Genomic DNA, 144,179 nt, shown 5'->3' with positions numbered 1-144,179 from the left:
AATACCCACTCATAAAACAAATATTTTTCTGTGAGAAAAACCCACCTATATATTCTTTTTTTTGGGGATATGGTTTAAAACTTTTGTTTTGTCTAGAGACCGTTTTTTCCTTAACAACAGATACACCACTAGTGTCTTTACGAGTAAGTTCTTTTAACACTTTATGTGACTCTTTAATTTCTTTTACTATGTCAATTGTTTCTAATAAATTTGGATTTCTCATGGTGAGAACTTTTTCTTGTACTTTCATATCCCAGTAATGTACTACTATCTGATCACGTATAAGTTGATCTGTGAAGTTTTCAAATTCACATTCTGCAGCTAACATACGTGATACAGCAACATAAGTATCTATGGACTCATCCTGTAACTGTTCTCTAGTAAAAAACGTATGTCTATTAACGATCAAACTCGGTTGTACATCAAACTGTTTCTCAAATTATTTTAGATCGAATTCATATTCATCTACATCTTCTTGATCATGGGGAATGGGATAGGGTGGGAGATAATATAGATACAAGGAATCTCTCAACTATGAATCCACATAGGACATTCTACATTCCAGTGATTTAATGCTGGAATATAGTAACCATGAGATCACCACAGTGTTCTATGTGCACCTGACTAATCTTGGTGAAACTAAACTTTAAATATTGAAGTATAGAATTGAGCTTATAACATTAGATTTATTCTTTGACCTTTGATCTAATTTAGATGTGCTATTCCATTCTTTTTCCTGGGGATACTTCTTCTTTTGATGTCTACTGAACTTGCAAGAAAAAGCAAGTTGATGACTGATGATGTACGAACGATTCTTTTTAAGTCTGTAGAAATCTCTGACTCAGCGTGTGATAATTAATTTAATATGGCTGTTTACTTATACATTTTTTTTGAAGTACCTAATATACTACATTTTGGAGTGTCTACTTTTGAAATACTATAGAAACGTGTCAAACAGACTGATTTTTGGACTTTAGGGTAAATATACCCAGCTTAGATATGGGTCCTTTTGATTGGGGTATATGTTTCTGCTCTCTTATGACACTACATGGTGACTTATTTTTTAAAAGAGGTGATGGCTTTTCTTTGACACAGGGAGAACTAACTTTTCCCTTAATATTATAATTTTTTGGTAACTTTAAACTTCTTGGGATTGCAGCCCTGAAGAAGTCTACTGTGCAGTATACTACACGACAAAACACGTGTTGGCACAATTTTTCCTGAATTTGAGAATATTAAGATCAACTTCTGTTTTGAGAAACAAACTACCTGGCTGCATTGTGATGTGAAGATTACAAATAAAGAACTGAACTTGGATTTGGATCAAGAGTTTGTTGGACATATTAAAGCAAAAAAAATAAAGTGTGCTCAGGGGGACTTTGCATTTGGTTGTAGGATATGTTTTAGAGATTAAGAACTGCTCAAAGTTTTATGTGATGTAATACTATTGTTGTCTGCAACAGGAAGCCCATGTAGCAGTAGATAGTTGTATACTGGAGAGGACAAACTCCCTTACGGTGGTGGGACATAGAAGAGATCCAGATGAATCCTGGGGAACTTCCTTTTAACTGTTACAAACAAATGAAGGAGTACCACCCGATGAGAGAAGAGAGAAGAGAAGGCTTTTTTCCGGACAAGGGAATATTCTTCCTTTGTAAGTAAACCCCTCACTCACCACCTGGTGGTGACTTGCTTCATCATCGGGGCCCACCCAAGTGGCCTAGCGTCACTTGGGTGTGCTTCAACACCTGGTTTACAGTGGAGCAGGTTGTGAAATGTGGGGTGCACAAAAAACAGTGTGAATGTTAAAATTGTCCTGGTCAACACTTCAGTATTATCTTTAATAAAAAGGTTGTTGGACAAAGTTAAAACGTAAGGTGAGATACTGGCAGGGGAGTTACGGCCTGTGTATCTCTACTATGTGATGGTCGACATGTTTCTACCTTATGGGGTAATCCCCGGTATTCCTCAGGACCAAAAACAAGGAAGTGGGAGGTGTGGGTCCCCTAAAAGACTCACCCTGACCTAACTCCTTGGTCTTCCAGAAGATAAAACTGTATCTCTGGGAAATCACTCCTAAGGTTTAGGAGTTAAAAAACCTAGGGAAGGAAAGAATAAGTAAAGAAGTAATTACTATCCTGTTACGATGCGCAGTGTTTTTGGTGAAAAAACGTCGTGCAGATATCCTTTCGTTCCACAGTGGTGAATGGGAAAAGTGCCTTCTCAGGTAGAGGGCGTGTCTACTTATAGAGTGAGAGCGTGCTCATATTGGTGAGGGTGCGCTATAATAATTGTATACCTATGGACAAGTTGTTGTAAAAGCATGCGTGTCTTTTTTTGGGGCAGCATGCTTATATGAGGCAAGGCATTGGCGCGTTGCTAATCGCGTTTAACAGCGTGACTTTGTGCTGCGCTTAAAAATAATACCATCTATTCGGTAAAAATGTGCCAGTAAATCCTACTATGGATGTTGTAGTGAACAATAAGACATACAAGACTCTTACAAACACAAAACAGATAAAGATGCACGGAGCTGAGCTCTACAGAGTCAAGGCTTACTTTGGACAAGCTCGTGATGGACTTCATCGAGCTAGGGGTAGGCACTTCACGTTTGCCAACGTATTCTATGTGAAGAAATATGGAGCTTGTAAATCACAGCGTGGGTATACCTAATGGGCGTGGGCTCAAGGAATTGCATAGGCCCCTGGGGAGGGAAATCTACTTACAGTTAGTCGTGAAGGGTGGAGGCATGTAGCCTACATCTACCGTCCGCCGCTCGGTTAGAACTGATTGAGCGAGCGCGGGGTAGATATCCCTGGGAAACCCGCTTCCGGGGTAGGTCAGGTGACGCTACGTATTCCGGTGGGCGGGAGGTCGTCAGGGAGCTCACAGGACGCTGCGCATGCGTGTTAGTGAAAGGTCTGCGCATGCGTGAGGATGTCATGGAGATCTATAGACGCTGCGCATGCGGGTTAGGTTGATGGCAGCGCAAGCGTCGGGGAAAAGGACCCGCTTAGGAATTTGAGTGATAAAGCATAGTGATCAATGCTTTAGGAGGTGGAGGAATGGGAAAAGGCTCGAATTGTCGGGGCCTTATAAGAAATCTATGCTGATTTGGGGGCACGTACTAGCGTGGGCCTCATTGGTTCTCGTGATAAAATCACAAGGCTATAGTTCCAAGGGGTGCTCGAAAAGGGCAGAAGTCAGGGAAAACTATGCGTGTAAGAGACACAGCGGTACTGGGCAACATAGTATTGGTGGAGGTATGCCTGAGCCCCGGGCTAGTGAGGTTCATAGTACCCATGGTGTGTCATATTCGGGGTATTGGTTTGCCAGGGCTGAAGTCATATTCGGGGTTTTGGTTAGCCAGGGCTGAAACAGGGCTGCCTCAGAGTGGATCATATCTGAAAAATGTGGTGTAGCCGTCATTTAATTACTGAGTTCCACGGTATGTTATCGTTAAGGCCCCGTTGGTGGGTGGAAAGTCTGTATATCCACCTTTGTTCCTTCTCGAACAGACGGGCTTGGATGTTAGGCCCCTGTGACAATTGTTCTATTACCGTCCACCTCATGTCGTTTGTGGTGTGATGCGCTGAAAGGAAATGATCCGTTAGTTTGGTTATGTTCTTTTTGCATCTGATTGTGCTTCTGTGTTCACAGATGCGTTGCTTTATTTTTCGTGTTGTCATACCTACGTAAGGTTTACCGCAGGTGCAGGTGATAAGGTAAACAACATTACAGCTATTGCAGTTAGTTTGTGCCCTTTGCTCCCAAACTTTGCCTGGCTCCAAGACTATGGTCTTTGTATTTTCTGTCAAATGACAGACACTACAATTTCCGCAACGTGAATGTCCCGTGACTGGTGGAAGACCCCATATCTGTGTCAAGGTAGGGTCACTGTTGTTTTTGCTTTGTCTAGGTCTCGTATTGACCAGTGTATTTTTCAAGCTCTGTGCTCTTTTATATGAAAAGAGAGGTTTCTCCCACTTGAAAGGTCCAGAGTTGACATCACCAAAGAAAATGAGAGCACACCTCTCACATGTGTCACCACATACAATGCCATCTCCAACATGGTTAGCAAAAGCATTAGAAAACATTGGCCAATAGTCAACTCTGGACCTTTCAAGTGGGAGAAACCTCTCTTTTCATATAAAAGAGCACAGAGCTTGAAAAATACACTGGTCAATACGAGACCTAGACAAAGCAAAAACAACAGTGACCCTACCTTGACACAGATATGGGGTCTTCCACCAGTCACGGGACATTCACGTTGCGGAAATTGTAGTGTCTGTCATTTGACAGAAAATACAAAGACCATAGTCTTGGAGCCAGGCAAAGTTTGGGAGCAAAGGGCACAAACTAACTGCAATAGCTGTAATGTTGTTTACCTTATCACCTGCACCTGCGGTAAACCTTACGTAGGTATGACAACACGAAAAATAAAGCAACGCATCTGTGAACACAGAAGCACAATCAGATGCAAAAAGAACATAACCAAACTAACGGATCATTTCCTTTCAGCGCATCACACCACAAACGACATGAGGTGGACGGTAATAGAACAATTGTCACAGGGGCCTAACATCCAAGCCCGTCTGTTCGAGAAGGAACAAAGGTGGATATACAGACTTTCCACCCACCAACGGGGCCTTAACGATAACATACCGTGGAACTCAGTAATTACATGACGGCTACACCACATTTTTCAGATATGATCCACTCTGAGGCAGCCCTGTTTCAGCCCTGGCTAACCAAAACCCCGAATATGACTTCAGCCCTGGCAAACCAATACCCCGAATATGACACACCATGGGTACTATGAACCTCACTAGCCCGGGGCTCAGCCATACCTCCACCAATACTATGTTGCCCAGTACCGCTGTGTCTCTTACACGCATAGTTTTCCCTGACTTCTGCCCTTTTCGAGCACCCCTTGGAACTATAGCCTTGTGATTTTATCACGAGAACCAATGAGGCCCACGCTAGTACGTGCCCCCAAATCAGCATAGATTTCTTATAAGGCCCCGACAATTCGAGCCTTTTCCCATTCCTCCACCTCCTAAAGCATTGATCACTATGCTTTATCACTCAAATTCCTAAGCGGGTCCTTTTCCCCGACGCTTGCGCTGCCATCAACCTAACCCGCATGCGCAGCGTCTATAGATCTCCATGACATCCTCACGCATGCGCAGACCTTTAACTAACACGCATGCGCAGCGTCCTGTGAGCTCCCTGACGACCTCCCGCCCACCGGAATACGTAGCGTCACCTGACCTACCCCGGAAGCGGGTTTCCCAGGGATATCTACCCCGCGCTCGCTCAATCAGTTCTAACCGAGCGGCGGACGGTAGACGTAGGCTACATGCCTCCACCCTTCACGACTAACTGTAAGTAGATTTCCCTCCCCAGGGGCCTATGCAATTCCTTGAGCCCACGCCCATTAGGTATACCCACGCTGTGATTTACAAGCTCCATATTTCTTCACATAGAATACGTTGGCAAACGTGAAGTGCCTACCCCTAGCTCGATGAAGTCCATCACGAGCTTGTCCAAAGTAAGCCTTGACTCTGTAGAGCTCAGCTCCGTGCATCTTTATCTGTTTTGTGTTTGTAAGAGTCTTGTATGTCTTATTGTTCACTACAACATCCATAGTAGGATTTACTGGCACATTTTTACCGAATAGATGGTATTATTTTTAAGCGCAGCACAAAGTCACGCTGTTAAACGCGATTAGCAACGCGCCAATGCCTTGCCTCATATAAGCATGCTGCCCCAAAAAAAGACACGCATGCTTTTACAACAACTTGTCCATAGGTATACAATTATTATAGCGCACCCTCACCAATATGAGCACGCTCTCACTCTATAAGTAGACACGCCCTCTACCTGAGAAGGCACTTTTCCCATTCACCACTGTGGAACAAAAGGATATCTGCACGACGTTTTTTCACCAAAAACACTGCGCATCGTAACAGGATAGTAATTACTTCTTTACTTATTCTTTCCTTCCCTAGGTTTTTTAACTCCTAAACCTTAGGAGTGATTTCCCAGAGATACAGTTTTATCTTCTGGAAGACCAAGGAGTTAGGTCAGGGTGAGTCTTTTAGGGGACCCACACCTCCCACTTCCTTGTTTTTGGTCCTGAGGAATACCGGGGATTACCCCATAAGGTAGAAACATGTCGACCATCACATAGTAGAGATACACAGGCCGTAACTCCCCTGCCAGTATCTCACCTTACGTTTTAACTTTGTCCAACAACCTTTTTATTAAAGATAATACTGAAGTGTTGACCAGGACAATTTTAACATTCACACTGTTTTTTGTGCACCCCACATTTCACAACCTGCTCCACTGTAAACCAGGTGTTGAAGCACACCCAAGTGACGCTAGGCCACTTGGGTGGGCCCCGATGATGAAGCAAGTCACCACCAGGTGGTGAGTGAGGGGTTTACTTACAAAGGAAGAATATTCCCTTGTCCGGAAAAAAGCCTTCTCTTCTCTCTTCTCTCATCGGGTGGTACTCCTTCATTTGTTTGTAACAGTTCCTTGATCAGGGGATCAGGAGTATTCCCCGTCCAGCCACTTTGGACAAAAGTCCTTACTCTCTACCTTGGTAATAGAGAACTTCCTTTTAACCCACATATTCACATGCTGCTATTTTTCGATTCTCCCACAGTGTGTGCCTCCTCCTCCAATGAAATAACAGACACTGTCACCTCCACATGGCTGAACTTATTGTTTTCATTTTAAGTGTCATTTGTTGTAAGATCGAATGCTCCTACATTGTTCGAAGAAAAATAGCAAAGAGACATATATGTACCCCCACGCGCACAGACAATACCCCAACGTGCACATGTACACACTGACAACACAAATATATGCACACACGCAGTCACACAAGACACATACGGCCAAACACAGGTGGATGTTGGCAGGACTTATAGATGGATTAATGGTTTTTGGTTGCCTAGGAGGATGAAATAAGGTTGGGATGGTTGTGTGCCTCTGGGTGCGTACAATGGAGGGGGAGTTTGTGTATGGATGATTAATGGGTTGTATGGTTTTAAAGTATTACACTATTTTGTGAATCATTCTTACAACACAATTTCTACGCCATGCAATGTAATTATTACAATATTCTGTCACAACACCAATACACAGATGTGAGTAGATGTAGGTGGAGGAATTGTTGAATGCCTATCGATTGAAGAATAAATGGATGGGTGCATGACGGGATAGCTGTGATTAGAAGTGAATAGATGATTGTGAAAACATAGATGGAGCCATAGTAGTGGGTTTTATGAAGCGACAATATGGTTGCACAGAAAAATAGGTAATTTCTGATTACAATTCTCTGTAGAGAATGACAAATATTTTATGAATAACAAAATAGCCCAACAACATTTTGTAAGTTGACAAAGGATGAACATAAGCAATGGTAGAAGTGACCCAATATCCTTAACTTGACATCTTTTTAAAGGTAATTACGAGTAATGCTTCAAATTGTTTTGTCCTTGGACTTATATTCAATACCAGCTCAATAGAAATGGAACACATACTACAGTTCTTTGATGCTTTTAAGAAATATGCCCATTCCCTGTGATCACAAGCATTAAAGCACTCGCCTCAAACCCACTACATGAGGCAAAACTGCATGCTATTCTAAAATAAATTATACTGATTTAATCCCAGAATGCATCAACTCCAATGACCAATATGCTCCAAGGGGTATTACATGTCCTAATTTGAAAAGGACACGTTTACCACATGCTTGCACAGTATCCTGTGCAATATCTAAGGATGTATTATTCATCTCTGCCACCAGCCAATTCAATAAATCAGTCAGAGTACTTGTAAAGCACGCTACTTACCCGTGATGGTCTAAAGGCGCTGAGGGGAGGGGGGTTGCTGCTATTGTTTGAAGAGCCAGGTCTTGAGGAGTCTTCTGAAGGCGAGTAGGTCTTACGTCTGTCGTATGTGGGTGGGGAGGGTGTTCCAGGTCTTGGCGGCAACGTAAGAGAAGGATCTGCCGCCGGAGGTCACACGTTGGATGCGGGGGACAGCGGCGAGGGTGAGGCTGGCGTAGCAGAGCTGGTGGGTGGGGGTGTGGAAGCTGAGTCTGCTGTTAAGGTAGGCTAGTCCGGTGTTGTGAATTGCTTTGTGTGCGTGGGTGAAGAGCTTGAAGGTGATCCTCTTGTCGACGGGGAGCAAGTGTAGGTTTCTCAGGTGGGGGGTGATGTGGCTGCGTTGGGGGCGTTGATGATCAGTTGGGCGGAGGCGTTTTGTATGCGATGTAGTCATCGAAGGTGTTTGGCTGGGATTCCTGCGTAGAGTCCGTTGCCATAGTCCAGTCTGCTGCTGACAAGGGCATGTGTCACCGTTCTTCTTGTTTCGGTCGGGATCCACTTGTAGATCCTGCGGAGCATGCAGAGGGTGTTGTAGCAGGAGGAGGAGACGGCGTTGACCTGTTCTGACATGGAGAGGGAGGAGTTGAGGATAAATCTCAGGTTGAATGCATCATTGGTGGCTGTTGGTGCTGTTCCCATTGTGGTCGACATCCAGGAGTCGTTCCAGGCTGAGGGGGTGGGTCCTAGGATGAGGACCTCCATATGGTCTGAGTTCAGCTTCAGATGGCTGCTCCTCACCCAGTCAGTGACAGCCTTCATTCCCTTGTGGAGGTTGGTTTTGGCGGTGTGTGGGTCCTTGGTGAGGGAGAGGATGAACTGGGTGTCGTTGGCCTAGGAGATGATGTTGAGGTCGTGATGGCGGGCCACTTGTGCGAGGGGGGTCATGTAGACATTGAACAGCATCGGGCTGTGGGATGAGCCCTGAAGGGGGCCGCAGATGATGTTGGTGGCTTCAGATCGGAAGGGTGGGAGGCGGACTCTCTGGGTTCTGCCTGAGAGGAAGGACGTGGTCCAGTCAAGGGCCTTCTCTTGGATTCCGGCTTCTAGGAGGCGTGTCTTTAGAGTGCGATGGCATACTGTGTCAAAGGCGGCTGACAGAACCGGGAGGATGAGGGCTGATGTTTCGCCGTTGTCTAGTTGGCACCTGATGTCGTCTGTGGCGGCGATGAGGGCTGTTTTGGTGCTGTGGTTGTACCTGAATCCGGACTGAGACGGGTCCACGATGTTGTTGTCTTCCGGGTGGCGGGCAAGTTGCATGTTTTCTCAATGCCCTTTGCCGGGAACGGGAGCTGGGAGATGGGCCAGAAGTTCTTGAGATCCTTGGGGTCCGCTTTGGGCTTTTTGAGGAGGACGATGATTTTGGCGTGCTTCCAGCTTTCCGGGAATGTTGCTGTTTCGAAGGAGATGTTGATGATCTTCCGTAGTTGGGGTGCGATGGCTGTGTCTGCTTTGTTGAATATGTGGTGTGGGCATGGGTCTGACAGAGATCCTGAGTGATGGAGTTCATGAACTTGCGTGTCTCGTCGTTGTTGACGTTGGACCAGGAGGTCAGGCGGTTGGCACTGGTGGTGTTCACAGGGGAGGTGGCATCTGGCGTAGTCGGGGCGGTCATGGTGTTGAAGCTGTTGTGAATGTCAGTGATCTTGCGGTGGAAGAATATGGCTAGTGAGTCGCACAGTTCGTGTGAGGGCGGGATGTAGTTGGTGTTGGCGCTGGGGTTGAAGAGTTCCTTTACGATGCTGAAGAGCTCTTTGCTGTCTTGTGAGTTGTTGTCCAGTTGGTTTTTGAAGGAGGTTCTCTTGGCTAGTCTGATGAGGTGGTGATGTCTGCCTGTGGCGTCCTTGTGGGCTGCGTGGTTGTCCAGTGTGCGTTTGTAGAGCCATGTCTTCTCCAGTTTTCGGCATGTGCGTTTGGAGGTCTGGAGCTCGTCGGTAAACCAGGTGGCTCTCTTGCTGGTGTGGTTGTTGGGCTTGTTTCTTGAGCGGGGTGCGAGTGTTTGTGCAGTCGTTGATCCACTGTCAGAGGTTGTGGGCTGCGGCGTCTGGGTTGGTGGGGTCAGTGGGCGGGTTCTGGGCGAGGGTGGTGATCAGCTGGTCTTCGCTGACTTTGCTCCAGCAGCGGCGAGGTAGCTGTTGGGTGTGGTGGTGTATGGCTGGTTTCTTGAAGGTAAAATGGATGCCGCGGTGGTCAGTCCAGTGGAGTTCGGTGGTGTTGTCGAAGGTGACAAGGGAGCCTGTGGAGAAGATGGGGTCCAGCATTTGGCCGACAGCGTGGGTGGGTGAGGTGATACATTTTCTGAGCCCGAGGTGGCGCAGCGGCCGCAAATTAAGGCGGGGAGGGAGGGAGGAGCAGCTGGGAGGTGGGATCAAGGTGGCGAATGGGTTTCAAGGGGGGTGGGGCCTGAGGGGAGCAGCGGTGGGGTAAGGGCAGAGGGGCTAAAACAGAGAAGGAGAGGGGGAGGGGGGTAACGGGCCGAAACGGGGGCAACGGAAACCTAGAGGTGCAACAAAAGAAAATACATTCACAAAATACAGAAAGCAAAGTAATACCAATGCAAGATAGACAGCTGGCATGAAATCACGGTGGAGTGGCAGCGGCAGCAAAGGAGGTGTAGACACTCAGGTGGAGCTGTGCGGCAGCCGGGGAGTGACCTGGCCTGCAAGCAATTACTACTAAGACATTTTAAAAATAAATTAATAAAAACTATATTTAAAATTTGACATCTAGTGAATGATTACCAATATAGAACAACCCCACTCTTTCCACCTACACTGTAATAGACTGATATTTATCAATTTAACCATCATCGATGTGTAATAAAATGTCAAAAATTAATGTTGGTATAATCACAATGTATTATGAGAATGAGCATATTTTGCACCTAGGAATATACAGCACGAAACACAAGTGGGCCCCCGTAATGATTTCTGATCTTAAGAAGGTGAATTTCATGTGGTGTTTTTTTCATATTTTAGTATATGATAATGATTTAATAATATTTGTAAATAAAAATTGCACACTCACAAAAAACGATCTTATGTGATTAGATAACTTACATTATTTATAGTTTTTTATTAGATTTTTAAAAATTGAGTTATTCGCTATGTTACTATTCCAAAAGTTAATAATGAACTTAATATTAAAACCTAATTTCATTTGCAAAAATGAATTTCAAAACTACACATAATTAAAATTATCTGAACACCTGATAACAATGTTAATAAAGGTGCATTTTTTTATTATTGTGTAGTCATTATTTTTTTTTCATTTTATTTTTTTAATTCTTTCAAAGATAAACAATATACAGGTTATACTTTTGCTCCACCTCTGGCAAGACCCCCACCCCCCCTCGGCACCAGCTAGCAGCATTTGTTTACAATCATTTAGTCTTATGTTTTCAAACAGTAAGCGGAAGTAAGTTTGAAGGTATTGGGTACAAAAGGAAAGAGAAAAAGCAAGGAGAGAAACAAACATTTCCTAATGCCAAACTACTACATACCGTTCCAAAGCAAATACAATAAAAGAGCATTTTTACTAGCATACGGCTTAATTCAGCTTTGTGTACCCTCAGCCCATTGTTCCCAGAGCACGAGGCCCTTCTTCCTGGCCTTTTTCCCTTTTTTTGCATAGATTGCCTTTTCCAGTTTATAAGTCGCCAGTAGTCTGGCATGCCACTGTGTGAATGAGGGCGTGTTAGGGTCTTTCCAGTATGTTGCAATGCAGATTCTGTAAATAGTCATAGCTACAAAGATAAATGGTCTCCCCTAGCAGTAATTCAGCAGGGGTAAATTGTATCCTTTGCTCTAAAACCGTCCCTACAAATAATTGAATTTGCTGATTGAGTGGATTTAGTTTTATACAGGTGGCAAACATATGCAAGCATATGCGTCTGATCTGCTGCATATTCTTGACATCGAGGGCATACAGTCCCCGCTCCATTCCCCCAATTAGCTATCCTGCCCTTTGTAATATATAAGAAAAAAGCCATTTTATAAAACTGTGCCTGCAGTTTAGTGGAAAGTAAAAAATTTTGGGACAGATCATGAGCATTGGTGAAAATATTTGCCGATTTAGTCCAATCCTTTCTAAATCATCCGGCATTTTATCATTAAAACTGGAGTAGATGGTTCCTATCCTTGGCGGATTACTTGAGCGCAGTCTATCCATAATGACATTTTTGTTAAATCTGGCTGGTCCACCAGTCTTGTGTTCCAGAAATCTTTTAATCGCATAATATTGAAATAATTGGCTCTCATCTATCTGAAACCATGTTTTAATGTCCTGAAAGGTCCGAACCCCTTCCTGATTAATCAGATCACCCAATTTGACAACCCTGCGAGCAACATTTATAAAGATATGATCCTTTAAAAATTGCAGGAACTGTTGCATTATTTTTGATTGGAGTATAGTAATTTAGTCTGCCTAGTCCTACCAGTTTTCGTACTTTGGTAAAAACTTGGTGGATATTTATTAAAGACTTGAACCGCACCCGCTTAAAATAGCCAAATTCGAGTTGTCTCCATAGTATTCCTCGAGCATTCCCTCCAACTAAATATATGTAGGGAGACGGAAGATCTGAGGCGGGCTGTATGTCGTCATCGACCAGTAACCAAGGACTATACTGCAAAGCGACCGCCCAATAATAAAGTTTAAGATTTGGTAACGCCCACCCCCCTCTTTCTTTTGGTAAAGATAGCCATTTGTAAGACCTTCTTATATTAGAGTAAGACCATATGAACTGGCTAAAAATTTGCTCAAATAGATAGAGGATAGCATCACTGAATTCCAGAGGGATAGTTCTAAGAAAGTATAGTAATTTTGGGAAGTAGGTCATCTTTATTACGTTGCTCCGGCCGACTATTGTCAGGTGTAAATTATCAATTCGTTTTAATGCTTTTTTAGTATCCTTGGCAAGTGGGTTCAGGTTGTTACCCACTATTGTGTCTAGATTTGCAGTGATGCTTACCCCCAAATACTTGGCTTTTGTAACTACTAGGGGGCTGGACCAGCTTATGTTTTCATTTATAATTACCTGGGTTTTTGTTCTGTTTAATAAATAACCTGATATCTCTTCAAATTTCTGTGTCTCAAATTCCAGGGCTCTGATGGACTTATCGGGTGGTTCGGTCGGGATCGGGTGTATTTATCGCCAGGTCATCAGCGTATGCCAGGATTTTTGTCTCTACTCCTTGTCTGACATCCGGCCTAATCTCTGGGTTTGCTAAAATTTTAGTAATAAGTGGGTTTATGTACAGTGCAAACAGCAGGGGGGAGCATGGGCATCCCTGCCGGGTACCCTGAGTGATAGTAATTGGATTGGTCAAATTTCCATTGATCATGATTTGGGCCCTGGGTTTTTGGTATAATGCCTGAATTGCCTGTATCATAATCGGGCCAAAGCCTGATCTTTTCAGAATCTCCAACAAGAATAACCAGGAGACCCGATTGAATGCTTTCTCAGCATCTAATAGTATTAAAGCAATCAGGTCCCCTGTTACCTTTGCTGCATCCATTAACATAATTGCCCTCCTGACATGTTCTGTGGTTCCTTTGTTTGGGATAAACCCATGCTGCCAGTTAGAGACCAGTTTCTGAATGTTTTGTGAGATCCTGTTGGCTAATAGTTTAGAGAATATTTTTGAGTCGGTGTTAATTAGAGTGATTGGTCTATAAGATGCCATATCTAGAGGTGATTTTTCCTTTTTAGCAAAAATTATAATTTTCGCTAGTGACCAAGAAACTGGTGGTGATGTGCCTCTGAATATTGACCCTACTACTGAAGAGAATATCTCCATAATCTGATTTTCAAACATTTTATAGAATTCAGCAGGGATAGAGTCAAGGCCGGCCACCTTTCCATCTGGAAGACGTTTAATCGCGTTGTGTATCTCCTCCGAGGAGGGGGGATTTCTAGCTGCTCTTGCTCGATTGAATTTAATTTGGGTGTACCTAAAGAATCTAAATAGCCTGTAACATTCAAGTTCCGATCTCCTGTGGGCGTGACATCCTCCTCTGTATACAGTTTACTATAATAGTTTTTGAAAGCCTTAAGTATTTCTGTGGGACCCTTAGTTTGCCCCCGTGTCTGTCTAAATTTCCGCTATTGTGTTTAAAGTTGTTTGTTGTCTAATTGTTAGTGCCAATTGATGTCCAATATGTTCCCCACATTCATACAGTTTCCCTTTGCAATAACAAGTATTTTAAATGTGAAATCCCTGGTTATACTTAGAAGTACCCATTAGAGAACACCGCATGTAGCAGTGTCTAAGCAGCTTAGCTGTTGGGTATCTACCGGGGTATCTTAGTCATATAGTCATAGGGTTTTCAGTTCAATTCTTCCGTCTTCTATCTTTAACTTCTTTTAGAAATTCTTCGGACTTGACTTCAGATAGAAAGACCCTCGTTTTACCCTCAATTATTACTTTTAATCTGGCAGGATTCATTAAATCGACCTGGGCATTTAATTGTTGGAACGGGGTGATCAATTGCCGTAATCTCCATCTGCGTTCCACCGTTGCATGGCAGAAATCCGGTTCAGCGAAAAATTTGACCCCATTAGCTTCTTTCTGTGCATTGGGTCTTGCCTTATCATAGACAAATTGTCTCAAAAGAAAGTTTCCGAAGAATACAAGGAAGACCCTAGGTTTGTCGTCAAGGTTGCCATCGCCCCTTTTATGCTTCAAGTTGAAGGGGAACCTGTGCGCTCGCTGGACTTCTAGGTCCCAGTTCCAGGCAGTTTCTGAGGGAAACGCAGCTTGCAAAAGCTTTACTATGTAGCCTCTAGGGTCCTCCCCCTCAACTCCCTCTGGAATTCCTAAAAGTCGCAGGTTGTTACAGCCGGTTTTCTTGGTCCTCCAGCTTAGTCATTATGTCTACCAGGCATGCCTCGTGTAACGTCCTTTGTTCCTTGGCCTCTGCGACCTCCCCTTCTAGAGTCTCAGTCCTGGTTTCAACCATAGTTAGCCTATCACCAATATCTGTACATGCCTTATTAAGTTTTCTCATCCCCTCATCCCGCTTTGGAGTTTTTTGGAAGCAGTCTTAGCGGTCAGATTGTCAGCCCGTACCTCTTCCTGGAATGCCTTGATTGAGTTTAGTATAGTTACCAAAGTAGGATTTTCACCATCCCCTGTGCTTCCAGCGTCATCTTTCTGGAGTGAGATGGTATTGGATGCATTAGATGCGCTGGAGGCTCTGTGGTCATCACCGGGAACAAGTAAGCTCGGTGAAATATGATGAGCTCCCTTAAGCTGGTTTCGTTTGCGCCTGGAATGTCTTTTCCTTAGTACCGTATCGGGCTCAGGAGCTTTATTAAAGAGGATTTCTTCCTCAGACTCATTATCCTCTGACTGCCCTTCTGCGGATGATGTTTCCTCTCTGCATGATCCTGATTCTGAGAGCGATCCGTCGGTGACCGAGTAAAAATATTCGGTATTAGGCTCAGAGCCTGAAGGCTGTATAAGCGCTGTGCTTACATCTTCCTACTCGATAGGCACCTGAGCAGGGTTTAAGCCTAAGGTTATCGTTAAGGCCGGTTTCCATAGGTCGTTTCTCACTCTCCCCAATAGCTATGGGTGTTGTCTGCGCCCCACTGGAGGTGAATGTATCAGTGTCAGCAGAGGGTACTTGGGGGTTAAAAGTGGGCGTGTTCTTATCGGTTCCAACACCCCCTCCTCCTTGTCGATTGAATTCACCAGCTTAACCACAGGAAATGGAAGACTGATGGAGGGGAGCTACCCGCACCACTAAGAAGGTTCGTTTTGGCAGTCTTTCTGATAGCCCCCGGGTCTCTCTTACCTTTCTTACCTTTCGGCTGTTGTTGCTGCTGCTGGGTAGTGATTTTGCTCTCCTTCTCCCCCTCCGTTTGTGGTGCTGTTGTTTTGATCTTGGATGTCTGGTTTCTCGTGGTCATTTTGCCTGCAGTTAGATACTTCCAATATTGGCGGGCTACCCGGTCAGACCTCCGCCTCAGCACAGGAAAGTTGCCTTTAATATTCGCTAGCGCCGAAAGATCAGCGCTGATCAGCTTATGCTGAAAAAATGGATAGAGGTTTAAAAGGCTAAAGAAGAGCCTCTCTGCGAGGCACCTCGATCGGGCAGGGTAGAGCGTCCGCGCTGGAGAGTTAATAAACCGGTTCTCCCTCCTGCAGTTCGCCACCAGCTCAGTTCCGCTTGGTTCATAAACCCGTTGCCGTGTTGGAACGGTGATATTGGGCAGATCGCACGGCCCGTCCTGTTGCCTGCAGCTCACTCTCTCTTCGTTGTCCAGGATCTGCCGAGTGCCGAGCATCTTCAAGGATTTCTCCCAGCATGCACTGGTGGCAAGGGTGACTGGACGCAGCTCCTCCTCACTCGAACACCATCACTGCCGGAAATCCTCTTGTGTAGTCATTATTTTTATAAATTAAATGAATATATTTAGATTAATTAAGTATTTATTACCTATTAACTGGATACATTAGTGTGCCGTAAATTTCATTTGAACTGGTTCTAAGTTGAAATTAAAGATTTAAATTAATTGCCTTTTGTATTTTACATTTAAATATTTGTAATTATTTTAGAGTAAAACAATCTCCCTCATATTTTGAATTATAGAGATCTCTGCCACAGTGGTCGAGATCGCCACCTGCATGTTTTAAGCTACTATGTGTAACTGTCACACACATAAATCCGGTGGTAGGAAAAGCTCCACCGACCTATTTTAGTGGTGGGAACATAGTTATAGCATTACACCTAGGTGTAGTTTTAAATAATAGATGTGGATAGGTCCCATGCGTTTAAAACTACTTAACAGCAGCATGCTCCGATTCTTCTTTTAGCAGTGGAAATGTACCAACTTTGAGGTCTCATTGTGGAAATCTCTGACTGGAGGGATTTTGACAATCTAGAGTCCAGATATTTCTTCCATATTAGGCGAGAGTCATCTGTGACAGACTGAAGTATCAGTCATTCATTTTCAGTAATTTCATTTTGGTGCCCACAGGAAAACATTGTTGTACCTCCTAGAATTAGAAGTCAATAATGGCAATTTTTAGAGCTGGTTGACTAAGGGTGGTCTTCCCCTAGACTGTTGCCTTTCTCGTCCATGTTTTGCTGATTCTTTTTGTTGGCCCTAGGACACTGCTAACCAGTGCTAAAGTGCATGTGCTGCTCCCCTAAACATGATGACCTAGGTGTATGTCTGATTGGCATATTCGATGTACTGGTAAGTTCCTTGTGAAGTGGTATACTATATGCCCAGGGCCTGTAATTCAACTGCTTCTAGAGGGCCTGATTTGTGCCACCCACAGAAGTAGCCGTTAAAAACCTGTCTCAGGCCAGCCACTGCAGGGCCTGTGTGTGCAGTTTAATGACACTTCAACTTGCCATTTAGAACTAATTGCCAAGCATTGCACTCCGCTTTTATCACATACAGGTCATGCCAAAGACAAGCCCTAAGTAACCCTAGGTGGGGTGCTACATAAGTAAAATGTAGGACATGTACTTTTATGTTTTGCATGTTCTGGTAGTGAGAAACAGCTTATTTTGTTCTCTCATAGGCCAACATTGGGAATTCCTTAATACACTTTTGAGCTGTAATTCCTGATCAGATAGGAGTAGCTTTTACATGTTTCATTAATTTGGAATGGTAATGATAAATCCTCCTTACTGGTGAAGTTTAATTTATCATTGCTATTTTAGAAAGGCCACTTTTAGAAAAGGGGCATTTCTCTGCTCTCAGCTCCTTTGTTCCTTATAGCCTATATAGGGTGAAGTAGTGTGGCTCACTGGTTAGAGGCGGCAGACCTGAGAGCAGAGGACGGCCCGGGACCAGGGTTCGATTCCCGGCGCGGCAGGTTTCTGGACCAGGGTCAGCGGACTCGATAATTCTCTCGCCTCGGTGCCCACTCTAATCAGCGATCACACTCGGCAACTCTGGGCATTAGCTTGCCTCATCTTCACTAACGGCCCCACCAGACTGCCGGGGATGCCTGGTCTCACCCTGGAGATACCCATTAAGGGACCATCTCTCAGGGAATCCAGGAAGGGTTTCGCAGCGGTCGAAGCGCCTTGGGACCCTACGGGTAAGTAGTGCGCTATATAAATGCCTATACATTTACATTTACATACATTTACATTTACATACAGCCTGTCCCCCAAAACAGTTGTGGATTGGGTGACAGCTACATTGTGTGCATTCTCTCTAGACAGCCACAAACACAAGATGGTGAGCCTCATCTACATTTGGAGCACTCGTCTGCATTCATCTGTATTCTGATGGGTCTTCCTGGGCAGGAAGGAATGTCTGGGGGCTGACACTAACACTTCAATAAGGAGTGTTCTGTCCAAACAAAACATTGATTTACCCCACCGGCAGGACTGGGTTGAGAGTGATCCTTGTACACTTCAGTAAGCTGCTTTGAAGTCACCTATACATCAAAGGCACTTATAATAATACTAATAATAATACTAATAATAATAATAATAATAATAATAATAATAATAATAATAATAATAATAATAATATTAATAGTAGTAATAATAGTAATAATAATAGTAATAATAATAATAATGCATTTCATAAAGCACCTGTTTTTCCAACTGGAGCATTCCAACTCTAGAATTGCCCTCCAAGAGCCTAATAGAGAGTAGGAAATCACTAGCCGAGAAGAAAAACAAAATGCATAACTAAGAGACTAAGTTAAAACTTATTAGATAGGGCCAGGAAGGTGTGGCATACTCAAGCAACGAAGCTTTTGGTCAGTGTAAATACTCATGTTTTGAGATTCTTCCAGAAGGTTGTTTCTCAGAGTTCTTTTGGGTATAATTATTGAGTATCTGACTCCCATAAATCTAAAAATTGAGGATGGCCGTGAGTTAATGGCTGATCTTGTTGCTTCCTAGGTTGAAGAGGCATGGGGGCACTGGTCAGTGGGTCATGATGGCTGTTATGTCTGGTATGGTGAGCTGTACCCTGGCAGTGAGATATTGGTCAGGAAAGGCTTCCTTTGGAGTGAGGAGGCTGAGGAGGTAGGTTGGTTGGGGCTTGAAGTTCCTGTCGATAGTGGATATCTTGTGATTTGCTTGAGCATCGCCGAGCTCCTGATATAGAGGTTTCATGTTAGCAATGGCTGTTGGGCAGGAAAATTCTCTGACAATGGAGGAGAGGTCCTTGGTGTTGTCTTTGAGTCGTTAGTGGGCAATTCTTCTGGTGCTGCTAGACTCTGCCCTCTGTGAGTCCTACCCTTGTTTGAAATGCATTCTCCTAGTTATGAGCATCAGAAGTGGGTTTTGCAGCTGTTTTCTACAAAACTGGTGCTTTATCACAACATGACGATGCAGAGGCAATTCATCCACAGCGGTTCCACAGTCTGTGAGGCCCGACGACGATGCTGTGCTCAACTCAAAAATTACGCATTGGCTTTGCTTCATTGAAGCTCGATGATGACGCAGCAACCTGATTGTGTTGAAGAGATTGAAGCATTGAGCCCTCAGCATAGATGCTTTGCTCCAATGAAGGAACTAGCTCAGTGGGACCTGCGAGGATTCTGTAGCTGGCCTGCCCTCCATGGATGGCGGTCAGCCTGAACTTTGGATGCGCACTGGTCCCTCACGAGCTAAGGCAGCATTTTCATCATTTTCATCACTAGTGACTTCTATGCACTATTTTTGCATTAATTCCTACTTTTATACAATCATCAAAAGTCCTTAAATCTATCTGAGGGCACCACAAGGTGGTTAGAAAGACTTTCAGAAACCCAAATGAATTAAAAAATAAAAGAAATCTATTAATGAGGATTCAAATGTGTTTCTAATATTGAGATGCTCTTTTACTGCTCAACAAACCTTACTCAATTTTAAAGTTGTATAATGTTCTTATACTTTCATTTACTGGTTGCATCACACTATATATGGAATTAGAACTGCATAGTATATATACCGTGCAAATGTGCCTACTCAAAAGCAAATATGTATGGAGATATAAGCAATACTACATTATAGTAGGTAATTACTTTCTGACATTTGATTGCCAAACTACAAGAGCCAATTCATTAAATAATGCCAGTTCGCCTGTTTGTAAAATCAAGTATTCAATCTGACTCGCATATTTGAGCAAACGTGTAATTTAAGGTTGCATGTTCTATGCTGTGCCTCTGGCTAAAAAGAAAATCCACACAGAAAGAGTTGAAGGAAGTAATTGTGATGCTTGGACAGTTTTGGTTCGTTTTTAAAAAAAATATGTATAGAGTTGCATAAATTGGGGAAGGGGTGGACGCAACCCAATTTCATGGCTGACTAATAACACCTCATTGGTATGCACAACATTTTATGCATGTTCATTTAGAAAAGGGAAGTCTTTATGCTGCCATTTCTGTACTGGGCCCCTGCTGTCTTGCCGGTTACAAAACATAATGTGATCAAAAGTAAGGGGCATATTACCAACAACTAGCGATCATTTTTGTCTCTAACTTGTTTAGAGACAACATTTATCGCCGCAAATCGGCGGTTTTTATCGCAGATAAACCTTGCTATTAGCAAGGTTTATCGCAAATGCGATAAAAAACGGCCGCAATGCATGAATATCGCTGAAAAGTCAGTGATATTCATGCATTATCGAGCAAATGCTCTTAGCCATGTTATCCACCTCCCATTGGATAACATGGCTAAGAACTGCTCAGGGCAGGTGTTAGATTTTGGAGATATTCGCGCTTAGCGCGAATATCTCCAAAAGTTGGTAATAGGAGATAGCGATGTTAGGGACTGTTTCCAGTCACTAACATCTTGGCACGCCCACTTTGCATGTCATTAGTGATAAATATCACTGACATGCAAAGCGGGGCCCAAGATGGTCGCTATCTCCTATTAGCTGTCACTAACTGGTGTTAGCGACAGCTTGGTAATAGGGAGATAATTTTATCTCCGCTTTCTTGGCTTTTAAAGCCAAAAAAGCGGAGATAAACCCCCTTGATAATATGCCCCTAAGTTACTTGAGGCATCGCGATTTAAATACGTGAACATGTTCAGGGCAGCTTTTTAAAATTGTTCTTGTAAACAGTTGGGGCAGGTAAATTCCTCAGGGCCCATGCCTCCATTTAGGTGTGCGTCTCATTCAGGAGACAAAGAATGCTATTAGCTTGCTTTTGCTTTTCAGACGTTTGCTGACCTTTCTGAAATTCTGTAATTTGATTGAAAAGCCATTTTATGAATCTGCCAGTCCATATCCCGAGTGACCAGAAATTGACTTGATGAAAAACCATGGAGAATTTATGTCGATGCTAAGCTGTGTGAGTTTTGTTATGAGCAAACTCGAGATATCCTGATTTCGCAGATAACTGTTTCAGAAACAAAAGAAAAATGGCACAAGATACTAATCTGACTCGGAGCAGCAAAATGCACTATAAAAGAAAAATGCTAGTATAAAGCAGATCTCGCTGAACCATTCATTATGCAGTACTGAGACACACACACAACAGTGCCTTTATTCGTTGTTAAAATGCAATCAGTATTACTTTCATCTACAGATCGATTAAAGATAGTATAGTTTAATTAATTCGTGTAAATCATCAACAAACCGGAAACATGCTCTATAAAACATAATATAGCAAACAATTTTAATTCACAAAGATTGCTCAAATAAGCTACATCTCTGTCAATGAAGTGCGCGCGTTGGAAACTAAGGCTATTGCTGAGTGCTACAGAGATCAGTCAGAAGAGAGGCAGAAACCTTTCTCCTACAAAAGCAGGCCTATCGGTCACAGGGCGTCCAGGCCCAGGCGGCATGAAGAGTCGTGTGTAAAATGACAGGCTGCACTGCACAAGCGAAGAAAAATTGTGCAGCACCAAATTAGAAAATGTTGTGCATTAATTATGTCACAAAAATTACAGGGGCATATTATCAAGGGGGTTTATCTCTGCTTTTTTGGCTTTAAAAGCCAAGAAGCGGAGATAAAATTATCTCCCTATTACCTATCTGTCGCTAACACCAGTTAGCGACAGCTAGTAGGAGATAGCGACCATCTTTGGGCCCACTTTGCATGTCAGTGATATTTATCACTAATGACATGCAAAGTGGGCGGGCCAAGATGTTAGCGACTGGAAACAGTCGCTATCTCCTATTACCAACTTATGGAGATATTCGCGCTAAGCGCTAATATCTCCAAAAGCTAACACCTGGCCTGAGAAGTTCTTAGCCATGTTATCCAATGGAAGGTGGATAACATGGCTAAGAGCATTAGCTCGGTAATGCATGAATATCGCTGACTTTTCAGCGATATTCATGCATTGCGGCCGATTTTTATCGCATTTGCGATGAACCTTGGTAATACCAAGGTTTATCTGCGATAAAAATCGCCGCAGCTCAGCGGTAAATTTTTGTCTCTAACCAAGCAATAGCGATAATTATCGCTATTGCTTGTTAACCCCTTCGCTGCTAGGCCTTTTCCCCTCCTGTGCTGAGCCCTTTTTTGGCAATTTGGGGTAGTGCGCGCTTAGGCCCCTGTAACTTTTTGACCACATAAGGTATCCACGCCAAATTTGCGTCCTTTTCTTCCAACATCATGTGGAATCCAAAGGTGCCCAGGGTTTCTGGATTCTCTTGGAGGGGTCCCAGAAAGTAACCAAAATATAGTGATTTTTTTGTTTTTTTCAGAAAAATTGGAAAAACGGGCTGCAAATGAAAGCCTCTGGGTTTTTCCCTAAAAACGTTATCAAAAAAGGGTTTGTGGGGCTGAAATCTCCATTTTCATAGCTTTTAGGGAATAACAGTCTTTTGTCAGAGAACCGACATTTTTCACACAGTATTGGCATTTTTCTGTGACATAGCCTATTTTTGCTATTTTTAGAGCTTTCTACCTCCTTCCAGTTAATGGTAGAAAAGAGTTTGAAAGCAATAATGGATCCTGGAATGCTGTACATTTTCGAAAAGTACACAAAATTCTGAATTCTGAAAGGGGTCATTTGTCTAAATCCATGAAGGTTTCTTTATAGAAACTAACAGTTAAATATCGAAAAAAATGAAAATTTGTTTAAAAAAACAGCCTTTTGTCTCAACGTTTTCACCTATAACTTTTTCTAATTTTGAGAACTCTTGGAAAGCAATATACCGTTATGTCCGTTAGACCTTCCTGGTTGTGGGGATATATAGGACTTGTAGTGTCACCAAGAACCCGACAAACCCAGATCCAAAAACTGAGGAGCAACTTGCAATGGTATTTTTTCATTTACCGGGTATAGAGCACTTTGTTTTGGAAAATGTATACATGGAAAAATCTGTATGAAAGTCACCTAGGTATTTCTGAATTGGGTACAAATTATAGAGTTCAGAAACAGTATATAATTGCTAATTTTCAAAATTGGGAATACTCATACTAGCATGAGAATTATTGGTCATTTTTCAAAAAAAAAAATTTTTAAACACAATGTGTTTCATTGAAAGGGAGAAATGCATGAAAGCTCAATGGGTAATAACAGTTAATTTACAAATTTGAATTACCCCAATTCTCCCGATAAAAACGGTACCTCACTTGTGTGGGTTGGCCTTGTGCCTGCGACAGGAAACGGCGAAAAATGCAACGTGCTCACACCTAAATTTTGCAGTTACAAATTGACCCTTTTTTGGCAAAGTGCCTACCTGTAGTTTTGGCACCCTAGCTCTGCCGGCATCTAGGGAAACCTTGCAAACCTATACATTTTTGAAAAGTAGACACCCAGGGGAACTCAGGGTGGGGTGACTCCTCTGCCTACCCCCAGGTTTTGTTACCCAGAATCCCTTGCAAAGATAAGATTTTGACAAAAAAAACACATTTCCTGACATTTCAGTGGTGGAAAGTTCTGGAATCTGCGTGGATCAACAAATTTCCACCCACCCAGCGTTCCCCCATGTCTCCCGGGAAAAATGGTACCTCACTTGCCTGGGTAGGCATAGTGGCTGCGACAGGAAACAGCGCAAAACGCAACATGGTCGCACCTCAATTTTCCTGTGAAATTTTGAGCTCTTTGGACAAAGAGACTACCTTTAGTTTTTGCGCCCTGGCTCTGCCTGCACCTAGGGAAACCTAGCAAACCTATACATTTTTGAAAAGTAGACACCCAGGGGAATTCAGGATGGGGTGACTCCTCTGCCTACCCCCAGGTTTTGTTACCCAGAATCCCTTGCAAAGCTAAGATTTTGACAAAAAAAACACATTTTCCTGACATTTCAGTGGTGGAAAGTTCTGGAATCTGCGTGGATCAACAAATTTCCACCCACCCAGCGTTCCCCCATGTCTCCCGGGAAAAATGGTACCTCACTTGCCTGGGTAGGCATAGTGGCTGCGACAGGAAACAGCGCAAAACGCAACATGGTCGCACCTCAATTTTCCTGTGAAATTTTGAGCTTCTTGGACAAAAAGACTACCTTTAGTTTTTGCGCCCTGGCTCTGCCAGCACCTAGGGAAACCTAGCAAACCTATACATTTTTGAAAAGTAGACACCCTGGGGAATTCAGGATGGGGTGACTCCTCTGCCTACCCCCAGGTTTTGTTACCCAGAATCCCTTGCAAAGCTAAGATTTTGACAAAAAAACACATTTTCCTGACATTTCAGTGGTGGAAAGTTCTGGAATCTGCGTGGATCAACAAATTTCCACCCACCCAGCGTTCCCCCATGTCTCCCGGGAAAAATGGTACCTCACTTGCGTGGGTAGGCATAGTGGTTGCGACAGGAAACAGCGCAAAACGCAACATGGTCGCACCTTAATTTTCCTGTGAAATTTTGAGCTCTTTGGACAAAAAGACTACCTTTAGTTTTTGCGCCCTGGCTCTGCCTGCACCTAGGGAAACCTAGCAAACCTATACATTTTTGAAAAGTAGACACCCTGGGGAATTCAGGATGGGGTGACTCCTCTGCCTACCCCCAGGTTTTGTTACCCAGAATCCCTTGCAAAGCTAAGATTTTGACAAAAAAAACACATTTTCCTGACATTTCAGTGGTGGAAAGTTCTGGAATCTGCGTGGATCAACAAATTTCCACCCACCCAGCGTTCCCCCATGTCTCCCGGGAAAAATGGTACCTCACTTGCCTGGGTAGGCATAGTGGCTGCGACAGGAAACAGCGCAAAACGCAACATGGTTGCACCTCAATTTTCCTGTGAAATTTTGAGCTTCTTGGACAAAAAGACTACCTTTAGTTTTTGCGCCCTGGCTCTGCCAGCACCTAGGGAAACCTAGCAAACCTATACATTTTTGAAAAGTAGACACCCTGGGGAATTCAGGATGGGGTGACTCCTCTGCCTACCCCCAGGTTTTGTTACCCAGAATCCCTTGCAAAGCTAAGATTTTGACAAAAAAAACACATTTTCCTGACATTTCAGTGGTGGAAAGTTCTGGAATCTGCGTGGATCAACAAATTTCCACCCACCCAGCGTTCCCCCATGTCTCCCGGGAAAAATGGTACCTCACTTGCCTGGGTAGGCATAGTGGCTGCGACAGGAAACAGCGCAAAACGCAACATGGTCGCACCTCAATTTTCCTGTGAAATTTTGAGCTTCTTGGACAAAAAGACTACCTTTAGTTTTTGCGCCCTGGCTCTGCCAGCACCTAGGGAAACCTAGCAAACCTATACATTTTTGAAAAGTAGACACCCTGGAGAATTCAGGATGGGGTGACTCCTCTGCCTACCCCCAGGTTTTGTTACCCAGAATCCCTTGCAAAGCTAAGATTTTGACAAAAAAAACACATTTTCCTGACATTTCAGTGGTGGAAAGTTCTGGAATCTGCGTGGATCAACAAATTTCCACCCACCCAGCGTTCCCCCATGTCTCCCGGGAAAAATGGTACCTCACTTGCATGGGTAGGCATAGTGGCTGCGACAGGAAACAGCGCAAAACGCAACATGGTCGCACCTTAATTTTCCTGTGAAATTTTGAGCTCTTTGGACAAAAAGACTACCTTTAGTTTTTGCGCCCTGGCTCTGCCTGCACCTAGGGAAACCTAGCAAACCTATACATTTTTGAAAAGTAGACACCCTGGGGAATTCAGTATGGGGTGACTCCTCTGCCTACCCCCAGGTTTTGTTACCGCGAATCCCTTGCAAAGCTAAGATTTTGACAAAAAAAACACATTTTCCTGACATTTCAGTGGTGGAAAGTTCTGGAATCTGCGTGGATCAACAAATTTCCACCCACCCAGCGTTTCCCCATGTCTCCCGGGAAAAATGGTACCTCACTTGCCTGGGTAGGCATAGTGGCTGCGACAGGAAACAGCGCAAAACGCAACATGGTCGCACCTCAATTTTCCTGTGAAATTTTGAGCTTCTTGGACAAAAAGACTACCTTTAGTTTTTGCGCCCTGGCTCTGCCAGCACCTAGGGAAACCTAGCAAACCTATACATTTTTGAAAAGTAGACACCCTGGGGAATTCAGGATGGGGTGACTCCTCTGCCTACCCCCAGGTTTTGTTACCCAGAATCCCTTGCAAAGCTAAGATTTTGACAAAAAAAACACATTTTCCTGACATTTCAGTGGTGGAAAGTTCTGGAATCTGCGTGGATCAACAAATTTCCACCCACCCAGCGTTCCCCCATGTCTCCCGGGAAAAATGGTACCTCACTTGCGTGGGTAGGCATAGTGGCTGCGACAGGAAACAGCGCAAAACGCAACATGGTCGCACCTTAATTTTCCTGTGAAATTTTGAGCTCTTTGGACAAAAAGACTACCTTTAGTTTTTGCGCCCTGGCTCTGCCAGCACCTAGGGAAACCTAGCAAACCTACACATTTTTGAAAGGTAGACACCCAGGGGAATTCAGGGTGGGGTGACTCCTCTGCCTACCCCCAGGTTTTGTTACCCAGAATCCCTTGCAAAGCTAAGATTTTGACAAAAAAAACACATTTTCCTGACATTTCAGTGGTGGAAAGTTCTGGAATCTGCGTGGATCAACAAATTTCCACCCACCCAGCGTTCCCCAATGTCTCCCGGGAAAAATGGTACCTCACTTGCATGGGTAGGCATAGTGGCTGCAACAGGAAACAGCGCAAAACGCAACATGGTCGCACCTCAATTTTCCAGTGAAATTTTGAGCTTTTTGGACAAAAAGACTACCTTTAGTTTTTGCGCCCTAGCTCTGCCAGCACCTAGGGAAACCTAGCAAACCTACACATTTTTGAAAAGTAGACACCCAGGGGAATTCAGGGTGGGGTGACTCCTCTGCCTACCCACAGGTTTTGTTACCCAGAATCCCTTGCAAAGCTAAGATTTTGACAAAAAAAACACATTTTCCTGACATTTCAGTGGTGGAAAGTTCTGGAATCTGCGTGGATCAACAAATTTCCACCCACCCAGCGTTCCCCCATGTCTCCCGGGAAAAATGGTACCTCACTTGCCTGGGTAGGCATAGTGGCTGCAACAGGAAACGGTTCAAATCGTACGGTGGTGAATTTACAATAACCAATAGCAACATTACCTTTTTTTTGGGGGGGGGGGACTGAGTTTTTGGACCGGGGCTCGGCGGGCATCTTTGGAAAGTACCAAACCCAAACAGTTCTGCAAACTAGACACCCGGGGGAGTCCAGGGAGGTATGGCATGCGTGAGTCCCCCAATGTTTTCCTACCCAGAAATCCCTGCAAACCATAAATTTTGGTTAAAAAAACAGTTTTCCAAACATTTTTGCGTGGGATCTCCGTGTCGGCACAAATGTCCAACCACCCAGCGTTCCCCTTGTTCTCCTGAGTTAAATGATACCTCACTTGTGTGGGTGGGCCCAAGGCCTGTGTCTAAGGCAGTGGGGCTTAATTTGTAAAACATAAATACTACTTTTTCAAAAGTCATTTTCGGACTGTTCTGCTTTGGGGCACCCACACAAGTGAGGTATCCTTTTACTCGGGAGAACAAGGTGAACGCTGGGTGGTAGGACATTTTTGCCGACACGGAGATCCCACGCAAAAAAGTTTGGAAAAGTGATATTTTTACCTAATTTTAAGGTTTGCAAGGAGTTCTGGGTAGGAAAACATTGGGGGACCTACGCATGCCATACCTCCCTGGACTCCCCCGGGTGTCTAGTTTTCAGAACTGTTTGGGTTTTGTACTTTCCAAAGAATACCACCGAGCCCCGGGCCAAAAACTCAGGTGCCCCCCCCCCCAAAATCAAGGTTGTTTTGCAATTGGCTATTGTAAATGCACCACCGTACGATTTGAACAGTTTCCTGTTGCAGCCACTATGCCTACCCACGCAAGTGAGGTACCATTTTTATCAGGAGACCTTGGGGAACGCTGGGTGGGCGGAAATTTGTGTGAGCCCAGTGACGCCACGCTTTCCCACACAAAAAAAGTGTGAAAAAACTGATTTTTTCAACATAAATTGAGGTTTGCAAGGGATTCAGGGTAAAGGAACGTTGGAGGATCCACGCAAGCCATACCTCCTTGGAAGCCCCCGGGTGTCTACTTCTCAGAAATGTGTGGGTTTGGTAGGTTTCCCTAGATGGGCGTCTAGCACGGGGCCAAAAACCCAGGTAACCCCTCTTGCAAAAGCTGGCGGTATTGACATTCAATACCGCCAGCTTTTGCAAGAGGGGTTACCTGGGTTTTTGGCCCCGAGCTAGACGCCCATCTAGGGAAACCTACCAAACCCACACATTTCTGAGAAGTAGACACCCGGGGGCTTCCAAGGAGGTATGGCTTGCGTGGATCCTCCAACGTTCCTTTACCCTGAATCCCTTGCAAACCTCAATTTATGTTGAAAAAATCAGTTTTTTCACACTTTTTTTGTGTGGGAAAGCGTGGCGTCACTGGGCTCACACAAATTTCCGCCCACCCAGCGTTCCCCAAGGTCTCCCGATAAAAATGGTACCTCACTTGCGTGGGTAGGCATAGTGGCTGCAACAGGAAACTGTTCAAATCGTACGGTGGTGCATTTACAATAGCCAATTGCAAAACAACCTTGATTTTGGGGGGGGGGCACCTGAGTTTTTGGCCCGGGGCTCGGTGGTATTCTTTGGAAAGTACAAAACCCAAACAGTTCTGAAAACTAGACACCCGGGGGAGTCCAGGGAGGTATGGCATGCGTAGGTCCCCCAATGTTTTCCTACCCAGAACTCCTTGCAAACCTTAAAATTAGGTAAAAATATCACTTTTCCAAACTTTTTTGCGTGGGATCTCCGTGTCGGCAAAAATGTCCTACCACCCAGCGTTCACCTTGTTCTCCCGAGTAAAAGGATACCTCACTTGTGTGGGTGCCCCAAAGCAGAACAGTCCGAAAATGACTTTTGAAAAAGTAGTATTTATGTTTTACAAATTAAGCCCCACTGCCTTAGACACAGGCCTTGGGCCCACCCACACAAGTGAGGTATCATTTAACTCGGGAGAACAAGGGGAACGCTGGGTGGTTGGACATTTGTGCCGACACGGAGATCCCACGCAAAAATGTTTGGAAAACTGTTTTTTTAACCAAAATTTATGGTTTGCAGGGATTTCTGGGTAGGAAAACATTGGGGGACTCACGCATGCCATACCTCCCTGGACTCCCCCGGGTGTCTAGTTTTCAGAACTGTTTGGGTTTGGTACTTTCCAAAGATGCCCGCTGAGCCCCGGTCCAAAAACTCAGTCCCCCCCCCCCAAAGAAAGGTAATGTTGCTATTGGTTATTGTAAATTCACCACCGTACGATTTGAACCGTTTCCTGTCGCAGCCACTATGCCTACCCACGCAAGTGAGGTACCATTTTTTCCGGGAGACCTGGGGGAACGCTGGGAGGGAGGAAATTTGGGTGAGCCCAGTGATGGCACGCTTTCCAACACAAACATTGCTGAAAAAATTGTTTTTTTTAACTAATATTGAGGTTTGCAGGGGATTCTGGGTAAAGGAACGTTGGAGGATCCACACAAGCCATAGCTCCTTGAAAGCACCTAGGTGTCTTCAATTCAAAAATGTATGGTTTTGGTAGGTTTCCCTAGTAGCCCATCAATTCCAAACACATACACACATACTGGTTGGATTTGGCACGAGGGCAAGTGATGGTTCAGTATATAAAAACATTAACAAGAGATTTCCCAAAAAAGAAATGCACTGTCAATTACATGGACAAAGAAACTGAACCAATTACTTGCAGCTCGTGAGCTGTAAAGCCAGCGTCAAGGCACCAACCGCTTTACAGGCCATTCACACTCCTTTCATACCTAAAACAAAGAAAAACAATCACACCACCATGCACAAAAGGAACACATCACAACATTTACAAAAAAAAAAAAGAGCACCCGTACTGAAAAATATAAAAATTAAAAAAAACAGCAAACAAATCCTCAAACACACACACTGGTTGGATTTAGCACGAGGGTGAGTGAAGGTTCAGCATATACAATTCAATTAGCAAGCAAATTCACAAATAATGAAATGCACTGCTAATAATTGAGAGAACGAGAAACTGAACCATTGACTCACAGCTCGTGAGCTGTAAAGCCACGACAAGGCACCAACCTCTTTACAGGCCATTCACACACCTTTCATACATGTGACACATACAAAACATTCACACCGCCAGCCGCAGGCCCTTCACATCAAAACACTCACACCAGCAGACAGCGCCATTCAAGGGCCCATCACATTCACACGCCCACATTCCAGACACAGCAAATACACAAATTGATGGACTGGGTGGAGTGGCACTCAGCTAGCACTGTGTGTAGTGACCATCAGAAAGTAAATACTCACACACCGCCAGCCAAGCGCAAGTCCACCAACACCACCAACCAAGCACTTGTCCACACTCACCGCCAGCCAAGCACCTAAACTTGCACACAAACACCAAAGCACCATCCATTCACACCGCCAGCCGAGCACCAATCCTTGCACACAACCAGCAAAGCTCCATGCACTCACACCGACAGCCAAGCACCTAACCATGCACTCCGCCAGCCAAGCAAAAATCCACGCACCCCCCAAGCACAACTCCAATCCATGCACTATGCCAGACAAGCACCAGTTCACGCACACCACCAGCCAAGCGCCATCCACTCACACCACCAGCCAAGCACCTAACCATGCACTCCGCCAGCCAAGCAAAAATCCACGCACCCCCCAAGCACAACTCCAACCCATGCACTATGCCAGCCAAGCACCAGACCACGCACACCACCAGCCAAGCGCCATCCACTCACACCACCAGCCAAGCACCTAACCATGCACTCCGCCAGCCAAGCAAAAATCCACGCACCCCCCAAGCACAACTCCAATCCATGCACTATGCCAGACAAGCACCAGTTCACGCACACCACCAGCCAAGCGCCATCCACTCACACCACCAGCCAAGCACCTAACCATGCACTCCGCCAGCCAAGCAAAAATCCACTCACCCCCCCAGCACAACTCAAATCCATGCACTATGCCAGCCAAGCACCAGACTACGCACACCACCAGCCAAACGCCAGTCCACGCACACAGACAATCCAAGCATAATGCAGCACACACCACCATCGAAATTAGATTTTTTTAAAGAAATACCACAAATCAAATGATGAAACCTACAAATCTGCTAACACAAAGTCAAAAACTAAATGCTGTGCACCAATGCACACCTTAAAGCAGACTAAAAATATTACATAATACAGACCAGACAGTACACTTACAAGCTCAATGAAACTCCCAAAACTTCTTTTGTGTGTGGTACGATTTAAAACAAGCTGGCACACACAATCCAGGTTTTGAAGGACAGTCAGGGCAGTACAAACGAGACTCCCTCCGCACTTCTCTTCGCCAACAGACTCTACATCTTTTAGTGGGATTGTCTTTTGCAGTTGTGGGAGGAATGTATTCTGGAAAGTGGCGATCTTTCAGTCTGGCAACTTCCTCCACCACTCCAAATCTTGGGACACTTGCCTGTTCCACTAGTACAAGGCTGCCTATTATAGTCTCCTGAAACTTAACAAAAGGCATCTTTACCTCAGGACAAGATTTCTGGAACACAACGAAAGCATTAAAGGATGCCAAGTGGAAAAGATGAATAGCCAACTTCTTGTACCAAATGTAAGACTTTCGTAGAGCAGCATAAGGTTCCAACCTCTGATCTACTCTGTCAACACCACCCATGTACTTATTGTACTGTAAAATGCACACAGGTTTACGCACTTCAGCACGCTCACCCCGAACAGGCAGAGCTTCAGTGCTTTCATCATGGATTGTAGTCAGCATGTACACATCTCTCCTGTCACAAAACTTCACAGCTAGAAGCTTACCACATCGCAATGCAGTAGACTGTCCCCGCACAAGCCTTTTGCAAACAAGTTCAATAGGGAAACCTTTCCGGTTACTGCGCATCGTGCCACAAGCAACAGTGCCCACTTTTGCCAATTCCTTGAACAAACGCACACTAGTGTAGAAGTTATCTACATATAAATGGTGGCCTTTGTTAAATAATCGTCTGCCTAGTTCCCACACAATTTTCTCAGTCACTCCAAAAGTGGACGGACAAGCAGAAGTGTTAATGCTGGAATCCTTACCGGTGTACACCCTGAAATTATAAACGTATCCAGTCTCACTGTCACACAGCATATACAGTTTGATTCCATAGCGTGCCCTCTTACTAGGAATGTATTGCCTAAAAACCAAGCGGCCCTTGAACAATACCAAAGACTCATCCACAGCTATTTGTTTTCCAGGAGCAAAGATCTCAGAAAAACGATCAACAAAGTGATCAAGGACAGGCCGAATCTTAAAAAGACGGTCACAATCAGGGTGATCACGTGGCAACGCTAAATCATTATCAACGAAATGCATCATGCGAAGAAGAAGCATATACCGATCACGAGTCATAACTGCTGGAAATATAGATGTTGCCATCAAGGGACTAGTGGACCAATAAGAAGACATTGATGGCTTCCTTAGCAAGCCCGTCAAAAAAATTAATCCCAAAAACTTCTTCATCTCTTCAACACATGTGGGAGACCAATAGGTAGCTCTAGAATGGGGCTTAAGGCTGGCACTGTGGTCCCTCAAATACTGCTCTGCATACAAATTAGTTTGCTCCACAATCTCTTGCAAAAACTCATCGTCAAAAAACAATTGAAAAAATTGAATTGGCAGAAAATTGTCAGTATTCACTCTACACCCTGGAACACCAGTGAAGTCTGGCAATTCAGGCTGCACCATGCCAGGGGCAACCCAGACGTCATCACTAATATCGGAAGAAGAAGCCACCCTAGCCTGCAGCCCAGCTGCCTCTTGCTGCACTACATCAACGGGAACACTAGCATCCCCAGCTGCCTCTTGCATCTCAACATCAACAGAGGAACTCGCCTCCCCAGATGCCACTTGCTGCTCAACAACAACAGAAAGACTAGCAGCACCAGATGCCTCATGCTGCTCTACAACAGGAAGACTAGCAGCACCAGATGCCTCATGCTGCTCTACAACAGGAAGACTAGCAGCACCAGATAACCCTTGGCGAACAACAGCAATGTGAAGCTTTTTGGGCGCAGCCTTTACCACACTTGCCTCTTCCCGACGAGAAAGTAAGCGAAACCTTAAGGACCTAGGCAGCCGCTCAGATGGCTCTTGCCTCTCTACCGGCACATCAATGTCCCTCTCTACCACAGGCACTTCATCAGCACTAGAAGAATCATCATCCGATGAAGAAGATACCATGCGAAGAGAAAACTCACTGCCTGAATCTTCTGCAAATTCCTCATGCTCCGAATCAGAGTCAGTGTCTGGACCATGCTCAGAGGAAGTCTCAAAAAGCAAACTAACAACGTGCTGAGCAGTCATTCTACGAGCAGCCATTATCCTTACTATGCAAGAAGACTACACACACAAGTGAACAACAAGCTACACTGTGCAAAGTACGAAGTAAACAAGGTAGAGTCTTCACGCAAAGAACAACACACTTTAAAAACAATTCAAATCTAACAAAATATAAGAACACTCACCAGCACCTACTCTGCTGAAACACAGCAAAAAGAAAGGAAATCCCACTAGAAAGAAAAAAAAGTATAGATTAGACAAAGTACACATCAAGCAGCAATACAAAAAAAGTTAACAATCAAGAACCACAAAGCCACACAAACAGCAATAACTAGACTTTTCAAAAAAACACATTCATCTAGGGAAAGTAGTACAACATTTTTTTACTTACCAAGCACATGCAACTACACAAGCTGCAAAACCAGCAGTAACTGAACCACAACCTACACCAATAGCAACAGCAAAAACCTGGATCAAAAACAAAGAGGAAATAAAAAAATTAATACTACATTTCACAAACTACATAACAAATAAACAAACAACACACAAATTTACCCACAAAATCACATCCACACAGATGGGCCATCAAAAAGGGGGGGGGCGGGCAGAAAATCTAAGTTAAAAATCCAACCCACCAGGAAGCGACCCTTGCAAAAGGGGTCACTTCCTACAATTTAAAATGAAATCCCTGATGCTAGTGGGGGCATTTCCACCGCACAAACGCAATGCTGTGCGCAACCGTGAGGCTGGAAAGAGACATCAGGAGAGAGGAAAATCACTTGCCTCTCCCCTGATGCCTCTTTGCGGCCCCACACCCCCAAGACTCTCAAAAATAAATTAACACCTCCAGGCGCAGGAAGCAAATGGCTTCCTGACCACCTGGGAATCCCTGAAGATGTTGCACATGCTGTGCGCGCTGACGTCATCAGGGATTATCATGGGGAGGGGGGCAACAGAATTACTGTGGATAACAGTGATGCTGGACAGAGGCACTTGCATCCTTCACTTTCACAAGCTACATCCAAAAACAACTCCTATCACCAGGAGCTCCTTTCACCCCATCTGGTGCTCTCATCTGTCTGTGACCATTCATACACATAAGAGGCATGTGAACACGCACAGAAGACCCCCGTTTGGCCCCGCCCACCAACTAGCGGAGTGCACCATCTTCCCTAAATTTACCCACTATGATGGACAGCTTACTCAAGGAACCTGTGCACACATCGGTGCGATGGCATAGTAACTCACACGGTCACTGGAGACAAAGCAAGCGCTCGAGTTGCAGCACAAATTCAGGAAAACATTCATCAGCCCAAAAACATTTGTGACCTTCCCACTATGATGGACAGCTCACACAAGGGACCCCTGCGCACATATGTGTGATTGCATAGTAAAGCACACTTGGACACTGCAGACAAAGATGGCGCTCGAGTTGCAGCACAAATTCAGGAAAACAATCATCAGCCCAAAAACATTTGTGAGCTTCCCACTATGATGGACAGCTCACTCAAGGGACCCCTGCGCACATCTGTGTGATTGCATAGTAACGCACACATGGACACTGGAGACAAAGATGGCGCTCGAGTTGCAGCACAAATTCAGGAAAACAATCATCAGCCCAAAAACATTTGTGAGCTTCCCACTATGATGGACAGCTCCCTCAAGGGACCCCTGCGCACATCTGTGTGATTGTCTCCAGTGTCCATGTGTGCGTTACTATGCAATCACACAGATGTGCGCAGGGGTCCCTTGAGTGAGCTGTCCATCATAGTGGGAAGCTCACAAATGTTTTTGGGCTGATGATTGTTTTCCTGAATTTGTGCTGCAACTCGAGCGCCATCTTTGTCTCCAGTGTCCATGTGTGCGTTACTATGCAAAGATGGCGCTCGAGTTGCAGCACAAATTCAGGAAAACAATCATCAGCCCAAAAACATTTGTGAGCTTCCCACTATGATGGACAGCTCACTCAAGGGACCCCTGCGCACATCTGTGTGATTGCATAGTAACGCACACATGGACACTGGAGACAAAGATGGCGCTCTACTTGCAGCACAAATTCAGAAACACATTCATCACTATGATGGACAGCTCACTCAAGGGACCCCTTCGCACATCGCAGCGATGGCATAGTAACACACACATGGACACTGAAGACAAAGCATGTGTTAAAATTGCAGCACAAATACAAATAAACATTCATCAGCCCAAAAACACTAGTGAGCTTTGCCTAGGCAGGACAGGTGTGTTATTTAGCCACTTCTGATAAACACATATATACATATATATACTTTACTATATGCCCTCAAAGCTTTACCAAGGGAGTACTTGTAAAAAAAAAACAAGAAAGTGGCCAGGATGCAACCATGCCTCACTCCTCTGCTCACCTTTAAAATTAGCACTGTAATTGTATTTTTTAAATGTCCCCCATCAGCATTTTTTTAACCAAAAACGGCCAACACAAAACATCAGAATCTCGAAAACAGTTCAAATGTTATGTTCCCCCAAAAAGGGGAGCGACCCTTCCCCAAGGGGCCGCTCCCCAAACAACGAAATTGCACAAAACATCAAAAAATAAAAAAATACCTAGCATTCCAGCTGCACGATCGCACGATCGTGCAGCAGGAATGCTCAAAAGTGGCATCGAGGGAAAGGAAAAGCCTTTCCTTTCCCTCGATGCAAGTTTCAGGACAATCCCCCCCGCCCCCGCCGCAAAACTAACCTGTTTACCAACGACGCGCAGGAAGCAAATGGCTTCCCTGCGCGTCGGTAAACAAAAGGCAACCTCCGGTGACGTCAGCGCGCCTCGCGCGCTGACGTCATTGATGACGCGGGCGGGGAGGGCGGGGGGAGGCAGGGGAAGGTCTTCCCCTGCCATCCCCGCAGAAACGAACGAAATCGGGCAGACTCGGGGAGAGCGCTGGCGCTTCCCCCGAGGGTGGGGTTCATGACGAGCTGGGCTCGTCATCAGTGTTTGAGGAGGCTACACCATGACGAGCCCAGCTCGTCATCAGCCCCGAAGGGGTTAATATGCCCCACAGTTTTGCATGATCCTGAGTAGCAAAGGCGAGGCAGTGTAGTGTTCTTCTAGAGTTGCGCCCTGGAATGTAAAATCCTGTACGATAAAAGGGCAAGCTTCGTAAAACGTTAAACTCCACCTAATTTACACGATAGCTGCTTTTGTCTTGTACATGCTCGTCTATTTTAGTTGAGCGGCTATGTCTCAAATCGTGGGCTTATTTGGATTGACTTCTTTTTGTTTCAACCTCTTTGCAATCTTTATCAGAAGGCTTGGTCCTGCGCAACATAAACAAAAACAATAATTGTTTTGTAAAGTATTAAGTAATCTTTGCACGAGGAAGTTGATTGGTGCCTTTTTTTGCCAATTACCTTGACTTAGTGTCGAGTCCAGCACTGAGCTATTCTATATTTGGACTATCAGTTCATTACTGGTGGGGCATTAACACAGGATACCAGCACCATTTAGAGGAATCACCATTATCTCCGGGCAATGTTATTTCCACTGCTAAAGCAAATTTAATTATTTACTAAGGGGCATATTATCAAGGGATTTATCTCTGCTTTTTTGGCTTTAAAAGCCAAGAAAGCGGAGATAAAATTAACTTCCTATCAGCAACAGGGTGCTAACACGCAAATTCGCATGTTAGCACCCTTTTTCTCTACGCTTCTCCAAATGAGATGCAAAGGGGGCGTTCCAGAGAAAAATAATAGGAGAAATGTTGTTAAGCGACATTTCTCCTATTATCAAGGATTTCGCTAATCCTGTTAGTGATAAAAAAAAAGCAGTGTTACCGCGGTTAGCACTGCTTTTTTTACACCTGGGGCCTCATTTATGAAAAGTGACGCATCGCTGCGTGAAAACAGCGATGCGTCACTTTTCACTGCGCACTCCTTGCGACACCAATGATGCGTCATATTTAATGTATGACGCATCATGTCGCAAGGACTTACAGATACGTCAGTATTTCTGACGCATCTGTAAGCGCAAAAGTGACGCATTGCTGGAGTGTGTCACAAAAGTGACGCATCTCCAGCAATGCGTCGTTTCACATGGGGAAAGCCCCATGTGAAAGGGCTTGCGTCAGTCTTACGCCTGCTGTGAGGCAGGCGCAAGATTTTGACGCAACAGCATCCTAAAAGTGACGCAGTGAAATCTCATAGATTTCACTGCGTCACTATTACGAGGCTTTTTGCGGGGGAACGCCCCCTCTGCATACATTATACCTGATGCAGGTATAATGTGGCGCAGGGGTTTAAAAAGTGACGCATCTACCTAGATGCGTCACTTTTTAAATATGGCGCAACAAGGCGCATGTTTTACGCCGCAGATGCGTCACAAAAAGTGACGCATCCGCAGCGCAAAACTGACGCAAGGCCTCATAAATGAGGCCCCTGGTATTTTCCTGACTTAGCCATGATACCCTATGGAAGGTGGATATCATGGCTAAGTTTGTGAGCCCCTATCATCAAGTAAAGCCAAACTTTGAGAGATTATCATTGGTTTTCCAGCGATAATCTCTCAATTGGCAGTTAGCGTGAGGATTTTTATCACTTCTGAGATAAACCTTGCTAATAGCAAGTTATCTCTGCGATAATTTCCGGCGATGCTTAGCGTTAAACATTTGCTGCTAAGCATCGTTAGCGATAAATATCGCTTAACATTGGTAATATGCCCCTAAATGTTTTATTGACAATACCTGTGTACAGAATTTACGTTTAAAAATGAAGTATGCAAAAATTTTAGTAGGCAACCCACTTATAACCTATAGGCCCGTAATCTAGTAATGAAGTATGAATTCTAATACTGGCGTATGTGAAGATGCCTTATTAGTAACGTAAGGGCCCATTAATTCTGAAATGCTAGTTTTCATTGCAAAGGGAAATTGTGGAAGTTGTTTTTCTTTTCTTTGCTGCAAATGTTGCATTTTCGAAAGATACTGGTTGTTAGTTAAAGAATAGACATTTGTTGTATTAGACAACTGATAGTAAAGTTCACTCCTCAGAACATATAGCTGACAGGGAGGATGATTCTTGGGAAGACGATATTACAAACAAGAAAGGATGTGCTCACAACATCTTAGGACACAAAGTTGGAAGACGATTGTACTCTAGTGAGAAAGTGGGGCGTAGAGCTATTTCCAGGAGTATGCTGAAATCTCATTGATCAGCATGAAGAACAAAGAATAATAATGTAAATGTGTTTTTATGTTAGTGTGTGTTCCTAGACTAGTCAAGCACATTTTTATTAGGGCATATTTATTTAGGACAGACTCTTTGATGCAGAGCAGACCATTTAACTGAGAGCATCATCTCATTCTGTTTCCTTTTTCTGACTCTCTGAGAAAATAGTCTCTATACTGAGTAGTTTTCATGTCATCTCCTTATGAGAAGTGGTAGTTTATTCTTTGATATGTTATTAATTGAGCTGAGAATACTTTGCAGCCTATTCTGATAAAGTTTTTTACTTATACTGGATTCTCTTGTCAGAACACTTCATGAGTTCTGAACTGACACCTATAACCCTTTATGCATTTATCTTGACTTAGCTTAGAAAAGGGAAGTTTATTCATGGAATGCATCTGCTTATTTTGAAAAGGGACATTTATTCATGGAATGCATCTGCTTATTTTGATTTATTGAATTGATCTTATTTTGACTGGATGGGCCATCATTGGAAGGGTGGGAGGGTGGAGCTGAGCACAATCTAACTTACTCTTGTATATCCTGTGTGTTGTCTACATACAAAAAGGATGCATACCCCCAGGAGTTAGTCTGGAGCCAGGGCAGGCACGGCAGGACATCCCTGCACTTCAAAGGCATGGCTCTTGAAGTCTCTTCCCAAGGCACAACATGGTATAAGAACTGGACCTCAAACACAAACTCTTCAGTATACTTCTGGGGCTGTAGATACTGTGCCAAGAAGTAAGACTGCTATCCTGCTGAAGGGCTGACACTTTTCTGGACTTCAGCTTTTCAATGCTGACCTACTGCCCTCTTGCCTGGGTGAGAAGGACTGGACCTGCATCTCTTCAACCCAGAACTGATAGTGACTCCAAGGGCTAATTGGCTGGCCTACTGATCTGAAGCCTCAGGAACATAAAAGGCATTCATCAACCGTGCCTCTATACCTGGATTCTGCCATCTTTGAGTCTACCCTGTCAAGTAGTGCCACCCCAGCTTGGAACCTTTGGAAGAGGGATTAAGGAGCTTTGCCAGCCTCTGTGGATCCAGCAGAACTGAAGCATCACCTATGGTGTGCAGCACAATCCCAAACAGAACCAAGTTATCATGGATTGGATCTGTCACAAAGACCAGCATAACCACCACAGCTGGCATTGCCGTCAGAACTGTGACTGCATTTTTTTTTACACACTTTATTCACAGCTGTGCAAGTCATAAGAAAATAGTTACATATGCACATATGCATTCAACAGCCAACTTTTCCGTTTTCTCCCCAACCATGCCTCCCCTCGATCACAGGGTGATACATGAGTCTCATACATTGGAATGAATAACATAATGTCCCTGAATGTCTCTGATATATTCCACATTTCCAGCTCCAATGCGGATCAGCAGCATGCCTGCAACATTGTCCTGTATTACGAGAGGAGAAAGCAAAACAACAAACCCAACAGCCGTCCCCCACCCCTAATAGCCCCCCCATACTTTAACCCTCCCTCCTCCTGGTGGTAGCGGAATCCTCCCTGAGCTAACTCCAACCAACTATGTCTAGTATGTACACTGTCAAGTTGTGAGTCCAAATAATCTGTGCGCTTTCTTGGGTACTAACAGACCTGACCGGAGTATCCTCCATATTGTGTGCGGTCCCTACTCTCCATCACCTTGTGCCGGGACTAGGTCCATTCCCTCCAGCGCCATTAACATAACCTCCCAATCTTGTTATATATATTTCCTCTGTCCTCATACCTCCTCCCTTCGGAGTGCCGTTCCCTCTTCACGTCCCCACTTCACTACTTCTACCTGCCACAGTGGTGTCCCCGGTGGTCGGTGGAACGTCCACCGCATCGTCAATGCTCTGACTGCCAGTAGGAGTGCCAGATTAAGGAATTTCAGCTGAGCCTTCAGGTTCTTAGATCACCTCTGAGATCCTACCAAGCAGGGCAATGCCTTTTCAGGTACCGGCAAATGAGTGACCATCCTTAGCGCCTGGCATACCTCTGACCAATACCCCTGTATATGTGTACAGGACCATACCATATGGAGGAACCCAGCCTCATCCTCCCCACAACATGGGCAACAGTGGGGGGTGTTCAGAAACATTTTGTGTAGCCTGCTGGGGGTCAAATAGGCTCTGTGCAAGACCATCACCTGTATGAATCTGAACTTAACGTTCTGTGAAACCCACCTAGGGTGTTCCAGGATCATCTGCCATTCTTTGTCCGTTAGCATCGTGCCTGTGTCATGAGCGCAGGTGTCCCTAAGTGTCGTGAGTGAGATTGCTGCGTGTGTTCTGAACCCTGTACACAGCCAGGGGACTAGGTGTCCCCCTGCTCCCATGTAATATAGTAAATGAACCAGTTCATTCTGCTCAGGTTGGATTTGTTGTGGCGCCCAAGTGGTTCTGATGTAATGCGTAACTGTGGCGTGTAACAGATAAAGTCTGGGGGGGCACCTGTTACCTGTAAGAAAGTATCATGGTCTTACACTCTTGTGATCCCGGCCGTCGTCCAGGAGCGCAACACCCATTCCGTAAGCCTACCCTGTGGGGTTGGGATGCCTAATAGGGGGATGTTTTCAGCGTATGGCACAGGCGGTGAGGTGTATGATAGGGCTCTCCTCCAGCACAACAGGGCCATGCGCAGAAGCGGATAACAGTCTGGGGGAATTTGACTCCTCGGGAGCAGTAGGGCGTGTAGCTCTCCCCGTCCGAGCCTCTCCGGTGTGAAGTCAATTTCGTGGAGATTCCTGCCTGCCATCCAGTAGGAATCCATTGGAGTTGACTGGCACAATAATAGCCCCGAAAATCTGGGGCTCCTAGGCCCCCTGATCTGGTCCCTAGCTGTAGCTTACACAGGCTAATCCATCTCCTACCAACACCCCAAATGAGACTGATTAAGAGGGCATTGAGCGTATTAAACACTTGCTGATGTAATAATGCAGGTACATTGACGTAAAAGTACAACATACGGGGGAGCATGACCATCTTAGAGACTGTGATTCTGCCCATAACGGACAGGGGCAAAGATTCCAGAAGCCCACAGTATTACGAAGACGCGTGATAGCTTCTTTGATATTTCCATCGATTTTGTCTTCTGGCGACCTGTACACTTTGATCCCCAGGTACTTAAATGTGGTCTGGGCCACCAGGATCAGGTGGGCTCCGAAAGGAATGGAGACAGGGCCTGGTGTTTCCCTGAAGAAAAAGCTGTGCGATTTTTCTGGGTTAATGGCCAAACCTGAGATCTCTTCAAAATAAGTAAAGATATCATAGAGGGCAGCGTGATCCGCCTCCAGATTGTTAAAATACAATAAGATATCATCTGCGTAGATAGATGTCAAGTTATGTGTGCCTTAAATCGTGATGCCCATCCGCTCTCCCTGGGCTCGTAGGGCTATGGCTAGGGGCTTGAGGGCTAGAACAAATAAAATTGGGGACAGGGGGCAGCCCTGTCGAGTACCTAGGTGCATTGAGTAACTGTGGGAGACATGCCTACCCGTGCGCGCCGTAGCCGAAGGAATCCGGAAACCCAAATCTCTTCAGGGTTGCAAACATAAATACCCAGGACAAAGAATCAAATGCCTGTCTAAGATCCAGTGCTATACAGACAGCCCTGGGATATTCCAGCGGTGTGGTCGTCATGAGTGCAAGCAACCTCCGTGTGTTCAAGGAGGTACTCCGTCCAGGGAGAAACCCACACTGGTCCCGATGGATAAGGGTAGGAAGATAGGGTTGTAATCACAAAGCTATAGCCTTGCTAAGGATTTTATTCTCTGTGGAGAGCATTGACAGGGGTCTATAATTTGTCATGACGAAGGTATCTCTGCCAGGTTTAGGTATAGAGATATCCAATGCCTGCAACGTTGACTGAGGTAAGTGTCCCTCTTCAAGCGCCGTCCGGTATATCTTTTCCAGAACAGGCACTAGGGTGTCAGAGTAGGTTGCGTAAAATTCCACGGGGAGCCCATCTATACCAGGTGTCTTGTTGCGGTTAAGGAATTTAATGGCAGTCCGTATTTCATGTTGTGTGATGGGTCCTTCTAAGTCCCGTTGGACGTCAGCCGGCAGAACTGGGAAAGGAAGATCGCATGGGAACTCGGACACTCGGTCTGGACCCTCTCGGCCAGAGGGGGTGTACACCACTTTCAGATGGTCATGGAATGCTTTGTTGATCTCAAATTGTGTGCGTACCAGGATCACGTATTTGTGTTATCACCGGGGGGTCAGGTTGTTTTCGAACAAGGCGGGCCAATAAAGCCCCGGTCTGTCCTCCTCCGTATGCTGTCGGCGTAAAAATTCTTTGTGGTCTATGACCCTCAACGTTTCCAATATATCGGCATGGGCTATATTTCCTTTTTTCAACTCTCTTCTCTTCTCGGGATCCTCACTCGGCTCTCTCTCAAGCATCTTTAACCGATCCTCTATCTAGCAGAGTTTTCGGTGGACCTTCTGCCTAGCTCCCACCAGCTGACGTATGGCCGCTTTCCTCACTACGACTTTCATGGCGTCCCATACCACCAAATTAGAGGTGGCAGAGTCCCAGTTTTTTGTAAAATATTTACTCAGAGTATCAGACAAAGTCGCCCGGAAGGGGCCATCCTCTAGGAGGAGCGGGTTTAACTGCCAGGTAGGAATCGGGGTCGGGACTCGGCCTTAGAGGATGCTGAATGACAGAGGTCTGTGATCTGAAAAGGTTTTGGCCAAAAACTCCGGATTGCCTACCCTCGAGACCAACGACCCAGAACACATGAATCTGTCAATCCTAGTTTGCAACGAGTGTAAGTGTGAATAATAAGAATATTCCTTAAGCTCCGGGTACAGGGCACGCCATACATCAATCAGGCCCCAACCCTCTGCCCATGCCAGGAACACCTCAGTCAGTCAGGAGACTCCAGCCATCTGCAGGGGGGGTGTGATCTGTCACGGCCTAAGTCCAGAACCATATTCCAGTTGCCACCTAAGACCTAGGGGATTCCCGCCCAATCTGTTAGCGCCAGGCCTACCGATGTTAAGAATGTATCCTGATCAAAATTCGGGGCATAGATACAGCCAATCACTATCAGTGCGCCATCTAGAGTGCCCTTCACCAGTATAAATCGTCCCTGCTCATCCACTTTCCTCTCCTTCTTTGTCCCATGTCTGACCCAAATAGTCGCCCCTCTAGAAAAGGCAGAGTATGTCATAGAGTAAATAGTGCCCCTCCATTTTTCCCTCAATTTTAGAACTTCCGATGTTGTTAGGGGGGTTCCCGGAGGAAAGCGATCTGTGTGTGATGTCTAAGCAGGAAGGAGTGAATCCGATGCTTCTTCTGCATTGCCCCAAGTCCATGCACATTCCAGGTGGTAAATCTATAGGATCCCACAGTATCAGCCATACTCATTCGTAATCAAACTCAGGAGTGGTCGGACGCCCTTGACACGATCCCTACAAACTAACCACCAGGAGACTACCCACCCTAATTCCCATTCTAAGAACTGAACAAATACGGTGCAGCAGGACAACAATGCTGGGCCCAACATGGAAACAAGAAACAAAATATTCCATACACCTGTGCATTCGCCTTTGGCCTAGCACTACTCTAGTCATCTTATCTATCCTATTGGGTGCTGCTGGCTCGACGGCTTTCCGCCCCGGGGGCAAAGCTACAAAATTAGATTCACATGCGCTGTCTGTAAGCACCCTGGTTGGACACACCTGTCGCCCCAGTACGGTTGCACCCCCTCGAGGGAGGGGGCCTTCGGATAGGGTGTTGCCTGAACCAGGTGAAAAAGCATAAGCAATACCTTCTAAGACAGCAGTAAATACACAGTACAATTTACACATACCCCGTTTAGTGTGCTAAAACATTGAACAATAGATAAATATCATAATTTAAAGGATACGATACGGTTGTAGTGTAAGTAGTCCGCTTCCATGGAAGCCATCCATCCTCTCAATTGTCCAGCAAATCATCTGCCGCTCGAGGTGTAATGGTGGGGAATAGGATCACACTATGGTCCGAGTCCGAGTGGGCAGTGCTGTCTTCTGAGTCCGTCACAATCTTTCCTGAGTCTTCCCGGAACGTGCCCACCATTGCCAAGGCTACCATTTGGTCTTCTTTTTGTTGTTCCCGCGATGGGCCGTGTCTTCGCTTCTCTCGTCTCAACTTTGGGGATCCCGCAGCTTCTCGTGCCGGGTTAACTCCTGAGTCGCTGATGGCAGTTTCCTGGGTGGCCACCTGACTCCCATCGATACCCATCAATTCCTGCCATTCTTCAGCATCCGAGGGACTCTCAAAGAAGTGCGTCTTGCTGCTATAGCAAATGTTCAGACGGGCAGGGAAGAGAAGCGCGTATGGTAGCTTAGCCGTTTGTAACTTCTTCTTCACCTCCATGTACGAAGAACGCTGCTTCTGGACCATATTAGTACAATCCGGATAAAGGGAGATCCTTTGGTTCTCATACTGTATGAGGGATTTTCCTTACACCTTCTGCAGCAGGTCATCCCTGTCTCGAAAGTTAAGTATCCGTACAATGAGAGGGCGTGGTGGGCGGCCCGGCCGGGGTCGACCTTTTGGGATCCTATGTGCCCTCTCTACACAGAAGTGTGGTGAGAGGCCTTCTGATATAATCTCGGAACGACTGTTCCATGAAGTCTGCTTCACGGGCTCCCTCACTCCGTTCCGGAAGGCCTATGATGCGTATATTGTTGCAGCGGTTACGGCCCTCCGCGTCCTACACCCGATCCGTAAGAGAGGTAACCTGCTGTTGTCGTTGCTGGATAGAGGTAGAATGATCTGCCACTATCAGCATCAGATCCGCTATAGCCAGGCCTTGATCCTTCACTTTGTCCGCCAGTTTATTGTGGTCCGCTTTTAACAAGGGCAAGTTTGTGGTAAGGGTGCCCATCCGCTGCTCCAGCGCCACCCTAGAATCCCGTATTTCTTGGAGGATTATATCCAATTTGTCCACTTGTTGCGCCCCTGTGCTGTTGTACAGAGACTCCAAAGAGAGCCCCCCGTCCCCAGTAGGCAGGGCAGTGTGTGCGGTCTCGGGACCTCCCATACTCTCCGCCGTCTTAGCACCCTTACGGACCACGATAGTTGGCAGTTGTAACCCCGAGGAGCACCGCGGTGTATCGATCCCCGGGGGGGGGTCTTCCCGTCCCATAAATCGGCCCAGCGTGGTGAGACCGTCCTAGTAGCACCCTTCTGTGCACTCCAGCTGGCCAGGGTGAGCGGGTCCGGACGAAAGACGCAGCACTTCTACAAATTAAGTCAGGGACCGGCCGGTCCTCTCAGTCTCCACCACAGTCAGGATGGAGCCTCTCTCCAAAGTCCAGCATTACAGTTCGTGCAAGGGCCCTCCTTGGGGTCTCCTACCAACAAGGCGTAAGGGCCTTGTGCCCCACAGGGGCAGTGTCGCCGGGGAAAGGGGTCCCGAGCCCAATATTGTCTAGAATTCCGTCCAAGACCGGGCCATGGGCTCGGCCGCCCTGTCCATGCGTGTGGGGAACTCTGCTGCGCCCTTCAGTCCGGTACTCCGGCAGACTCTGCCGTCCTCCCAAGCAATAAGAGGCTGTGACGGGGGTGGGCAGCGCCCCACGTCCTCTTCCCGGGTCCAGCAGCAGTCCTCTGCCCAACGGGGTCAGCCTGTGCCACATCCACATCAGAAGAGGGGAAAAGGGGGGAAAAGGTCATCCTTGCAGTCGCCGCACCCAGCTGAGGGCCCCCACGGCTCCAGGCGGGAGTAGAGTCCCACGGTGCGGCCTGTCTACTCCGTGCCGTCCTCCCGTTTTTAAGCCCACCAGCTCTATCTCCCATTAGCAGCAGCACAGTTCTCCATTTCTGTGGTAGGGCATCCTCCTCACGAGGTGTCCGGAGTGCTCCCACTCCGCCTCTGCCGCAGCTCCAGGGTACATCCTCGCCTCCTCCGCCGATCAGTGCCTCAGCGGTCGCCTCTTCATTGGGCTCCTAATCCAATGCGATGGCGTCGACCCCTCTAGGATCTCCAACCAGGGAACTTCCAGTGTTGAAAGGCCTCATGTGAGCTCCCGGCTTCGGCCTACCAGTCCCTCAGCAGGCCCGCTCCAGCGGCATCTCGCGTCACAGGACCCTCCTTGCCCATCCGCCGGTCTCAGGGACACATTGGGGCTCCTCCAGCGTTCCCCCCTCCGTTACATCTAGGAGGTAGTGCTCGGTCGCAGATAAACAGGAGAATGCCCCCAGGCGCCTCCGGAGCTCTAGCAGCACCCGACCGCCATCATGGCCCGCTAGCAACGCACCCCGAACTGTCACTGCATGACGCATCCTCGACGCAGGCCCTTGCAGCTCTTGTTGATGGCACTCTCTATGATGATGATGGACTCGGCATCATAGCCACACAGCTTTTCAGAACTGACACATTGCCCGGACTGCTCATTGCGTCCTCAAAACCGGACTTCTCATCACAAGCCCTGTCAATCTTATCCTCGACATCAACGCAACAAAACCTCCTTCCGCAGCCTCACCCAATCTTTACCAACTCATCGCAATGGTCCACAACCAGGATTTAAGGTACTTTGTTCAGCAGGCCAAACTGGGTCCCTGCATCTAACATGAGCGCCATCCTTGTCGGCCTGAACTTATGACTTTGTCACGGTCGGGCGTCACCAGATATCCACAGTTTGTGCTCTACTTCTTTGGAGCTATTTTCCATAAAAACATTGAAATTCAATATCTCCGGTTTTATTAATTGGATTTTTGTTATTTTAGTCTTGTTTTATTTATTAAAATACATTCTATTTTACTAATATCGTAGTGGGCTCCTTTTGTGATGTGTTTTTACTGTGTTACGGTTTGACACTTTGCACAAATACTTTCCGAATTGCCTCTGTGTTCAGCCTGGTTGCTCTGTACCATGCTACCAGGGGGTTGACCACAGGTTAATTTGGGGCTTTGTTTGTGCCTTACCCTGACAGGGATTGTAGTTGCTACTTGACCAGGCCTCACAACCCAGTCAACCAAAAATCCAATTTCTTATTAAGTTTCATGCAGGTGTGATATTTGTGAACCCATTTCCCCATGGTGTACCCTGCCCAAATTCATCTAAGTAGTGCCTGTAGGGAATTGAGTATGCACAAATCTGAGGTGAAAGCACACTTTGCACGAAACCTGTGATTTCATGTGATTTCTAACCAGAGTGTTTACCCAATTTGAAAGTGTCTGTGGCTCTTGAACAAGGCCATAAGGGACAACTCACATCACAAAGTCAGAACTCTGCGGATGCCCATCTCCTTCCTAAAAAACACACGTAAAGTCACTCATGGACAAAAAGTAGTAATAACTAGATAGACACAGTGGAAAGTACATTGAGCACACATATATATATATTTTAGGGGGCTTTTGAAGAGATTTGTTTCAAGTTGCAAAAACATTGTACAGCTACAGAAATAGTTAGTTAGCATTTCTGCTTTAAACCATTGTCATGTCCCTGTTCAGGAAATTCGTTTTATCAATTCTTGTAAAAAGGTTCTTGAGGGCAATTATTGAGATAAGCATATGAAGGACGAAACAGAGACCTTAGGTAATCATGTAAGACTCACTGGATACATTTGGTAGCAAAAAGGTACACACATCATCACTGTCATATTGTTAATGTTATAGGTACAGGCGGTGTGTGGCTGTCTGACCTGCCTGACAAGATAGTGTTTTTGGTATCAGAGAGTGCACAAATCGCAGGAAGTAATGGCCAAATTGACAATGTAAATCATGGCAAACAACACAATGACTAACATACAACATTGCAAAATGGTCCACATAGGAAAGTAGAATCTGCTTCTATGGTAACCCCCACTTTCTGCCTGAAACTAAGCTGTATTTGACTAGTCTGACAGAGATCCTGCTAATCAGGACCCCAGTCTGTCTGCTTTCTTCCTGAATTGTTAAGTTCAGTGTTGGACTTGGCCCCTTTTGCAGGATTATCCCCAAACATTTTGCTTCTTCTATTTTTTCCTGACCTATAGTTGTTGGTTGTGGGACTCTGGGCACTTTACCACTGCTAATCAGTGCTAGAGTGCATATGATCTTTGTGTAAATTGTTATTATTATTAGTTCTCCCTGACTGGCATATTTTGATTTACTGGTGAGCCCCTAGTAAAGTGCACTGGGTGTGCTGGGGCTGGTAAATCAAATGCTACCAGTGGCCCTGCAGCACTGATTGTGCCACCCACATGAGTAGCCCTGAAAAGATGTATCAGGCCTGTCACTGCAATGCCTGTGCGCAGTTTGCTAACTGCCATGTTGACTTGGCAAATGCACCCACTTTCCAGGCCCTAAACCTCCCTTTTTGTCATATAAGACACCCCTATAGTAGGCCCAAGGTACCCCCCTGGGCAGGGTGCAGTGTATGTGAAAGGTAGGGCTTGTACTAATGTGTTTAACATGTCCTGATAGTGAAATACATCCAATTTAATTTTTTACTATTGAAAGGCTACCGGTTCCTGTAGGACAGAATGGGTAGTTTGTTTATTCCATCGTATAAAAATACCTGCCCCTGAGAATAAGGTAGGAAAATAAAGTTTAGTATTCCTGAACTAAGAATATATATATTTTTTTTGGAAAACCTTTATTGCAACATTATGAAAGTAAAAGTATGGGCCTACAACCCCAGGGGCCGGCCGCTAGTCATAAGTGTAACCAATCATATCACGGTGTGACACAGCTCATCAGCCGACATCCCTGAGGTCCGGCAGCGATTCAGGATGAAGTTTGTCTTGAAAAGCATGGATAGGTCACAGGATATACTAAAGGTTCCATTTTATATTATATAACTAGACGGATCAGGTGCCATACAATCAAGCTAAAGGAGACGGGGGACAGGTCAAGAGACAGGATATACGTTCAGGAACAACAATATAAGGAACCCTGGCGCCGATGCATTATAAATCGAAGCAAACAACAATACAGAATACATTTTCGTAAGCGCCGGTTCCCAGAGACTGCCCACCCGGACTTTCAATTAACCTACGAAGCGTAAGCACAAAATTCCAGAACACAGTGTAAGCAGAATAGAACACAGATGAGACTGACCAGAAAGGAAAGAGAGAGAAGGGAGAAAAAGTCCATAGAAAATAAGAAAGGCAAAATAAACCCCCCCCCTCCAACCCCCCACCCTGCACCCCTGCTGATGGCTATAGCCTAACCCCCTAAGCAGCGTGCCTGTCACCCTAAAGAACTAAAACCCTAAAAGAAGGGAAAGAAAGAGAAGCAGTAGCAAGCAAGGTCACCTCTCCATCAGTGCTGAGCAAAGAGAACAATCACTGCCACTTCCGGGCACCACGGTCAACCGGACCTAACCATGGGCGGAAAATCCGTTTCGCTCGCGGATTTTGCGGATTTTCGGTAAATTCGCAAACCGCGAGAATCGCGAATCTCCCGCAAAATCTGCAAATCCGCGAGCAGCGGATTTTGCTCGCACTGTTCGCACTGTTCGCGTGAGTTCGCGCCCCGCGAATAAGTGCAAAATTTCAGAAATACGATCTTAGCAAAACTGAAAGTAACTACTTACCAGGTCCAAAAGTTCAGGCTCATCATTAGTAGCCATTTCCTGTAGTGCTTCCTGAGGGGCCCCTCCAGAGTTCAGTTGCCAGTTGAAACTATTATGTGACCCTGCTCTGAACCTCAGAATAGTTACACATATGCCACAAAGGTCCTGAATTACAGCTAAGGGAGACAAGCAGGAGCCAGGCTGGAAGTTCAAATCCATTAATCAGCCCCTAATGCATTATTGTCAGTTGGGGCAGGGCAGGTGTTGTAACTAATTTTGCAACAATGAAAGCACTTAGCAAGTGCAAAAGATCACTAATCAGGAAGCACTAAGGAAGCAGGTGCCAGCTAAAAAAATATTCTGTGACACATTAATCAGCCCCAAATTAATTCAGGTCACTTGAGGCAGGGAAGGTGTGCTTGCGTTGCCACAATAATGTACACTGACTGGACAACCAGAGGGTGCTGTGATGAAACAGAGGGTGGCATGGGTGGGCCAGAGGGTGGCATGAGTAGTCAGAGAGTGGCAGTGGTGACAGAGAGTGGCAGTGATGAAGAAGAGTGTCCCAAACAGGCTGGACACGTAGAAACAACAAGTTCGCGAAACTTGCGACCCGACAGGTAAGTTCGCAATTTGCGACATTGTAAAAAACCCTCGCGAACTGGCAGAAACCCGCGCAAACACAAAAAAAAAAAAATCCGCAAATTCGCGAGAATTCGCGGATTTTGCGGATTGCGAGTTCGCAAATCCGCAAAATTCGCGAACGCGAGATTCGCAAAATTCGCCCATGCCTAACCGGACCCTGCCTGGGTCTCTCAGCCATTGTTGTTGCACTACCACCCGGCCATGCAGATACTCGAGGCCCCGGCTTCACCGCTGGAGTAGGCCACAATCTTAAACTCGGTGTAACTCCGTGAAACCGGCCGATAGAAATTCCCGGATTTCACCCTCGGAGTGAGGAACTGTTCATGCACGCAGGGGCTGGGCGTAAAATCAGGATAGTTTGCAGGATCTTGCGGCGGGATACGGAGGTCGGCGGAGCCGGGAGCCTAAGCAGCCATCTTGTTTGCCGTCGTAGCTCCTCCCCCGAAGAATGTTAAAATGCATCTTTTAGTGAGGGTGATTTTTACATTCTGTGTTTGAGAAAAACACTTTTAGAAAGTATGTATTTTCTTGTTTGACCATTCTGTGTCCCTCTGCCTGTTTGTGTATGGACTGTCTTGTTTTGGAGTGACAGGGGCTGGGGAGGTGCATTCTCTCAGACATCCAATGGTCTGGTTTTGGAGAGACAGGGGCTGGGAGGTGCATTCTCCCAGACAGCCACTGGGCGGGGTTGGTGTGTGTCCTGCCTTTCCTGAATGAGTTAGGTCTGGAATGAATAGGCCTGTGCTGCATTCAGAGTGGTGGGAGGAGATGTTACTTGTACCACAATAGGGCCTGTCTGCCTTAAATAATGCTTTCTCCACCTCCAGCCAGGCAGCAGCGGAAGAGAAGACAGAACTGGGTTGGACTGGGCTTAGAGACCCTTGCACAAAGAGAACAAATACTTTTAGGGTTATAAGTATTAGACCTAAAACCCCTGAACTTTAGACTACTTCTGGAATCAAGAGGAACCTTTGCCAAGAAGAAGAGCTGGAGAAACGGAGGATAAGAAATGCCTTGCTGTGTGTCTGGGGTTGGCCAGGAGTTGCCGTTTTCTGGCAAGGAAAGAAGAAGGACTTTGCTGTGTGCAGTGTCCCCTGTCTCCAAGGGATTGAGTAGAGCTTTCCTCCTCTTTTGAAGTCTCAGGAACACAAAGTCTTTACCCCCAGATCCACTGAACATCCTTTTTTGGGGTTCTGACCTACCTAGAGGAGCCTGTGACTGTCTTGGGCCTCTGGAGGTTGTTACTGCCATTGGGAACTAGAAAAGCAACTTAACGACAAGGATATCAAAGCAGTTTTTTAACGCAATGCTGTGTTGCACCACTGCTGAAACCAACACAGCACTTCCCACTGAGACATGAATGGAAGCATCTAGGGATCGCAGCTGAAAAGGCCGACGCAGCGTTGCTTGCCGCTGCTGCATCGTTTGCTGATGCATCCTGTATTTTTTTTTACACATCGTCCCTGTGCGGCAAGTTTTCCCTGACGCATGACCCGCGTATCTGAGTGATCTCAGAATCAATGCATCACTTCCCCCTACAGACCGGACCCTACTCGTCGCTCCCCTGTGTACAGCCCAACTGTCGCATTGCATTCACGAAGGTCTCAGGAACAACACATCTCATCGCAGCGGCTGTTTTTTTTAGTGAATTTTGTCGCAACAACAGATACTTTGCAAGAAATCATGCAATCATAGTTTTCTATGGACTGAGTTGCTAAAACCTTGTTAAAGTCATTTTTCTTTTTACTTCTATGTTGCATTTTTGTCGCTTTTGCCTTGTTAAGTTTAGATAAAGATACTTTATTTTTCTAAACCAGTGAGGTGTCCATTTGTGGTTTTATCACTGTGTCACTGTGAATGTTGGTACAAATACTTTACTCATTGCCTTTGGGACAAGCTGTCTACTCGTGCCAAGTTACCGAGGGGGTGAGCAGGGGTTATCTAAAGTGTGGATCCCCCTTACCATGACTAGAAGCAGGGGCCACTATTTGAACAAAGGTACCTACCTCTGCCAACTAGAGACCCCCATTTCTAACATTCAGTACTTAGGTACAACCCAGACTGGATACTGGGGTCCCCTCATAAGTCCCTACTATAATGTACCCATGTACCCAGGGAACAGTTACCCCAGAGTTCTCGCATGGGCTGTAGCATGTATTGTGCCACCCATGAGAGACCATTCAAAATGGAACTACAGGACTGCCATTGCAGCCTGTGTAAGTTGGTGCATGCACCACTTAATAAAGATATAGATTTCCTATATCTAGGGTCACTGAACTCAAAACATATAAGCCCCCCTCTAGCAGGCCTTTGTAATCCTGAAGGCAGGGAGCTTTTTTCTAAGTCAGAGGGTTCCCCTGCAATGGCAGGATACCACTACAGCCTATGGAGTCCGTTCTCCCTGGTTGTCAGTACTGCAGCCTTATACCATATAGAGGGCACGCTAAATTACGCAATGACCATCTCAAAACTGGCTGCAATTTATCCTATCATTTTTGGTCTCAAACATGATGGAATCATACCCCCACACCATAAACGGTGTGAGAGGAATGATTCAAAAGCACTGGAAGAGATCTACGTTAGGCTCCTGGAACCAGCCTTCTTGCCCCGGACAGCACAAAATGGTTGCTGGCGACCAGAGACACAACTCTGCCCTCCTGCTGCTAAATCAAGCTCGAGCAGGGTAAGGCAGAGAAATAGGCATCCTGTCACAGGGAAGTTTGACCACCTCCCAGACAGGATTGAGTATATTGGGGTAGGGTGGGTGGTCTAGGCAACATCACTCAGTCTACATGAGTGGCACATTTGGTGTCCCCATGCATATTCCACTTCAAACCAGTCCTGGAAGCCGTTGGCTCCTGCTCTGGTACGTAACTAGACAAGGGACATCGGAGTAACCTCCCCCTGTCCAGACCCTCCCCTGGGAGGGTCACACTTCTTTCTTTTGGGTTCTCCTGATTTCTCGGGGACTGGCCTGAATTCTCTGCTTGTTTTGAGTCCCCTGGACATTGCTGGTTCCGACGTTGCTCCTGCTTCACTTCCTGCATTGGTTTCATTAGCCAAGGCTTGTTGGTGCTCCTGCCAGACGCCAACCCCTCAACACTCGACATCCTTCATTGGACAGCTAATGCAAGGCTCCTAGTCTACCTCAGTATGGCCTGGTCCTCACAGCTGCAGACTGCAGAGTTAAGGTCATGGCCACCCATCTTGCAATACCGGACATCGGAGGGCATTCATCTTCCAAGTCTCCTGGTCACTCCAGAGTGACATAGACTCTGTCCCCTCTGCTTGCAGGTTCCTCTCATCTAGAATCCACCTTCAGATTCCACTGGACACTTTCTCCTTCTTCAACAGCAGTACTTTCCTGAAGTCATCCATTAAGTTTGACTGAGTTGTTTTACAGATGAATCTTTGTGTTGATTAATTAAAAAAACCTCACTAATACTAGACACATGAAATACAACCTTACAATAGTAAGTTCTATTGAACTTCAGGTTGGGTAAGTCAAGGGTCTAGCAGACCCTTTCTCCAACCTCAGAGAGATTAGTTCCTACTAGGTTAGGTAGGTGCAACATCACATCTCACTTAAGGGCTGATTACAATGTAGGGCCGATTGCCACCGCCCACATGGCCGATGGTGATCTGCCCTGCATTTCCCTCAGCCCGCCACCCATTTACCCCTGCCATATTAGTATGGCGGGGAGACCTCAGCGGATGAAAAGACCACCCACCGGTTTTCCGCGTGTTGACCAGTCGACCGGGCTGAAAATGGGCTAGATATGGTGGCGGTGTCTGCTAGACACCGCCATCCATATTAGCATGGGTGGGAAAAGCAGCCTTTGTGTAACGGCGATGCCACCACGGAAAGGCATTGCGGGCCCCTATGTGCACCCCCACCCCTTTGGGGTGGGGGTGCACATAGAGGGTACCTATGGTACCCCCCTACATTGTCATGGACACAGTGCATTCCCAGCATTGTGGCGGGCGGTGTTGAAAGCACCGCCCACCACAATGCTGGAAATAGAGGATGCCACTGCAGTGGTGGCATCCTAATTGCAGGTGCGGCACCGCCGCATCACTGGCGGCTGGTCCCAGCACCGCTTGGGTGGCAGGCGGACAAAACTCCGCCCGCCATAGTAATTGGCCCCTTAGTATGTCTCCTTAAAGAGATGCCAGTGCCTCTCTGTCTACTAGATACAGTGATATTTCGTTCCAAGAACTGAAAACACTGTGTGCCTCTAGGAAGCTGAAAATAGGGAAAGTGCCAACACTCAACACCTCCTAGAGGTTTTACTGTTAGATGACCTAAGGAAAGCCAGTGGGTCAGAAGAACAGGAAAGAGTGGGTGGGCAGGGGCCTGAAGATAGGCCTGGAGGGCCTAGAATCTAGTCCTGACAAGGTGGAGCCTGATGACTTACACCTGGACAATCAGACCTCCCAGAGGAGGACACAGGTGGGCAAGAAGGTGCCCCCTTTGATCCTTCTGGGAAGGTGCAGAGTAGAACAAGGAGGTTTGGATCCTCCTCTGCAGAATCCAATGCATCAGGAAACTCAGTAGAGACCTCCATTTCTAGTAAGAGGGGGAACTCTTTGGATAGAGAGTACCAACTTCTTGAGCTTAAGAATGCTAGGCTTAGGTTCAGGCAAGAACAGTTGTCCCTTGACAGATAGTCCCTAGAAGTCCACAGAGCTAGAAACAAAGTCCCAAGGTGACAGTAACAGTGCCAGTAGAATTAAAGAACATTATTTTGAACATATGAACTTGAACAAGATTGTCCCTCCTTACCATGTTGGGGATGACATCCACCAATGGATACCGACTTTAGAAAGGGCCTGTAAAGTTAAGAAGGCCCCTCAAGAGCAGTGGATATCTAGCATGTAGCTCACAATTGCTGACAAAGGTAGAGATAAGCTCCTCACTGTTGGAGAAGAGGATGCTGATAATTACACAGTTTCGAAAAGTGCTCTCATTGATGGGTTTGTCTTAACAAGTACCATTAAGGCTCTGGAAGGATGGTTACTAGGCAGCAAAGTGCATGACTACCAAGGATTGTACAATTTGATTATGAGGAAGCAGAACTTTATTAATTGTCAGAACCAGCGTTTGCATCAGTACCTGATGGACTCAGATCAGACTTCTCCCTAAGATTTGGGAAAACACACAGATAAATGGGTCAGAAGAACCAGAGTAAGCAGAAAAATCAGAGAAATGAAGGTGACCAGAAGAAACAGGGGTCTTCAAAATCCCAGGATAAGGGTGGGGACAAGGGCAAAGACATGAAAGAGTCTTCTCAAGGGCCTCACAAATCTGCATATGGGGGTGAATCATTCAAGAAAGGCAGGAAGAAACCTTGGTGGTCCTTTTATAAGGTGAAAACCCATTGGTAAAAGGATGATGATTGTCCAAAGGCCAAGGAGAATACTCCTACTACCACTGCTCCCTCTAGCAGAACTTCAAGTGGTGGTACAGGAAACAAAGGATTAGTGGGGTTAACCTTAGGTTCTGGGGTGGGTTCTTACTTAGTCAGAACTCCAGGCTGTTTAACCCCTTCGCTGCGGCGGCAATTCCGCTGCAGCGCTAGGGGGGGGCCCGAGCGGCGCTCGCATGCTCGTGATGGAGCCGCTCCATCACGCGGCGCGGTTGCGCTGTGCTCATGACGGAGCGGTTCCGTCATGGCCCCGCCCGCTTAATAGAACGCGCCGCGCAGGCGCGGCGGCAAGGCCATGACGGAACTGCTCTGTCCATACTGATCAGAAAGGCTTTTTCCCAAAGAGACAAATACAAGACCTTTCACTGTCTCTGATTGGAACAATAGATTTAGCAGTTGCTCGATCGATTCCATTGGCAGTAATCACTATAGATGCAGCCAAGGCATTTTATTGTGTTAGCCGGGGGTTTCTATGGGCTGTTTTAACCATGGGCTTTAGTTTGGATTTTATAAGGGCAATCCAAAGTTTGTATGAGCACCCCACGGCTAAAATTCTTATAAATGGCTCTCTGACAAGGAGCTTTGATATCCATAGAGGGACATGGCAGGGTTTCCCCCTGTCTCCACTATTTTTTGTTTTATATATAGGACCCCTGGCATACTTGATGAGAGCTGATGATCAAATTATCCACATACATCAGCTCCCTTCACATAGTAAAATTGCATTATATGCAGATGACCTGATAATATATACTTCTGATCCAGCTCACCACTAATTAGAATGGAACAGTTGACAAACAAATATGGGGTCTTTTCAGGTTGTTTAATAAACTTATCAAAGACAAAAGTGATGTGTTGGAATATGGATGACTGGGGCGGCAGAAGATGTAAATAGATGAGATATTTGAGGATTACTATCACACATAAAATCAGAGATATTCCTTCTCGTAATTTTGAAACGAGTTATGAAGTAACCCTTGGCGTAGTACTACTCTACGCTCGAGGAGCGTGCACAGTTTGCGCTACTACGCACTATGCGGATTGCATATAGCACAGTGCAAAAACACGTAGCGTAGCGTAGCGGGCATTTTTTTCTTCCTCGCGGTCCTCAACGTCAAGTTGGCGCCCGCAAGTGAGTAAAATCAAGATCCCGGCGAGACTTTTTCCTCATTTGCGATCAGCGACATCAAGTTGCCGATCGCGAGCGTGGAAAATAAACCTCCTGAATAGATTCACAACTTGGGAAGGTCAGGTTTCTCATTGCGAGTGTTCACGTATGCCCATGACCGCTCGCGATGAGAAACTACAAGTCAGTGTTGAGAAAGCTGCTGCTCGAGTACAAATTTACTTGAGCGGCAGAAAACGAACGCTTGCACTGTGCAAGATGCCTTTTGCAAAGATTGCACAGTGCGTACAAGCATCCGGGACTGTGCAATCAGTGCTTACAGCATTTTCCCTACCACACTATGCAGTTCGAGCAGCTATGTGTAGCGTGCGTAGTGCACTTCGCCTAGCTACCCCTAGCGGTACTACACAAACTACGCCCAGGTTTATATATGAAGGAGGTGGTGAAGCAACTAACTAGGTGGAAGAAATTACCTTTGTCTATTTATAGGAGAGTAAATTTGATAAAAATATCTGTTCTACCATAGTTAGTTTACCTCTCAGTTTTTCCAAAATACGAAATAAATAAAATCCAGTGAAAAATATTGAGCTTCATTTGGGCAGCCCGGGGGGTGCGCCTTTCATTGAAAAAATTACGGTGCAGCCTCAAAAAGGGTGTGTTAGCATTGCCAGACCTTCAACTTTACTACATTGCCTTCCAAGTCAAAAATATCTGCATGTTGGCAGGGGAGCCCATTACCAGGTCATGGGGGTTAATAATAATAGAAATCGTTAAATAACTGAGTCCAAAGGCATTTTTATACAAATTTGGAGCCCAAACCCTTTTTTAAAAGTGAGTCTAAAAGTCCTGAATTCTGCACTGAAACTGTGGCTTACAGTGAGACGATTATTAAAGATTGGTTACTTTTCTGAATTTTCTCCAATTTGGAAATCCCCTGAAACGCCAGAGTGTATGAAAGACACTTTGAGTTTGCCACCAAAACAGGCAGGGATAACAAATTGGGGGATCTGTTAACAGCAGACAGAATGACCCTGTGGGGGGCACTAAACAAAAGGACAGGTGATAAGTTATCCAGGTTCAAGTACTTGCAGCTCACCTCATGGTTCTCCACTTCTGCAGAGGAGGTGGGGGGCAGGTGGAATTTTGAACAATGCATCATTGGGCATGGCTTTTTTACCACTTTGAGTGCATATGATATCTTCAAGAATTTTCTGAATATCAACTCTTCCAACCACTTCAGCGACCGCTGCCCCCTTCTATCTTCAAAGAAATCAAGAATGCACTGATCCACACATGGACTAGCATTGTTAATGCTTCCCTAGCACAAGGCATGATCCCTGAATGCCTTAAAGCAGCTCAGGTAACTCCCATACTAAAAACACCTAATGCTGACAAATCCGATCTCAGTAATTTCCGCCCTATTTTCAACATCCCCACTTTAGCGGAACTACTAGAAAAATGTGTGCAATCCCAACTCTGTGCTCACATAGCGAACTTCCAACTCCTAGATCAGCATCAATCGGGCTTTAGGAAGTGGCACAGCACTGAATCAGCTCTCATGCACATTTTTGATGACATTTTAATAATGCTCGACAAAATGAATTCTCTAATCAGGTGTTACAATGGTTCTCCTCCTTCCTGCATCACAGAACTCAAAGAGTCAAGGCAAACAACTCTCTCTCCCAGCCCTCTCCAGTACTCATGGACCTGCCGACACTGACCTGGGTGTTGCGGGGAAAGTCAAGGAGTAGCGCTTCTCTCCTGCGGTAACTGCTGCTGCCGTCTGCAGCCTCTCTGCCGCCTCACTGCACCGCTGACGCCTCCCATACCAGCCACCGCACGGAGGAACGGGGACTACATCCCCCAGCGGCCCCTTCGCGACAGAAAGTCGCACACGCCCTGTCCCGACCCCGGAGGTGCTCTTAGTCCAGCGAGAGCCCCGGGGGAGCGGGGGACCTGCCGACACTGACCTGGGTGTTGCGGGGAGAGTCAAGGAGCAGCGCTTCTCCCCTGCGGTAACTGCCCCTGCCATCTGCAGCCTCTCTACCACCTCACTGCACCCCTGACGCTTGCCATACCAGCCACGCACGGAGAAACGGGGACTACATCCCTCAGCGGCCCCTTCGTGACAGGAAGTCGCACACCCCCTGTCCCGCCCCCGGAGGTGCTCTTGGTCAACCAAAAGCCCGCGGGACGTGCGCGGGTAGCGCCGGGCTAAGCCCGGGCAAAGGGCGGGCAGTCTGAGGCAGTTGTAGGCAGGAAGAGGCCGGGCAGGGCCAGCCCTCTGACATCTCCTCATGGGTAAGCGCAAGAACATTGTTTCAGTGGTGGAGGGGGGAAAAAGGCTAATGTGCTGAGACATTCTGAGTCGATAATTTCCTATCTTTCCTCGGCTGTGGGGGTTTTAACCAAGGAAATCGCAAGTGCCGAACATGAACTGGGTTTGTCTTCCTCCCCACCATCCACGGCAGTTCAACCTGCTGACTGCGACGGAAGGCCTCATATCCCCTTAGAGCCGGAGGTGGTTGTAGTGAACAATAATTCCACAGGGGTACAACCTGTCTGCCCCCCACCTGTCATAACCTCAATCCTGCCCACAACACAGAGGGACTCTACCTCGGGTCATGAACCCAATAGGAAATCCACTAAGAGGAAGAAAGCGGAGGGCAGTGTAAGCGTGCACACTGGGACTGTTGTGGATCTGGGTGAGCAGTTGGAGGTGCTATTTTCTGAGAGGAATGAGCCCTTGATCGTGGACATTGCTAAAGACATAGTGGACACATTGAATACTTGTCTCTCTGGTCTCCTGAAGAAAATCACTTTAATTGGCAAAATTGTAAAAGATCTCTCATCTCTACCGGTTTTACTTAAAGGGGACAATGGTGTATCAGGTAGTAATACTGTTATGGACATGACCTAAAGTACCCCTGTTCCCCAACCGCCCCTTTCCAGGGAGAACACCTTGTCTAACGGGGCACGGACCATTAACACTGTTGACACTGTTTTAAGTGCAGGGGGTTCCTCGATGGGGAATATGGCAGGAAATCCCCGCCTAAACAACCAGGCTCCCTCTAGGCGGGCCATGGAAAGTAAGCTGAAATTACATCTGCCCCCGAAGCTGCTCCTCTAGTAGCTATTTTCATAGGTGTACCCCCTTTGGCAGAGGGAATGCTGGAAACTGCACCTGACTTATTATAAAAGGCCACGTCATGGTGTGCGGAAGCTAGTAGCGGTGGGACTCATATATCAGATAGAGTCATATTTGCCAATAGGGTGGGCTGGATTGGGAAACGCCCAAAAACAGTGCAGGGGGATTGTGTAGTAGTTAATTTTGATTGCCCTGACCTGGCAAATAGACTTTTTTGGGATGGTTCCAATATAGAGGGGACAGCCTACATGAGACCAGTCCCCCTGGGATTCTTTTACTCACCTCATAATATCTACATCTGCACTGACTAACCGAGGTCAACTAGCAGAAGCAGGTACCCAAGAGTAGCTAGGGCCTGACGAGTTAGACATACACAGCATAACACAAGGGGGAACACAGGTACACAGCCAGCCCTACTTGTGCAGCAGGTGCATACATGTAATGAGGGTGGAGGGTTAGCTTTGAGCAACCGTTTCTCGCCCCTCTCGGATATTGAAGAAATCGATTGACTACCACCTCAACCCCAGTCCGCTACCAAGGAGACCCAAAGTTCCTGCAAACCGGCATGCTGCAAACTGATAACTTGGAATATAACTTGGATTAGAACTAAGAGGGCAGATCCGACATGGACCGATTTTATGTGTAGCCACGACATTATAGCGTGCCAAGAAACCTGGGATACTTCACCTAACTTCTGGCTAGATGGCTTCACATATTATTCTATCCCGGCCACTGCTAGCCGTGCTGGAAGGGCAAAGGACGGCCTTGTCCTTTTTTTTTTCACTTAACCTCAAGGGTACCTTCAGGAGGGTTTATAACAGCTCATCGAATATCTCTTAATTAACTTTTATAATGCGTGGGATAGGGATAGGGGAAATGATCACTTAGCTGATCTACAACAATTTCTCATTACATACAGTCAATTGAACCACACTAATTTGGAGTTAATTTTATTAGGTGATTTTAATATACATCCTTGCAAATAATGGTGCTTTTTAATCGAACGGGAGGGCCCATCAGGTATAGGGACACCCCATTTTGAGCACACCAAGTCAGGGGAGGCGCTCGAGGAGTTGCTCGCTACCCTGAATCTTTATGAACCCTGTATCAGCGAGGGAGGACCTAGAACCATTACTTTCAAAGGTTCTAGTCCTGGTTCTATCTTAGATTATATCTTCCTGACCTCGGGTATTTTACATAGAGTGTTAACCTACAAAGCCATAGCCTCAATCCATAGCGACCACAACCCGGTCCTGTTAACTATGCACTGGGGAGCCCATATGGAAGATACGCCCCGCCCTGCGGCTATTGGTCATACCATATGCCCCACGGACCAAGGGAGAAGGGTCAAATGGGCCAAAGTGATCCCTGGAGATTTTATGGATAAATTACTGCCTACAATTGAGGGGCATATGGCCATCTGCCAGGACCAACAGGCTACTGCCCACGAAGTTATGGGGGCCTTTGAATCTATATGTTCCAATGTTGCTGGAGCTTTAACGGGCAAAGCTGTACAGGGGGGAATCATACAGCATCGCTGGTTCGATGCCAAGTGCTCTAAAGCCCATAAAGCGCTAATGACAGCTTTAAAATCCACCCCGAGAGACAGGGCAGTGGTGACCATTTTAAGAAAAGAGTACAAGGCCATTATATATTGGAGAAAAAACGATATTAAAAAGAAGGCTTGGGAAGATCTACTTTCTTGTGAAGTCCTGAATGATATTTCACAGTTTTGGGGCATAGTCAACCAACCATTTTTCGCAGAGGGGGACAGCACAGTCATGAAATGAGTCATCCCAGATGACAAATGCTTAAGGCATTTTGGGGAGATATATGGTGACCGATAAACTGATGCGCCCGAGAACTCGTGGGCGATGGACGAGTGCGCTCCCTTGCCCTTTTTACCCACCGAGGTAGAGAGAGCTATTGAGGAGACTTCCAAGAAGAAGGCCCCAGGGCTGGATGGCGTCCCCGCTGATTTTTATAGACACTCTCCAAAACTCTGGGCAGGGGTTTTAACAAATGTTTTTTTAGCTGAAAATGGTAAGGTTTTTCCCAAAACCTGGTCCACTTCCATCATTGTGCCTATAATGTCCATGTTTATTAAAAAAGGCCAGCGGGAAGACCCAGGGTGTTACAGGCCAATTTCCCTTTTAGACTCTGCAATTAAGATCTTAGGCAGAGTCTTACTATACAAACTTAGAATTAACATCGAAAGGTGCGGGAGACTGTCAAACATGCAATATGGTTTTAGAGAAAAGCTGGGCACACTGGAATAGTGTTCCAATCTGCATTTGATAATATCGAAGTACACAGTGGACAAGGAGGGGTCCTTGTTTCTGGCTTTCATGGACCTCTCCTCGGCCTTCGACTTAGTGAATAGATCAAAACTGTGGGAAGCTTTAGGGCAGTTTGGTGTGGATAAACCACCTGTGTATTTTTTGGCCTCCCTACACCAGGAACTGTTTGCCTCAGTGTGGGTCACGAAGGAGGGAAGATGCACAAGCCTCTTTAAATCCCTGAGAGGAGTGTGCCAGGGTTGCATCTTGGCCCCCCTCCTTTTCACCATCTATATTAATGGCCTGGGAAAACACCTGGAGGCAGTGGAGGGGGACGTTCCGCGTGTAGGAGAAGTTAAGATCCCGGCTCTCCTATACGCGGACGATGCTGTCCTGATAGCACGTACAGGGGTGGGCCTTCAGCGGCTGCTATATTCTTTTGGGACCTTTATGGATCAGCTGGACCGAAAGATTACCGCAAATAAGTCCCATACTATGGTGGTGGGCCGAAATAGAAACAAGAAGAAGAAAAATATACTCTTTTCATGTAAGGGAGAAGTAGTGTCTAGGGTGGAAGTCTTTCCTTACTTGGGAGTTGCATTTGATGAGAAGGGCTCGTGGGGTCCACAAATAAAGGCCAAAAGTTTATCATTGGTGAGAGCGTCCTCAGCTTTGCTGTATTTTTCAAAAAGACTGGGGGCAAGGCCCATGTAGGCTCTTTTAAAGATCTATGAATCTAAATGTATTACCATAGTCATGGAAGGCTCTTCAGTATGGGGGTATGTATTACAAGATCCAATTCAAAAAGCAGAAAATAAGTTCTTGAGACTTCTGCTGTCTATCCCCCAGTCCACACCTACGTTTTCGATCCATGGGGAGGTGGGCCTGGACTATGTTACAGATAGAATCAGAATGGCCCCTTTATTATTCTGGCTAAAGACATGGCTAAATGCTGAGTTAACACTTAACCCCTCCATCCTGACAGATGTTATGTCATTAGACCATGCAACAAAAATACCTTGGCTAGAATATGTAAGATTTACCTTTGCACAGCTAGGACGCCCAGATCAATATAATGCTCCTTCAAGTATCAAGCGAGAGGATCTCATCTGGATTAAAAAGAATTTTATGGTTAGGGCGACATTGGCTCGGGAAGAGCAGGAACTGACGAAACTAACTGTTAGACTACATTATTTGTTATTAACTTCACCTTCAATTGAGCCTTACCTCAGAACTGTAACCAAACCCTTTCATAGATTTTTGATAATTAAATTCAGATTCAACTTAATTCACTATTCCCTAGGCAACTATCAATCATGGTGCAAGCCAGAAAGTGGCCCCCGTGTAGTTGTGATGAATTTTCTACGCAGGACTCCATGCATTTTATTATGTTTTGTAGTTTGTACATGGCCCCCAGGAAGAGATATCTGGCACCTCTACTAAGAGAATCAGACTTTATCAAGGTTAGGCCTGCCTTAGTCTATTTACAGTCCTTGTGTAGCAATCGGGATATTTTCTGTGTAGCCAGTTTTTTAGTGGCGGCTTATTGAATTAAATCTAAAAGGGGCCCTTGAGAGATTTTGTACAGTTTTAGCGTGTAATAACAGCATATTGCTTGTATAGTGTCCATGTTTACATCTGTCTAAAGCACGCACCTATAATGATTTTTATGATTGTGTATATGCATGTAATAAGTGATTATTAATTGTATATAAATGTTTTATTCCTTTTATGATTTTAACAAATTGAATAAAGTGTATTTGACTGACTGAGTCAAGGCAAACAACTCTCTCTCCCAGCCGTCTCCAGTACTCATGGGTGTCCTCCAAGGATCCACCCTATCTCCTATCCTCTTCAATCTTTTCTTGGAACCTCTTGCACATTCTCTTAATTCCATGGACATTCTCTTCCACATGTATGCAGACGATACACTACTATATCTGAAAATCTCATCCTGTGAAAACATCTTATTACATAATACTACCCTAATGTTTACTCAAAACTGGTTAACAGAGAATCATCTACTGCTCAACACCTCAAAATCTGATTTCCTGCTCATCTCCTCTCCGAATCTCATCCCCAAGCTAGACCTCTGGCTGAGTCACCTCACTGCTTTCAACTGTCAAGTCTCTCGGTATCACCATGGACAAACACCTGAATAAGAAAGATCATATCACTAATGTATGCAAAGGAGCTAACCACTTGATAAGATCCCTCAGAAATATCAAACCTGTCCTTCCTCTAAATGACTTCAAGCAAGTGGTCCAAGCGCGTGTCCTGCCGAGGTTATATTACGGTAGTGCTACCCTCAGTGGCTTTCCCAAATACACTCTGGCTCCCCTAAGGGCTGCACTTAACTCGGCTGCTAGACTGGTTACAGATACCAAGCGAAAAGATCATCTATCCCCAGTTCAAAAATCACTCAATTGGTTGCCCTTTGAAACACATATTCAACTAAAATTGCTGTTCTCAGACAGATAGCACTTTACCTAAATACCATTACGTACCTTGCGCAAAAACTTAAACTATCCTGTGGCATAAGAGCTTCAAGAAGTGCCTCTACCCTCCTTCTGAAACCACTCATCCTTAATAAAAAGAGAAGTTGTCACCGAGCTTTCTCCGGAGCTGCACCCAAGATCTGGAACTCTCTCCCACTGGAGGTTTACAGAATCACCTCATTGGCGGCTTTCAAAGTGGAAGCCAAAAAATATATGTGATTGTATCCCCAGCTAATTTTAAACGTCATCATTTTTTTGTCATCCACAGGCTATATTGGACCCCACAAAGTTATCTAAGTTTGTGTTGCAACCTGTTCCCAGCTGTAAGAAGTGGAACCTTTTAAGGGTCAGTGATGTCCATGTTTTCTTCACCTGCTCAGGTATTCGAGAATTTTGGAAGAATGTTGAAATCGTTATAAGTACAATTATGGCAGAGAACATTGTTTTGATGGAAACACTGGTGTTTCTTGGAGTAGATAGTGCCTCTCGACGGGCTTTGAGCAGCAAGCAAGGGGGCTTATTATTCTATTTGTTGCTTTTGACAAGAATAGAGATATATAAAAGGTGATTAGACTCCTTGCCTCCCCATCCTGCAGCCTGGCTAAATACATTAAATTGGACATGTAAATCAGATATTAAATGTTACCCATATAGGTCAAAAGAGTTTTGGACGGATTCCTTAAAGTGGTTAGAAAAGGGTTTTCTCATAAAGCCTTTTCGTTGGTCACAACTTGTGACCAACCAAAAGGCTTTACATCATGCCATGGATTTAGTGGTGGTGGATCCCGCTAGCTCCTTATATGACCAGAGCAGTGGAGGCCATGAGCCTGAATCTGCATGGACCACAGACGGATCAAGAGTGCTCTTAAATGGCCCAGAATGCAGTAGCCATGGTGAAATGAGGCCTACAAAAAAAAAGACTTACAGGGTGTTTTGGTCTATGATGGTGACATAGATCTTGACACCTTACTAATTAGTCCCAGTAACCTGGGCAAGTACAGGCAGCAGCCTTTGACAAATGGAAAACAGGCAATGGCCTACAGGGACACAGGGGCCAGTGTCACAATTGTGACGGATAAACTTGTGTCTCCTGAACAAATCATACTTGGATAAATGTACCAAGTGACCAATGCTAACGTTGTCAGGGCTGACCACTCCTTGGCAGTTGTCAATCTCAGCTGGGGATGGGAAATAGGACCTGAAAAGACTGTGGTATCTTCAGACCTACCTGTAGATTGTTTGTTGGTCAATTATTTGGAAACTTCAACCTGGGCTGAGGTAGAGTTCATGACTCATGCAGAAATGTTGGGCATCTTTGCAAGTGTGTTTGCTGTGACCAGGTCACAATCCAAACAGCTTTCCACTGAACAGGCCCTGGATCCTGGAAAAATGGACCAGGTGCCTTCTAAGAAAAGGAGCAGGAAGGGTAAACTGCCCCAGGTGAACTTGAGCCTGACCTGGTTGAGTTATTGGGGATAGTGGGCCCTTCCAGAGCAGATGTGCGTTTGGAGCAGCAGACCTCTTTCGAATCCCTCAGACAGCAAGCTGCTGCTAAGGCTGCTGGGAATGTCAGTGGGTCCCATAAGATCTACTGGGATGAAGGACTTTTGTACAAAGGGGGTACAGACTCCAAGCCTGGTGCCACCAGGATGTTGGTTATACCCCAGAAGTTTAGAGGCTTCCTGCTCACCCTTGTACGTGACATTCCCCTAGCAGGACACCTAGGGCAAAACAAGACTTGGGACAGGCTTGTCCTTTACTTTCATTGGCCCCATATGTCTGAGGACACTAAGGAGTTTTGTCGCTCCTGTGCCACTTGTCAAGCCAGTGGCAAGTCAGATTGCATCATAAAGGCTCCCTTAATTCCACTCCCAGTGATTGGGGTTCACTTTGAGAGGGTTGGGATTGATATTATTGGTTCCATGAACCTTCCAACTGCATCTCAGCATAGTTATATCCTAGTGGTGGTGGACCATGCCAATAGATACCCAGAAGCTATTCCCCTTAGAACCACTACAGCTCCTGTGGTGCTAAGGGCCCTCTTAGGAATTCTTTCCAGAGTGAGCTTCCCTAAGGAGGTCTTAACTGACAGAGGTGCAAACTTCATGTCAAGTTATATAACTGCAATGTGTAAAGAGTGTGGAGTGATTTACAAATTCACCACAACCTACCATCTTCAATGAAATGGGTTGGTTGAAAGATTCAACAGAACCCTAAGGAGTATGATTATGGGCCTCCCAGAACACCTTAGGCAAAAATGAGATGTCCTATTTATCCTGCATTCTCTTTGCCTACAGAGAGGTCCCTCAGAAGGGGGTTGGCTACAGCACGTTTGAACTTCTGTTTGGGCATCAAGTTAGTGGACCCTTGTGAAGGAGGGATATGAGTTACCTCTCAAACCTCCCAAACAGGACATAGTGGACTATGTAGTTGGTCTACACTCCAGCATGGCTGAGTACATGAAAAAGGCAAGCAAAAACCTGGAGGCCAACCAAGAACTTCAAAGAACTTGGCATGACCAAAAGGCTGTCCTGAATGTTTACCAGCAGGCCAGAAGGTGTGGGTGTCGGAGCATGTGGCCCTAACAGCTCTCCGAGACAAATGGACTGGACCCCACACCATAGGTGAACAAAAGGGTGAGGTCACCTATCTGGTAGATCTTGGCACTCCCAGAAGTCCCCATAGGGTGCTTCACGTGAACAGGCTAAAAGCTTTTGTTGACAGGGCTGACATGGGCTTGCTCATGGCAACTGATGAGGGACCGGAAGAAGATAGTGACCCTTCTTCCTCATCTCATCTCTCAGAACCCTGATAAAGATAAGTTGATGGAGTGGGCTTGTCAGGCAGCCTCATTGATCAGCAGCAGATTGATTACAGGAAGGTTCTCAATCAACACTGGCATATGTTTTCCCTGACTCCCAGTCAAACCACATGGTGTACCCATGAAGTGGACACAGGTGAAAGTCTACCTGTTAAAAATAAACTCTACAGGCAGCCTGAACATGTGCGAGATTGTATCAAGACAGATGTCCAAATGTGCTGGAGGTGGGACTGTTTGAGCCCTCAGATAGCCCTTGGGTTAGCCCAGTAATCCTAGTACCCAACCCTCACACCAAGGGTGGAAAAAGAGAGATGAGGTTTTGTTTAGACTACAGGGGACTCAATGCAATCACTAGGACTGATGCTCACCTAATTCCTAGGGCAGATGAGCTTATTGACAATTTGGCCTCAACCAAGCTCCTAAGTACATTTGACCTCACTGCTGGCTATTGGCGAATGAGACTAGCTGAGGAGGCCAAACCAAAAACAGCATATTCAACCCCTTGTGAGCATTATCAATGTATTGTACTGTCCTCTGGCTTGAAGAATGCACCTGCCACATTCTAAAGGTTGCTGAAAAAAGTTCTCACACATCTGGAAGCCTATAGTACATGATATATCTGTCTTTAGCTCTACCTGTGAGGATCACCTGCTCCACCTAAAGAATGTTTTGGAGGCCCTGCAGAAAACAGGCCTCACTATCACTGCTACTAAGTTCCAGATAGGTCTGAGTAAGGTTGTATACTTGGGCCACCTGGTAGGTAGAGGCCAAGCTCAACCACTACAGAGCAAAATCTAGACCATAATGGAATGGGTTGCTCCAACTACCCAGACTCAGGTCAGAGCTTTCTTGTGCCTGACTGGGTACCACAGAGGATTTGTGATAGGATGTGGGTCCATTATGACTCCCTATAATGATCTTACATCAAAGAAAATTCCCAAGAAAGTACAGAGGACAGTTAGTTGTCAGAAGGCATTTGATGACCGGAAGCTGGCCATGTGTACTGCTCACAAGCTTTCTAAGGTTGTCTAAGACCTCTTAAATCACCATACAGGTTGTCTGGACTGGTCCAAGGTGCCCACTTACATTAGTAGACCTCATATACCAGGCCAGCTTCTCACTGTCCATATGCTATTATGGGACATCAGAATGCTGATTAACTAAAGAATAGATAAGAATGTGCTTGTGCAGCCAAGCAGACACAAGATATTGGTGGCATTTTTTCTAGGATATACACTTAACAACAAAAACGGAAGGGGCATTTGCAGGAAATTTGAGACATGCTGATATTTCTTATCATTCACTATACATTCCAGAGGGCTGGTTATCTTTATATGGACAGATTATAATTGGCATATCTACACTGTGGCTGACTTATAGTCCAAGGCATATTACATAATAAACATGTATCTATGGTCATCACACATAGCTTACTAGAGATGCATAAACTTGGAATGAGGAGGCTAAGGTTCTAGAAATCAGTGATCCTGCTGGCTCTCCACTAACAGCTCAGACCAAAAAAATGTGACTTACCTGTTGATACTCTGACAGATGCTGCGCTTACAGATGAGGTGAAACAGGCCCTTAACAAATACTTTAAAATCAATGTGTGCTCAGTGACTTGTGCAGTTATAGAGTGGGAGACATTTAGGCCTTCATTAGAAATGTGTGTAAAGTGAAGAAGACTGGGTGGTTGCATTCATTTAGACTAAAATCAAACAGGTTGGAAAAGAAACTAAAGGAACCAGAGGATGAGTATGCCAGGTTGCTCCAACCAGAGATATTTAGTAGATTTCTTCAGAAACTATTCAAAAATTCCAAGAGGAACTGGACATGGCGGTAAAATATTTACATATACATGGCATGACTAGGTGATATGGTGATGGAGAAATACCAGGCTGGGTGCCAACCATAGACCTGCGGTGGGTAGTACAACAAACTGCAGAAGTTTAAGCAGGTAGAGGTGGGAAACTTAAAAGGCTGTAGACATTATTACTGTATTATGCTAATTATATGAAATGCGGGTAAAGTTTCAGAAGCAGATATTAGACACTCTGTTGAGATGGTTACAATGGCGTGCCTGGAGGACAATGAACATGAACCTCTGATGCAGCCCATCTCAGCAGTAGCATCACATCCTTGAAAGAGAGTAAAGGCCTAGGCCGGGATAGTCGTACGGCTGAATGTTATAATGTATATTAGTGCCCTACCTTCTTATGTTTGAGAAGGCAGAGAAAAGGGGTTTCTCACTCATATCACTTCAGAAAGCCATCATTATTTTCACAGCTCACACCAGGTAAGCAGCTTAATAGATGCTCTTCTTACTGATGTGTTTTGACTTATTGATACAGATAGCAACATCCTAGCACTAGTTTCACCACAAGGATATGACAATATATCACTGGTCTGCTCTCCTACAACAAGTAGAAAATGAAATTAATGCAGTCATGCACTCAACCAAGGCCACAAAAACAACTGCAACCTAGCATCACCAGCCGACACCCACGGACCCTTCAGCTGTCACCAATGCCGGCACACCTGCAGCACCGCCAAGAACACGGATCCAACACAACCTGTTGACAGAACACAACCGAACCGAAGACCCTGCAATGCATCCTCCTCAACGTCCAATCCCTCCACAAACACACCACCAAAATCTTGGACCTCCTCGACAGCACCACCCCGGACATAGCATTCGCCACCAAAACCTGGACCAACACCCCCTCTGGACTGGACTTCACCATTGCCGTCCCCCAAGGATATAAGTTCTCCAGGAAGGACCACCCCACCAGCCCGAGAGGAGGAATCACCATTGTCCACAAATTCACCCTCTGTCTGAGTACATTCCCTGACAAGCCCACAGACCTGATGGAACACCTTCACTTCAAGATACTGGCCAGCCCCACCGCCACTCTCTGAGGAACCCTCATCTACCACCCCCCTGGGCCACACAGACCCTTTGACAACTCCATCATGGACATCACCACCCCACAGGCAATCGCATCAACCGATTACACCCTGCTGGGAGACCTCAACTTCCACCTTGTCAACCAACTGGACCCAAACACCAAATCCCTCCTGGACAGCCTCCACAACAGTGGACTCTGCCAGATCGTGACCGAGCCCACGCACTCAGCAGGACACACTCTCGACCCCCTCTTCACTAAAGGAAACTCCATCACCTCCAGCCACACCACTGAACTCCCATGGACCGACCATCGTTGAGTTCACTTCACCTTCAGAACACCCACCATCTACAGACACCAGCACCTGCTCCCACAAAGAAACTGCACCAAAATCACCGACAACCAGCTCACTCCCTCACTCAATAATACCACCCCAACCATAGCAGAAAATGATGACCCCTACACTGCAGCCCAAACCCTGCATAGATGAATCTCGGACAGCACCAACACCATATTCCCCCGTAAGAAAACAAAAATACCCAAGCCAAGAAAGCACGAAGCACTTCCCGCCACCTTGGAAAGGCCTGGAGAAACACCAAATCCACAGAAGCATAAAACAACTTCAGAGCCGCCACCAACTCCCATCACCAACTCATCTGAGAAACAAGCAAAAAAGCGAGTAAAGACAGATTCTCCAACCACGCGCACAACAGCAAGGAACTCTTCAGCATCATCAAGGAGTTCACCCAACCCAACAGTGAGTCTACTGACATCCCTCCCTCACAAGACCTCTGCAACAAACTCAGTACCTTTTTCCACCACAAAATCAAGAGCATCTACAACAACTTCGACGAAGACAACCAACACTCTGATTCCTCGCCAAACAGCCCGACACCCGGAAACCAGCGATTGACAACTGGACAGCACTCACCACCAAAGACACACAGAAGACAATGAAGTCAATCCACTCAGGGGCCCCCAGAAACCCTTGCCCCCACCACAGTTTCAACAGAGCTGTGTACACCATTGCACCCATGCTCCGCAACTCCATCAACGGCTCCATGGCAACCGCCTCGTTCCCTGACAACTGGAAACACGCCGAGGTCAACCCCTTCCTAAAGAAACCCTCAGCAGACCACAACAACCTCAAAAACGACAGACCTATCTCCCTGCTCCCGTTCCCAGTGAAAGTCATTGAGAAAGCCATCAACAACCAACTTGCCACATTCATCCTCAACTCCTCCCAATACGGCTTCAGAAAAAAACACAGTACAGAAACCGCCCTCCTGTCCGCAACCTACTGGACAAAGGGGAAACCATAGCCCTCATCCTCCTCAACCTCTCAGCGGTGTTCGACAGAGTCTCTCACCTGCACCCTAATACGCAGGCTCTATGACGCAGGAATCTAGGCCCTTGACTGGATTCTCTCCTTCCTCTCCGGCAAAACCCAGTGGGTCAGACTCCCCCCTTTCCTCTCGGGGCCTATGCCTACCACCTGCGGAGTCCCCCAGGGCTCCTCCTGTTGCAGGGATTCTGCTCAGTCACAGAACTGTGCACAGAGACTCAGGATCTCAGTGAATTAGGGGGTACCAAAACTCACCTTAGTACCGAAAATCCCCTACCAGACTAGCATCAGTGTCACATTAGCTCTTCGTCCTATAACAAAGTCACCAATGATTAGACAACCCAGAACATGCGACTCAGGATACCTCAGGTAAGGTGAAAACAAGAGCAGTCTTTCGTTATACTCTCATATCAGTCCAGAACAGGGAATAAAGGGAGATACAAGCAAGTTTAAAATGTTTATTTTAACGCCGTGATCTGAAATAAACAAAAGCAGGTTTTGGTCCTGTCACTGACCAGCTTGGACCTCTACAATCTCGCGAAACAGAACAAAGTAGCTAGTCAGGTTTATTTTGTAATTATTTAGGAACCACCCAGCCTGTCTGTACTGCGTGGACCACAAGTCTGTTTAGAAAAATTATTAGAAGGACTGGTGTTCTGTTAAATGTTTCCTATGTTTCAATTGACTTGTATATAGTATATTCTTTTTGGTGTCTGTAATTTTGAATATTTATTGTGAACTGTTTCCACTCTTGTATATATTGCGCACATTTTCTGTCTGAATGTTTACTTGATTGTTTTGACAAAGGTGTTTTTTGAAGACATACCGATAAACTAATGAAATCTAAACAAAACAGAATAAAAAATCTTTTTCTAAACATACTTGTGGTCCACGCAGTACAGACAGGCTGGGTGGTTCCTAAATAATTACAAAATAAACCTGACTAGCTACTTTGTGCTGTTTCACGTGATCTGAAATGCAGCATCTTAGCTAATACAAGCAGACATATGATAGGAAATAAGATTGTCAGCATAGTTACTATTCCAATTCCATAAAATACAAAGGGAGAAAGCATGTCTTAATGCTGAATGGAAATAAGTTAAATATATACCCATATTTCACCCTCCCTTGCTAGTAGGTTATTTTATAACTAAAGAAGGTCTCTTAGGCTTGCATAGGCAACTTCATACCTCAGAGTTTAGCAGGAGTGAATCACATCAAGTTCTGCACAAGCTCTCAGCATAGGAAAGTTCTCGAAGTGTGTTCAATCATGCCTACACAGTGTATTATTAAAGGAGCCCGTATCTGAGCTGTCGACAGCTGCATATATGTTATGTCTAGAACATGCGCTGATCAGTTTAAACAAAAGCAACAGTGTTGATAACCTTGAAGGCCTCGACACTCACTGTTCAGACTATGCTTACGAAGCAAGTCTAGCAATGTGGAAAAACAAGTTATTTTAATGTGAAGCAAAACTCTCAGCCTAATGTGAAACAATAACTAACGTGTGTGCCGTGTGCAGAAGAAAGCAAAAGGTAAAATGGTGTTTAAACTTCTAATAAACTCATGCTAACTTATCACTGTATTATTGCAAGGCTCAGCCCCACTACGCCCTACCTTGATCGGAGCACGGGGAAGAAATGTGGGCTAAACAGGAACGTAGAGTTCAAGTTCGAGAGATAGCATCAAGTTCAACTTTGCCACAATGGAAAAATTGGAGAAAACTCTGAATTTTGAAAAAGAACTCCAAATTAGTAATTACTGCTGGGCATATTGAAGCCAATAGTCCTTAAAAAAAGTAGCTACAAAATCTGATGTCCAACATGTAACTGCAGCCGTGAATAAGAGAGAGCAGGAAATGCACCTCACTCCAATAGTGTATATGCACAGTACGTTGCAACAGCCTCCAACAGGAAGTCATTGTTATCATCTGAAAAAATTTCAGCCATCCAATTCAATAACAGGAACAAACATACATGTTCCTCTAGAACTGGAGTCTCTAGCACCATCAGAGGACAACTGAAATGTACTTCAATATAACTGCATGCCAAGAAATCATGCGCCACTGCAAAGATATTACAACGTCCCAGGACTCCATGCATCGCTGCAAAGGCCGTAATCATGCCGCCAGAACAAAGCAATTCATGAGCAACTAAGGGGTTAATCAGTTGATCATAATCTGCATTGGGAAACACCGTACTGCAGAGACACAAATCCAGAGCCCATTCTAAATCGCAGCTCAGGCAATGAAAGACAGGCTGGACGCATGTGACAAAGGAAAATCGAAACGATAATCTATAAGCTGCACTCAATGTAGCCAGAGGCAGTGCTCCAAAGAAATTAAGCGTTTGGTTGCGGAGCAGCAATAGCCGGGGAAAATCGTCTCGTGGCACAGGATGTGCATCCATTCTGAAATAAGCAAAGCAGTAGTAGCACTCCGCCAACCAGAGCAAGCATCAAGGGAAATTCACCAAAGAGGCTGGTAAAAATCCAAAGAAAAAATGCCAGGAACACACTGAATATAGTTTGGAAAGAAGTCACAAGGTACTATTAACAATTTTTAAAAAGTGAGCCAGCCCTGTTGTCGAGGAGGCATTAAAGATAGTGTGAAGTAACTCCCCAAAATGCAGAGGCAGATCAATATTTAATAAGGCATGCACTTCCGTGCGGGTGTTTGCCACGTGAAAGACAAATGTTTCACGGGCAGAAGTAAGGGTGACATCTTTCTGGGACAAAAGAGCTCTTATTCGACTCATCTTGTTGAACACTGCCTTCAATGTCGGAATCGACGGCCAGATGGGAACATCCAGCTTCCCATGTGGAGGAGGAAACAATTCGTTTTTACAACAAACTACATGTTGGGAGACCGTAACGATGTAAGGAATTCCTGCCAGCATCCCACAACAATCTTCATTATTTAAAAGTAAATTCCTACCATTTACTAGTAATGTGAATGTCCGAGTGACAGCAGGTGTCGGTGTACCTTTCAAGGCACAAGTCAAATTAGGCACATTCTGATTACACAAGCCATGTAATTGGATATTCCTACAAACTAACGTGTGATGAGCTGTCAAATAAACCTCATTTCCCTCTCCCAGGCACCTATAGGTAAATGGTAGTGACCAAGCTTCATGGAGATAAGCGGTAACCAGAGGTTCATACCTTCCAATAGCATAGTACTTCATGCAAGCCTTGAACTTGAACAGAGGGAAAGGTAATGTTATTAGCCCATGTACGAGCAAACAGCAGAATTTGTCTCGGCCACTGAAAACGGCAAAAGTTCTAACTTTTCAATATGTAACATAAAAAAAATTGCATCTTTCATAGACATAAATTGAGGTTTGTCAGTCAAATTAAAAGGAGTAAATAATGAGGACGTGTTCATGTAATCCTAAGGCACTTTCCCAGCCTTTAACGTTTGTAAAGTCCATGCAAACTGCATAATGGAACCCAATTGATTTTGCCCATGGTACAAAATGGAGACATCTTCTTGCACAATATCAACAACAGACGTAACAATGTTACCTAATGTGTAAATGCGGGAAGAAAGCGTGTTAATGCTGTTATCTACAACTGCTAACACTTTTTCTAAATTAGCTTGATCTATAGCTCGTAAGCGGGAAGCAGCCTCAATTTCGGACAGTTTCCAAACTTCGTTGTAAATAGCATATATTCACCTTTTGGAACTTCCAGAAGCAGGGCCCTTGACAAAGTCATTCAGATCAACATCGTCAGTCAATTTAGATAAATGAAGCTTAACTGACGGTAAAGTGGAGTGTTTGAGCCAATTCTGACACAGCTTGCCTACGGAATAAGTAGTCACAGAATGGTCACTCTCAAAACGGGGATCCACCCTAACTTGTGAGTCGCCAGGGTCTAAGTCCAGAAAACGATGTTGGCAAGACTTTGCCCTTCTGTGCCACAACAGCCAACCAATAGGGTCCAAACTGGATATGTTTGCACGATCCAAAGCCTCTGTGCCTTGCACATGCCAACTTCTAGAACCCCGAACATATTTAAGATCAATAGTATTTTTCCACAGTTCATAGCCCCCAATAGCCAATTGGTCAAGAAAGGACTTGGAATAAAATAATTTAGTGTGGGTCAGTCTAAGTTTGGAAAAGGACTTTTTGGTCCTCTTAAAATAAAATGCATTAGGATTTGACTGATTGAAGTCAGTAAAAAAAGTGAATCTCTTTAAAAGAGAATTTGAGCTGCCTTCCCATTGCGTATAATTAACCATATTTCTCCTTGTGTTTGCCTTATGCAGGTAGTGATTGCCATAGTGTTGACAACAGAACAGAGCACCATAATTAGCAGAATCTAAGTATAAATCCTCAGCATCAAAGGCAGCAAAATATTTAAAATCTGAAAACAAAGCCTCTACAGCTTGAACATCCCAATCATCAGAGCGTATATTTTGTTTTATCACATCCCCCATAAAAACTCTTAGAACATTTGGAACATTTATAACCTCTGTGGGACCATGTATTTGAAATTTAACAGCATCCCACACAATCCCATCTAAAACGGTCCAAGCAGTAATGTTTACAACACTCAGATCTCTCTTCAATCTGTGTGATGAGGAATGGGGTGCCAATGTTCCATTAATATGTTGTATAGCAGTCAACTCTTCGATGCAGTGTCCATTCACAAGACGAAAATAATAGTCCACAAATCCATTTGACATAAACAAAATAATTTGAAAAAAGTACTACCCAAATTTAAGTCCAAGGAGGAATCAAAAAAATTTTTTTAAACCATGTTGCAAAAACAGAAAGTTTTGAAGGGGACTTCAATGTGGTAGAGTTAGTGTCAAACAAAAATCTGGACTCAGTGGCCAAACATGTTTGTAAATCGGGCATCAATAAGTCTGTGGGGTAAGTATACTCAGTCTCATCAAATTGAACATCAGGTGGGGTATTCAATAAAGGACTAGAAACTGCAGGCATCTCAAAGGCAACGTCAGGCCTGTTGTTAGGAGCCGGAGCCAAAACAGAATTTCTCAGTATCGATGGACAGGAGACCGCAGGAGTCATACTAGGCAGAATCTGCCACTCTGTGTAATTTGACATTGTCAATGGAGATGTACCTTTTTTACTTTCGACCTGGAAGTAGAGGTAAAATGACTGTTCTTGTTCCCTTCATGCCAAGTACAGGAACTTGAGCTGGATATGAGGGACCTAATTCTTTCTTGTTCTGGATATTCTCTCTGACCAGTTCTCCAACTACTGGAATCTGCAAAGCAGCATAGGATGTGGAGGGCAAGTGTTCCTTTGCTGGACTGTCTCTCGTCTCTTGTAGATTCTGTAAAATATCACAATGTTCATCTACGTCAAAGGGGGCAGCAGCCGCCACCTGGTCTAGACCTTCAAGGTCCGGGACAAACATTTTGATACCAAAGAGCATCTCGTATGGGTTCCGCACGCCCAGAGACCTTCTGGGGAGATTATTAAGTGCACGCTGTACACTATTGAGATGGGCCAGCCAGTTCCTGCTGGTACCTATAACCCTAGCTGTTAATGATTGCTTTAATTTGCGGTTCATCCGCTCCACAACACTAATACCCTCAGGTCGGTATGGAGATGAAAATTTGACTTGGACCCCCAATGAACTCATGGCATCCTTGTACGCCTTAGAGGCAAACGCTGGACCCTGGTCCAAATGGAAGGTGCCACACGCAAAAATTCCCACAAAGACACGCAAATCTCTAATGACATTTTGTGAATCAGCACTTCGGAGGGTCCACACCCATACAAAGCGCATGCAAGAATCAACTGCAACTAAGATGTACTTATACGCAGTATCTGAAGAAAAAAGGCTGCAGTGATCCAAATAAACACAACCTAGTGGTTTATTGGAAATGAACAACTGTGTTTGGGGCGGACGCGCAGCAGACGAAGGCTTGATCTGCTGACAAATGTCACATTGAAGGACATAATCACACGTCTGTTTATACAGTCCCCGCCACCAAAATCGAAGTTGTAGCTGAGATACAGAAGCCGAAACGCCCACATGTGCGGACGCAACACCCTATTGGGCAACCGTAATCAGTTCTGACCTGTGGTCTGCGTTGGGAATCAGTCTGTCACCAAAGTCTGGTATTTTCACATAAGGAACTTTATCAGTACTTAAATGATAAGAATACTTTGAAGGAAATCCAGGAGGATATTTACTTCCCTTCTCAGTAGCGGCAATTGCTGCCAAGATTTCATCATCAATCTTACTTTTGGAACGTGTAACTGCTGCAACCAAATATGTTGAAGCTGCTGTCTTCGCTGCTTCATCGGCCAAACGATTGCCAACCGCGTGAACTCCCACACGCTGATGACCAAGAGTATGAATTACATACACAAGTGGCAAATGCTCTTTAAGTTCAGCCACTCGAACCCAGATCATTTTGTGTTTTATTGTGCTACCTTTGCAGTCACGATAGTCGTTCTGAGTCCAAAAGAACAGATTGTCATTCTAAGACTGGACACAGTAGTAGGATTCACTCACAATAAGAGTAGTCACACCAGGGTCCGCGTACTCCAATGCAAGCATCAGAGCACGGAGCTCCGCTAACTGGGCGGTACAGTCCCCTAAAGTCTGTGTATGCACGACACCTGACTTGAATTCTCCATCCACCATCCACCATGGTGCCAACCGCAATAACGCAAGCTGAGACATACGCGTGCTTAGACCCATGCGCAACTTGTGCAGAACCATCAGTGTAAATGATACAATGGAAATCCACCAAACGGCACATAGTCAAAGCGGCAGGATGAACAAATTCATACTGCAAATATTCCTGCAACCGTAAGGTCTACAGGACTCGAATTAGGAAAAACTGCTACAAGCTGGTCAAAGTTTTCGGCAAGCCATCCTTATCCTGGGGACGCTTACCCATAACCACATCAACCATGACTGGACTAAGCTTCATCCCGCTTGGTCCAGCTGGGAGCACAGCGAACACCAGGGGCTCTGCACTGGAAATTGCGGGTAATATATTGAACCAAGGCCCTAATAACTCCAAGAGCGGAGGTATACAGGGCCCTCAACTCAGCAACGGGGACTGCCCCCGCATGAGGATGCGGGGTAAATCCAGCCAAAACAGGCCAAGTAACGCCTGGAATTGAAAAAGGACCTAATCTAATTGCAATTAAACTGTGGGGAAGGGCACCATTAAACCAAACTTGGTGCTGCCATACTGAAATCGGAATTTCCTGTGTCCTATAAGGAACTTATTCCACAGGCACAACTGTGTGAGTGTAAGTGTTAAACTTCTGAGTATCCGCATCCACAGCTGGAAATGTCACCCATGAGTAGGAGATCTCAAACGGGTAAGCTACCTCAGCACTCACCACTAAAATAACCGCCATGCCCTCAAAGCCAACGTTATAAGCCTGCGGACTGCAATGCGACTATGCTGCGGTATGTCAACGTCAGCCATAACAACACAGTTAAAAAAGATACAATGCAAAACAATGCAGCACAACTGAGTAGTAATTCAAAAGGAAACCGTTTTGAAAGATTCAAGCTTGAAAAGACCTTTGTAATTATAGGTAGGTTTATCCGTCACCACTGTTAACCGGAAACAATAGTGAGGGGGTTAAGGACTGATATAAGCACTACTGAAGCGTCATGAAATAAGGCCACCACGTTGGGCGCCATGTTGCAGGGATTCTGCTCAGTCACAGAACTGTGCACAGAGATTCAGGACCTCAGTGAAATTTGGTGTACCAAAATTTACCCTAGTACCCAAAATCCTCTACCAGACTAGCATCAGTGTCATATTAGCTCTTCGTCCTATAGCAAAATCACCAATGATTAGACGACCCAGAACATGCGACTTAGGATACCTCAGGTAAGGTGGGAAAAATGAGCCCTCTTTCATTATACTCGTATACCAGTCCAGAACAGGAAGTAAAGGGAGACACGAGCAAGTTTAAAATGTTTATTTTAAGGATGTGATTTCAAATGCAGCAACTTAGCTAATCTAAGCAGACATATGATAAGAAATAAGATTTTCAGCATAGTTATTATTCCATAAAATTTAAAGGGAGAAAGCATGTTACAATGCTAAATGGAAACAGGTTAAATATATACCTATATTTCACCCTCCCTTGCTAGTAGGTTATTTTATAACTAAAGAAGGTCTCTTAGGCTTGCATAGGTGACCCCATACCTCAGAGTTTAGCGGGAGTGAATCACATCAAGTTCTACACAAGCTCTCAGCACACAAAAGTTCTCCAAGGGTGTTAAATCATGCCTACACAATGTATTATTAAAGGCGCCAGTATCTGAGCTGTCCACAGCTGCATATATGTTATGTCTAGAACGCGCGCTGATCAGTTTGAACAAAAGCAACAGTGTTGATAACCTTGAAGGCCTTGCCACTCACTGTAAATGTAAATGTAAATGTACATGTATTTATATAGTGCAAATTACCCACATCGCAGGCATCTAAGCGCTTGCTTAGGGAACCCGTCCTGGTATTCCCCTGTGAGATAACCCCAGCAGGGTATCCACAAGGTGAAAGCCAGGCATCCCACCGCGAGGGGCCGTTGTGGAGATTAAGCAAGCTATTGCCCAGAGTCGCAGAGTGTGAACCCGTGAGTCGAGTAGGCACCGGAGCGAGAATTATCGAGTCCGTGGAATTATTGAGCCCAAGCCCCGTCGAGGCGGGGAATTGAACCCTGGTCCAGGGCCGATCTCAGCTTCCGGGTCTGCCGCCTCTAACCCCTGAGCCACACTTCGAAGCCACACTTCTCCTCCACACATTGCTAGACTATGCTTATGAAGCAAGTCTAGCAATTTGGAAAAACAAGTTATTCTCATGTGAAGCAAAAGTCTCAGCCTAACGTTAAACAATAACTAACATGTGTGCCGCGTGCAGAAGAAAGCAAAAGGTAAAAAATGGCGTTTAAACTTCTAATAAGCTCATGCTAACTTAACACCGTATGATTGCAAGGCTCAGCCCAACTACACTCTTCAACATCGACATGGCTCCACAAGCCTCCATCTTCAGAACATATGGACTAAACATTGTGTCATACGCAGACAACACCCAACTCATCCTCTCCCTATCCAGTGAACCCAATACCGCCAGACACAACTTTTGAGAAGAAATGGAAGCCTTTGCCAAATGGATGAAAAACAGCTGCCTGCAACTAAACCCCAACAAAACAAAATACTCATCATGTGCCCAAACCCCGATGCCCCTGCCCTCAGAAATCCACAAACCCCCACGGACCTCGCACGCAACCTGGGAATTATCCTGGACTCTGAGCTCAAAATGGACCGCCAGATCAACTCTGTCTCTTCTCTCTGCTTCCACACCATCTGTCGCCTTCGTAAGACCTTCAAATGGATCCCCCTCTAACACAGAAAGACTGTCACTCACACCCTGGTCACCAGCAGACTCGACTACGGCAAAGCATCCTATGCCAAAATAAAGAAAAACCTCACCCGCAAGGTACAGACCATGCAGAACACCGATGCAAGAATAGTCCTCAACCTGCCAAAACACTGCCACATCTCCCAGTACCCTCGCACACTACACTGGCTCCCCATCGAGGTGAGAATCACCTTCAAGATACAAGCATACCTGAACAGCCGACTCAAATTCCACACACCCCAAAGGACCCTATGATTCACCCAGCTGTCCCACGCTATGATCACCAGCCCCATAAGGCCAGATCGGGAGGCCGCTCCTTCTCCTTCCTCACGGCCAAAGCATGGAACGCCCTTCCGCTCCACCTCAGACGGTCAATATCGCTCCCCATCTTTGCAAGAAACCTCAAAACCTGGCCCTTCGACAGACCCCCTCCTTGATGAAAGGAGCCTGCACCCCCCACCCCTAGAGCCTTGAGACCCTTACGTGTGAGTAGTCATCCTTTAACAAACTCCAGATTGATTGGTTGGCGATGGTCTCAGGAATTGACGCATGTCTAACCTTGGTATATATTAATCTCAGGTCCTTCTGAGACCTAGACACTGCAGATCAATGAATTCTAAGGGGCATATTTACAAGGGCTTTATCTCCGCTTTTTTGGCTTAGAAAGCCAAAACAGCGGAGATGAATCTATCACCCTATTTACAAGAGGGTGCTACCATGCATAATCGGATGTTAGCACTCTTTTTCCCAAAGCCTCTCTTTGCATCTCTAGTGAGATGCAAAGTGGGCGTCACTGGGCATACCCCAGATGGACAACCTTGCAAATATCACTGATGTTCACATCATGATATTTAAAGGCTGCCTCAGAATTTTAGCACACGTTAGTGTTTGGAGAAAACTGCTGTTTTCTCAAAAAATCAACGTCTGCTAAAATGCAGACTTACCTATCCCTAACATTGGGATGGATTATGTTGATACGACCCTGTAGGTCGTATCAGCAAGGTTATCGCCGTTTTGCAGGGAACCAGCGATGTTCCCTGCAAAACGGGGATAACCTCGCTATTTCTGGACTTTTTATCACCCTGGAGTAATGCGTTGTTAATAATTCCAGATATAGTATGCGTTAATAAAATTATCGCTAAGAGCGGCCAGCGAGAATTATCGCTTCCCGTTGATAACATGCCCCAAAGTTTCTTATTGGTTAGCTTGCACCTCTCGTCCAATGGTTGGAAGAGAACTAACTGGGTTTGTACCAGTGGAAATTCCAACTCCATCTTGAGCACATTGTGGTCACATTGTGGTCACTATTGTGCCTGTGCACCACATCCATATCCTCTAGAAAAGGCCAAAGTTTAACATCGAAGAGGATATCATCGATTGGGCTAGTGCTACCTATTCTATTAAAAGTGTAAGTACCCATTCTATCAGATTAAGTTCTTCCGTCATGCAATTCAGGGATATGGTGTTTAATTGTAGTGCCAGTGGAGACCACTTCTAGATTGGGGGAATGCTGATTTCAGGGATTAAACAAGTCCTATCCTCTAATGGCAGGGAGTAATAGTTAACCAAATCCAAGGGTTAAAACTTACAATTAAAATCACCCTCCAATATCTGTACCACGTGGGGGTGGACTTTTTGGAATTCTGTGCTATCTGAAGCTGAACTTTAAAGATAACAATGCCCAATAAATCAGAAGATACCTAAAACTCAAAGAAAAATATGGAAAGGTTTAACACTACCGGGGCCATAAAGCTAGTGCTTAATTTGAGTTGGTGGTGTAGATGAGGCCTGCCCTCATCTTGTGGGACCCACTCTATTTTTCATCAACACATTTTGATTCTAGGCAAAAGAGAGAGAAAAACACTTGGAGCAAGAAGGAGGAAGAAAAGGATTAATAAAACAGTGATGAAGGGATAAAGATGGGATGTAAAATAACCTGCACGAATGAGACAATGCGACAGGGAGTGTCTGTGTAAGACAGAGGCATGGGGTGGAATCAAGCACATGCAGCGTTGGTGTTCAGCAACCTGACCTTTGATACAGCCAGCTTAGAGCTTCTGAGCAACATTTTGAGACCCAGTAGTTTTCGATATTAAGCACTGCAATGTGTGGGCTATAGAAAAATGACACCAAAACACACTCTTTCACTCTTTCTTTACTCTGTAATAGATAGATATAATGATATCTTTAAATCCGTAACTTGTGAAGAAACCGACTGTGGCAATATTTATATATTTCATCATGCCCATTAAGCAGTATTGTATTGTGCTGGATTGTACTGAAAAGTGTACAAGTTGTACAGAACGGTGTGCAAAACAAGATAACCCATCCCTATAGGAAAATATTTGGGCTGAAATCCATTCCTTTTTTATTAACATTTTTAATTATTACTTTTTTCCACTTGCCAAAAAATGAGATTAATACATGTCATGACATTTTCTGAATACATAATAAAAAACACCTCAGATATATATATGGAGAGAGAAAAGATAAAATGCATCAAGAAATAGAAGCTCAAAGCACCCTGTAGGTTACTTTTTGATACTATAACAGAGAGAAAGTGCATGTGCCTGTGCAATAAATGGGTTAATAATTACAAATTTACTAGTTCACCAAATAACTAATTGGGGCCCATAGATATTGCCCAAGCCCCCTTTTCCTTCTACCCTTTCACAAGTAAACTGAAGATTCTATATTATAAATAGCTAGCATTCTGGACTTCCAGTTGGAAAATGTGGGAGGATCAGAACTTATCCATTGAGAAGTAACACAGGAGCGAGCGATGGCCATAGCAATAAACAAGAAGCCTAACTCAGGGCTAGCTCTTTTATTTATTTTCTATACTGTCTAATAGCTCCAGAATTGGAGTAATTGACACAGGGAAGCTAAAATTCCCAGTTAGGAAGGCCTCTAGGTCCTGCATGAGGGTATTCATTTTTGGTCAAAAATAAAACATATGAAAAGTGTCAGCAGCAGGTAGACCACATCTGTTGCATTTTACTCTTCTCCCCCCTTCCACCCATTTAGCTACTTTTGCTGGAGTATACTACAAGCTAAAAACCTGACATGTAGTTTTGGCTTCCAAGACGCCCTGTTAATAATACCTGTTTTGCCAGCTCCAGTGAATCCTCTATGTATATTGCATCCTTACCCAGCCTATTTTCCCACTGCACATTCTGGGCTTTCAGATCATCTGGAAAAAAATCGATTTCATTTTGATAGATCTTCCCAATCCTGGACTTGCTCCTCACAATCTCAACCAAGGGAGTTCTTACTAATATCCCCTTTATCCTATTCTTATTACCCCCAAGAAAACTCTGTGGGGCAGATTCACGTTTCTTGACGTATCCCTGCAAAGCAGCAGGGATGTGCTAGGAAAGATGTGTGATGCAAGTTTATCCTTGCGCCGTTTACAATGCGGCACATCATTGCGCAAGGATAAACAGATGCGTGTCGCATCTGCTGGCATATGGTTGGTGCAGTGCTGGAGTTGTGTCACGACGCAACTCCAGTACTGTTTCAACCTGGCCTATCCTCAACATGGTGTGTCATGCCTTATGTCTGCTTCAAGCAGGCGCAAGGTTTTGACGCAGTGGCGTCAGAAAAGTGACTGAGTGAAATCTTGTAGATTTCACTCAAGCACTTTTCCGAGGCGTTCCTGCGACAGAACGTCCACCCTGTGCCGGAACACCCACATGAAACCTGACGCAGATTTCATGTGGCACAGGGCTTTACAACGTGACGCATCTCCCTAGATGCGTCACGTTGTATAGGGCGCAATGTGGCGCATGGTGTAAGCCACTGCTGCATCACAAAAGTGACACAACGGCGGCGCAAATGTTGCACACGGGACTCGTAAATCTGCCCCTGTATCTGCAGCTATTTAAAAAAAAAATCCCTTTTATCCACCCCAGATTTTTCCTGGAGATTCATAAATGACAAAAGTGGGCCTTTCCTACACAGATCACCCTGGACACTAATTCCTTTTTTCCCCATCTAAAAGTAACTTGGTCCTGAAAAATTGGTGGAGCGAAAAATGGAGTGTATGCATTCAAATTTAAAATCTGCAATTTCTGCTGCACTTGTCTCCAAACCCCGTAAGCTACTTACAATATTTTATGTTTTGTTAGTAGTATCTTAACCAGACAACCCTTAGCTTCAGTCCCCAAACCTATTTCATATATTGTATGTCTGGCTTCCTCTGGATTTCCAGCTTTATCCCAAACTTAAAGGATACCCATGTGGTGTTGAATAAATGTCAAATATTAAGAAAAAAGCTGGGAATTGCTCAGCCTTCCCACTGCTTTGGGAAGGTCATCCACTTGGCTGCCCTCCTTGGTTTACGGTACCTCCATAAGTATCTCTGACAGATCCTGTCAATCTTTGCTAAGATGGACCAGGAAAATTGTAGAGGAATCATTCTAAAAATGCATAAAAACTTTGGGAGAACCAACATTTTAATAACGTTGCTTCAACCACACAGAGAGGTGAAGATGATCTAGCCTTTCCAATTGTTTGCTAAAATGATCAATTATTGGAATAATATTCATATCAGAGATTTTTTCTAAAGCAGCTGTAATACTAACCCCCAGGTATATTACCTCATGGACAACAGGGAGATCTATAGTTTGAAAGGGTCCAGAGCTGAGATTTTGTGTCTTCTTGATATTTAACGTATCAAACTGTTCAGCTAATAGCTTTACCTCTGACATTGCTAAGTCAACATATGTCGTAAGCACTGCAATGTCATCCACATATGCCAATGCTCTATAGTGAATACCGTCAACCCTCATTGCCTTGATGTTAATGTCCAACTACAAGTTACATTAAAGAGGGTCAAAATAAAGTGCCAAGAGCAAAGGTGAGCACGGGCACCCCTGCCTTGCGCCTCTTCTAATGTTAAGCTCCTTTGAATTCTGATCTGAAATACGGATTACAGCTTTTGGGGAAACGTATAAAACCCTGATCGCCTGGATGAATTCGCCACAGAATCCCTTCCACTGTAGGGCAGACCACAGATACCTCCTGGAGACCCTGTTGAACGCTTTCTCAGCATTCAGCAGGACTACCCCTAGTAGTGAATCTGTGGCCTGAACCCAGTCTAGGAGTGCTATAACCCGGCGTACATGGTCTGTTGTATCCCTGCCAGGAATAAATCCCTGCAGATGCAGTGAAACTAAAGGGGTGATGACCTTGCCTAGTCTAGTTGCAAGTATTTTAGAGTAGATTATTACAGTTTATAAGGAATGTGAGTCGAAAGGATGTTGGTATCAAGTTGAGTTTCCCCCTTTTTTTTTAAAAACAACTATAGCCGTCTTCTGCCATGACCAGGGGGCATACCCCCTTTGGTCCATTTGAAATATTTGCAGGAGCTCATGCTGACATAATTTAAAAAATGTCCTATAAAACTCCAGGGGGATGCCATTGAGACCAGTGGCCTTACCAAGGGCTAGAGAGGTTAGAGCTGTTTCCAGTTCTTGCAGGGTGATCAGTGATGCAAGAATTTCATTTTGTGCATCTGTGACCACCTTCATTCCTAGATCTTTCAAAAATACTGCTACAGATTCCCAATCTAAGGTGGTCCCTCCCTCAGTATATAATTGCTCATAATACTTTTTAAATACGTTCAGTATTGTGAAAGATAATACCAGGAAACCTTGTAGGTAAATATAGGAGTTTATTAAGATAAGAGACACGGCTACGTGTCTCGACTAAATGGGGCCAGAGAGCAACTGCCTGTCATGGAATCTGACGGGGCAGATTCCATGACATCGCAGGACTCTCTAAGGCGCGTCACCACACATCTCCCCTTTTTAAATGAAAAGAAGAATAAATAACATTACAGCAAGTAGGCAATGACAAGTACTTGTACTTAAAACAATATTACAGATAATTTAACTAAAGGTCGAATACTGGATTTTCCTTTATTCTAATGGAAAGAAAAAAAACAAACAAAAAAAACTATTATTCACAAACAAAATCTTCTAATTTTTTTGGCACAAATTTTGTACGCAAACTCTTCCTCACACTTACTTCTTCAATTTTTCCATCACTAACATTGTAATGATCATTAGAATGCTTGAAATTAACATAACTAGAACCAGGATCAATCGCTAAGCGCAAAATATTTCACCAATTCCCATCAGACAATTTGGCAGCATTCCTTCTTAAATCTACAATTTGCAATGGTGTTTTAAATTTAGAGTAGCCTTTCCCAACAAGACAAGGATTTTTGACTCGTACACAATTACCTAATTCCAGTTTCGTCTTTTTGGGATCTTGGACAATTCTCTTAGCGCTGGAAACATCTGAATTATACTTAGCTACCTCCCAAGAATTGCTGATATCGACATTTTTGAAAAAGTCAGAGGACATCCAAGAAGGACACAATTCAGTGTTGGCTTTTCTTCCTCGCATTAACTCAAACGGGGTTTTAGTTGTGACACTGTGGGGTGTTGTTCTGTAGCTCCAAATCAACTCCTTTAGGGCCAATTCCACATCCACGTTACATTTCAAAGTAGACTGAATACATTCTACTAGAACCTTATTAAAAGGTACAACTTTGCCATTGCTTTACGGACTGTACAACAGTGTTTTGATGTGTTTGATGTTGCATTTTTCTAAGAATAGTTGCATCTCCCAAGAAATAAACTGCACACCATTGTCAGTAAGTATTTCACTTGGGATACCTTCCCTTGCAAACACATCCTTAAAAAATTTGATGACATTTTTTGTTGTTGGTTCCATTACACCTCTAACTTCAACCCACCTAGAAAGGTGATCAATTAAGACAATAAAATATCTCATGTGGTTAGGTAAAATATGGTATGGCCCCAGGAAGTCTACCCCAACTCGCTGCCAAGCTCTTTCAGGACATACAGTGGGACAATCAATATCCTTTTCTGTTTTCAATACTTTGTCACTAAGCATGCATTTTCTACAATCACGTATATACAAATCAATTTCTTGGTCCATTTTAGGCCACCAAAAATGGTCTCCTATTTTCCTCTTAGAAGAAGTAGCACCTAAATGGCCAGAATGTGCTAAATTAATAATCTGTTCATGGAAACAGGTGGGTGGAATAAGCTTATCACCACGCATTAATTTATTGCATTCTAATGATAATTCATCAGATACTTTCCAAAAACGTTGTAACTTATCATCCAAGCTTTTCTCTTTCGGCCAACCTGAGACCACCATTTTTAGAACCTGTTTTTAAAACAGAATCATTTTGTAGCTCTTGAATCCATTCACTCTCATCCTTGCAAATGTTTAAATCACCAATGAAAGCAATAAAGCACTCCTCTATTTCAGACTCCCAATCTTACTCGTCACAATCACTAATGGGTAGTCTCGAGAGACAATCAGCTCTCAAATTTTTCCCTCCTTGGATGTATTCTACAGAAAAACAAAACTCCAAAAGTCTTGCTGAAAGCCTGGCTATACGCGCAGTAGTATGTTTCAATTTTTTCCCAGATAAAATTTCTACTAAAGGGCGATGGTCTGTCCTTAAAACACATGGTCTTCCCCACAAGTAAGCCCTAAATTTTTCCACACTCCACACACATGCCAATAATTCTTTTTCTATAACGGAATATTTCCGTTCGGGAGGACGTAGTGTCCTGGAAGCAAAACCCACAGTGGTTTCATGATTATTTATAGACTGAGTTAATACAGCACCTAAACCGTATTCAGAAGCATCAACAGTCACACAAGTTTTCCTTCCCTCTACAAATGGTTGTAGTGCTGGTGCTGAAGTGATATCTTTTTTAATTTGTTCAAATGTCTGTTGACATATCTCAGACCAAACAAATGTTTCTCCTTTCTTGAGTAAAATTTTAAAACATTCAGTGATGCTTGCATAATTACGCATAAATTTGGCATAAAATTCTGAGGTGCAGGAGCATCTACAATACTTTTCACAAGACTTGGTCTAGGCTTGCTACCTTCCTCAGAAAATACGTGTCCAAGCTATTCGATTTCTTTTGTCTTAAAGATGCATTTGTCTTTCCTTAAAGTCACACCTCTTTTCTCTAAGGTCCCTAAAACATCAATTAAAGCAAGATCATGTTCATTTTCATTGTTGGCAAAAATCAAAATTTTATCTTGGAAGATTGCCACAAGATTATTGCCAACAAACATTTCTGACAGGAGTCTTTGAAAAACTGCCGCAGCAGATGCAATGCCAAAAGGCATGCGGCAAAATTGAAACACTCCATCTGGAGTTACAAATGCGGTCAAATGTCTAGAACTTTTTTCTAATTCAACTTGATGGTAGGCTGCTCATGGATCCAGCTTGCTGAACCATTTGGCTGGACCTACTTTAGTTATTAAGTCCTCTATTCTGGGTAAGGGATAGTTGTCTACCCAGATCGCCTCATTTACGCTCCTCATATCAACACACATGCGTAATTCCCCATTCTTTTTCTTCGCTAGAACAATGGGGGATAACCACAAGGTTCCATCTGTTTTCTCAATGATGCCCTGTGAACACATATCATTAAGCATGGCAGAAAGGTCACTTCTCACACTTAATGGTATATTCCGTAATTTATGTTTCACTGGAATAACATCATTTTTGACCTTAATACGATAAGTGAAATCTGACATTTTTTCCCAGTTTATCGTTGAAAACTTTTGAAAACTTTTTTCCCAGAAATTCTCTTCATTGGTTACCAGACCTATTCTTTTTTTCTCAAATGAAATGGGTTGTTTTAACCCAGGTCTGTTTGTGATATCAAATTCAGCTTGGTAAATGAGACCTAGCACATTTATTCCTTTTCTTGCAACTTAAACTTTGCCATGTATTAACTCATTCAATATTTGTATGTTTTACCAAAAGAACCCAATAAGGTCTACTTTGCTTCCTTCAAATGCCACGGTGGAAATGTCTGGAGGAAACAAAGCTTTATCATGCCAGTTCTTATCAAAAATATTCTTTGAAATAATGGTTATGCGTGCACCAGTATCAACCAATAACTGTATAGCATGCCCTTCAATCGAGACATTGAGATTTGGATCAATCACAAGATCATCATCATTAGAATTGACACATCTTACACCCAAAAGCAATTCTTGATTATTTTCAGGATTTTCTTCATCAAAATTATTTCCAAAATCATTCAAAACACACCGAACATTAAATGGTTTGCCAGATCTACACATTTTCATAAAATGGCCAAATTTTCCACATTTTTTACATTGTTGTCCAGTAGCTGGACAGAATTTGAATGATGAGACATGAGAAGGAGAACCACATCTAAAGCAAAATGTTCTTTGAAATTGTTGACTATTTGAGCTTGGCTTGACAAAGGGTTTATATTTTAAATTTTGTTGTGGATTCTTTTGGGAGATTGATTTATTGATAACTGCTCCCGAAATTGATGTTTTGGATAATGAATCTTCCAATACCTTAGCATCAATAGAAGAACCTTCGATACTTTTTGCTAAATCTATTGCTTTATCTAAAGTTGGATTCTTACAGGCGAGAAGTCTTTGTTGGATATTTTTAGAATGACATCTAGCTACTAGTTGGTCACGTATTAATTCTCCAGTAAAATTGTGAAAGTCATATTTTGATGCTAACATTTTAAGTGCCGTGAGATAAGTGTCTATGCTTTCATTAGGCTGTTGTGCTCTTGTGAAAAATGTGTACCTATGTACAACCATATATTTGGTTTTCGTAAAATATTTGTCTAATTGTGCAACAGCTGGTTCGAATTTGTCCAAGTCCTTGTTCTCTGCAGGTACATGTTCAGGTAAGTGGTCAAAGACGTTTTGTCCTTCTACTCCCAGATGATAGTACATAAGATTTTTCCGTCTTTCAGGTCTGAATTTCTGTGCATCAATTGCACCTAGATAAGGTTTGAACGATCTTAACCATAAATTCCATTCTAAGGGTGGATCTCCAGGTTCTTGTAGAAAGGGTGCTGGTGCTTGAACACTTTGCATTTCGTCCATACAATATTCGTGTTCATAAAATTTAATTTTGACTGTGAAACTGTTAAACTGTAACTAAAATTTGCACTTCTGTATTTTTGTGTCTCTTATTTTCCAATGGGTTTAATTTAAACAAAAAAAATACTTCTTTATGAGATATGAGATTATGAAATTAAAAAAAAAATGAAGAAAAACAACAAAGCTTATTTCACTTTATTTATCCCAATGGTATCCCAGAATGCAATGCAATGGGTAAAGAGAAACTGTCTTTTATTTCTTGGTTTTGTTAGTTACCCAAAATGCACTGGGATTCGTCGACAATGGAGCTGTTTGTAAGAAGGTTCTTGTTTTCATTTGATTGACTGGTCCTTACTCTGCTGTGTTCGCACTGTGCTCGCGCTGCAGTGCTTGTGTAGTCATAGGATATTCGCTAATGCGGTCTGTTCGTGGAGACTTGCTCGTGCTGACGGCAAAGACTCGCACTGAGAGCAGAAGTTCGCGCTAATGGCAGAGGTTCGCGCTGAGGGGCTCGTGGAGATAGCTCGCGCTGCTACTTCGATTTCCTGCCGCTCGCAGAGTTCATGTGCACAGACTTGCGCCGCTGTCAGCTGCGGGTTTTAATTTGAGTAAATTACGAAAAATAATGACACTATGCTGCTTTAAATGTTCCGCATAAGTAGGAATGATCTCACCACTGAGGAATGATTTCACCGCTCCTCTGGCCCCTCGCAATGTTCCTTCTTGAATCTTTTTTTCACTCAGCTCGTCCGTTCTTCTGTGTTGGTTCACTCAATGTTAACTCGGCTGTTCTTCCCGATCGTCGCCAATGTGAAAGATAATACCAGGAAACCTTGTAGGTAAAGATAGGAGTTTATTAAGATAAGAGACACGGCTACGTGTCTCGACTAAACGGGGCCAGAGAGCGACTGCCTGTCATGGAATCTGTTGGGGATTCTTTAGTTTAGTCCGAGTGATCTTTAATTTTAGCAATTCTGTTTGATACTTCTTGTTGTAAAAGGTGTTTTGCTGGATCCGCCCAGTATTCTCCCCCAGCTCATACACCTCGGCCCTATGTTGTACATATTTAGCTGCCACCTCTGAGCTGAAATCCATTCCACTTACATACAAGGCCAGAACATGGTCAGATGACCTTGCAGACTATGAGGAAGGGAACACATATGACAGGCAGGTTGAGAGGATGTGGGGTTATGGACAGAGCTGCCAACTTTTCAATAGGGGAACTAGGTTCCAGTCAAGGCATCAGCTTAACATCCTGGGATTCTCGGCAAATCACAATTTTTCCCTGTGCCCCAAAAATTAATGTGACCTTGTGTAAAGGAAGTGGTGCTTAAGTAAAGTGCGTTAGGGAATAGTTTGCTCCATAAAAAACTAGCAGTCCCATAATCCACAAGGAATCCAGCAAAATGTTTTGGCTAGCTCAATGGAGCATCTCATATGTCTTGGTTGAGTTGACTACTAATCCTGAACCATTGCCATGTAAAATAATACTTTAGTCGTGCACACCAGAGACCCTCTTGCTTGTTCGGTGTCATGACCCGACAACACAGCGACCTGGCCACATAGCGCTAGGACCCTGTAGGTCCTAAGACAAGGGGACAGGTCACCGGACACCACATCCGGTCAGGAGGCGTGTGGACAGCAGAGTGACCAGGACTAGGACAGGGGATGGACATGCGGAGGACCTGCTGAGTATATACAAATAAAGAGATGCGATCCTAACCTGTGTCCTGTGTATGGTGTCCACTCCGGGCATGTAGCAGAACATGACAACTGGCGACGAAGGCAATTGACGACCCGACGCGTGGATCGTCGTGCGATCATCGACGGCGGCGGAAATAACCAGGAGCCCACCCTGGATGCGCAGGAAAACGAGAAATAATAGTATTGGAAAAAGCAGCGACGCGGGAGCCCACCCCGACTGTCACCGAAGAAGATCAGCCCGAATGCGGTAAGCGCTAGGATTAAGCACGTGAATTGAAATAACAGGCGCGAGCTCTCGCGAGAGTCTCGGCAGCCATCTTAGAGCCAGGCAGTTTGGACCAATCAGCAGCAAAAACTGCATTAGCGGCCATCTTGAGAACAGGCAAGTGAGATTTGACCGCAAAATCTTGCGGGAACATCGGCGGTCATCTTTGAGTCAGGCACAAGAGCAAATCAGCGAAGAGAACAGCCAGGCGGCCATTTTTAAGTCAGTCCAAATCGAAAAAATAGCAAATGAGTCAAAAAAAAGAATGTAATAAAGGCTGAAAAACATAGAAAAAAGACATTAACATAGAAAAAGGGCACAAATAAAAAGAAACAAGAAAAGAAAGAAAGATTAAAGAGCACCAAAGTAAAATAACAAGGAAATAAAGAAGACAAAACAAATAAAAGCACACAAAAGAAGGAGAAAGAAGGGATAAAGAGCACCAAAGTGACACAACAAAGGAAAGAACAAGGCTGAGACAAGAGAAAGTGCCCAGTATCGCAGACCACTCCCATTCAGTGTATCGGAGCCACAGGTGGGAATCAGAAGGGAGCGGTGGATCACCAAGTTCGAGAGATACATGGAAGCCACCGATGTGGTAGAAGCTAAACAACTAGGACTGTTCTTAAACCTTGTGGGAGATGAGGTCGATGACCTCCTAGTAACCCTGCCAACAAGCGAAACGGACACATACAAAAAACTGATGCCTGACGAATAAATTTGATCCCCAGAGAAACATTGACTTTGAAAGATACAGTTTCAATATAGCATTCCAACAGCCTGACGAGTCACTGGATGATTTTGCAACCAGGTTGCGGAAGTTAGTGACCCATTGTGAGTTTGAGAAGTATGACAACGAGCTGGCAATCCGCCTAAGAATCATAGAGGGGTGTTGAGACACTGATTTTCGTACAAGAATACTAAAAGAGCCAACAACACTAGAAAAGATCCTAGAACTGGCAAGAGCAGAGGCACGAGCGATGGCCCATGCAAAACAAATGGAAAGACGGATTGAACAAGCTCACCGAATAACAGACAGTGGACGAGCAGGACAATGGAAGAGAGGATCAAATGATCAACAACAAAAAAAACAACAAGGATCACAGTGCTACCGATGTGGCCTGGAATTTCCGCACAGTGGTGCATGTCCAGCTTTTGGTCAAACCTGCAGGAAATGCAACAGAAGCAACCATTTCGCTAGCATGTGCCGAGGCATGCAGTTCAAAAACGAAAGAGGTCATCCAGGGAGACCACGAATGTTGACGAACAGACATGTAAGACACATGGAAACAACAACAAGGAGCTCTTCGCTAGAGTCAGGAGAGGAAGAACAAGCAGAAGAAAAAGTAGAGCGGCTATACCTCATGTCCACATCTGAAGAAGAAAGTGAAGAAAGCATAAGGTTGGTAGACAAGAAGACAATACAAAAGACAGAATCCGTGACCATAGATGTAGGGCCTCACCAAGCGGAATTCGTACTGGACAGTGGTGCCACGTGCAACATAATGTGCGCCACGGAATATGAGAAGATGAAAAGGAAACCACCCCTACAACCATCCAGAGTACAAGTGTTCACCTGGGGTGCGAAAAGACCGGTAACACACCTAGGAAAATTTACAGACACTTTGACATATGAGAACAGAACGGTCACTGACGAAATTCATGTGCTAAGAGGGGATATCCCAGCACCATGTTTACTAAACAACGTCACGGCGCAGATAATGGGTCTGCTGAAGATGACCTATCACATGTCCGAGAAAGTAAACATCCTAAGAGAGTATCCAAAATTAACAAAAGGACTGGGAAAACTGAAAGGGCGACAGTTCACACTGCACATCAATGAAGCAGTCAGGCCTGCTGCTCAACATCGTAGACGTGTACCGATACACCTACAACCGCAAGTGGAAGAAGAGATCAAATCACTGCCGGATCAAGACATCATTGAGCCGGCAGAAGGACCAACACCTTGGGTATCACCGATAGTAGCAGTGCTAAAGAAGGACACTTCACAGATCACAATATGTGTTGACATGAGGATCCCGAACACAGCCATCGAAAGAGAACGACATCCCAGGCCGCATCTGGATGACATGATTAGCTGCCTGACGGGAATGAGACGATTCTCCAAGCTAGACCTGTGCAAGGGATACCATCAGCTAGAACTTGATCCACAGTCGAGGTACATAACGACATTCTCGACACACCTAGGATTTTTCCGCTGCAAGCGGTTGAGTTTTGGAATCTCGTCAGCAGCTGAAATCTTCCAAGAGACAATCAGGCAAATAATCAGACCAATCCGGAACAGTCTCAACTATAGTGACAACATTCTAGTGTTCGGAAAGTCAGATGAGGAACACAACAAAGCACTGAGAGACGTCTGTTCACAACTAGAAGAAGTCAGACTAACGCTAAATGAAAAGAAATGTGAACTAGGATGAGAAGAATTTGTGTTTTTCGGGCACATCTTCTCGAAAAAAGGAATGAGGCCGGATCGCAGCAAGGTAGACAACCTGGAAAAGGCAAAACAACCCAGTGACGTAGCAGAAGTATGATCATTTCTAGGTCTTGCCAGCTATTGTGCACGGTACATCAAAGACTTTGCGACAGTGAGTACGCCACTGCGAGAGTTGACGAAGCAGGGACAAACATTTGCATGGACAGCAGAATGCAGTAAGGCTTTCGAAGAAATAAGGGGGTCAGGGACAGCTGTAGATCACCTGGCGTACTTTGACCCGAGTTTATGCACAGAACTGACTCTGGATGCCAGCCCAGTGGGTTTGGGCGCGACACTGGCACAACACAAACAAGGAAAGGATTCACCAAGATGTGTCGTGGCCTAAGGGAGAAAACCTTGTCAGACGTTGAAAGAGCATAATCTCAACTGGAAAAAGAGAGTCTGGCGGTTGTGTGGGCTTGTGAGCACTACCACATGTTTATCTACGGGAAGCCTTTCACGATAGTAACTGATCACCAGGCGCTAATGACAATTTATGGCAACCCGAGCGCCAAGATACCGCCCCGGATAGAACGGTGGGGGATCAGGTTGATGGACTACAATTTTAAAATAGTTCACAAACCCGGAAAAGAACACACTCCAGAGGACTACATGTCACGACACCCGTTGCCCCACAAAGAGGACACGACGACCATGGTAGAAGAGTACCTCAATTTCATCCTCAAGCAAAACACTCCGACGTCGATAACAATAACAGAGCTAGAGCAAGAAACAAAGAGAGATTCCACCATTGCAAGCAATCAGAAACGTGGTGAGACAACAAAGATGGAGACACGTAAACAATAACAGTCCCACAGAAGAAGGAGTAATCAAAGAAGAACTGCTAGCGTTCAAAAAAATAAATGAAGAACTATCAGAAACAGAGAATGGCATAATGATGAGAGGATCACCGATAGTAATCCCCTACAGACTGAGTAGGCGAACTGTTGCACTGGCCCACGAGTCCCACCGAGGCATCGGAGCCACAAAAAAGATGTTGCGAGAAAAGGTGTGGTTCCCAGGACTCGATGGCATGGTAGAGGAAGCAATAACACGTTGCCATATCTGTCAAGTGACCGGACCACCATCAAAACCAGCACCATTACAAATGTCAACTGCCAGTATGGACAGAGCTAGCGGCGGATTTTTATGGACCTCTCGAGACGGGATATTACCTGTTGGTTGTCATTGACGAGTTCTCAAGGTTCCCGATAGTGAGGCAGGTATCGTCGACATCAGCAAATGCCACTTTGCCTGTGCGAGTTGACATATTCGATGCATGGGGCTCCCCACAGACATTAAAGACAGACAATGGCCCGCCATTCTCAGGAGAAGAATTTCGCCGTTTCCTGGATCACCTCGGAATAAAACATCGGAAGATAATGCCCCTGTGGCCACAAGCCAATGGGATGGCAGAACGTTTCATGGGAACTATCAAGAAAGCGATCCAAAGGACAAAGTTGACACAGATATCTACTGGGCAGGCACTGTGCCAGGTGTTGAGGGACTACAGGAATACCCGTCACAGCTCCACAGGTCGATGCCCGGCTGAACTGGTACTAGGACGATCAAGCAAAACAAGATTACCGCAAATGGAAGCCAAGATGAGTACAGACAGAAGCGAAGTTGCAAGAAGAGATCGGGAGGCAAAGGAAAAGATGAAAGCATATGCGGATCACCGGAGACATGCATCTGAACCAAAACTGAAGGAAGGGGACCTCGTGGTGGTGCGACAGAAACAACAAAGGAAGTCAGACAGCCCATTCTCCGATGAACCGCTGATAGTGACGAAAGAGAAAGGATCAATGGTGACGGTAGCCTCCGAACAACAACGAATCACAAGAAACAGCTCACACTTTAAGGAACTGAAGATGGAAGAAGAAGGGATATCAACAGAGCCAACAGCGACCCTGAAGGAGGATGACCAAAGGCAAAGAGATGAAGTTGACGCAAGACCAAGAAGAATATGCAAGAAACCACAGAGACTCTCTCTCTCTCTCTCCCTCTCTCTCTCTCGTTCTCTCTCTCTCTCTCTAAGTGAGTATTATCAGGGATGGGTGACAGTGACTGTGAACTGGTCAAGAACATTTGTTTGTAACAAGGGAGGAGATGTCATGAGGCGAAAACATAGCGACCTGGCCACATAGCGCTAGGACCCTGTAGGTCCTAAGACAAGGGGACAGGTCACCGGTCACCACATCTGGTCAGAGGGGCATGAGGACAGCAGAGTGACCAGGATGAGGACAGGGGACGGACATGCTGAGGACCTGCTGAGTATATACAAATAAAGAGATGCGATCCTAACCTGTGTCCTGTGTATGGTGTCCACCCCGGGCGTGTAGCAGAACATGACATTCGGCACAGCCTCCATTGCAGTTCTTCTTATTTTATGACTTCCACATTCTCCTCAACCTGCCATGGGAGGTTTCCAGTGCATGGAGCAGGTTGCAACCAAAGGCACCACTAGGAGGCAGGAAGTATTAGTCAAAGTTAAAATATCACCACAAGGCAGTGTGTTTCGTGTTCCATCTGCCTGTGGCAACAATGAGCAGCTGGTAGAATGAAGGTGATTCAGTGTAGTCGGGAGAGGAGCACTTGACCCAGCAGACACTGATTAAGCCACAGGTAACGGCACCCAAACCTTTGCCCACAGCAGCAAGTTAACATGTCGCAGGCAATGCTGATTATGCCCATACATCATAAACAGCGCCACAAGAGTGGTCATTTGATTAAACAGCCCTAGAAAGTGCCATCATCAGACTTTCTAGTCAGAAAGATGGTGCATCCGCCAAGCTGCATAGGAACTCGTTCAAGATGGTTAAGGGCGCAACAAGAAGCATGGTCTAGCAGGCAGGAAGGAGTAAATAGATGATGCATGGAGGATCAAGGGATGGCAATCTTTATCGCACTGGGAATTGATCAGAAGATACCACAGCTGCACTGGCTGAATGAGTGAGAGAGGAAGAATCAGCATCAGAGAGGCCAAGGAAACCTTGGGTAAGAGTATAGTCAGAAATGGGTAGTAAGTGCAAGAGATGCGCGCAGGAGGACACAACTTGGAACTGCTACACACCTGGAAGGATAAGTCATGGAGGGGCTCTACATGGAGGAGGGTGGTCAATAGAGGGTAGTGCGCATGGTGTCAGCACGGCTCCCAAATTCTATCCGTTTGACAGTGGGCCGTGATCTGAATGCAAGGTTATGGAGAGAAAGCTTATTTGACAAGGTCCTAAAATGTAAATTAGCTTTCAAATGTTTTCTCTGACGTACATCAGATTCTCTTGGTACCCTCTTACAAGTGCAATTTGATAGTATGGAGATTCATGGTAAATCGATGTTTGGTTGGAAGGGTGTATGTTCCTTACTTCAAACATGTAGAAAGTTGGTTAAGAAAGACTGGTGATGATGAACAAGACTAATATAGATAATATAGAAATGTTTGCAATCTGCCGACACTAAGGCGGTTTAAAGGACACATGAACACCCTACTGCCCACACAGTGCCCTTTTCCAGATAATACTTGAGAACTGCTACAGTGCCTTCGGTTTTTATTTACCACTAGAATGTCAAAAGATAAGGCCCCATTAATAATGTGGATGCAATGGATCTACACGGGCTTGTGTGGAATTGCTAAATCCAGATTGCTGCACTTTTTTTGCAGTTTTATACAGCATCCCCTCGACCCAAAGGTATTGGAGAGCTTTACATGAGCACCAGTTACATTACACGAGGACATATTCTTAACCTGTACATGCACTTACGGTCCATATGTATTGGTTAGTTACTTCTAGCATTCATACAATGCGGAGCTAGCCACATGGGCAGCGGGAAACTTTGAAGAAAGACAAATAAGAGGAAAATGAACAAAGGAGGTAGGTTAACGGAGAGAACCGTGGGGAGAATTGGATTAGAAAAAAAGCAGAGACTGTCCAGGGGAACGCATTCATAGCTCAGTTCTGAACTGCTGAGTTTTCGGTTCCTCCTGAAGTGGAAAAAGTCCTTGTTGGGCCCCAGGCCTTCAAGCAGGTTGTTCCAGAGATGGTGTACACGAAGCGCTTTAATGAGAAGTGGGGTGAACTCTACTGGCGCAATGTTCATTATATTTAGCACTTATTTCTGAAAGATAAGGATTTTCCACAACCAGCGGCCTCTATATCCATCTTTTAGTCGTTTTCAATACGGCTCTATCCAGCCTAAATTCCATTTTGTCACCATGTATTTACCAGCTGACAGGCAAGGTTGCTTTCAGTGAGAGCCCCGCGCTTTGAAACTGTAAGATTTTTCTTGGCTCGCACATCTCTGTCCGAATCGAATTACCTGGTCCGATGCTCTGGAGCCCGGCCTCCGGCAGCCTGAAGCAGGATAAGCGAAAGCTGAACGGGGTGTATGTGTGTGTGTGGGGGGGGGGGGGGGGGGAGGGGGGGTAGGGAGAGGGAAGCTCCAGCCTAATACTTCGACAGGACGACAATCTCTCCGAAATCGTGCAGGGTAGGGACCTGTTTTGCTCAGCGCCTCCCTGCATTAACAATTCCTGCCATGTGTGCACTTGAAATGAATATTCTATACACACTTTAAACATTATGCGGTTAACAGCCTCTTTCAACCCAGGCAGGATGTAATTGCAGGAAAATGAAACCGTTTTTTCCACTTCTTCCTGATTTGATTAAAGTCAAGGAGCCTGTCCTTTGAGATTTGTGTGATGTTGTTCATTTCAACAGATAATTCATCCGAAAGACTCACCAGCACTTTAATTGTGAAAACTCCGATATTTTTCCTTCCCTCTCCCCGCATCAGTCAGCTGCGCCTTTGATCTCAGGCCCCTGCTTGTCATCTGCAGCTTATTTCATTTCTTAAATTGCATCAATCAAAGGATGCTTTTTAAATCACTCCTTGGAAGAGCTGTTTATTTCTAACTGCAGGCACCTAATAGAATTCACCTTGAAGAATATTTGACACTTTGCATTTATTATTAATCAAGGAATGTGAGCATGAAGGCTTCATCACTCACCGAGCCGTGCACAGAGCCGCCCGGGCCTGGGGCTCGCGCCGCTCGCTGACCAGCAGTAGAGATGGGCAGCTGAAGGCCGAGTGAATCATCAGGACAGGGCTGTCACTCCCGGTACAGTCGTGCCTGGTGCCAGTGGCTCATGAAGCTTTAATGATATGCTGCCTAAAATATTCATGCGTGTTGTTGTGCTTCCCTTTTTGTCACGCGCCAGCTGTATAACAACCCTTTGACATCGGCAGACACAACACGTTTGATACCGACACCACTTAGAAGTGTGTTAGGTAAGCACGCCGTGCCTCTGCATCTGCTTCCTGTTCACTGTGTTGCACTCTTTACATTCTAATACATCAAATCCAGAGAAAACTGTTCGACTATTCCGCGTGGTTTGGCGTCGCGTGCGCATGTCCCTGGAAGCTGTACTTTCCTTTACCCTGTACCTAGGCTGGCTGCTGTGCTTTGCAAGGCAGGAGGTTATCAGTGCACAACTCTACCTTGAGGACAGTTTTCATCATTTTTTACTCACTAGTTCAATGTTTTAAAGTCAATGCTTGCACCACACTGTGCACACCCGACAACAATTGATAACGTAGGAAAAAAGGAGATCATTGACAAATAGCAACTGCATTGATATTGATATTGATATTGAAATGTATTTATAGAGCGCTCGTTCGCCCGGGGGCTTCATGGCGCTATAGACAGGAACACAACGCATCAATCAGAGGAAGCAAAGAAGAACTCATCAGAACGCTTGGGAAAAGAGCCATGTTTTGAGGGAGTGTCTGAAGCTAAGAATGTTGTCACACATTTTAAGGTGAAGAGGAAGGGAGTTCCAGAAGGTGGCCGCAAGGTGGTCAAAACAGCAACCTCCAAGGCGCTTCCTTTTGTAAAGAGGGACAGTCAGAAGATGTTTGTGCATAGAGCGAAGATTGCGGGGTGGGGGGGTCATATTTTTTGAACAGGTCTCTGATGAATAGGGGGCCAGATTGGTGTAAGGACTTAAATAGAATACACCCGGTCTTAAAAGCCACCCATTGCTCAACAGGCAGCCAATGTAGCTGTTTTAGGCCCAGTCTGACGGACTGCCTCTTAGGTAGATTGAGAATTAGTCTGGCTGCCTGATTCTGAATCAGCTGGAGGCGTTTTAACTCACCAGCCTGGAGGCCAAGATAAAGACTTGCAAATAGAAATGCATGAGAATCACTATTTGCCCATCAGGGTGCCTCACTGAGGTAGAAGCTCCCAATGAAGCGTGATCTGCAGATCCAGAGTGTGCATGCTAAAGCCACTCATCCTCACTAGATCCACTGCATTAAACTGAGTCATGTTCCCATTATGTTCATCAGTGCCCCCACAACTCACCTGTGGCCAACATCCCAAGCAGCTGTGGTCATCCTTGTACAAGCTCCTGGGACAACCACAGACATAACACCTGCTGTGCAGAAAGGAAACACTACACCTGGGGCCAATCAATCAATGTCATAGGGTGGATTTGAAAAGGCTAGGGCTGAATCTGAGTCTGGGAGGGAAGATCAGGGTACGGCCACCATTGTAAGCACCATGAGTCAACATCTGACTGGTGTGGCAGCGCGGCAGGTGAGGTAGCTGAGCCATTAAACTAATCTAAGGGCTCAGAATATTCTCATGAGGGGCTCCAAGTGAGATCCAGTGAGCCCAAATAATCTCCTGGAGTGTCACCTGAAGGTTCACACTTTACACTCTGGGGTTGTACACAATGGCTTCAGAGTGTTGCCTGCAGCAGTGTCTTGTTTCGCTGCAGATTTCTGTGGGCAACATCCTCTGTTGCCAGATGGGCCCCAGAATCATCTACAGAAAGTAGGAATCTGCTGTCCACTGAGCCACCAGTCACCACCTCCACTGTTGCCACGGGCTTTCCCAAGTGGCTCTTACGAGGTGCCGTTCATCTGGTCTAGTTGAGCACAACACCTAACAAGCCACCACCAGGAGATTCAAAATGAATTTCCTAATGTTAACATAAGGACTATTCGAATATTGCTCTTTGTGAACTTATTCACACAAATGAATTACATGATACTCCACATAATAAAGTATAAACATTTACCAGACTTATATTGGATGCTTACAATTCATCAAAACTCAAATGACTATTTTTTTAGTGAAAACTAGTGCCTACCAGATAAAATCACCAGCTGTGAGTATCGGATGTATGACGTTACAACGCATACTTTTACCACGCATACCTTTACACCGCATTTTTTACAATGGAACATCCATTACAACGCATTCCATTACAACGTTTGCCATTACAACTAATTTTTGAAAACTACCTTTACAAGGCTTTCCATTACAACGCATATTACCTTTACAACGCATACGATTACAACGCATAACATTACATTGCACGTAAAGTAAGTATTGGATAGTCTAGGGGTAAAAATTACTATACTAACTCCAGGGGGTTGCAACAGTAGGGTAAGTGTTTGATAGTGTAAGGGTAAAAATTACTATTCTAACTCCAGGGGGGTGCAACAGTAGGGTAAGTGTTGGATAGTGCAGGGGTAAAAATTACTATTCTAACTCCAGGGGGTGCAACAGTAGGGTAAGTGTTGGATAGTGTAGGGGTAAAAATTACTATTCTAACTCCAGGGGGTGCAACAGTAGGGTAAGTGTTGGATAGTGTAGGGGTACAAATTACTATTCTTACTCCGGGGGGTACAACAGTAGGGTAAGTGTTAAATAGTGTAAGGGTACTATGCGTTGTAATGGTATGCGTTGTAATGGTATGTGTTGTAATGACTGTGTTGTAATGACATGCGTTGTAGTGCAATGCATTGTAGTGTCATGCGTTATAATGGTTGCGTTTTAATGGTATGCATTGTAATGGATGTTACGTGGTAAAAGTTTCATTGTAATGGTAGTGCGTTGTAAAAGTTGTGTTTCCCATGAGTATCTGGTCACCCGAGCACGGGGCAAAGTTAAAAGTTAAGGCTCACCATGATAGGACATGGGTTGGATAAAAGGGGTGGCTTGGGCCCAGTCTCAGCTTTCATTTGGATTTTTGAAAAGTTTAAGAAAAAGTCCAGGGGGAGGTAGAGTTCAGGGGAGTAAGGGAGCAGGCTGTGTCCAAGGAGGAATTGTCGTTGCCAGGGAGCCTTTTGAAAAAATCTCAGTGAAGGGATTGATAATGATGGGAAAAATATCAGAGTGTAAAAAGCTGGATTTCCCGGCATCAGAGGCAGTTATTGTTTATGGGGAGTCAATCATTGCCAAGCCTGATGAAGACAACGCTTTGGAAGTTGAAAACCTACAGCGGGACGAGGCTGTGTGCTGTAGCCAAAGAGGGCTCTACAGGGCCGGACTTGGTCACTGAGCGGTCCAGCTGAAAGGAATTTTCTGCTTTTATGCTCCAGAGAAAACATAGGCCAACCGACGAAGCACCCTGGGCAGATCAACTGGCAGGTAGGTCCCATTCTTCTGTTGGTTCTCCATGAAGGTTTTGGTAAAAAAGTTTGTAATTCGAAAGTTTTAGGTTGAAGGAGGAGCAGTGACACCAACACAACTACCAAGGGGCAAGGATTTGGAGGATACCATTTGGAAGGTTTCATTGACACATTTTCATCATGTTAGAGTAACCTTTTCTAGAGCCATTTTGACACTTGCTCTTTAAACTTCAAGTGCGGCAGACCTCCTCACAAGTTGCTGCTCATTTACAGCTGCAGGGACACACCATGGCTGAACAAGCAGTTGACTGGACCCCCAAGTTCACTCCTTAGGACTTACATGTCTGTGCAGAGGCGCCATGATCAACTACAGCAGCAGAGGCTCTTGTAGGCTCCATACATGAAATGCACTTACATTAATATGCTGATTGTCTTTAAAAAGATTACAAGTAGCCTCACCATCTCAAAATAATGTTTTTTATACTCCAATCCTGAATAGGATCTATTTTTTAAACGTATAATGTGGCAATGTGTCATTTACACACAAGGTAATGTAAAACCACATCTGATGTTAACTTTGTGTGTCGAAACTTTAAGTATTCTGACTTGACGAACCAGCCATTTTACTTAACAATCTACAGAACAAAGGCCCACATGCATCAAGCATTTTTGGAGTCGCAAACGGTGCGATTCCTTAAAATCGGCCGTTTGCGATTCCAAAAACATTTTTGCGATTTCTAAAAATGCGATTGCTTTTAAGAAATCGCAAATTTGCGATTTCTTAAAAGCAATGCATGAATACTTTTTAAATTGCGAATTCGCAATTAGAGGGACAAATTTACCGAGTAGTTGAACTACTCAGTAAATTTGCAAAAACTGTAAATAATGCAGAAAATGCATTTTTAAAACATTCATGTTACGGACACACATGTCCTTAGGACATGTGTGTGTGCAACATGATGCGAAAAATACATTTCAGGGGTGCATGGGGGGTCATTTAGACCCCCCTCTCCTCCCTTGAAATGGATTAAGGAATTGCGATTTTCAAATTGCGAATTCGCAATTTGAAAATCGCATTTTTTATGCGATTCGGTAAAAATAGCGATTTCTACCGAATTGCATAAAAATGGAAAAAATAATCATGCATAGGCTTTTGCGATTTCTAAATTGCGAATTGCTATTTATCGCAATTTAGAAATCGCAAAAGCCGAGATTGATGCATGTGGGCCATAGCACCCAGAGCAGCAGCTCAGCTTTCAATTGCCCAAGCCAATGCACAAAAATTCATTTGTAAATATTTACCATATATATAAACATAATGTAGGTTATGGGTTAATAATTTGCAACTCGAGTACGTCAAAAATTATACCTAAAGTGCCCACTTACATTAATGATGGCTAAGAAATATGAACATTTAAATGTTCAGACAAAATATTTTACCTACAATGTATGCTGTGTTAGTACAAACAAAAGTATTACATCTGTAGGGGAATTCAGGTCTACCGTTTGGCATTGGAAATGTGTGTAGTCAACCTGGCCAACAGCTACAACTGGGATACAAACATTAACATCTATTATGTCATTAAGCATATTGGCCCAGATTTACTAAAGATATCATGAAACCAAAGTAAAGTTGCAGTACAGCGTTGTGTATATGGGAGAGAGAAAACTGCACCATATCTACTAAGATATAGCACTGTACTGCTCTGTTCTTGTGCTGGTGCACTTTTGGCTACCATGCACCCATATAGACACATCTGCATAACAATATAAGGGTGTCTGCATTGTGGGGAGCATAACTTTTGGCCTAAAAGGGGTCCCTTCTAGTACAAATACTAAGCTTTAAGGCATCCCCCACTTTGCATGTGTGCTGTATCATGCAGCACATATGCAAAAGGTACAAACTAGAAGAAAATATATAATTTCTCCTTGTTACCCTTGGCTCAAGGAGGCGCAGGATCCCTGTGTGCAACTCTTTATAGATAGGTATTTGCACCAAAACGCATGGCTGGTTGGATGAGAAGGTCTCTGCATCCCTGTGAAATGCCACCTTGATACAAAGTAATGCAAGGCAGCTTATTGAGCAGCTTTGCATTACTTTTTGTTACGATCCAATGGAAATCGTGATTTGTGTTGGATTATAATCCCACCACAACACTTTGCATCTGTTTCTTTTTAAAAAGTAACACAATCCTGACTCAAAGTGTTTGTAAATTTGGGCCTTCATGTTTTGAGTTAAAGTTTTTTTCAATGTCATATAAGTTTTAGGACATGGTGTTATCAGAGCCAAGGGAGGCCGGACAGGGGGCGTGGCTTGGTGCCGGCGGCGGATGGCGGCTAACGGGTGAGGCTCCCGAGGGTGCTGGATGACAGACGTGGAACTAACCTGTTTCCATTGAAGACGGAGACAGGAATGTGTGTGTGAAGGCTGGTGGCGCATTTTTGACTAACTAGCTGACATCTTGGCACCTTCATGTGACAGAATTTCGTAAGTGTGTGAAAACGCGGCTTCGTTTCACCGTGGCCGCCATTTTTTTTATGCGCGGCCGCTCATTTTCCTGCCGTTTTTATTGCGGCTTTGGACTCACTTTGCCCTTGTTTGCCCAAAAGAATCTGTACCACATGAGAGGCATGTGAAGTGGAGCTGGGAAGCATATTTTGTTAAGGATGCCATTTTTTTTCCTTCTGCCTTTGTTTTCCAACTCCCAAATGTCTTCTTTGCTCTTCTCCTCATAATGAGCAGCCATTTTGTTTCTAAACAGTGAGTTTCTCGCAATACATCTTCAGCTGAGGACTAATTCTTCTTTTTCTTACTGAGCATGACCAGGACTTAATAAGTTGCTCTATGCATACCGCTCCTATGACATACTGTAATTTTTTCCATTAAGGCTGATCTTATATAACAACAGCTTGGGATTTTTATTTTCTTCAACTTTGTACAGAGGTTGCACGTATTTTGTCACTCCTGTTGCCTATAGATTTCTCCACTATTTTGGTGCTGAACTGTTTTTTTCTTTCTTTCTCTGGATATGTATGATTTGTTGCTGCCTTAATTCCATTGGCAACTATTCGTCTACATTCATTTGGAAAGGAGCGTTCCGAATGTTCTTTTATGGGCAGATTAAAAGCGTTCAAATCCCCCTCTCTCAAATCAACGCGTAATTTTGTCAAAAACTCAAAGATTTTTTCTGAGTTTTCCAGACCGGAAGATTCCTTGGTGTTTTCCTCTCAGCACCCTGAACTAAAAATGGAACCCTCGCCAGCTGTATCAGGGAAATCCAATACTAAACGGCTGAAAAAAGACCCTCCCTCACCACCCAAGCCCACCTCGTTGGAGTCCATGGAGCTACTGTTAGAAGAAATTAGGGGTCTTCGACCCTTCATGGAAGAAACCAATTCTAAAGTGCAAGTTCTGACGGACAATTGGTCCCAACTCGAGGCAAGGGTCTCTTCAGTGGAGCAAAATGTTTCTTCATACAAAGAACCCTGTGTCACTGTTTCTCATCTTCACTCGCAAGTTTCCACACTCCAGAAGCAAGTCGAAGATCTTTAAAATCGTAATAGACTGAATAAACTCAGCATATATGGCCTGGGGGAAGGCATTGAGGGGTCTGACCCCTCACCTTTTTTAAATCATTTCTTCCTAAAGTGTTGCATATGCCAGATGGGACAATTCTCAATATTCAGCGTGCACATCGCCTGGGTCGGCCATCATCCCAAGCATCAACGACACACAGACCAAGAGGAGTGATTCTCTATTTACTTGAATATACTGAATTGTTGAAAGTTCATTCTGCAGTAAAAGCTTCTCCTAAAATTACTTGGTCTGGTTCATCTTTGTTTTTTGCGCAGGATTATGCCAAAGCCACGGCTATCCGACGTAAAGTATTTCTGAATATGAGATCCGACCTACGTGCAATGGGAGCTTGTTATAGCCTCTTCCACCCTTGCCTCTTCAAAGTTACTCATAATAACCGGACAACAACCTATGAAGACCCTGTTGGCATACAAAGCTTCAATAATTCCTGAAAGACGACCAACATGGACTCTGTGGTTCCTTCTTCCTCATTTCATACCTGAAAATGCTTCAGTGCTTATCCTTGTTTTGATTTTTCATTACAGAGTTTAAGCTCTTGTGAATTGTTCTTTTTTGTTTCTGTCATGTTTATTCATTGCTGTTCATGGTTCTTTGCATGCTTGTTCATTGACACTGTTTGATAATCCTGTTCATGTTTTCTTCGGCTGCCTCTTCTTAATTTTGTTTTTTGTTTTTGTCTCCATAGAATTTTTTTGTCCTCGTTCCGCGATGTCTCCCTGGTCTCCCGCTTGCTTATCCCTGGTGATGTCGCCTACCCCTTGTGGCTCCACCCTCCTCTCCGTGTTTTTCTGATCGTCTTTTCCTCACTTTTCCCAAAAGTCAAAGTCAAAAAGTTTTTATTTTTGTTACGGTACTCTTTCGAGGACCACAAAATAAAATATACATTATACTTTCCATTTAATACATTTTCAATGAAATTTTCAAAAACTTAAAAATTCTGTAACAGACGAATTCATTAGGAGGGCTTTTGCATAATAATAAAAAGTCCTTTGAGTTAACGATCCTACAGGACCGATAGATGGGCTTAAGACATGTTAACCTTGCGTTTACTATTTCTGCATTTGGACATATAAAAAGTAAGTGTTCCAAATTCTGTTTGCCCCCTTGACAAAGGGTACAAAGAGCAGAACTGTCAGGCCTCCAAGAGGAAGTTAAGGTTTGTACAGGAAGTGTTCCCAGGCGCAACATCATAATTGCACGCCTTGCACCGTGTTTCAGTGTATACTCTAAATAAGGCTGGCATTGTTTATGTTCCTGGGAGGCTGCATAGTTCTTATATGACGATAGTCTATTGCAATGTAAGTGGTCAATCTTGTAGCTCAGTTTGGGGGTGAAGTTTTTTAGAAAAAGTTTGAGTTGAGCTGGTGACCACGTAGACAAAATTTCCACGCTGACTTTTGCAAGCTGTAGGGCCTCTCGCATATTTTTTAAAAAGGTAAGATGGGTAGAGCTGGTCTTGAATGTCTCTACTTTTAATAAACTTCGTAGAGTGCCTTCTTTTGAATGAAGAAGGTTCTAGGCCCACCTTATAATACTGGCTATGGCTGTGGCATATGCACTCGTGATAGTACATTCCAGTCTCAATGCCTGTACTGGAGTAGATGTAGAAATCTTCAGTAGATTTTTTAATATTTTACCTTCAACTGAGTCCATATAGGTCCATTGTTTAAAAGGAATATATTCCGAGGCATAAGACAGGACTGGTGTAATTTTGGCTCGATAGACTTGTATTAGTGCAGAGAAATGCCTTTGTCTAGTGGCCGAATATAAGCGAGACAAAGCCCCAGCATGTAGGTCACTTTTCCTTTTCAGGTGATTGATTTGATTGATGTTACTCATGTTTTGTGAGAAAATTCTGCCCAGATATGTATACTCCTTAACTTGTTCTAGCTTCTCACCTCCCAACTTCCATTCGTACCTTACCCTTTTCTTCTGGTTTGAAAAAGCAACCACTTTTGTTTTGTTTGTATTTGGGGTTAAATTTTTTTTTATAGAAAACTGGTATAAAATATCTAAAAGATTTTGTAGCCTGAAAGGTGTTAGGTCAAACATGACTATATCGTCCGCGTACAGCAGGGAGTGAATACATTCAGTGGCTATCTTAGGAGGAGTGCATGTCCCTTGTTGTAGTTGGGAAAGTAGGTCACTTAAATACAGTGAAAATAAAATTGGAGCCAAGAGGCACCCTTGTTTCAGGCCATTTGATGTTCGTATTATCTTCGATAGGCCCTTGTCACTCCCCATTTGGACACGGCACCAGGTGTCACTATGTAGGTTCACTATCAAATGTAATAGCTGTTCTGGAATGCCCATTCTTCTTAACTTTGACCACAGGGTCGGTCTATCCACTCGATCGAAAGCTGTCGAGTAATCGATGAACGCTGCATAAATAGTTTGTTTTTTCCCTGAAGCATACTTGTCTAAAATAGTTTGGAAGATTGCTACATTGTCGGTGACTGAGTGGTTTGGGCGAAATCCAGACTGAAACTTAGGGATCAGACCCAATGAGAAAGCCCAATTTTTCAGCCTATCCAGGATTTCTGCTGCAAAAATCTTCCCGGCAGCATCCATGAGGGCAATTTGCCTATAGTTTCCCGGTATGTTTCTTTTTCCTTTTTTGTAAATCGGGATTATAATACTTCCTTTCCAGGAGTTTGGCATTTGGCCACTGTCGAATATATAATTAAATAGCGGCGAGAGCACCATTCCCCACTCTTTATGATCGGTTTGATAGACCTTGATAGGTATCTGATCGGGGCCAGATGCACCCGTGCTCCTTGCCTTCCTGATATTCGTAGAGACTGACACTGCCGATGTTTTATTGATCTTAGTATCATTGGTTTCCACAATTTGTCCTTCCGCCTCTTCATTTTTAATAGACTTGATCTGTTTATATAGCTCACGAAGATAAATATCCCAGTTTTCTTCTGAAACAGGAGTTGCTTCCAGCTTTTTTTTGGATCCCGTCATTATTGCAATCAGTGTCCAATATTTGCGCTGGTTGTTTTGTTTAGCTGCTTGTTGGATTTCAGTCCAATTGAAGTCCTGCTTCAGTTTTTTCTGTTTAGTTTTTTCTCGTCGTATTTGATTCTTTAATCTATTGATTTCCTTTTTGTTTGCTGACGAGAAGTTCAGATACTGGGCGCGTATCAACCTATTGAGTTGCTTTACGACTGGTTGGTTCCAGTTTTTATTCTTACTTCTCCGTTTACTTTTTACTGATCTGTTGTGTTCTAACTTACTTTGCAGAGCTTGTTTGAGATTATTTGTTAATTGTTCAAAATTCTTTATAAGATCATCTGAGTATATGGTAGTCAACATATTAGTTTCAGAAATTAATAGCCTCAGATAGTCCAGATTTTCTGTCCCCCAATAAATGCGACGCCTCGTTATGTTTACTTCCGTTTTTGTCGTATGAAATATTGGCTGGTTATAAAAAGAGGACTGTGCAATCCAATGGGTTGAAAGGTTTAGAAGAGCATGATCACTTTCCTCATTGAATATAATCGAAAGTTGAATCATTTGTTCTTTTTCTTCGATCCCGCATATAAGATAATCCAGGGTAGAGGGAGATCCATTTCCTTTCCTTGTGTATGATGCTGGTATGTCACCGTTGATGTTACCATTTAATATAGTCCCATTAATACTGGAGAGAAAAGATAATAGTGCGCGTCCTCTCTTATCTGATTTAGATCCTTTTGGGAATTCAGGGAGTGATGTTTCCAAAGATTCCTCTTTGAAGAGACGAGCCCATTTCTTTATCTCACAGTTTGAAATGTTAGCGTTCAAGTCTCCCATTATAATATATGGCAAGTGAGATTGATCTTCAATGATATGGGTGATAATCTCCATTAGGCGGTCAAACAGCGAATCGTTGTTATTACTGGGAGGTGCATAGATATTGAAAAGTAATATTTTTTCGAGTTTGGCTGACGTTTGAGTACTAAGGGATACTTTTAAGCACTGTAGATTGTCTATGTTTGTATCAATTATTTCTTGTGACCAAGAGTGATCTTCTTTTAATAATATTGCCAGACCACCCTTTACGTGTCCCCTTCTAGATCTTTTTGCCAAAGTTTCATATACATAGTATCCTTTTTGAGTAAAGGTATTAGTTAACCATGTTTCCTGGAGGGCAATGATATCAGGGAAGTTTTTAATTGCATGTTTCACTTTTATATCAGTTTTCCCCGCCAAGTTCCAGGACAATAACGTCAGACCTTTGCTAAACTTGATATTGTTGTGGGTTTACCGTTTTTTTGCTGTTTAAGGTTTCTGATAACCATGCCCACGATTTTATTGAGTTCTCAGTGTTACTAGAGCTTGAGTTCCGGGACCATACTGACCTCTCACCTTGTATTACTTGTATTTTAAGTGACTCTTTCCTCATAATATTTGATGCTGAATCTCCCCAATTAAAATTGTTGTTTTCTTCTTTTCTTCTGTTAATTTGTCCTAATATACCTTTGTTTTGATTGTTGGTTTTAAGATCTTCCACCGAGATTACATCATAGCCATTTTTGTGTAGAATTTCCTTCTCTCTGATTATTATTCCAGGCAAAACTGGGGAATAAAAAGATACCTGTGCTAGTTTATTATTTTCTTTTATTGGAAAGAGTACTAGGTCAATTTCTTTACTTGTCAGAGAGTTCAGGGATGGTATTTCTTGTAAGAGATTGAGTATTCTACTACGATTAAACGGCTCCTTATCTGAGGGAAATAGTTCTTCAATAGTTATGTGTTTAGATGGAATTCCCTCCCATGTTTGAGGTTTATTATCAAGTAGTTCATTTATGTCCATGATATTTTGCGTTGTTGATCTGTTTTCTATCGGTGGACAAAAATCGTCTGCTTTTGGGTTTAAGGGTTTTGCTGACGGTATTTGTTGAGTTTCTGGAGAGATCACCAAATTTAAGGGAATGAATTTTTGGAATTTAAGCTTATTCCCTTTTTTTCTCTGTATTCTCCTCAAAGGTTTTCTCTTCTTCTTCCCCTTTGCTTTTTCCCTAGCATTACTTTTTTCAGACTGTCCTCCTTGGCTGAGATCCTGTTCGGCAGTAACTCCCGATGACTCTGCTTTATTTTCCCCGCTAATCTGATCTCGATTATAATCGGATACTTTATTCGAAAAGATAGGATAATGTTTTGTTTTACTTTCGGTGATGGTTTCTGATTCTTCTTTGAACAGTTTTTTAAGTGAATATGTGATAAGAGGTTTTACCTTGTTTCTTAGTCCCTTAGTTTTAGTCTTATTTTATTAGTACGTCATTCGTTTGCGTACTTACTTCCTGTTGTTTTGGGGTCGCACTTCCATTTTTATAAAAATCATCTATTTGTTGTGATTCGACTGCTCCGGGTTGTTTTGGTGAAACTTTAGTTTGATCTTTTTTCTTTTTTTCTTCAACCAGGAATTTAAGTATTCCTATTTGTACGTCTAAAGTATCGTCCGAGTTAGCTAGAATTTGACCAAGATGAGTTAGTACTGATTCCAGGATTTCTTGCAATGAAAAGAGTGCTTTTGACAGGGGAGAGACAGTATTTCCAGAATTTGGATTAATAAAATTAGGGTCAGATAGGTTGGCCAGATTAGTATAAAAGTTAGGCGATTTTTCTGGTGAACTGGTTAGCGGATGTTTTTGACTTGGTGATATTTCTGTTTTTTCTTCTTCGGTCTTCGTGTTATGATTTACAGATACTTCGAAGAATAAGTCATTGTCCTGGGTTTTTATAGGTGTTATAGATATTATTTGAGACGTATCTGGGAATGATTTTTGACATTCTTCCGAGAGAGAGATATTTGCCAAATTACTTTCGATTGTTATCTGACCTTGTTTATAGGGTTTTTGATCTGAAAAAAGTAACAAATCATGTTCAACCTTATTTGTTGAGGGATCCAGCTTATTTTGATCATCAATTGAATATGGAGATATATACTTTTTCTTGGTGAGGGTAGAGAAGTATTCACTTATAGCTGGAGTACTTGATATTTGACCAGGTTTCAGTGATTTGTCTACAGATTTTCTTACAGCTGCGTCTGTCCCCATACGCCTCATGTAGATTGTCCGTGAGCGTAGTTTTTTTAGAGCCCTCATAATTGGGGCCGGAAATCTACTTTATAGATTATAGTAGTCGCAGCTGGTTTTGTGTAATTGTAATAACTTTATCTCACAGTCACAGTTGATCAGTAAAGAGTGTTTTCAAGTCGGTTTCAGTATTTGGTTGAGTAAGTTCCTCGTGTGCTGGACGTTAGTGGGGTGGCCCGTCCCGTCCTCGGGCGTCCCCGGACGGCCTCAGACGGCCCGCCCTTTGTCCGGGCTTCGTCCCGCGCGCGTCCCGCGTCACGGAAGACTAATTGATTTATATACGTTTCGTCAGTGGGCGTGTCCGTGGGCGTGTCGCCTGGGGGAAGAGGAACCAGCTGATCCCAGCTTGGAATTCTGGTCCTCGCAGTCCCCCAGGCTAGGCGCGCTGTAGTTTTTCGCCCAGCCTCAACCCTTCTGACTCCAGCTGGGAGCGACAGGCAGAGCGTGCGGATTGCAGCTCACGCTCACACCAGCGAGTCAAGGGGAGGCGCACCACGGAGCAACAAACAGAGACAGCGTCAGCTCAGGCACAGCAGCTCAGAACACAATCGGTAAGCAGAGGTAGAGATCCCTCGCCAGGCACGAGTAAGCAGCAGTTCACAGAAACCAAATAGCGGTAAGTGGCGCCCGCGAAGCGGGTGTCACGAAGCTTTGTCCTGCCTCGTCAGTGGGCGTGTCCGTGGGCGTGTCGCCTGGGGGAAGAGGAACCAGCTGATCCCAGCTTCGAATTCTGGTCCTCGCAGTCCCCCAGGCTAGGCGCGCTGTAGTTTTTCGCCCAGCCTCAACCCTTCTGACTCCAGCTGGGAGCGACAGGCAGAGCGTGCGGATTGCAGCTCACGCTCACACCAGCGAGTCAAGGGGAGGCGCGCCACGGAGCAACAAACAGAGACAGCGTCAGCTCAGGCACAGCAGCTCAGAACACAATCGGTAAGCGGAGGTAGAGATCCCTCGCCAGGCACGAGTAAGCAGCAGTTCACAGAAACCAAATAGCGGTAAGTGGCGCCCGCGAAGCGGGTGTCACGAAGCTTTGTCCTGCCTCGTCAGTGGGCGTGTCCGTGGGCGTGTCGCCTGGGGGAAGAGGAACCAGCTGATCCCAGCTTGGAATTCTGGTCCTCGCAGTCCCCCAGGCTAGGCGCGCTGTAGTTTTTCGCCCAGCCTCAACCCTTCTGACTCCAACTGGGAGCGACAGGCAGAGCGTGCGGATTGCAGCTCACGCTCACACCAGCGAGTCAAGGGGAGGCGCGCCACGGAGCAACAAACAGAGACAGCGTCAGCTCAGGCACAGCAGCTCAGAACACAATCGGTAAGCGGAGGTAGAGATCCCTCGCCAGGCACGAGTAAGCAGCAGTTCACAGAAACCAAATAGCGGTAAGTGGCCGCTACTTTTCCCTTTTCCCCATTCCCTTCTTGTAGGTATGTGTTTCATTATAAGCTTTCTCCTCTGTTTTGGATTATTAGGTGTTATTCTCTTTTTGTTTCATCATAGTATCTCTTACCTTACAATTATTTCTGACTCTTTTACTTACCTTGGTATCGTATTATACTTTTCTATCACTCTTCATACTCTCCTACTTTCCACATACTGTTATCTTTTACATGAAATGAGCTTTCTTCTGGTTCTTTTCTGTCTTATATGTCTGAATTGCTGCGTTTATAATGCTTTATGAATTTAAAAATTATCACTTGGAATGTTAAGGGTTTGCACTCCCCCATCAAGAGACAAAGAATCTTGTCCCACTTAGCTAAATTAAATGTTGATTTTGCTTTCCTACGAGAAACTCACCTCCCTGATGTTGAATCTTCAAAATTGAAAAGGGGTTGAGTGGGTGACGCTATCTATTCTCCTGGGGATGGCAAACGCAATGGAGTGATGTCGTAAAACTTTACAGTATTCTTTATTATCTCAAGAATCCAATACAAATGGTAGATGGCTGAATGTTAAACTGTCTCTCAAGGGTGTTCCAATTTCTCTTCTGAATGTATACGCTCCTCCATGTGGTGACCCTTCTTTCTGGTACATGTTTGCCAAAACTATCACTCAATCTAGAGATGATAATTCTGTTTTGGCAGGCGACTGTAATCACATTTTAGACCCTTTTATTGATAGATTGTCCAAAGCCACATTTGTTCCTAATAAGTTGCATAAATCCATTGATCAGGCAATCTCGCAACATAAACTTATTGATGCTTGGCGTCTGTGCAATCCCACCACTAATAATTCACATTTTATTCCCCATCCCATCACCCCCAATTAAGGATTGACTATGATTTGTCTCTCACCATATAGCACAAACTCTTACTAATGCTGAGATTGGTCCCATTCTATTATCAGACCATGACCCTGTTTCAATAACTATTGATATCCTACCCAAAAACACTGGTACTAAGAGGTGGCGTTTTAATAACACTCTCCTTCTCGATCCAAAGTTTACAGATTCTTTTACTAAATTCTTTGATGAATTTTTTGAGATTAATCAATCTCCTTCCATTTCCCCTTCCACCTTATGGGACACTTTAAAGCAGCTGCAAGAGATTTCATGATTGGCTATGTCGCGAAAAGGCATAACATTGGTCGTAAATATATTGGGGATCTTCTTCAGATAATTAAGAAATTGAAACACTCTTATTATACCTCCCACTCTAAAGATTGTTTAACAGCCCTCATTAATTCTAAAATGCAATTTAATAAGAAGTCCACAGAAGATGCTTCTCTGTTTTTGTTAAAATGTAGTGCGAAATTTTATGGGGGTAAAAACAAACCGGGAAAAATTTTGGCTAACTACCTAAAGGTTAAACGCAATAAGTTGAATATTTAGTCTGTTTATAACACAAATTCTGAGTTACAATGCAAGGATGCGGATATCCTAAAATAATTTTCTCTTTTTTATAAAACCTTGTACTCCTCTGAAACTCAACCCTCTACCCAGTCCCTATCAAATTTTTTCTCCAATATACATAAACCTCAACATACACTTCCTGACCTTTCTCCCCTGGAGATGGACCTCTCACTGCAAGAACTACTCAAAGCCCTTGAATGCCTTAAAAAAGACAAAGCACCCGGACCAGATGGGTTCACGGTTGAATTCTACCTCCATTTCTCTAAACTTGTTATACCTAGGTTACATTCTCTATTAGACTCCTTCACCGTGTTAGGCAATTCCTGGGGATCCTTCTCTGAAGCACATATATGTCTTATAACCAAAGACGGTAAAGACCCTAAACACTGTAAAAATTATAGACCAATTTCCTTGGTAAGCATTGATTATAAAATTGTTGCCTAGGCCTTAGCCATTCGATTAGACTCCTTCTTACCAGATTCATTAGGCAAGGAACAATCTGGGTTTGTTAAAGGACATTTTATAACAGACAATACAAGACTCCTTTTTAATATTCTATCTAAATCCCCACGCTTAAATCACTCTCTTGCAGCAATTGCCCTTGAAGCTGAAAAGGCATTTGATAGAGTTGAATGGTCGTATTTGTTTTATACCCTTAAATGGTTTAGTTTTGGCCCTAAATTTCTTTACCTAGTTTCCCTCATTTACTCTAATCCCCCTGCAGCAGTTTTAGCTAATGGTTTGATATCCCCCTTTTTTTAACTGAGGTAGAGGAGTGCGTCAAGGTTGTTCTTCATCTCCCTTTCTCTTTAATCTTGCCCTTGAACCCTTTCTTTCTAAACTACGTCAGAACCCGAATATACATGGCTACCACTCATTACATACACATATCAAACTTGCAGCGTATGCTGACAATATCTTACTTTTTCTCCCTAAACCTGATGACTAGATCCCTGCTTTTTTATCTGAGGTTCAGGAATATTCCAAAATCTCAGGATATAAATTAAACAATGACAAGTGTGAGATTTTACCTATAACTAAATACACTTTTAAGCCAGATTTCAGTCCCTCTAACTTTACTTGGAGCCCTACTCACATTAAATATCAAGGTTTGCATGTCACCTCTTCCATCCCCGATACTGTATCTCTCTGTATGAATAAATGTATTCAAAAGATTTCAGATTTGACTGCTAGATGGCACCCTCTTTATTTATCTTGGTGGGGTCGCCTCGATACTATAAAGATGATGCTGTCTCTGATCATTATGTATACTATCTCCAATATCCCGGTTCCCATCCCTATACATTTTCTTAACAGAATTAACTCCATTCTCTCCTCCTTTTTATGGATTAAAAAGAAATCTCGAAAGTTTCTTTTTAGATTAATGCAACCTAAGTCGAACGGCGGAGTTAATTTTCTGAATTTTCTGGCTTATCAGAAGGCATTTCTTTTACGCCAAGCTTCCCTTTGGTTGCTTGATCCAGCAGAGGATTGTCCTTAATGGACCACAATCGAACGTCTCTTTTTATCTCCCTACACCTTTGCTGGATACCTCTCTTTCTCACGTAAGCCACAATCACTATCCACGCCTATAATCAAATTAACATCCAAATTACTTATTTCTTCCTCAACTCCTATTCACAATACTTTGGAAGACTTCCTTAATTCTACCCTATGGCATAATAAAAGTTACTTATCAAAAATAAACCTGGCGCCAAAAGGGGTTAATTTGGATCCGTCAACTCTTCTCACAGTCATAGCTCTTACCTTCCTCATCACTCAGCCAACAATTCAATTTACCTTTTTCTTCCATTCACAAGTACTTTTTGCTCAAAGAAGCGGTCATGACTACATACACCACACTATCTACTACACTTACATCTCTTAATACCCCCAATTCTGCACTACAATTACGTAACTTTTTGAAAACTACCTCCAAAGCTTCCACCATATACAAGTATCTTTATGATACTAACACAGACTCTGTCCGATTAAAATCCAAATCAGAAGAATTATGGGAATGTGACCTTGCAACTCATTGGCCAATATCCTTATGGAATAAAATATGGATCAAAATTCGCAGAACGTCTAGAGCTGCTAACATATTGCAGACTTTATTTTTCTTATATAACAGACTTCTTCTCACGCCACGAGATTTAGGCAAAAGATTTAATACCTTATTAGATGTCAGTTGAACATGCTCAAACCCGAAGGCAGATTTTTTTCATATGTTGTTTGCTTGCTCTCATGTAAATAATTTCCGGAAACAGGTATGGTCCCAAATCAACTTGATTTTTCACACTCAACTTCCCTTTTCTTTTACCCATGTTTTTTTGGGAAGTCTTTCTCCTTGCTGGGTCATTACTACGCTTAATGTTAATATCATTGACTTATCACAGCTAATTGGAAAGACTTCTCCAAGATTTCATTTAGAGCTTGGTGGTACAATGTTTGTCATAATCATAGATTGGACACGTCCTTTGTATATCCTCTGCATATGGCGACAGTCCCCTGTTACAATGTATTTTGACATTTGTGCTAATTGCTCTTTTCATTTGCAGCCTAGCCAGCAGGAAGTCTTGAAACCTCCTTAAATCCCCTTAACGTTCTTTATTTCCTCGCAACTTCATTGTTTATTCACTTCAATGTCATGTATTATTTTCTTTATTCTATTTTATGCTCATTTCGAGTATTGTTAATGTATCAATTTTTCGGGTGATCTCTATGTATATTTTGACTTTGAATTTCATTTTTTGTAATGACACCCTACATTCTCTTCATAACATTTTCTTTTCAACTAAAAAAAAAAGGGAGGCAGGACAATGGAACTTTGGTTTCCAAATGGTAAGTAAATGCTGAAAGTGCAATGTCACACTGCATTTGAGTTTACTAATGACCACAAATGTCTTTGTGCACTGTGTATTCCATAACATTTCAATATTATTTACCTCAATATACAACACCTACAGGCAAAATGGGCTCTTCCATCACAATATGACATATAGGCCATACTTAGAAAGATATTTTTTATAGTTTAAAAGGCACATTTTCATGAGTAACTTACTGCCTGATTAGTTTGATACAGCAGAGCTGGCTAAATGCCGCCCCCACTGCACTAAATTGGTGCATGGACATCCAGCTGTATTACGAGTTGTAAAAGCACAACTCTTAATACAGTTGGTCGTCCTTTGGCATTTCCCAAGGCGGTGCCTTGAAAGAAGGCACCGCAATGTGAATGGCCAAAAAGTTTCAGCACGGCATGGAGGGTGACATCCATGTCATGCAGGAACTGGGGGAATTATAGACAGACAAACAAAAGCGCATACCAAGCTTGACAAGAACCATTGTGAGAAAAGGGAAGTGGAATAAATGGTGTTCCTCTCTTTTTCTGGTTGGCAGGCATCATCCCACACACCCAAAAGTTGGTAGTGTTTGTAGCATTATGCGTATGATGTAACATCTGGATAAAAGTGTTATTCAAATAAGATTGTCAATGTTTTTGTTCATGATAGGGAAGAGAAAAATGTAAATGTTCAACTGAGACCAAGAAAATAATCTGTTTTGTCAAAGAAGACTGGTTGAGCTACCGCCCTGGGTAGTATAACGGAATGCTGACATGGCAAGGGAGATCAGCCCTGCTTAGTGTAGTGACACCCGTCTTGACCTGCGGTGAAGAAATCAACCTCTGCCCACGGGTTAAGAGCTCCAATGATCATTTAAATAGTTTTATCTTAGAAACGTTTGCTTATTACTGCTACTGAAATGAGTAACAGAAGATTCATTTGTGCTGTAGGGTTTGCTGTTGCTCTGGTGTGTATATCAATAGCAGCTTGGTTTGTGGAGAAGGTGGCCCCTGTTCGACAACTTTTGCTTGCCTCTACTCCAGCTCCAATTGAACATTTACATTTTTCTCTTCCCTATCATGAACAAAAACATTGACAAAATGCAGCTGCTCGTCTGCTCTCAGGGACACCTACATTTCAGGCAATCTCACATGTCATTCGAAACTACCACTGGCTGGCGATTAATAATCGCATACATTTCAAGGCCCTATGTCTGACTTATAAAGCTATGCAAAATCAAGGCCCACAGTTTTTATCTAAACAGTTGGTCGCATACTGTCCCACGAGACAGCTCAGATCTATAACGGCTCATCAGCTAGTGGTACCCCGTACTAGGAAAATGTCCTGAGGAGACAGACGTTTCGTGGTGACAGCAGCCAAGCTATGGAATTCTCTACCACTACAGATCCGCTCTGCCCCATCACTGCTTCAATTCCGCAAAATGATAAAAACCTGGTTGTTTAATCAGTAAACCTAGCCGCTTACATCCGGCACTGAATCTGTAGCGCCGAGACACCTAAGGGCATTTGTTTGCGCTTTATAAATTTCAAAAATAAATAAATAAACTGACATTACTAGCACCTTATATTACTTTGAAGAGGTGTGCCACGTTAAATCCAGCCACTTTTTTGCCATACCCTGCGGCTCAGTCCCAATCGAAGGAGCCTCATGATTGCATTTTCCTTACTGAGGAACAGACAAAGGGTTGCATTGACTTGCAAGACATGCCCCTTCCAGATGTAGATGGGGAATTGTAGGTTGATGGATCCTGTTTGAAGTTACCAGATGGCACGACCTCAGCCGCATATGCTATTACAACACTCAAGACAGTAGTGGAGACAGCTCGCATACCACAGAAGTCGGCTCAGGCAGCTGAACTAATAGCGCTGACACAAGCATGTGAGCTTAGCACTGTGTGAATATCTACATGGATAGCCGCTATGCTTTCGGAGTGGCTTATGATTTTGGCCTACTCTGGAAGGAGAGAGGTTTTCTAACATCACACGGGATGCAGATTATGCATGGCGAATTGGTACAGAATTTTTTAACTGCGCTAACATACCCAAAGAAGATAGCAATTGTGAAGTGTAGCGCACACAAGTAAGTTACTGATAAAATAGTACAGGGTAATGCTTCTGCTGATCGTGTAGCTCGCGAGACTGTGATGCAGGGAAGCGCCACTTCCATGTACGTAGTAAAATCTCAAACTGAGCGATGGCATGATGCTAGAGAGGAAGTCCTAGATATACAGAGATCTGCCTCGAAATCAGAACTTGATCAATGGTCCAAAGAAGAAGTGTTGGACGATGTGGGTTGCTGGCATACTAAATACATGGATACGTGGAATTACCTGCAGCCTATTTACAACCTATGGTTCAAATGGCATATGGGCTGGCACATGTTGGAGCTTTAGCGGTAACGAATTTGCTTACATGAGTTTGGGAGCATCCTGAGATTGCCAGCACTGCTATGAGAGTAGTACAGTCTTGCTTGATCTGTTTACAACATAATCCTGATAAAGGGACACCAACTCCTACTCCTACTGGAGGGTTTGCTACACCGACTGCATCTTTCAAAGTTTTGCAGATGGATTACATCCAACTTGAGTGCTGCAATAATCTGAAGTATGTTTTAGTGGTCGTTTAGTAAATGGATAGAGGCATACCCTATGAAAGATAATACAGCGCTAACTACAGCTAAGGTGCTGTTGAAGGAGTATTTCCAGAGATTCGGTGTTTGTAAACTTTTGTGGAGTGACAACGGACCCGATTTTTTGGGGCAAGTTGTTGAGTATGTCCTGAAAGAATTAGGGATCAAACAGAAATTTCATGCAGTTTTCCATCCACAATCAGCAGGATTGGGGGAAAGGTACAATGCTACTCTGAAGCTTAAATTAGCAAAAATTGTGGCTTCCACGTCCTTGAAGTTTCTGCCATTGTTATCCATAAGATCGGTGCCACATTCACGATCTGGGCTCACACCTTATTAAGTGGTGTTTGGAAGGCCAATGAATATTTGGGAGCTCCTAAGCCACGTCCTATACATTATGTACCTTGTGTTTTGTATGAATGACTATTTGGCACAATTAACAGACAGTTTACTTTCTATTCATCGAAAGGTCCGAGAAGCTCTTCCTGACAGATCTACAGGTAAGGCTCACGATCTTCGGCCTGGGGACCAGGTTATGGTTCAAGTCTTTGAGAGGCCGAACAGCTTGGAGCCGAGGTGGCACGGACAAGAACAGGTACTTCTGGCCACGAGGACAGCAGTTCGGGTGGCGAGCGGGAAAAGGTGGACACATGGCACCCATTGTCGACGAGTGTTACCTGCCTTGGTGGAACCTGCTGTGCTCAATGATCAACAAGAGCTTCTGGGCAAGGAAAAGAGCCCAGCCATCACACCTGACGAATCTGAGGAGGTCTTTCTGGACCACACCATTCCTGGAACATCACAATATCAACTGAGACCAAGAAAATAATCTGTTTTGTCAAAGAAGACTGGTTGAGCTACCGCCCTGGGTAGTATAACAGAATGCTGACATGGCAAGGGAGATCAGCCCTGATTAGTGTAGTGACACCTGTCTTGACCTGCGGTGAAGAAATCAACCTCTGCCCACGGGATAAGAGCTCCAATGATCATTTAAATAGTTTTTTCTTAGAAAAGTTTGCTTATTACTGCTACTGAAATGAGTAACAGAATATTCATTTGTGCTGTAGGGTTTGTTGTTGCTCTGGTGGGTATATCAATAGCAGCTTGGTTTGTGGAGAAGGTGGCCCCTGTTCGACAACTTTTGCTTACCTCTACTCCAGCTCCAATTGAACATCTGCATTTTTTTAATGACCCTGCATTGTGCATTTGCAAACAGTCCATTACAGTAATCTAATGACGACATTACCAGAGTGCTGACCAGTGTCTTCCCTGCACTCTCTGGTAGGAATGGAATCAGTTTTTTTTATCATTCTGAGTTTTAAAAAGGCTGTGGACACAACTTGGTTGGCATGGGAGACGAAGTTTAGATTGTCATCAAATATTATTCCCAAATTCCTAACCTTTGAGTACGGTTGGGGTGCCGACCCCATTGATGGAGGCCACCATGAACTGGACCAGACCTGGGATAGTTTCCCAAAGATAACCACCTCCGTCTTCTCGGAGTTGAGTTTGAGGCAATTACTGGCCATCCAATCCTTGATGGCCAGCATGCCTTCTTGGAAACACTCTGCCACCCTGTCTCCATCCCTGTTTATGGCCAACACCAACTGAGTGTCGTCGGAATAGGAGGTAAGACCCATCCCGTGAGATTGTATAACTCTAGCTAAGTCCAACACATAGATGTTAAAAAGTGTCGGACTTAGGGATGAGCCTTGAGGAACTCCACCAGGAAGGGTTAGCTCAGCCGATCGAAATGGCCCCAGGCTAACTGCCTGCGTTCTCTCCGACAGGAAAGAAGCCAGCAGACCTTTGGCTTTGTTTTGAATGCCCATCGCCGAGACACAGTCGATCAAGATAGCATGATTGACCGTGTCAAAGCAAAGGCTGCAGACAGATCCAACTGCAGTGCCTCCCTGGTCTCTAATTATTCTAATGTCCTCTGTGGCTTTAATAAGAGCAGTTTCAGTTCCATGAAGCTTACGGAACCCGAATTGCGTATCGTCCAACAGATGATGCTCCTCAATGAATTCTGAAATTTGCGTGTTCATCACTTTCTCTGCAGCCTTAGCCAGAAAGGGCAGGCTGGCTATAGGTCTATAATTTTTCAACTCATCCGCATCAAGGTAAGGTTTCTTTAAGAGTGGTTTGATAAGCGTGTTTCCAGCACGGCTGGGTATATACCTGTTTCAAACATGGCATTACAGATCTGGGTTATTACCGGCGCAATAAAATTGATGACCGGGAAAAGGACTTTAGGTGGGCAAGGTTCGAGGGCAGAGCCCGACTTTATCGCTTTTATAATGTCCACTATGTGCTGTTTGTTGACTTCTTTAAATTGTGATAAGAAGTGGTCAGGAGGATTAATACTAGATAGCTTGGTGTGAGTAATTAATTTGGAAGAGAACTCTACGTAGATATTATTGACTTTTTCAAAAAAGTATAAAGCCAGGGCATCGGTAAGCACTTGTGTTGGAGAAGGAGCAGCTTCTGGTGTTGTTCCAGATAGTTACTTCACCACTTGGTACAATTCTCTATGTGGGTTTTTTACTGTTTCAATCTGTGTAGTGTAAAATGTTCATTTTTCCTCCTTAATCATTTTTATTGAGTTCCTCTTTGTAATGCATCTTTTGTTCCATAGAATACGATCTGCGCCAGTGTCTTTCACAATTTCTACACTTCTGTCTCTGTTCTCGGAGAGAGTCTGTGAACCACGGTGCGGAAGGGGAGGACCTACTTTTAGAGATGTTTTATTTCGGTACCAGTTCGTTCGTGGCGTTACTTATCCAGTCCGTGAATTGTTCGGTAGCTATATTAGGGTCAGATGAAATAGCCGGGCAGGTGTTATTTAGGAGAGTAGAAAGATGTATGTTGTTTATATCCTTCCAAATCTTAAATACACCGTGATCAGTTTCAACCACCTTCTTAATATAAGGGCATTTGGATGCTATTTTAAAGATGATGGCGTGATGGTCAGACCAAGGAAGTGGAAGGATATCTTGAATAAGGATTTCATTAGAAATTGAGAAGATGCCATCCAGCACATGGCCGACTTCGTGCGTGGGTGATGTAACTAACTGGACAAGCCTGAGGGCTTCCATGTCAGTCAATAAGGTGAGAGTTTCCTTGTTATCGTTTTTTTCCAAATGAAAGTTAAAATCACCCAGTACGGTGAATGACTCATCTATAACCAATGATTGTAATAATGTGTTAAAGGTAGCCAGAATTTCAGTCCGTGCTCCTGGGGGTCTGTATAGGAGAACTCCTTTGAAATTTTGCGAAGGGGTTAGTAGGATAGAGAAATGGACAGCCTTGCAAATGGAGGAGGAAATTAGATATGTTCTAACTGGAAATTGGTTGCGAGAAATTATTGTCAGTCCACCACCTTTTTTAATTGAGTCTATCCTGTCTATGAACTCTGTATCCTTCTGGGATCGCGACCACAAGATCAGGATCGGACGCATTGTCCATCCATGTTTCTGTCATAAACAGCATATCAATATTTATATCTGTGATTATATCGGCTATCTCCTGTCTGTGTTTGCCCAGTGATTAGACGTTAATAAGTGCTATTACTAAGCTAAAGCCTTTGTTGTTCTCATCCACCGTGGTTCTTAAGACGGGATGGATGTAGGGGAGATTCGACATACAATGATGACAACTGGTTACCAGATTATTCAGTATGTTTTCAGGTTCCTTCAATGAGCAACTGTTACCTAGAACAGGGCGCAGCCGCAATAAATCATTTCTGGAGTAAAAAATCGGGGCTTTTGTAATCGGTGAGTCAGGGGGTCATGGCCCTGGGCCCGGCGCGGACGGGCGCGGACGGGCTTGCCTTTGGCGCGCCCGCTGCGCGATCACGGTATAGATAGAGATCATTATATAAGAGAGATAGGAGGGTGGAAGGCAGCCAACAGCTAGAGCGCTGCCCTTGGTGTCCACCCAAGATCCACACAAGTTCATATCGTGTCAGACGGGCACTTGTTAGATGTTGTGTCCCAGTCTGATTCAGGAGAGCATCTACTGCATGGGGTACTAATACTAACAGGTTATGTGACAAAACTATCCCTTCACTCTGATGTATAGACACAGCTGCTGAAGCCACTGCATGAAAACACCCAGGCAATCCTCGAGCAACAGGATTAAGGACCGCTAAAAAGTATGCACAGGGACGCTGCTTATCGCCGTGTGTCTGTACTAAAACTGACAATGCACATCCATCTTTCTCATGCACATAGAGTGTAAAAGCATTCGTGTAATCTGAACTACCTAACACTGGTGTAGAACAAAGAGCTTTACGTAACTGCTGAAAAGCATTTTCACATTAGTCTGTCCATGGGAGGGGCATGGGAGTGTCTTTAGTCAAAAGTGCTAACAAGGGTTTGACGATGTGTGAAAATCCTAATATCCACTGCCTACAAAATGAAGTCAAACCAATAAAGGCATGAACATCTTTCTGAGTGGAAGGTACTGGTGTATCTAGAATTGCTTGAATACGATCTGGTGTCAGTGCGCAACCCTCCTTAGACACAAGGTGTCCTAAGCAGGTCACCTTCGGTCTACAATATTGCAATTTCTTTTGTGACACTTTGTGATGGTGCGTATCAAAAAAAGAAAGCAAAGACAAAGGACTTTCTTCACACAGTTCAGGCGTATCGGCTGCCAACAAGATGTCATCAACATATTGTATGAGAGCCACTCCTATAGGTAAGTCAAAAGAATCAAGTTGCCTTTTCAGTGCTTGACTGTAAATACTTGGACTCTCTGTATAGCCTTGAGGAATTCTGCAAAATCTGTACGATCGATTATTCAAAGTGAAGCCGAACATATATCAACTATCAGGATGAATAGGGATCGAAAAGAAAGGGATAAGTCTATCACAGAGAATGTGGTCGGTGTGGGGGGACCAAAGTAAGTAACGTTGCAATATCAGAAACCACAGGATATAGTGATACCACGTTCTTATTCACTTAAATCAATATTAAACCTATAAATCCTAGTATCAGTATCTTTTTTCAAAATGGGAAGAATCAGGCTATTGCAAACATTGTAAGGGACTTCCTACACAATACCAACTTCAATCAAATCACGAACAATATGTATGAGTGCTTCTTCACCCTCTTGTGCAATTCTATACTGAGGCAAACGTGGTAATAAAGCACCCTCCTTGACACTAATATACACTGGTGGAATAATCACCTGTCCTACATCAGTGCATTAGCTTCACTCGGGAGTGAAGTTAATGCTTTGTCCTCTTTAAGAAGACAAGATCTTTCAGGCACAGGGTAGTTCTCATTCAAAATAAAACACACTCTTTCAGGAGCACAGCGTATTGTAGCTCTGAAATACTTAAGCATATCAAGACCCACAGTATTGTCTGGCGTGTTCGGTGAAAGTAAAAACGGGCATGGAGCAGTAAACTTGTCAACATGGAATGCAAGTGGTTGTGACAATGGGCTAAGGGAGGGGGTTCCATCGAACCCTATCGATGTAATAATTGAGCCAGACAGGGGAGCCCTTGGAACCAATTGTTTAGACAAGGTGCTATGAGTAGCTCCTGTATCAACCAGAAACCGATCAGTAGAACCCAAAACGGGGAACATCACTTACAACACATTTTTTACAACGCACTACCATTACATCGCAACCATTACAACGCATACCATTACAACGCATTGCGCTGGGGGGCGCTCTAGGATAGGGAATATATTTAATTTACTATCCAACACCTTCCCTGCTATCCACGGGGACTGGAGTTGGAATAGTAAATTAAATAATTCACTATCCAGCGCCTAAAAGCATTATGCGTTGTAATGGACTGCGTGGTAAAAACCACGTTGTAAAGGCATGCGATGTAAAAGCATGCGTTGTAGTGACACCAATCCCCCAAAACATGTGCTGTAATATAGGGACCAGACTAATCTACTGGAACATCAACAGATTCCTCACCCTATCCTAGGCAATCCTATGCATAAACAGAATCATGAAAATCAGATGGCGCGCAATCAGATATTTTATATTGGTTTCGCCTATCAAAGGTGTTGAACCCATTCTGTCTTTGTTCATTAGAGTCAAACCTGGCACGATCGTTTGTGCTCCCTCTAGGCCCTGACTATCCTAAATGACTTCTCATTTGTCCTCGTCCTCGTTGATTTTGATGGACGCGTAATACCGGACAATCAGAAAGCCAGTGTCCGAACTGTTTGCAATACGCACACTGGTCAACTGATAAATTAGAATGAGTGAAAGACGAACCATAGGGTCCACGTCTACCTTTATCATTAACTCTAAAAGGTGGACCATTAGCTTAGGCCATCATAACTTTCGTCTTCAAATCTTTAGTCTTTTTATCCTCATTACCCTTTGCTTCTAGCTCCTAGTGTTCATAATACTGAGGCATGGTTAAAAGAGAAACCGGAGAAGAGGTAGTCCACCAACTGTCACTAGCTTTTAAGCAACTGGCTATTTCTGGCCGCAAGTTGGTGACATATTTATCAACAAACAAATGTCTGCCTGTTTCATCCGTTAATGACTGGCCACTAAAATCATGAAATGCTTCCTCAAAACGCGTAAAGAAATCTGACACTGACTCATCTACTTTTTGTTGGCACAATGCTAATATAGTCCAATCTATCTTTTTAGATGAAATAATCATTTTTAATTTAACTAATATAGCTGCTGGAAGATCTAAAATTAGCCAACATGGTTTCTGTGCGGGTTCCCTTTCCGAATCTGCTAATTTTATATCTTTCCATAATGCTCCAAAAGTTACATTATCATCAACATTACGAATAGTTCTCCACATATCAGGGGGTAAAATCAATCCAAAAAACAAATCAATAGCAGGCAGTGTCATAGTACAAGAACTAATGGCACCCTCAACCTCCTCATAAAAGGCTGCTGGATTTTTACGCGGATCGGGCATTACAGTCTTAAGAGCCCTAACATCCACTCTATTCCAAGGAGAATAAACCCAATAATAAATAAAATAACCCTTAGCATCAGCAGAAGCTTTATCCTCATCTGTTCCCTCGCTTTTAGGAGGAATATACAAGGGTGCGGCTTCCCGCAAAGGTTTCGCATGAACTATCATAGTCTTATCTGATCCAAAGATAGAGTCTTGAGCCATGCCGGTCTGAGATGTATGCGCAGCTGTGTCCGCTGCCTTTTTCTCCTGTCGCAGTCGAGCTGCCTCAGCACGTATTTTAACCAAACGCCTGATTGAGTCAGCTACCTGGGAAAAGTGAAAAAGACCATCAGGCATGTTCTTTTAATCTTGTGTCACATCGATAGGCTCAAGTTCTCCTGTAATTTTCCTAAACCATTCAATAACCCCTCCAGCAAATGCTTCCGTAAAATATACTTGCTCCTTCTCTGGCCAATTTTTCATATCCTCTAAGAGGTTGGGTGGAGGCTGTATTAAGAGCAACTTTACGAGCAGCAGATCTAAGGTCAGCAGAGCGCACAGCAGGAATCATAGAACAAGTGTCTCGCGCTTTATATTGATCTTCAGAAGATTTATCATCAGGCTTATCAGGAGCAGAAGGGAATATATATGAGGGTGGAGAATGATCTAATAACAAGAAATCGTCTAGTTGCTTATTAAGGATAGGATAAAGTGGTTGCCTAACAGCGTACTGGCCAGTTACCTGGAAATTGCGCTTCCTTTCCTCTCTTTCTTTTATTCTTTTGTTTCCTTGTCTTTTAACTCTAAGACTTTCGCATGAATGGTTTTACGCTGTTCTTTTTCAATTAAGGCTTGCTCATGCTTCATTCGCTCATGCACCGCTTTCTCCCACATTCCTACACAATCAAACATATCTTGTCTAGACTTTCGCTGAAACATACACTGCTCCACATACTGAATCTTTCGTAAATCAAATGACCCATTCATAGGCCAACGCAACTCAGGATCCTTTTTAGTGTATTTATTCCATAACGTACTGTACATTATGGAAGAAAGACCATACTTTACATACATATCCCTATTAGGCGTCCCCTCTGGGGGAGCTAGTTGAGCTTTGTCGAGTTTCAAACTGGTACCGTTACCAAAGCAACACATCCTACGAAGTGCACTGAAAACAGGCATGCAAAAAATAATGCAAAATGTGCAATATCTTAATCAAAGTAGCACTTAAAGTATCTCCGTACGCTGCGCCATTCAAAACAAATATAAGACAGAGAAAAATCCCCTCATTACCTGCCTATATATATTGCAATTTATATATAGTTTTTCTGAAAAAAATCAAATGTTAGCTAACGCATACAAAGAGCCGCAGTAAGTGTTGCTAAAATACCTTACCAATCCAAGGCTTTACATACCAATCCTGTTAGTGTCCAGATTCCAATTGCCAAGTTCTTCGAATCGGCCAAACGGTCTCTGCACAGCGAATCAACAGAAGAGATCTCAGTCGAGGACCGGCACCACCTGGATGGTCAGATCAGAAAGTAAGGAAAAACGGTGTAGATGCCAAGACTCCGGTCTCCTCCGGCAGTGATCACAACCAAATCTATTTTCCAATCCTTCCTTTTGACCAGTCCTTCGGGCATCCAAGTCGCCAATTTGTGGTATCGAGTCTCAGTAAGGCCTAATTGCGCCGCTTCAAAGCCCTAAATCCATAGAAGTGAAGTTGGCACGGAAACTGGAATAGAAAAGACAGATTTATTAAGACCTCATGAGGTGGAACTGCAGTCACACAGTACCCTTAGGCAATGCATGAAGTAGCACCCCAAAAGGAAGGCACGTGGTCCTTTTATACCCGCACAGGGGCTCAAAAGAAGGCGGTACACATGTTCAAATGATTTTTATGTACATATAAGGACATTTTGAGAACACACATTCAACTAGTTGGAGGAGCCAACGATTGTCCAGTTGGGGTACACACATTCCTGACAATGATGGATCAGAAACAGATGTGGCTCGATTGAGCATGCGTGTAATTGGCAGAAGCTAAATATAACTGGTTTCTAGGCAGATTACACAAGCAGTTAACAAAAAGAGGAAGGAAAGAGCACATGGTGAACACGAGGTAGCACATGGCATACAAAATGGCTGACAGAAATAAAAAATGGCTTCCAAAAACGGGCAAGATAACATCGGAAAACTCACTGGCTTCAACAAATGCTAAGGCACTTTGACTGGGGTAGGTTTCGAACTGCTTATGAAGGACACCTTTAGAAAATTGATATCACTTTTCCCCCAAACTTCCTTTGTCTATTCTAACATATGCCAAAGGCAGAAATGGAACTAGTTCAATCAATTTTGTCCACAGATTGAGAAAGCTAGGAAGCATGTGTATAAATCTGTTTCTGCTTTTCTTCGAGACTATAGAAAGGGATCCATTTACCACAACAATCTGCTTTTCAATAAGGATGGAATCTATAGGAGAGATGGTGTACATTTTACAGATGAGGGAAACAGAGTCTTCCTTATAAACTTGAGACTCTGCATCGGTACTTACTTGTAGGTACTAAAATCTCTCAATAAACACAAGGGCTCTTTTTAGAGCCACCTAAGAACTAAACACAAAAGCTTGATGTTGTAGCGATTTCCTGGCGTTGTATGAAACATCATCACCGTTATTCTGTGCAAAAACGCAATATTGGGGAAAAAGTGCACAAAACTACATGTCCCAGCATCCCTAGGCTTGACTTGGCGAAGAGTGAAGGCGGTGCACACTTAAGGGCCGCCCAGGGAACAGGAGAGTGCTTGTCAATTTTACCTCGAGGTTTTGGAATGGCGGATGGTGCTCCCCGCCGGAGTTCAGCTTGAAGAAAAGAAGAAAAGCCATGTCCTAGTGATTTTCGACCTGTTGAACTGTGTTTCCTGGAGGACTGCGTAGAACTTGTTTATTGCCAGGTATTCGAGTCGGAAGGAAGCTTCATGAGGAAGCAATAATTTTTGAAATAGTTTTGCAACTGACAAAGGTCCCGAGCAGCCGCTGTGCTTTGAACGCAGAAGTCGCATTTTAAAAGGGCAAGCGAGAAAATAGTGAAAGTGTTATCAGAGGGGCGTCTGAGGCAAAGATACCTTCTGTTGTAACACTTTTCTTAGTGGAAATAAAACAGATTCAGAACTGCAAGGCAATTAGTACCGTGGCAGACTTTGTTTGTTTAAGTTAACTAAAACATTATCTGAAAGAAGATGTTTGTGCAAGTGAAAAAGGCTTCAGCAACGCCGAAAACTGTTTACTGTGGTATGACAAAATACCATTGATGAAGAAAGAAATGCTGTAAGTCTATTATGCTGATTAATGACTGTTTATGTTTTGAAGAATTCGAAGAGTATATTTCTGAAGTTGGATTAAGTGGAAGTCTTCTGTTCCTGAATATATATATAGAACAGAGAGCATTATTCAAGAGACAGTCTGTGAGCTATGGGTGAGTAGGGAGAGGAGAATAGAAAATATAAGAGTCCAGTGGTTTTCCTTCACATTACTTATACCCATTATTTGTCATCCTCCTGTAGTGTGCACAACTTTGGGGTCTTCGCTGATGATTGGCCAGGACTACAAGTGATACACCAAGACCACAGCTACTTTATTATTTTTTCCCTTTTCCCTTCTTCCCTGGGGGCACGAATTCACGCAGAGGTATTTATTTTGCCTTTGTTGGGGGTGGTGTTTCGGGGGACTAGGGGACTTTCATCACACGTCGTCTCCGATTGGCGTTTGGAAAAGGTTAGTGGCTATTTGTTTATTCTTGAGCTACAGCCAATCCTGATAGATTGACAAGCCCAAGTATATATAGCCAGCCTGGACGATGGAGGTCGAGACAGTGTTGACCTCTGTGGTGGAAAGCTTAGCGGCCTTACAGCTAGAGGTGAATGCTTCCAGATCAGAGAATCAGGCCTTGTATAAAGAAGTAGGCATTCTCCGGAGGGAGGTAGCAGGACTTTCTTGAGTAAGCACTGGGGGGGGGTTCCCTATATAAAGCCTGCTACGTTGCCTCCTCCAGTATCCGCAACGTACCCTGCTCCATTAGGTGCAGAAGGGGGTGGGTTTTTTGTAACGCCGCAAGTAACATCCTCTCCCTCTGACCCAGCTCAGACGGTACATGTAATTCAAAATATGGGAATACCCTTGGCTCCTCCTGAACGGTTTTTTGGGGATGCACGTACATTTGAAACCTTCCTGAATCAGTGTAGGTTACATTACTTATGCAAACCCGGGGTATTCCAGGATGACTCTGCCAAGACTGCCTTTATGATGTCCTATATGGGAGGGAACGCTGAAAGTTGGACGATACCCTTACTAGAAAGAAACGATCCAGTATTGCATAGTTTTCCTAATTTCTGTTTGGAGCTTCGAAAACTTTTCGATAGGAAATCCCACATGTTGACTTTAGACAGGGAGTTGATTACCCTGAGGCAGGGAATACAAGATCTACTTTCCTATATTACCACCTTTAATAGGTTAGTGGTAGAAACCGAATGGCCTCCTGCAAAAAGGATTTCCTTGTTTTATCAAGGATTGAGGGGAGAGTTGAAGGACGTCCTGTCTCAAGTAGTCCAACTTCCCAATACCTGCGAAGAATTGATAGATCTAACTGTTCAGTTGGATCATCGTCTCTTAGAACGGAAAGGGGACAGAAACAGAGGGGATGGTCGATATTTCTTTCCCCGAGTTAGGAGTCTGGCGGAGGAACATCCTAAGGTAACTGAAGGTGCTGAACCTATGCAGATAGGAGGTATTCGGGGCCCCCTTTCACAGGAAGAACGAGATAAAAGAAGAAGACTGAAACAGTGCATGTATTGTGGAAAAGGGGGACACTTCATTAAGGATTGTAGAGCCCGTAATGCAGTACCTGGAAAATCTTTTGTTCCCCGTGTCCAAGCCAGTATCCAAGCACGTGAGCCGGCGGAAAATTGACGAACCCAAATCAGGAAGAGGTCTCTGCCTTGGGTTCCCACTCTCCAACGATCTCACCAGTACTTGCTAATACCTTGCATCCAGCTGTGGCCCATATGAACTTGAAGGTCAAGCTTTGGATCACTTCACACGATTCCTTGAATATTGATGCCTTGTTGGATTCTGGGGCAAGCGGTAATTACATCGACCAAGAATACGCAATGAAGATCGGGATCGTTTGCATAAAGAAGGAAAAGCCTGAGTTGGTCAAGGCAGTGGATGGAACTGTTTTATCTTCCGGCCCTGTGTCATATCATACTCTTTCTCTTTTAATGCAGACCAGTGTAAATCATCAAGAATATATTCAGTTTGATGTTATTGATGTCCCTCAGTTTCGACTTATCCTGGGCATGCCTTGGTTGACACTTCATAATCCTCAGGTCAGCTGGGCAGCACGCACCATTGCATTGTCCTCGGAATATTGCAAAGAGCATTGCATTAAAGACTCGTTTAGTACCAGCTCCACTGGTATCAATCCTTCTGTATGTCTGGCTTCATCCTGTTCTCTGGAGCGGTATTGTTGTGCCACTATCCTTCCTGCGGAGTACAGTGAATTTGCTCCTGTGTTTGATAAACAAAATGCTACTCATTTGCCTCCGCATCGGGTATATGACTGCTGGATAGAACTGGAGCCTGGGGTTGACATTCCGTGCAGGAGGGTCTATGCACTGACTGAAAAGGAAACGGAGTATTTGAAGAATTATATTGAAGAAAACCTTTCTACAGGTTTGATTCGACATTCGACCTCTCCAGCTTCCTCGCCCATGTTCTTTATTCCAAAGAAGGATTGTGCAGAATTGTGACCCTGCATCGATTATAGAGCCATCAATTGCGTGACCTTAAAGAACCGGTATCCTCTCCCCTTAATCCCTTTACTCATGGATCAACTGAAGGGAGCCCAATATTTTACCAAGCTTGACCTTCGTGGAGCCTACCATCTGGTACGGGTTAAAAGAGGGGATGAGTGGAAAACGGCGTTTCGGACCAAGTTTGGGCTGTTCGAGTATCGGGTGATGCCCTTTGGGCTATGCAATGCCCCCGCCGCTTTTCAGTATTTTATGGACGAGGTGCTGCGGGGATGTCGGGAAACCTTTTGCGTCGTATATATCGATGACATTTTGGTTTATTCTTCAACTCTGGCAGAGCATGTAACACATGTTAAAACCGTGCTTGGAAGATTGCAGCAATATACGTTATATGCAAAACTTGAGAAATGTTTATTTCATGCGCAGGAGGTGTCATTTCTTGGCTATGTGATTAACGACCAAGGCTTCCAGATGGATAGCAGTAAAGTAGAAGCCATAACAGAGTGGTGCACCCCCAAGAATGTCAAAGCGGTACAGAGTTTTCTCGGTTTTTCTAATTACTACCGAAGATTCATTAAGGATTTTTCAAAGATCATACATCCTATTTCATGTCTTTTGCGAAAGAACGTTCCTTTTGTCTGGAGTGAGGAGGCAGACAAGTCGTTCAGGTATCTCAAAGAACATTTCACACAGGCACCCATTCTCCGTCATCCTGATTCCCAGATCCCTTTTGTACTGGAAACCGATGCATCTCAATATGCAGTTGGAGGGGTTCTGTCACAACGCCATCCTGTGTCAGGTCAATTACATCCGGTTGCCTTTTTCTCAAAGAAACTCACTCCTTGTGAGGCCAACTATTCCGTTTCCGACAAGGAACTCTTGGCTATAAAAAGAGCTTGTGAGGAATGGCGTCACTACCTTTTGGGAGCTGTGCATACCGTTGAAATATATACTGACCACAGGAACTTGTTGTTTTTAAAAACAGCCAAGGCCCTGACTCCCCGGCAGTTAAGGTGGACCCTGTTTTTTTCTGGTTTTGACTTTGTAATTAAGTACAAACCAGGACCCCAAAATGGGAAGGCGGATGCTCTCTCCCGTATTGGTGAAACAGGAGAACAGAGAGAGATCAAAGACTTGGAACCTCCCCGGATACTAACTGAAGTGGAGGAGCCTTTGCAGTCAGTGGCCTTGTTATCTTCCCATGAATTTCTGGAAGACGTACGAGTGGCTGTGGCAGAGATGGATGTCCATGAATGGATACAGGAGGATCCAGAACATCGTTCAGAAAAAGACAACCTTGCATATCATCACACTGCCATTTACGTTGCGACTGATACTCTTTGGCAACAAGTATTGGCTTGGACCCATGATTCCCCCTTGGGTGGACATCTCGGAATTTATAAAACTATTGCCAGTATGGAGCGTACTTTTTGGTGGCCTCAACTCCGTGAAGATGTTCGGCTGTACATTAAGAACTGTGCTATTTGTGTGCAAGGAAAAGCTCTCCACATAAAACCTGTTGGACTCCTCAGACCATTGTCTATCCCTCCTCAACCTTGGCACACATTGTCCATGGACTTTATAGTTGAAATGCCACCCTGTGATGGAAAAACAGTGATCCTCGTTGTGGTTGACCATTTGACGAAAATGGGGCATTTTATTCCTTTGATTGGCTTACCGACTGCAGCTGAACTAGCAGCAGTCTTCCTTCAACACATAGTGAGAGCTCATGGTATTCCTTGTGTGCTGATTACGGATCGGGGGTCCCAGTTCACGTCCCGGTTTTGGAGGGCTCTTTGCAAGACCTTGGATATTGATGCCCGTCTGTCTACCAGCTACCACCCTCAGACAGATGGTAAAACGGAACGCCTGAACCAGACGCTGGAACAGTACCTTAGGTGTTTTACTCAGCAAAACGGATTGGAGTGGACTACGTTGATATGGATGGCTGAATTCACCTACAATAATGCCCAACATTCCACATTGGGTTGCTCCCCTTTTTTCTGTTTACACGGCTATCACCCTAACTCACTACCCTTTGATATGCCTGTTCGTTCCCCTGTGCCTAGCATACATGAGCATCACGCACATCTAAGGGCAGTACTAATTGCAGCCAAGCGTAGTTTAGCTGCCGCACAAACATCTCAGAAACATTTTGCTGATAGGCACAGAACAGAGGAACCAACCTACAAGGTGGGGGATAAGGTTTGGCTCTCCACAAAAAATCTCCATATCAAGGGGGTATCCAAACTCAAACCTAGATATGTGGGTCCCTACAGTATAGTGGAGGTCATTAACTCTGTGGCAATGAAACTGTCCCTTAAGGCGTCTTGGCAGATTCATCCTGTGTTTCATGTTTCTCTTCTCCAACCCTGTCTTCCTGGTATGAGACTACAGGAGAAACCTCTTCCAATTGAAGTTGATGGGGAAGAGGAATATGAGGTTCAGTCTATCCTTGATTCCCGTATGGTGAGGGGTAGAGTTCAGTATCTGGTGGAATGGAAGGGATATGGGCCTGAGGAAAGGACATGGGAACATGTGGGTAACTTGCATTGTCCTGAGTTGGTGGACAGCTTTCATGCTATGTATCCTGGTAAACCAGGTCGACCGCCGGGTCGGCGGTCCTCGAGAGGGGGTTCTGTAGCGATTTCCTGGTGTTGTATGAAACATCATCACCGTTATTCTGTGCAAAAACGCAATATTGGGGAAAAAGTTCACAAAACTACATGTCCCAGCATCCCTAGGCTTGACTTGGCGAAGAGTGAAGGCGGTGCACACTTAAGGGCCGCCCAGGGAACAGGAGAGTGCTTGTCAATTTTACCTCGAGGTTTTGGAATGGCGGATGGTGCTCCCCGCCGAGTTCAGCTTGAAGAAAAGAAGAAAAGCCATGTCCTAGTGATTTTCGACCTGTTGAACTGTGTTTCCTGGAGGACTGCGTAGAACTTATTTATTGCCAGGTATTCGAGTCGGAAGGAAGCTTCATGAGGAAGCAATCATTTTTGAAATAGTTTTGCAACTGACAAAGGTCCCGAGCAGCCGCTGTGCTTTGAACGCAGAAGTCGCGTTTTAAAAGGGCAAGCGAGAAAATAGTGAAAGTGTTATCAGAGGGGCGTCTGAGGCAAAGACGCCTTCTGTTGTAACTCTTTTCTTAGTGGAAATAAAACAGATTCAGAACTGCAAGGCAATTAGTACCGTGGCAGACTTTGTTTGTTTAAGTTAACTAAAACATTATCTGAAAGAAGATGTTTGTGCAAGTGAGAAAGGCTTCAGCAACGCCGAAAACTGTTTAGTGTGGTATGACAAAATACCATTGATGAAGAAAGAAATGCTGTTAGTCTATTATGCTGCTTAATGACTGTTTATGTTTTGAAGAATTCGAAGAGTATATTTCTGAAGTTGGATTAAGTGGATGTCTTCTGTTCCTGAATATATATATAGAACAGAGAGCATTATTCAAGAGACAGTCTGTGAGCTATGGGTGAGTAGGGAGAGGAGAATAGAAAATATAAGAGTCCAGTGGTTTTCCTTCACATTACTTATACCCATTATTTGTCATCCTCCTGTAGTGTGCACAACTTTGGGGTCTTCGCTGATGATTGGCCAGGACTACAAGTGATACACCAAGACCACGGCTACTTTATTATTTTTTCCCTTTTCCCTTCTTCCCTGGGGGCACGAATTCACGCAGAGGTATTTATTTTGCCTTTGTTGGGGGTGGTGTTTCGGGGGATTAGGGGACTTTCATCACACGTCGTCTCCGATTGGCGTTTGGAAAAGGTTAGTGGCTATTTGTTTATTCTTGAGCTACTGCCAATCCTGATAGATGTATATCTGAAAAATATTATTTGCTATTTGGCTTGGAGTCGCACACCCAACGCGCCAAAGTCTTGCAGCCAACAGGTACAAGTCGTGCACCACACGAGCTGAAGTAGCGCACCCTATGGGCTAGAAGCTGTGCATCCTACGTTTGCACACCAGGGGGCTGCACTGAGCGCCGCGCTGAGTGAGCGACTCCTAATGTTACCGTTAACCCCTTCAATGCTCATGACGGGCTCAGCTCATCATGAGGTATACCTCTTGTGTGCTCATGACGAGCTGAGCTCGTCATGACCACACCTATTTACATTGGGGCCCAGCACAGGAGGGGAATCTTGCACGCAGCGATGGTGTTAAATAAAATAGCCCCTATCACTAATTTTTATTATCCCCGGGGAACCCATCCCCTGGGGCTTATAAAAAAAATGTTGGGGACTGTGGGGGGAGCCCCAATGCCCCCACTGTCCCAGCCAGCTCCCCACGTCCTTCGGGAGCCGGCATTGCTTTTCCACATGGGGAGCTGCTAACAGTCAGCTCCCTGTGTGGAAAAGCAATATGGTTTGGATTTTGAAAGAGAGAGCAGGTTTCCCTTCTCTCTTTCAAAATCCAAACCACGTTTGCTATGGAGGGGCGGGAGACTCCTGCCCTCTCATAGCAAACAGCAGTGTGCCGGAGGTGGACACCCCGGGACACTGCAGGAGCTGGCCCTGGGGGGTGGCAGTTCCCAGGGCCCTCCAGAGCTCCAGAAGGGGGGCCATACAGCCCCCCACCCACAATCCATAAAGCCCCAGGGGTGGTGATCTCCAGGGATTGGGGGGTCATTGACCCCCCCACAAATTATACTGGGAGGGGTTTTTGAGCCCCTCACAAGAATTTTTTGTAGCCCTGGGTGGTGGCGGTCCTTGTGAATAGGGGGGCCCTCAGGGGCCCCTTTAAATGTATTAATTTTGCTCGCGGGATTTGGCCCCACTGGGGGCTAATTATAAAAGAAGCAGCGTGCACATAGCGAGTTTAAAAAAAATAATAATAATTATGGGGGTCTGGGAGTCCTTATGGGACCCCCTAAGCAGGTCTAGAGGATTAGGGTATTTCTACCCTACCCCCTTGATATATATTTTGCACACATATTCCACACACTTTTTCAGCCTTGCTTCCACCGAGGCACAAAATGGCTACAAACAGTTCCTGGTTTCGAATGTTGACAACCACTTCACAGCCAATTAGCATTCAGCGCGTGATCGGGAGGTGCGCTCAGGGTACGCGCAGGATGCACGGATCCATTGGGGCCATAGATATACATGTACTTTTAACTGTAATTTTCTTAGTAACTAATGAACAAATTGATACCATTTAAGCAAAAGGCACAAGTCTGAACTGAGGACTACCTCCTATACTATTCCGTTCAGCAGTTCGGGCTGTAGCTGCGGCTAAAGGTCCTATTGGAAACTGCATGGGAAAACGCATTTTGGGACCCCCCTTTTTTCTCGGCCCCCGCTTGACGAATCATCCCGAGACTTTCAGGATAGGACCGAACCGAAGCTGGCCCAACTTTTTGAAACTTTCGCGAAGATTCATCAATCAGCGCTAAAGTTATTGGCAATAGAATGTTGCAGATTACCTATTATATATACATGTATATTTTTAGATGGTTTGGTGAGAAAGCCTGGCAGAGCTTCCTCTTGCAGCATTTGTCGTTTTGAATTATTTGTTTAGATAAGTGTGCCTTTTATGTTGTTAATGTTTTAGTTTGCCTGATTGCATTGGGTACATTTGTTTATACTTTTATTGTTTTGGTTGGTTTAGTTTTGGTTTGCATTTCTTTTATTAATTGTTTCTTTCTATGGTAAACATTAATTAGGTTTATATTTTTTAAGTATGATATATATTTTGCTAGTTTTGAATATAAATTAATAGTATATATTTATTAATTGTCAGGCTGTTGTTTACATGTTTGTAGTTAATGGTATTTTTGTGGGATTATATTGGTATCATTTTATATTTAATTTCACAGTAGTTATAAAATGTTTTAGGTTTATTTGAAATGTGTTCTTTATGTATAAAGTGATGTTTTCATACTTATAAATATTTAATTAATTTGGTAATAATATTCTAGAAAATATGTGAATTAATATTTTTGACACATTATATGTTTATTTAAAGGTAACACTATTTTTATTTCTAATATTACTGTTTTTGATATAGGTTATTTTTATTTTGAGAGTTTTTCTATAGCGCTGGCTAGACCCAGAGGTATCAGAGCGCTTTATATAAGGTTCCACAGAAATTACAAAATTACATCAGTTACACTTTACATCAGTTAGTAGAAAAACATTTAAAGAATGTAGAAGAAGAAATAAATGGAGCTTAGAAGGATAAGGGGGTGGGGTAAAGGGGTAGGAGGTAGATAAGATGGAGAGACGAACAGAGAGTCTGCCCAAAGTCCGGCTGGGTAGGTGACGGCAGAGGGGGAAGTCCACAAGCCCATCTCCTCTTTAGCTGTTAAGTAGCTCCACCGGGCATCAGAAAAACAGCTACGTCTAAACGGGAAAACAATTAAAGAGCAAAGAGGAAGGATAAATGGAGCATAAGGAAGAACGGGGGTGGAGTAAAGGGGTAGGATGGAGAATACAATGGGGAGACAAACTAAGTTCTGTCCAAAGACCGGCTGGGTAGGTGACGGCTGAAGGGGTAGCCACAGCCCATCTCCTCTTTAGCTATCAAGTAGCTCCACCAGGCATAGGTCGAAAAGCTAGGTCTCCACGGTCAGAGGTAGGTTCACAGATTCCATATCTTGATAGGGTGGGAGGGGGTTGTGACGGAAAAACTAAGGAAAGTCTGCACATTAGTCCGGCTGGGTCGGTGACGGCAGAGGGGGAGTCCACAGCCCATCTCCTCTTTAGCTATCCAGTAGCTCCACCGGACATTGGTCAAATAGTCTCCACACTCACAGGAAAGATCCCAGAGTAAATGTCCAGAAGGGTGAGCAGGAGCAAGGTCAGGTGAGGGCTGTGATCAAGATCAAGGTCGAAGACCAGTTATATTGTCCAGGAGTAGTAGAGCATCATGGAGCAATCCACTGAGGCAGCCATCTTGAGGTCAGGCACGGGGATTGTGTCCATGATGTATAAAATCAGTCGGTCACCAGTATTCGCAATAACTCGAAATGCAAAGGGGGTGTGATCTATGCAGTGGTGCAGCATGAGGGCAGGTCCCTTTTTCACGTGTAGAATAATGCACAGCGTTGGCCATTAAAACGGGATGTGGGCCTAGGGTAGGGGGGCCTTCTTAGAAGGACAAAAACAACGGTCAGTGGCATCAGACAGCATCATTCACGATCCCGGGAGCGATCCACAGCTAGCTCCCTGGGCGCCATCTTGGCATCTTCGCTAACGGGGAAAGTCATTGATTTATTTGTGAGAGGGCAGCACATGAGTGGAAGGGCGATCGCCATGCAGATTAAATGGTGCACAGCGGGCGCCGGTGTCTGCTAATTCTCCCACTGAGGTCCCGATCTCCGCAAAGGGATTCGACAGTAAGAAAGCCACAGCTTCAGCTCCTAGTACCCTCCCCCTCCAGCCACATCTGCACCTTAACGATTTTCCGGAATGGAAAACTCGTTTGGGCTGTCTTCCTCCCATGGGTGCCGGTCGGCAGATCTATGCCTCGGGAGGAAGGCAGAGCAGAGTTACAGCTTCTGTCCTCCGGGGGCGGTTTCAAAATCCATATGGATGCCATCTTGGCGCTCGATCATACGGGGATGTTCGGGTACTTATGTGCGGGTCGCCACGGAGCTGCCGCTCAAAGCTCGCCTCTCTCATGCGCATGCAGTGAGGAGAGGACTGAAGGAGACTGGAGAAAAGGCACTTTGAGTTCTTGTCAGTCAGGGTTCTGTGCCGCACACATGCTTCAAGCTGACCGCAGAGCTACTACGGTCGCTAGTTGTGCCTCGGGCTTCCCCTGAACCATTACAACACTTGGTGCGGAACAGCCAGCTGAGGCAGATCTTCACGGAGCTCTTGCAAGCGCTGCTACCGGGACGGGGGAACAACCTTCCGGGCTCCTTGACACGGCCCGATCTCCCCTTCTGTAGGCTCCGGGGGCTGCAGAAAGAGAGGTAACCTGCTCGCTTGCTCTTCAGAAGCGGCCTCGGGCCCTCCTGAACCAGAAGTGCGTCGCTTGTTTCCTCAGCTGGATCTTCGGGGCCAGCGGCTGCCTGACAAGGACATTGCTTCAACTCTAGCGCCCCCAGCTGCAGTTTAGTGGTTCTACCAGTTAAGTATAGGAAGTCAATATTTTTGTGTATTAATATTTAATTCCAGAAATGTTTGTGTTTCAAAATTATATGCATCGATATTATGTCAGTGTTCCAATTTTTTGTGGGATATATTTGTTAGTTATTTTGTAAGTGACAGCATTTCATTGTAAGTTACTCTTTTGGGGATTGTTTATGCATGATTAATAAGTGTTGGAGTATGTCTATAACTTCATATGTTTAGGTCTGTGCTTGTATTTCACTGGATGTTCTCTGTGTTCTGGCAAATAATTACTTTAGATTTGGACAGCCAGGGTGTTAACCTTTGACTTGTTCTTCAATGTCTGATATACTAGTTAAATTACTGATCCTGGCTGCTCTTTTGAGCTCATACTGATCTTTTTTAGGCCCTTTTAAAAATGTTCAGTAACATTTGAGGGATGGTAATGCTGCCTAACGCTTACAGCAATATAGTTTTAATGGCAGCCTTGCCAAAGCATGATTTATTTATTTGAAAAGTTTTATATAGGGTTGACTAGACCCTGTAAGGGCATCAGGGAGCTTTACAAAGGTTACATCACATAAAAGCGTAATACAATAGGTAAAAAATGAGAGTAGAAAGTATGGAGGGCCTACTTGATGTCAAACATTTGTAGTGGGTCCAGGGGTA

This window comes from Lissotriton vulgaris, chromosome 4_1 (assembly GCF_964263255.1).
Source record: "Lissotriton vulgaris chromosome 4_1, aLisVul1.2, whole genome shotgun sequence".
NCBI classification, from domain to species: domain Eukaryota; kingdom Metazoa; phylum Chordata; class Amphibia; order Caudata; family Salamandridae; genus Lissotriton; species Lissotriton vulgaris.
Note: the sequence above shows the minus strand (reverse complement) of the source record.